At 29.9% G+C, this 126,803-nt stretch overlaps 1 protein-coding gene and 2 pseudogenes across 7 annotated transcripts; all 3 read right to left on the minus strand.

Annotated features, from left to right (window-relative positions):
• Nucleotides 1–4,797: 4,797 nt before the first annotated feature.
• Nucleotides 4,798–75,252, minus strand: LOC142328095 (sodium leak channel NALCN-like). Of its 7 annotated transcripts, XM_075371591.1 has the most exons (8): nt 74,740–75,251; nt 64,104–64,286; nt 58,996–59,052; nt 53,150–53,391; nt 48,263–48,471; nt 26,640–26,776; nt 20,455–20,591; nt 4,798–5,373 (listed from the first exon to the last, which is right to left on the minus strand). In XM_075371591.1, exons 4-6 carry the CDS (start codon nt 53,189–53,191, stop codon nt 26,740–26,742), a joined length of 288 nt encoding a protein of 95 aa, XP_075227706.1. In that variant the 5' UTR covers nt 53,192–53,391; nt 58,996–59,052; nt 64,104–64,286; nt 74,740–75,251; the 3' UTR covers nt 4,798–5,373; nt 20,455–20,591; nt 26,640–26,739. The 7 variants fall into 7 exon arrangements, with proteins under 7 accessions (XP_075227706.1, XP_075227707.1, XP_075227708.1 ...); XM_075371592.1 differs by lacking the exon at nt 26,640–26,776 and having other exon boundaries at nt 4,801–5,373; nt 74,740–75,249; XM_075371590.1 differs by lacking the exons at nt 4,798–5,373; nt 20,455–20,591; nt 26,640–26,776; nt 64,104–64,286 and adding an exon at nt 30,475–30,592 and having other exon boundaries at nt 53,150–53,264; nt 74,740–75,252.
• Nucleotides 66,595–67,422, minus strand: LOC142327707 (cytochrome c oxidase subunit 2-like; annotated as a pseudogene).
• Nucleotides 68,013–69,030, minus strand: LOC142327882 (cytochrome c oxidase subunit 1-like; annotated as a pseudogene).
• Nucleotides 75,253–126,803: the final 51,551 nt, after the last annotated feature.

The following is a 126,803-nucleotide window of genomic DNA, read 5'->3' on the forward strand; positions in this document are numbered from 1 at the left end:
CTGGGTGCTTATTTCGCCAAGATAGGTGTTTTGGCATCGAATCCCGGTCGGCTGAGATATTCGCTGTTAGGAGGAGAACTCTCTAATAGAGCAGTAGTGTGGGAGATGTAGGCATTGACTTCGATTCCGAAAGAGGAATAAAGCAGAGAGAAATAGGGTATATTTTTTAGAGATAGATTAAATAAGATTTCTTGTTTTTTAAGTAAATCAAGAGCACTTGAGTAAATTGAATTGTAGGACAAAATTGTCGTTGTAATCAATACTTACTTTTCTTGGTATGAGGATAGTATTATTGGTCTTTAAAAGACTAAAGTACAGTCGCTGCAAGCTTGGAGTGGTGACGTAAAAACATGCTCCTCGCTATTAGTAATTCCCCTTAACAAATAATCGATCTATTTTTTTTTAACAAATGGTTTTATTTCATGTAAATTGGTGTATACCAATTTACATGAAATAAAACAGTCTGCTAATTCTGTACTGTACATTGTAGAGTGCATCAATGGATAATGAAATACTATCTATTACTACTTACACGGTAAATATTGCCATAGATGGTTATTACTGTAACTTTAATTACGGGATTCCTCATACTTACTTCCGTTTAATTCCTCAACTAGAACACTTTCCTCGCTCTTATCACTATCTTCAGTGTAATTGTCACTATTATCACTGTCCTATGTAAAGAGACAATGGAAGATTTTCAACAATGAGTTTCTGCTGCAGCAAATAACCTAATAGGGCTTCTTACCAAAGTTATCACCAAAATCTTCTAATGCCTAGATGTCTACAAAGAAACCAAAATAAAAATCTATAAAGAAAAAAATAAAGTGCGATAAAATGTACTGCTCGTTAAAACTATGAAATTATTATAGCAATGAAAATACCATAATAATTGAATCGTAAAAAAATAATCAGTTATCTCTTACTCAAATTTAATTACGTGTTATCTACAATCTGCAAAAGACAGTGTAACTTATTCAAAAGTACATTAAAATGATGCCATAAAATTAAACGTGTAAATACAATAACTCAATTATAATAATGATAATACAGTATAAAAATTAAATTTACAACAAATTTAACCTTAAAATCACTTAAGCGTAATGAGTAAGTTTTGATTTTTTAAAAATAATGTTAAAAGTTTATAGTCAACTGAATTGTTTGAAGCAATAAACACGATTAAAGAAGAACTTTTGTGGTAGTTTACTTCGTTTTTAACGCATCTTTATTCTCTGTCTAGGATAAGCAATATCCTTATAAAATTGATGCCATTAGGTGGAAATTACTTCCTTAACAGATATCTGGCAGATCATATTTCGCTGAATCGGTGCACCATTCTGAGTAATCTTTCTAGAGGTTCTGAAAATCAAAGTCGTCTATACTTTTTCCCAATCATATTTTCTGAACGTCATATCCTGAAATATTTATTTCTGGGTCAACATAGTCATACTTAAAGAAAACATTAATGAAATTTTTTTTTTTGGTGAATCGGAATTAGTTATACCTTTTTCCGCGACTCTATGTCCGCTGTCGCTGGAAAACATCACTGGAGATACCTGTTAGTATTGTCAACTCTATAAAGTTATCGTGAATAAAATTTTGTAATTTTTAGATCTTTGAAACTTTTCTTGCCACTGACGAATGAGGATCCATTCTTTGTACATTTACTTGTATGTTTATCGATGCCCTTTTAAAAGCATCTGTTCTTTATCTAAACGAGACATTTGTCTACATTACATAGACATAACAAAAAAAATACATAAAAAACATTTACCACGTAATCCCTCTATTGTTCAGGTGCATACATATGAGGGCGGTTCAGAATGTTTGCGACCTAGGAAAAAAACAAAATTTCTTACCAAATTTTTTTTATTTTTCAACATAGTCACCTTTTAAAGTAATAAACTTAGTCCATCGTTTTTCCAGCTTATTTATTCCTTCATTAAAATACAATTTCTCAAGCTCTGCAAACTAGGCATTTGTCTCGGCTATGACTGTAATTTGAGGCAAATCTTCGCCCGCCAAGCCATTTCTTCAGATTCAGGAACGGGGAAATAATCACTCTGAGCTAAATGCGGTGCATGTGGAAGCAATTTAAAGCCCAGTTTGTGAATTTTAGCAGCAACAACAGAAGATGTGTGCGCAGGTTCATTGTCAAGTTAAAAAAGCACTTTTTTCTCGCCTAAATGTGAACGTTTGGTCTTTTAATGGCCTCCTTCAATCCCTTCAACAATGATGCATAATATTCTCCGATTTTTTTTTTTTCCAAGTAGTCAATGACATTACACCATGAACATCCCAAAAAAACAGTGGCCACGACTTTCCCGCAGGTCCAATACTTTTTGCCTTCTTTGGAGCCTTCCATCGGTTTCGACCCGCTGTTTAGACTGTTGCTTTGTCTCAAGGCAGTAATAATGAATCCGCTTTTCATCAGCAGTAATGAAACATTGCAAAAATTCAGTCGAGTTACGGTTGAACATGTCCAAACACTGCTGAGAAATGTTCATTTGTCTGCGTTTCTGATCAACCGTTAAAAAACGCGGCACCCATTGTGCCGATAGCTATCTATATCCAAATGCTCGTGTAAGATGCGAGTACGGTCAAACTCTTGTATCTTCAACCGTCAATCTTTTAAATCGCATTGTGGATTTTTGCAGTGCTTTCATCGGTCATGGTGGTTGCAAGGCAACCTACAACAGAGTATAAGAAGCTTTTAAGTATAGCCTACAAACATTCTAAGTACAAGGTAAGTTCTTACCTGAGATACATGCATTTTATACAGAATGTATAATTAATATGTAATGCATGACATAAAAACTACACTTACTTTTTTTTTTCTACAGCGCTATTAAGAAAAATAACTGTATTCAATTTTAATTCATTATAAAACGGGATAAAACATTCATAAAAAAAATTTGATGGAATTCTTATTACCTCTAATGAAAACCTCTATTTAACAAATTTTTCTTGGGATTCTCGATTTCATTATATAAAGATTTGACCATATATGACAGCCTAGCACAGTTATATGACAGCGTGGCACTCTTTGGGTAAAAAGAAAATAGAAAATTATGGTTATGATGAGAATGCTCAGTTTCCTGTAATTGTTTTATAAAAACAGAAACCAATCATAAAAACTGTAAAAACTTTTTGTTATACGCAAAAGTAAACAAAAGAAAAAAAAATCAAAAAATTGACTGATACAGTTCCAAACATTTTTTAAATGTTGAAATATAATATACACAAATTTTAAAAGAGAATTAGCAGTGAAAAAAGTAATTTTATTGCTCCCTATGATTATACACGTGTTTAAATTATGCGGTTGTAATATGTGGTATTTAATAAATTCTATAATTCAAGCTTTGAGCCCTGTACTCTACCTTATCCTCCCAAACAGTATTTGAATGCGGGAGGTAATAGAGAGAGAGAACTAGTACAAACATTTCTGCGAGACCTACCTTAAAACTCTCAAAATTGTTGGCCAGATCAGTTGTAATCTAGATAGTTTGCAGCCACCCAACTGTTTGCACAAATGGAGAACCGACTGGAAAAATTATACAGCGAGTTAAACTTTAGCAGAAACATTGCAGAATTTAATAGATTCAAGAGATTGATGCTGGGACTTCTGAATGTTGTGTTGCTACCATTGGTTTGCAATGTAGGTGTTCAAATCGGGTTTTGAAAGGTAATATTGATTTACAACAAGTAAGAACAGCATGCGTGATTTTAATTGTTTGTGTTCATTTAATTAAGCAAAGATCTTTTAAAACCTAATTCGAACACTAGTGCCTTGTCTAGAAGCAGAGCTGGAACAATTTTTCCTGTACAAAAAGCGTGCAGTTCTAAAATCGTTTTCAATTCTTAAATTCAAAGATTTTCTTATAATACCCAAAAGCCATAAAACAATTCCAAATATATATAGGCAATAACCCGTGATGGTGGGGCAAAAACTTTTAATATTTCGAATTTGCAAAAGCTCTTAGCACGAAAGTCATAGAAATTCTTTTGGACCCTAAAATTTTTAGTAAATCTGATAAAATTTTATCGGACTTTATCAGAGTGCTTAGTAGACTCCAAAATATCATATTTCTGCAAGAGTGATCTTAGAGAAAAAATTGCGTTGCACCGTTGTATTTCACTCCAACGTTAAATATATATATTTCTAGCCAAATCTCCTTCCTTTGGAGAATATAAGCCTGAAGTATCTGAAGTTTTATGCAAAAGTGGATTGCCAACAAAAAATTAAATAAATAATTTTTTTTGTTGTTCATCTCCTTCTACTGCTGCAGGTGTCCAGGACATCCTTGTCCACATAGAGGTATTAAACAAAAGGTGCAGTAGGAATGGTTTTTTTTCTCGTCTATAAAGATTCAGTAATGCAGAATCACATCTAAGTCAAAAGAGAACAAAGCCACTGACTGGTAAATAACTCTAAAAAACTTTCACAATTTGGTAGGAAATCTGATGAGAAAATAATAATACCTGATAATGACGCTTTCCAGATGAATCGCACAAGTGAAATTAATGCGCATCAGTTTTTAAGCCCTGAAATCAGGACAGCTAAAAAATCTATTCTTTGTATCTATCGGTACACAAAGGTATTGGTATATAGTCCCGCCTTAATTTTCTGTTGTAACACAATATATTTAATTGAGAAATATCTTGAAAATTTTTGTACAGCTTTCTAAGTAAAGAAAAAGTACAGGCGATGGTCCTAGTTCTTGCATCGAACAGATGTAACTTTAAAAATATTTTTATTAGGTTAGTTTCAATAATTATAGTAAAGATTAAGCGAGCATAATTTACTATACAACATAAATGCAATATACATTACAAGCATTATGTAAATTTCCATAGAAGAAAATAAATCATACATAGATAATATTCACCGCTTAATAACTTTATCATTATCATAACCTCTACAATATGTCACTGAAATAGTTTAAAATAAATATTTATTATTAACACAAGTCTGTCAATCTTGATATGAAAAATAAATTTTAACTTAAGATCGTATACATATTCTTTTCTGACAGAATCACTTCTACTTAAAAATATTAAATGTTTAAAATAGACAAGAAAAGTAAATGTGTGTGTTATATATATATATACAAACACAGGCAAAATCATTTAAAAAATTATATAATTATACTCAGACACCATCATGTAAAATTACATTCAAAATTGTTTTACACTTTCTGTCACTAAATGCATTATTCAAATTTACAATAAAAAACTTTGAACAAGAAAGTTTCATTTTCATTAAAAATATCTATAATTATTGACTGCTTGGTGGTGCTAATACAGGTACTGTAGGTAAAGTTGAATTCTCCAGCAGATTAGCGGTTAACAATAATGGCATGCTTGATATTCCTGTAAATAAAACCGTTAAGTTAAAACTAATTCATGAACACAACATAAGTTATAATAAAAGTAGATACAGAACAATAGATGTATAAGTAAATAAAATAAATAATTATAGTGAATCGTACTAAATACTAAATTATACTACAAAATAAATAATTGTGTAAGAAACAACACACACACACACACACACATGCATATAATATTTATAACAAACAAATTATGTTTATCAAACTGATATTTGAATAACGGTACTTCTAGAACATTTGAATAACGGTACTTCTAGAACTAAAGTAAATAACTGTTTTCCAGTAAGTTTCCTTCAAATTTCTTGAAAAGTTATATTAAAATTTGTTAAGATATTTTAACAGCAACATATTTTTTTCCGTCAATATATTTCAGAAAAGTTTTAACGACTGAAGATTTAAGTTCTCCATTTATTTATTTATTTACAGCAGCCGCCTAAAATTAAGAATAGTTTACGACGGTCAACTTAGGTTAAGAGATGGCTCTAAGAAGAAACATGCGTGTATATAGAGCTATTTTTTCTGTTTTATGTTGGATATTATGAAAAATGCAGGAGATACAGTTCTGCGATCAGTTTTATTTGATTTTTGAGGTTAAAAGTCATACAAAACCATCCGGTTTAACACCAGAAAGTTTCAGTATGAACTCGTTTCACCAGGAAAACAGAAATACAGGAAAATCTTTCACTAGCTGTAACTCGATAACAAAATGTTTTTTAGATATATGTTTGTATCAATGTCTCAAGTAGAGCTTATTTCAAACTACAGTATATATATTTTTTTGAAAGAAAGAAGATGACATGACATATTCCAAATATAAACTACACCTTCTTAAAGGTGACTGTCGGAACCGATGACTTTCACAACAATATACTAGCAGCTTTAAAATGACAGTTTACTGATGGCAATTGTCAATTGCTAATTCAGGCAAGCTATCTTCACCTGTTTTTTCATACAGCATATAAAATTATGTTATATATAGCGTAATTTCATGATCCATTATAGTTAAGTGAAAGCAAACTTCTTAAGCGGTGCATCAGCTATTTCATCGGCTAAGATTCCTACATAACTAGGCACCAAGAAACCGAGATATGGAACATGGTTACTGAAAACAGGGACATGTACATGAATGTCTCCAATTATTGCATGCTTGCACCGGTAAGACAAATACATAAAATCTGTATCTGAGAAAATATGCCATAAGGGAACATCTAAATGTAACTGCTGGTTAAATCCATCAATGTAAATCGCTTCACCTTATAAAGAAGTATCTTTATTGCAGAAATTCTGTAATAATATTACACGCTTATTGTCTGTTTTTCTTATAACTAATCACCTAAGTAAATATACTAATGAACAGTAAATGTAGCATGTAGTTTAATACTAAGGAAAGATAAAACAAACATTCCCCGAGCTTGAATAATCATAAAACTAAATTAAATGGGAATCTGTAGATTAAGACTGAAAATAAAAACAAAATCACACAGAAGATGCTAAGATTGTCCCTTTATGACGCGTGTAAATCATTATTGGTCAGACTCGACCAGAGAGGGAAAGGCTCACCATTCTTCATTAAAGTGCTTACTATTTGACTAGACAGGAATGATCTGGTAGCAAATCAAATAAAATTTTATGAATGGAGATCCAACATCCCAAGAATTGTACAGAGTAAACTACTAATCGAATTTAGACATTACAAAGATTCAGTAAAATTTAAGTACACATATTTCATCTGCACCCCAAAAGATGTTACAATAAATATTATGCTGTTACTTGTTAACCTATCAAAATGTTTTAAACACTGAATATTGAGTTCTCTTCCACGTTTAATTCAGGCCGTGCATTCATAAAGCAGGTCTAAATTTATATGGAGCGATACTGAGATTTTTTTGTTGATTTAGATTCTAAACAAAAAGACTTACACTCACTAATGTAATGTGTAATTGTAAGATATTAAATTTGTTGTGGTAGGCAGAGCTGGCAATTTATGCCAGTAGTGGAATGAGTCGGTCATATTAGCTAGTGCAGCAGAAGACAGTCGAGTAGTAACAATGGCTGAGGTTCGCTTATCGTTTGTTGAATGCAAGGCTGTACTGAAGTGGTACTAGAAGTACAAGAACGTTCATGAGGTACAATGCCAGTGGCAGATAGAGTTTGGAACAAGGAATGCTACATGTGATGAATGATGACGACCCAGATCGAAGGATGGAGTACTGTGAATGGTTTCTGCTCATGGTTGGTGAGGATGAGGAATTTGCAGGGAAGTTTGTGTGGACTGATGAGGCGCAATTCAAAATTAACGGTACTGTGAACCATGTGGGCTCCTGAAAATCAGGAGCCCATATGGTTCAGGAGCGTCAGGATTAAGGAAAGGAACTCTTAGAAAAGGAAACTTTTCTAAGAGTGATGGCTGATTGGAGTTCCATTTTCTCAACTCAAAGCCACCAAGTGATAATAATTTTACCAGTTCGTCTATGAGTTGTTTTGCAGTGTCAATATCAGCAGAGCCAGTAACTATCAACATAGGTATGATTCGATAAAGCATGAGCAGCGAGAGGAAATTTGGATCCCTCATCAGTAACAAGTTGTTGAAGTACACGTTGGGCAAGATACGCTGAAGGTTTCAAACCGTAGGTTATGGTGTTTAATTAGAATTCTTTGACACGAGAAATAGAATCAGGACGCCAAAAAATATGTTGGAGCTTTCTGTCCTGAGGTAGGAGACGCCCTACATGGAAGACATTCGTTGCAAATTGCATCAGTGAAGTGGAAGATTTAACAAAGGAATGCACCTGGCATCAAGTTTCATCAGCATCCAATCCTTCAGATATGGTGTCATGCGGAGTCACTCCTCAAGGTCTCATAAATAACGAGTTATGGTGGCACGGTCCGTCTTGGTTGATAGAAACCCCATCACAATGGCCGTCACTTACATTTGTGGCAACCTTAATTAGTGATATTCCTGAAATGCATCATACTGTAAGTTTTGTCGCATTCACCTCCTCAGATGACATTTTGAAGGAATCATCTTCTCTTCCACAAGTCCAGCGAAAAATTGCATATTGTCTTTGTTTTATAAAAAATTGTAAAGGTTCAAAGAATTCACAAAATTTTGGGCCACTCACTACTAAGGAATTAAAAACATCCTTAAACACTTGCATAAAATTAGCACAATGCGTCCGTCTGTTATTCCCAAGAACTCACGAATTTGGAAAGTGGGTGGGAATTAGCTACTAAATCAACTATACGTGACTTGCACTCATTGATAATGCTGGTCTTCTTAGAGTTGGAGGAAGGCTACAAAATTCCGAGCTTCCATTTCACAAATACATCAAATCATCTTACCACCGCGTCATCATCTTACGCGACTACTAATTGAGCAAGAGCATAAACGACTCTTGCATGCTGGTTCACAGTTATTGATCAGCTCACTTCGATCCAACTATTGGATACCTTCGGCGAGAAGGATTATACATTCTAGATAAATGTACACGTTGTTTTTGGTTATCAGCAAAACCACATAACCAGCTCATGGGAAGTCTACCTAGCAAGCGAGTTGTTCCTGCACGGCCCTTCCTTAACACGGGTGTGGACTTTGCTGGCCCATTCTTCATAAAATCTGGCACATGTCGCAGCGAAGGTCGCATTAAATGTTACGTTTCAGTATTTGTTTGCCTTATTACGCATGCCGTTCACTTAGAACTCGTAAGTAACTTAACTTCTGATGCTTTCCTAGCAGTTCTTCGTCGATTCATGCCACGCCAAGGAATCTGTGCAAATATCTATAGTGACAACAGCTCAAATTTCATCGGTGCCTGTTAACAAGCTTTGTGAAAATTATACCATGCTGAAAAATAATAATACAGCCATTTTGGAGAATCTGTCAGTGGATTGTTGTCAATGGCATTTTAACCCTCCTAGCGCACACCATTTTGGCGGCATGTGCGAAAGTGCAGTCAAGGCAATGAAATACCATCTCCATCGCATTGCTGGTAATAATTGTCTAACTTTTGAAGAAATTATGACACTATATTGAGGATATGGAACAAAACAAATCAAATGTAATGATGGATTTGTATGTAATAAAAAGTAACCAAATTCAGGATGTTTTCCATTAGATATATTTTGAAATCTACAGAGGGGTCCAAAACTATGTCCTCACTGTTTGCTAGTCCGTATCTAATGACAAATCTGACAAAGTGACAATTTTTGGTACTAAGAGAGGCTTATGGTGTGTGTTAGAAATGACCACCAGCAGCTTCTATACAACGCCCACGGTGCCAAACTGCACACCAAACTACAGCTGTTAGTATAATGGTATAATGGCAGCAAATGACTATGACTTTTTCACATAGGTCATTGATTGTTGCAGATTTTTGTCAATACATGTCATTTTTGACGGTCCCATGTCATTTTTGACGGTCCCATGTCATTTTTGACGGTCCCCCAGAGATAGAAATCCGGAAGTGAAAAATCAGGAGACCAAGGTGGGTATTCAACAGCATCTCAACCCATCCACCCACGTCCAGGTAGTTTTATTGAGGTACAACCTGACATCTTGATGGTAGTGAGGCGGGCCTCTGTCATGTTGTATGTAAAAAAGTTAATCACCATACAGATTTTGGATGGCAGGCAAAATCCTTGTCTGAAGCATATCAAGATACGCCCTACCAGTTACAGTACCCCAAACCATGCACTTAAAGACTACATTACATGTTGTGTATTTAATATTATGTTTTATATATTCAGATTTAGTTTTTAAATAATCTAAATCAGTTTCATTCAAAGCTTTGTCAATCTTGTCAGTTTTATAGATTTCATTAAGAACTGTATTAGCTTTGTTTTTTATATATCTTAATTGCGAAAAATGTAGTGATAAATTCAGTGTACTAATATTACGATCTCATGTTTTTAAAATCATTATAACATGATGAATTGCATTATGTTACAATATTAATTATATTATTGTATTATGTTATAACATTATGTTGCATAATATTGAATTTTCTTTAATCAATGTAAGATTACTAATCTTTAAGTTTTGCCAAAGTCCAATACTTTGGCAAACGAGCTATGTTTAATTTTTGTAATTTACCCAACATCAACCAATATACCCTTGTACATTAACATCTTAACATCTTGTACAAAATAAATAAGTTTGAAAATTACCTTTGAAAGTTTCAGAATGGAGTCCATTAAAATTTTTTAATCATTAATAGCTCCATAAATACTTTATACTTCCATGTACCAAGTACACCCAGGTTTGGAAAATTGGAAGTAGTAAAAAAAATTTGCTACTTTGCATTTTATTTACAAAATTAACATAGAAGATTGAATGTATAATAAGTAGTATTTGTTATTTCCTTTATGTTATTAAATCAGTCTATACTGGAAATATTTAATTAAAAACATAGAAATTATAATAGTTATTTACCTAATTCTGTAATCGGTGTTCTAGTTTCCATCATCCATAGAATTGCTATTATCTTCATAATCGGTGTTCAAAATATATCTCTTGAACAATTTTTTAATCAGCATACTTCTGACCAGGCCACAATAATCCACTCATAAATCTGTATTTAAGACGCTTTCTTAATTTTACCAAATGATGTCTCTTTTGTCATGTTGGACTTCCAGTGTGTGTATTGTTTAGGGAGATTTGTTTTTATAGTCTGTTTACATAGATATCTGGAGCTTGCAGATTAGATATTCCATCTGAAATATTAACCATATCACACTAGCAATCAGTCTTTGCTTTACATCAATGGTTGTATGACGCCTAAAACTGTCCATTACAAGGAAGATTTTCATAATAAAGCTTTGATCAACACTCCCAGATGCATTTAATTCAGTTCAGTACTAATTCATTATTCATCTGTCCCTTTTCTTGGGCTTATATGAAAATATCTGCTGAAAAGTTTTTACTTTTTGGTAGAGATTTTCTTTTAAAAATTGTATGTGTATTTTGTATGTCCAAAATTGCATACTGTATTTTCTTTCGTTCCAAAAGTATTCTTAACAGTTTTGTTTTTCGTAACCAACAGTTTATGTCTACACTGTTTGCATCTTCTACACTTTCAGTTATTGTTGTTGATGGTGTATTTCAAAAGTCACCGGTGTTGGATCACATTCTTAATTTGATTTAGGAAATAATTGTTCTTTTTGCATAAATTTATAATATATCTTTGAAATTCTGTCATTTGTTTTCACATGTTTCTGGTATCTGCTGTGCTATTATCATCCTTCTTCAAACAAAGAAACTGTGTCAGCAAAGAAATTGGTATACCCAGTTAAGACTCAAATCCATCCGTACTGATATTTATCCATCTGCGATTCCAGGGCTTTCATCCAACACATGTCTGTAGAAATCATGAATCTAAACTGTGGTACATACTTTATAATTGCAAATTTTTCTTCTATTTTTTTTATATTTCATTTTTTCCACCAAAATGATCTGTTATTTTTACTGGCTCTGAGACATTTATTTTCTTTCTTTCATCACTCACAAACTTAGCGCTTTACTGTATCAAATTTTCTGCCTGTTGTACAATTTCCATGCTCCTTTACGTAAATTTTCTGCAGCAGTGAATGAAAGCAGTCTCTTTTTCACTTATTCTATATTTTTGCTGTACGTGAAACTTTTATATACTGAGCATTATCACAGTGAAAACTAAACATAAAATGACTACAAAGTAATCGATAAAAATATACTTGGATGAAATAAAAATAGGCTGTGAGTGAGAAAAATACAAAGGACAGCTTCCAGTGATTTTGATGTTATGTTGTAGATATGTTATGTTGTCTTTTCTAATACTGATAATTACTCATAGCCAAGTTTTCTGTTTTATCTAAATGATTTTATTTCACTGGATGTAGGTTCATAGACAAAATGAAACAGTTTGTATTACATATCTGTAGGGATTGATTAACATACATATATAATCTGTGACATGTCACCTACCGTCCTTTAGGACCTGAGGCATTATGAGACAACAGAAATCAAATAAATAAGTTTATCAATATTCAAGCATATTAGACATGTCGTTCAAATTTGGCATATCAAGTGATAAGGATTTATTTTATTAAGAATGCTAATTTATTTTGTTTGAAAATGACAGAACAAAGGATTTGCATTAAATTTTATGATAAAAATGGAATAAAGTGCAATCGAGTAGTGAAAGTTTTAAAGAAGGCTTTTGGTGAGGATGATACTAAGTATTTATGATGTTGACACTAAGGATTTATGAGTAATACAATCAATTTTCAAGAAAGCCGTGTCTCAAGGCCTTAGGTTGAAAACAACAGAAAAGTTAGACATTCTAACACGTCTATAACCTATTTTACCAAGATAAATACATTCTGATCAATAATCACTATTAGAGAAGTTGCTGAAGTGGTGGGATTCTCTTATGGTTCATATGAAACCGTTTTGACTGACATTTTGGATATGAAATTAGTAGTAGCATAATTTGTTTCAAAACTGTTAAATTTTCAAAAAAAACCATCACAGAACAATTTTTAGCTGAAGATTCAGAATTCAAACATGTCATTACAGCTGATAGAATGTGGGTCATCTGTTATGACACTGAAATAAAGGTCTAATCATCCCGATAGAAATTTTCTTAAGAACTGTGGCCGAAAAAAAGCTTGCCAAAGTTTGATAAAATGTTAAGGTTCTCCGTACTTTTTTTTTCTATTACAGTGGCGTCATCCATTATGAATTCTTACCATAAGGTTATGCAGTGAATAAATATCATTACTTAGCAGTTTTACACCATTTACTATATAAATGGTGATCTGAAGAAAACACCACTAATGTGAGCAAACAATATTTGGATTTTGCGCCACAATAGCATTTCGGCTCACACTTGATTAATAATTCATCATGATTATTTAGTCAAAAACAACATCCTAATGATACCGCAGGCTTCATATTTTCCAGACATGACATCCTGTAACTTGTTCATGTTTCCACTGATGTGAGAACATTGAAGGAACAACAATTTAGATGATATATGAAATAAAGAAAAATTTGCTAAAAAAAGTGAACTTATGCTACACCTGAGAATTCACTTTCTAATAATTTTTTGAGGGAGGAATGGAAGAAACGCTAGCATATGTGTTCACATCTGTAGATACATTTGTTGATAAAAATGTTATTAATTTTGTGTTTAATATATGTGCAGATGTTTTGTGTCATTTTAATTTACAGGCTGAGATTTGTAGGTGCAAAATTTCTAATGTGTGAAAGGTGTAAGTAATTGTACCTTATGCTGACATGTTACCTAGCATTTTGATGTGCCCATTGTTTACTGTTATGTTATAAAATAAATAATCTCTAATGCGGTTGTAAAGTTGTATTATGGTGATAGATTTAAATATACATATAAACTGATCTGGTGGGTAAATTTATGTTTAATTTCTAAATTGTATATGAGATTATTATTGTACAATTTTTTTATTTCTTCTCTATTTTTAGAAACAACAGAACAGTCTGATACCAGGTTTAAGGGCAACAAATGAAATGTTAACATTACAAGATCATACAGAAGAAAAAGCTAAAGAGACAACTGTTGATCGTGAAAGTGAAGTAGATAATAAGGTAAGTTAATTGCTCATTAATTTCTGACTTACTATTTATAGATACTGCTCCAAAACTTCTTATTCCAAAATGTAAATTATTTAGCGTTTTTTTTTTCTTATTTGAACTTTTGGTTCTTATGAACTGTCATGCTATGAACTTATCTGATATGCTACATTTTAGCATCTCCAACATTCATTGACACTGATTTTTTATGATTTCACTTTATGTAAGAAAGTGATAAAAATAAAATGATGTAGTTTAATATATTTTATGAAGCAGTTACTGTAATACCAGTAAAATGATAATCGATCTTTCATATATTTGGCAACCAAGTATTCTAAAACCCTGAAAGGTGACGAACCTCCATAGATTTTTTTGAAATTGTTAACCAATACAGCTAAAATATGATTATGCCGAAAATGTGATGAGGAAACCTGGGAATTTCATCTACAAACAACAAAGATATTTAGCCAAATGTCTTCATATTAAAATCATGAGATATATTAATTCAGTCAATATCCAACATTCCTTAAAATTTAGAAGTTTTCCTAAACTTTTATTAGCTACAAATTATCTATGAACATTATAAATAAAAAATATTAGCAAAAAAATATGATTATGGTTTTCGGCGGAAAATACCCTGTAATATCGAAAATAGAATTTGATATTAAATTTGGTAAGAACGATATTTTAAATGTTCAAGGAAAAGTATATTTAAAATCTTAACAAAGATGTGCCGGTTTTTTTAAATCGGTTTTGATATATTTGTTGAATAATTCAACAAGGAAAAGAATAAGTCCTAAAGAAAAGATCCTGTAACTTGTATATAACTTCAGAGTGAGGTGTGGATGCCTTTTTAGAGAGAATAGAACAGAATTAAAATGTCAGAATGAGATTGCTACAAACTGTGAAAAAATTGTCCATTTCCAAGTAAAGGTAAACATTTGTTTTCAAGTGTAGATAATATTCATAAAGGATTGAATTTATGTTCATCTTAGAAATACAAGGATTTTTATTGTTAGTTTAGTATGAGGTCTAAATAAAGTAGCACCATCCCACATAATCTGTTAGCATTCTGCCTAATTTATTTTAAATAGTAAATTAATATTTTAATCTACATAAAAATTATATATAATTATTGTAGATTGCATACTTAAGTAGCACTGAACTCTTATTATATGAATAAAAACTACTATTTATTATTATTTTGGTTATTGATGATTTCAGGACAGGTCTGATTTAAAAGGTTTGACTCCCCCGACGGAGAGTCTTAGTCGTTAAGACTTTGGGGATTGGCGTCCCCACAGCCCTAGCCTCTGCAGCTTTTCTGCCCATTATTGAACACTATAATGAGCTGCAGAACACTTAACATTGTGCACATTTACTACACCAAGAACACCACACAAATTACAACATATACCCTTACACAACTCCACAACATCGTACACTGTTTTTTCTTACATTTACATTTGGTGGTGTTGTGACATCTTATGAAACACAACCATAACCCAAGGTGGAAACTATCGTGCCAATGGGTGGATGGCTGTGTGTAGTGAGTCTCGAACGATGCCCTCTGACCACCAGGGTGAACCCAGTTGTATTTAGCTCTAGCTCCAGTACACGTGCATTCTGCTGGAATGGTCCATTATATCACCGGTACTCATAGGGCCAAAATTTCAAGCCTTCAAGCAAACTCCATGATGGTTGGTGGCCAGTCTGAAAAAAACCACCTCAAATAGTCTAGTGAAAAGATCTTGCTCAACATTGTCTGACAAGGATAACAGTTCAGACCATAACATTAATCTAAATGATGAGAAATCAAATCTGCAATACAAGAACATCAGATTTGTAGTTCTTTGAAATAATCAGGAAGGTGGCTTCCTTCATAAGGTCTCGCGTTTCCTAATAAACAAAGTTGTAATGGGTTCAAGTGGTTCCCCAAAGAAGTTAAGAAGTTACTAGACGGATGATCGAAAATTTTAATAATGAGCAGAGTTGATGTATCTTATGTCTTCATAGTATGGGTAATATAAACATAAGTGCAGAATCCCACAAAACCCTAAATATGAGTCAGGGAGTAATTTTTTGCAGAGACTAAAACAGCTTATGAGCTTCGTCCCCAATATGTAGAAGTAAAGCATATAATAAAAAGGCACAACGGAATGGAAGAACCAACACCATCTCTTAAACTGACTTAACCTTCCAGTCCCACTGGAAAAAATAAAAATTTGTTATCTTTCAGTTCGAGTACAACTTTTCATTCCTAACCCTCAATGATGTTTTAAATGCCAAGGGTGTGGTCACACTACATCATTTTGCTCGAAAACAGAGATCTGTGCTTGATGTGCAAAGGAAGGCCACAATGATACTAACTGCCACGAAGATGAAGAAAAATGTGCAAGTTGCAGTGGTTTTTATCTTTTTCAGTGGCACACAGAATATAAAAAGACAATTAACTCAAGGAGCCTGGTTAAACCAGATGTATCTTTTGCCACCGCTACATCAAAATAAGCTCCTACAAATTAGATAATCAGCTGTGCGGATCCTGCAATGTGAATGAAACATGCAAATCATCGAGACTCCCACGTGGAATATTTCCAAAGCATCCTGTATGGGAAAAGTATTACAAAAATGTAAACTCATTGTTTGGGATGAATGCACGATGGCACATAAAAAATCGCTTAAAGCTCTTGATCGATCGTTACGAGATTTGCGTGGAAACGTTCAACCGTTCGGGAATGCTTTGATTTTGCTCGCAGGAGATTTTAGGCAAACATTGCCTGTAATTTCTCGATCGACACCAGCAGACGAAATAAATGCTTGTCTGAAATATTCAACACTGTGGCGACATGTATGTACATTGCAGACGACTACGAATATGCGTGTCCAGTTGCAGAATGATCCATCAGCTGAGGTATTCTCATGACAGTTACTGGATATTGGAAACGGACAGCTGCCAGTCGATGAGACGTCCAGACGAATATCATTTCCTGATAATTTTTTGTAATTTAGTAACTTCGAAAGAAGAACTGATCGAGAAAGTATTTCCTGATATTCAAATTAATCATAGAAATCACGATCGGATCAGTGAACGAGCTATCCTTGACGCAAAGAATAAAGATGTCTATCAACTTGTTATTCAATCCAGCATTCAAAGAGAGGAAATTACATATAAGTCGATAGACACCGTTGTGGAAGCAGATGAAGTAGTTAATTATCCAACGGAATTTTTAAACTCACTTGTTCTGCCAGGGATGCCACCACACATATTAAAATTGAAAATAGGTGTGCCAATTATCCTGTTGCGGAATATTAATCGGCCAAAACTCTGCAACGGCACGCTACTTGCAGTTAAAAAATTGATGAATAATGTAGTGGAAGCAATGATTTTAATGGGGCCTTTCAAAGGTGAAGATGTTCTCATTCCTCGAATACCCATGATCCCGACCGATACACCATTTACAGCTAATATATATATATATATATATATATAGATAGATATCAAAACGTTTAATACAATTATAATTAAATGTAGCTGATCTGGTGGCATAAATTTTATCTCTTAATATTATAGGAAAATGAAATTAGGATACATTTAAATTTTTGTTGAGTAGTCTAGTATAAATTTTGCACCTTATCTTATGAAACATTAAAATACATTTTAATATTAAAAAAATATTATATGATAACCTGAACATGAGAAAAGTAGTATAAACAGTATCAAATAATAATGAAAAGTAATGAAACTATACAAATAATAAAATAAGCAATCTTCTACTAACTTAAAAGGAAAAGTTGAATACATCATTACCAGATTTTTACAAAAGACACATTTTTACAAAACCTTTGAGTTCCTTAGAAATTAATGAGATAATCTGAAAAATGATAAGGCTGGTGGAGTTGATATAAATATAAACATCTTCAAAAGAAAGTTACTTAATAACTGTACCACTTGAACATATTTTCAATCTATACACAGAAAAATCTATTTGGTCTTCTGCTTCAAAAGTAGCAGAAGTTAAACCGGTATTCAAATCTGGAGAAACATTTTTAACCACAAACTAACTATAGACTGATATCTTTAATATCTAATATATAAAAAATATTAGATAAATTATTCATAAAAGAATTTTCAATTTTATTGATGAATACAGTATTATTTTGACAAGATAATAAGGCTTTGTTGAAAACAAGGGCACATGGGATGCTCTAGGTTATATTACACATTTTATTTATGAAAAATTGAACTTAGGAGCTCTATTAATTGCTAATTTTTTAGACTTGTCTAACTAAAGTCTTTGATACTGTAAATCATAAAATTTTGTTCTAAAAATTGCACAGATATGACATTCAGGGTATGGTATTAGATCAAATTTTTCAGAACAACACATTGCCAGGTGTTTCATCTTTCCATTTTTTTTTATAAAACAATGATATAATGATATTTTAATTATTGCACCAATTTTTAAATCTGTACTATTAATATAATCCAAATGAGGATCATATTCAAAAGCAGTTCCAATCTTAAAAGTGGCTTTCCTGTTGTATACCATCGTAAAACAGAGCCTCACGCTCTTTCATAGTCTCATATAAATGTGATATTGACATTTGCCTTGCATCTGTATATTTTTTACCAATATTACATTTTTTTCTGTTTTAGAAAAAGAACTCAACAAATACCACCAAAATAGATACACAAATAAATAAATAAACTTGAATAATCAAATTTTTATTGCTAATCAAATACTGCCAAAATCATTCTCTATAAAAATGATGGTGCATGGATTTGTTTTTCATATGTGCTCACATTTTTATTTTAGCTGCTATTGGTGCAGAGCAGACCAATGGTGGTGCACTGGGTGGCTGCACACAGCACCCTCCACATTAAAAGCAAAGCTTTACTTTGTACTTTCTCCCACTAGAAGCAGTCTATTGTTAATTAATTTAAGATTGTTTATAAATTTCTAAGTGTAGATTATTTTTATTTATATTTTATATATGTATCCTTATTTACTTATTATTATTTATTAATTTTATTTTTTAAATTTTTTTAATAAAAGAAAGGGATTATTAATTAATATTTAGCAGTAAAAAAAGGATTCTATATTTAGTGTGAGAGAGCCATTGCGCATAGCTCCATCCAAGCAGTTCGTTGTCAATTAATTGACAGATTATGTTTAATTTCTAACTGTACATTATTTTTATTTATATTTTATATTTGTATATTTTTTTACTTATTATTTATTTAATTTTATAAATTTTAATAATCAAATATTTTTCACCTACCACAGAACCAATATATCATATTACCTGAGAAATCGAATACTACAACTATATGTATATGTATAGTTAGGTATATATGCTATATATGTACCTGACTACTGTACATATATCAAAGTAACAAATTAAAATTGTATTCAATAATTACCAATTATCAGCAGCTTACGCTCTTGTGATTATGTAGACTGAATTTAGTGCAACTGACCACTACCTAGCAGACAGCCAATATACTACGTAAAAATTTATTGCCAGAGTACAAAATATCCGTCACTAAGTGGAGAGTCAACATACTATGTATGGAGGCAATGAAGCATTATCTTTTTAACTTGTTTTTCTTTTATTGTTGTTTTTAATATTTTTTCAAGATGAAATGTATCTAAACCTTCTCAGTTATGCCAAGAAACATAGGTAAAAATTTGATTGCGATTGATCAGATAGTTTTTTTTTTTATCGGAAACAAAAAAAAAACCCTTCCTTTTCATATAATAATATAATTAAACATTTTTTTCCAGTTTAGCTGAATTCTAGATAAATTAATACAAAAAAAAAAAAATTAATACTTTCTTTGGCACTAAAAGTAAATCTGTAGATAAAGGATTAATTTGGAATTTATTGCCAATGAAATGTTGTGAATAATAAATTATTTATTTTTAATTTGGTTATCTTAATTTTCTTATTATTACTGACACTTGTTGTATCAAGTTTTTGCTAATGCCCAAGCTTGTGCTGGAACGATTTGTTTAGATCGGTTCTGCAGATAATGAAATAGGATTTATTAAAAATATAAAATCTTAACCCCAAATCTTTTATTTAAAGATTAATTTTGTTACCAATTTAATGAATGTATCCAAGAAAGTGTACATTTAAAAACCATTTTTGGATGCTTTTCACGATTATTATTGTTATACAACCCAATATTCACTTAGTTTTTAAATCTACTTTACTGACACATTAACTGGTACTTGAAGAAAATAGTATCTTAACCATTTCCTATTTAAAAGTCTTATATACTTTGTATCGCTAGTGTAATTCAGAAAAATTGTTTAAAAAATATTTCATGAAATTTGATACAATTGACCTGGAATTACACAGGCACAAACAAACATATATATCACTAAAATATGGAAACTTTCTCCTTATTTACATCACAAAAAGGAGTATTTCTCCTCCTGCTACAGCAATATAAAAATATGAACTTACTTTAAAACATCATGGAAAGTTACATCTTCTCCATTATGTAAACGCTCTAATTCATAACACATGTGCTTGAACAAAAGACGATCTTTCTGTGGATCCACTTCTAATCTCCCTCGTAAAAGTCTTAAAATGAACCTTACCTAAAAAAATACCCACAAGAAATTAGCATAAAATTATCTTATATTTCATTAGTTTAAATGTTATCTGTTTAGAAAATAAAAAGTAAGTTTATTCATTCATTGAACACAATAAATGCCTAAGTAAAACTCAGTAATTGTGTTAATAGATAATTTTCAAAAAAAAAAACAGTGATGTATTACTACAAAATTATCATAATTATTCTAAAATCTGATATTTAATTATTCAGTAATTCAACGATTAAAACTAGCACTTCAATGATTAAAAAGACAGTGAGTGATAAACAGATCTTAAATTCAGTGTCCAGGCCTATTTCAAAGCTGAATTCATACTGACAAAAAAAAATGTTTTAGAGAAAAGGATTTTATTGTATAATAAATTACCCAAATATCTACTTTACTTCTTCACATAGTCACACATATGAAGGTGGTGTCATGATACTTATCAATCATGATAATGGCTTTAGCAAACTCTGATTGAAGAACTCCATGGAACAGGATATCCACTCAGTCAATGACACCAACCATGAGCTCTTCTTTGGTTTCAAGGCATCACAGTTTCCAACTTAGAAAATTTTGATTTTCCAACTCAGAGTTGGAAACTCTTCACTAAGTTTCCAACTTAAAAAAGAAATGGTAGTTAAAGTATATTGATTTCAGGTTATACATAATGATAAAAAAAAATCATTAACGGCTTAAGTAAAGCCTTAGTGTAAACTGGGAATTGAGACCACACACTATCATATGAAGGACAGAAACAACATTTTTTGAGCATCCCACTCTGTTTTCTGAACTCAACTCCAAAGCTTCTTTAGAATTCGATAATGAACTTCTAACATAATTGTGGTTACAAGTTTCATGAATTCTGCCAGAAAAAGTACCCTTGCTGTCCTAAAACACTGGACTCACCTTTTTTTGATTTGAAAGTGTATTTAGGATTTTTTCCATTCATTAGGTAAATGAATAAACCGAGCAAACTTTTGGTTCACAATGCTCCAACTTATAACATCAATACTATAAGCACAATAAAACTCTGTCTATGGAACTTGGCAATACTGTCTCCTTCTGCTTTCAAGAAAACAAATTAAAATAAACATCTCACAGAGATAACTTTCATTTACTGGTTTACTACAGCTTAACAGAATGGATAGTAGATGGGCACATACAAAGCTGGCAGGTACTGTTTTGTGCATCATGTTACAGTATAGCAACTCCTTCGTTTACAAAAACCAATTAAAATAAATTTTCAAACAGTTAAGTCACACTTAAGCCATAAAAAAACCATAAAAGACATATTTGGCAACTACAATATGTGTTCTTTAAGCTGTGAACTTTAATATAGTCATTTTATGCTCATGAAATATAAAATTGCATCTGATAGCAACATTATTATTGTACATCACCTCAGGGAATTCTAATGATTAAGATGAAATGAATGTTTGTAACAACTGATGTAACTGATAGTAACAATAATATTGATGGTAATTATTAACAGCAAAGATAATTGCTTAATAGGTTTCAGCTGAGCAGAGTGCATAACTTTATGAAAAATAAATGCCACTAACTTCTACAGAACCAATAGATAAATTGATAAACATTAATAATGTTCTATGAATTCTTAAAATTCTAAAGTATCATGTAATGTAGTCAACTGAATTAAATTTAAGGAGTAAACTAATAATTTCATTTTATATTCTGTTTTGGTCATTATATTAGAAACTTTTGTTTATTCAAACATACTGACAACAAGACTACTGCATGATTATAGCTATTCCATCTTTTAAAATTTTATTCTATAAATGAATTTTATAACATACGCAAAACGCCAATCCTGAACAGAATTCAAACCATAATCTTCCTTTTAGAATGCATATGGTGTAAAAAACTAAACATTTGTCAATTTGTCAACCAGTGATATAGCATATTTTTAATCTTAGATTTTTCTCATTTCTATCTTAATTTAAACTAAGACCTAAGTTTAAACAATTTCACTGTATGATAAGTATTTTGTTAAGTATATAACTAAGGTACAATTCTCAATGAATTTTTTTGAAGGATCTCCTTATGTATTTTTTATTAAAAAATACTTCCTATTTTTCTGAAATAATCTTTTAGATTTGTTTTTACTGTATAATTATATATATATATTTTTTTTGCTTACATCTTTTTTTCTAATGCAAAAATAAATGGCCACTATAATTTTTATGACATATTAGCTACTAATGTTAATTAGTTAATTAGCTTTGCTTTGATTAGCTGCTATTTATACAATTATTAATAATAAATTTTCATCAAACAGGACACTACTACTACTTTCTTATTTCACAAAGTTTAGTTCAATTTTTATTTTGTATACCACTATTTTATAAATAAGTAATTCATAAAATTTAGTAATTTCTTACTTGATTCAATTTAATTCAATAATATACAAAAGTTGCATGGAAAGTAGTTCCCATTTTCGCATCAATATTGTACAGGTCAATTATCCTGTCCAATTCAAATTCCCCAATCACAATTTTTTGTCTAACTCCAGGAAAATTTATTTGTTTTAAGAAGATTTTTGTGTAGTTTCTGAGACTTTTTAAATGAAGAATAAAACTGATAATCTCATGGTGGGTTGAATGAGAGCATTTAATGATTAAAAAGACCAACTACTGTAGAAAATTATTATTTATTCAATGACATTGAAACTAACAATACTTTTCAGCATAATCTCTGGCTATATTTAGGCACTTGTCACATCTTTTTGCAAGTTGTTTTATTCTAGTAGTATAGAATTGTTGAGAACTACTTACATAGTGAACTAAATTAAATAAATCTACAGATTTAAAGACAAACGAATTTACTCACATCAGCCCCCTACATAGAACCATTCTCTAGTTGTACACTCGTTTCAGCACTGGTACAGCCTGTCAAATACTCTGGAAAAATCACTTAGTGGGACTGCCTTCAATAGCTCTGTGCAAGCCCTTTGGATGGATGGAATGTCGTTAAAAAAGCAGCCTTTCATCTTCAACTTGAGTTTTGGAAACATAAAATAGTCTGCTGGAGCCAAATCAGGTGAATATGGCAGACAGGATAAGACAGTGATTTGATTTGTAGCACGATAACGTGTTAGAACTATTGCCATGTGTTCTGAGGCATTGTTGTACAAAAGACTCCAATTATCCGGATCTTGGTACTTAGGCCGGATTCGATGAATGTGATGCATCAGGCGTTTCATTACTTCCAAATAGAATTTAGAATTCTTGGTTTGACCGGTTGGAACAAATTCATGATGAATCTGACCCTTTGAGTCAAAGAATGCAATCAACATCGTTTTCGCTCTTGATTTTTGCTGCCTGACTAAAGGCAGCAAAAATCAAAGAGTCTTTGTGCTCTAGGACTCAACCGAGGAGCAGATTGATGCTTCATTTGCAGATCATACATGAAGCACCTGCTTTTATCCCCGGTTACAATTGTACACCTTTTGGCAGTTTTTTTTTTTTTGTTAAAACTGTACGTACTGCATCTTTACTAATGTTTAGCTCTTCTACTATGGCCCAAAGGGTAAGATGAGGTTGTTTGAGCAGGAGTGTGCACATTTTCATTGTGAACAGCTGTTGACGGCCACCAACTTCATTTGCTGTCATTCAATGACTCTCTACCATCGTTAAATCGCTTTCACCATGTGAGACGCAGCTTCATCACTGAATGCTTGCTGTATCATCATAGATTAAGTTTCAACAAAAGATTTCTGAAGTCGAACATAAAATTTTATCGCGCTTCTCTGTTCCATGTTGCGAGCTCACAAGTCATATGAACACAATGTTAGTTCGGGAACTTTTTAGACCTACTGTATATTGTTGCTGAAATCGGTGTCATGTAAAAACTCTTTGAGGGCAAAATAAAAAAAAGTTAACGATATTGAGATTATAAAGTAGATTTGTTACAATAATACTCATTATATGTAGTTGATTATATGTAGTTCTTCCAAATAATCACAATAGATTGCGCCTTTACAGTCCCAAAACACTGTTAACATCACTTTACTGGCTGATGAGTATGTTTAGAATTTTTTCCTGGTGGGCAATCTCAGAAGTTTGATTCAGTTTCAAAATAATGAATCCAAGTTTCATCATGAGTTATTATATGATCTTAAAAAAGCATTAACTTCTGCTAAAAACTGTTATTTAAGTGCTGTAAAAATGCAAATTTGAGTGTCTGTGAATTTAAATCAACTGTCTTCGAACTACCTTGAACACATTTTTCCATAATTCAGCTTATTATGAATAAAGAATGGGCAGTGGCCAAACTCATACTACAAATTTCAGCAATTTTCCTTTTATGCATCTGTCTTTGAGATAAGATCATTAGAGTGATTTTGGAAACAACAGTTGAAACTTTCATTGTGAAGAAAATTAGTGATACCTGTTTTGCTTGATAACTGTTCATCAACTTACAGAAATTTATATGGTTAATATACTTTTTACCATACTGTTTTAATATACGCTAGTGAATTTGACCAGTTTTACACTTTCTAAAAATAACATTCTTACCACAGCATTCTGTTCTTTCATTGTCACACATTTCAAGTGGAGTCAATATTTTAAAATAAATAAGAGGTTTTATTAATGGAATTTTTTTTAATTGCTGATATTTTTAATGTCAAAGGCGCCAACTTGAACATCATGACAGTTTCAATTTATTGTATTAAATAATTAATTATTAAGCGACTCTTGAAAAATCTCTTTTTCTTAACAAAAATCATGAATGTCTGAAACTGGTCGACAGATTAGTAAGTTTACAGTATATTATGGAAAAATCAATTGCAAAACAATAGTGTTGAATATAATGCAATGAGAAAGAATATCAGTAGTGAAGAACAGTAAGAGTGTTTGTTATTATAGATGATTTGCTATAATGTTCATGAATTCATCAGGTCAGATTTGTATCGCACACTTAATTGACACCAATGAAAGATTTTCATACATTTCTTATAAATACAACCACATCACGGTGTGGTTGTATGTATAAGGAAACATAGCTTTCTGCTATGGCCCCAGTCCATCTCATCACTGTTCATCTCAGGTATGTAAAATTTTTTTCAAGATTCGATTCCAAACAAGATTACCAATCAACACAAAGCAAAGCTGAAACACTCATTCCCTAAACATTTCAAATGGTAAGTTTTGAGATTCACTTCTTTGTTAAGAAAATTTTCTTGATGGTAACTTTCTAATGTAAAATAAGTACTACTAAGCTATAATCAAATGATTAGTATACTTTATTACATGTAATAGTTTAAATATTAGTTAATGCTGCCAAATCTTTTAATTTAAATACCAAAATCAATCTAATATGAGCCAAAAATGACAATAATAAAAAATCATTTTCGAATGATTGTAAAATCATCCATGTTTCTCTTTCCATTTTTATTTATAATTACTTGCACTATGTAAAAATAAGACAGTAAATTCAAAAAAATTTCTTTCAATTTTATCAAACTATTGATGAAAAGAAAGAATGCGTGATTTGTTGTTTTCGGGATGTAATAAATATTAGTAATGGAGTCATTATAATTTTGATTAATGGTTTGTCTTTTTTTATAACTAAAATTCAGTAATAAGGATATACAACCACAGCAGGTAAAAATGGTATATAGGGAAATCTATTTAATTTCCCATTTATCCATTAGATATCTCTTTTTTAAAGATGTATAAATTTTTCTTGCTATATATAAATTTTCCTCTGTAATCTTGTTTTGTCAACACTTCAATATACCATACACAATATCTTGAAAGACATTTTCTTCTCTATATTCCATTGTCAGTATGTGAATTTAATATTAAGTCATTCTGAATTAAATATGTTATCTAAATTTTTGTATGTAGTGCAGTACCTCAAAATATAATCTGTTTTTAGGATAATGTTAAAAATCAATAATAACCATGTTTTCAGTTCATTACAAGACATCCCAAATTTTTAATAGCATGTGGAAAGTTTTACACCAAATATATGTAATTTGTACGTAAACAATAGTAATTTAAGCCATAAACAAATAGCACATACCCTTCTTACAGGAATAACACCTCGTTGATGTATATCAACAACATTCCAAGTGTTTTGAAAGTTTCTTGTATCAGCATATGACAGTAAAGCATCCTCTTCATTAGAATAAAATAGTCAAACATTTTCCATAATGATAGCTGAAAATCAATTAAAATTTACGACAGAATAAACCATGAAGTAAGTTTCAAATAACGTATTTCATAATGATGAAGGGTGAAAAGTTTCAGGCCTCACATAGAGATGACATTAGTAACTTTTCGATGGCATCACATGATTCCATTCTTCATCAGGTTACTAGAAGAGCTTGACATGCACTGGGATATACTTTTCCTCAAATACAACTGTTAAATGCTGGGTTGCAGAGTTTAAAGTGGGTCGAAAACACACTAGCAGTGAACTGTGCAGTGAATGCCCTTCTGAAGTGACTGTGCCAGAAATGAAAAAAAAAGTGCATAACTTCGTTTTGGCAGATTGTCACTGACGAGTGACAGTTAGCAGAATCTGCAGGCATGTCAACAGAACATATGTGCAATATTTTGCATGAATACTTGGACATGAACAAGCTGTGTGCTAGAAAGGTGCTGCGCTTGCTCATGCTCGACCAAAAAGTGCTGAAAAACATTTCAAGTGATTGTCTCGAGCTGTTTCGACACAATCCAGAGGAATTTTTATGTCGATTTGTGACAATTGATAAGACTTGGATTACTGGAACTGTTCTCCCTGCTCTAGTTTATTACTTTTACATAAATATCATTGACATGTTTTTAAAACGTTTTCATACAAGTGACATAATGTTACAATTTTTCTATATGTAGTAACATACTATTACAATATATTTATATATATTGTAAAAGACAATATATATAAATATATATATATTGTCTTTTAACTTGTCTGACTTTTAACTGACTAATTATTTTTCTACAACACAAATGCATTTTTTTTTAAGTGTGTAATGATAACTAAATAAATATTTTTTTTAGGAGATACATAACAAATATTAATTTATTTTTATTACAAAAATATTGGCAGTTAAATTTTTGTCACACTTATAAGTTTTATGACTTTTTATGATAGAAAGAATGAAGAATTACTTTAGCTATCATAAAAATTATTTTATACTTTGGAAAAAAAGAATAAAATATTGATCCCAATAGAACTTTTCATGCTGAATTCATGATACATTTTCTAAATTTTTAAATATTCTCAACTAGTCACCATTTTATTTATGATACATAAGTAAACTTTAAAAGAATATAAAAATTTCCATGCATGCAGAGCACTATTCAACTTAATTAAAATGTGGTAGTTGTTTTGCTTTTGTGTTGGTATTTGGAACATCCCATCCCTCTTTAGCATCCAACAATAATCTGCAAGCATTGTTGCACTTTACTGTCACTGTATATGTTTTCCAAAACAGATTTCCTGATGGAAGTGTTACCAGTGCTGTCACTGATTGTACCGAGATTATCCAGACAGAGATGTGAGTGTGAATCCAAGAAATGAATTTTTAGGTACATATTACAACACCCTGCATGTTTCTATGACTAATAATTCACTATTCTATTGGATTTTCATAAACTTTACTTTTGCACAATGCTTTTAAATGATTTCATGCTGATTTTTGACTTAGCTTAACAGTTCTTCGAACTACTGATCTCTGATAAAAGTCCTTATTGGGAACCCATATAAATTCCTTCCTTGATTTTAGCATAACTAACACAAGGAAATTTTTCTTTCAAATAATGCAATCCAGTAGCATTTTTATTCATTGACTTAACAAAATTTTTGAAAAGCCCTTATTTGGTATGTGGTGGAGACAGAAGAATCATTTAACAGTTAACTGGTGGGGGATGTACAACATTTTTCTGTCCAGACTCAAGTTCTTCATATTTTGGCCATTTCTTCTTGATATGATTTGTCTTGACCTTGCTGTCTCATTCAGACAAAACGCAACAAAATTTAGTGTAACCAAGTTGCAAATCCATTAATAATGCAATAACTTTTAAATGACACCACATAGTGCAACATTACTTGTACTGAATTTTCATATTGACATAAATTTCTTTTATCTTAGTTGCATAAGCTATGGTACAAAAGGGGATTTGTTGCCACTGTACAAAAGGACAGACTTTAAAGTAATTTTTGATGAATCAATGAACAATTTCCATTCTGTAGCATTATGTTCATGATCCATGATAGCACAAATAATTGTTACAGTATTAAAATATTTTCTTCAGAATATTAATCTTAAAATTCTTCTTGATCATTATGAAAGAAACATACTTTAGTCTCAGCCTGGAGAAAATTCCAGCTTTTCAGCCTAGATCCCAAAAGCTTGGCTAGTTTCTTTGAAAAGTCAAATCCTGAACAAGATTGTTTAATTCATCTGATTTTCAGATGAGGTTCATGGGAAGAGAATTTTGCGTAAAAAAATATCATCTAGCTCCACATGTTGAATACAATGGCTACCTCATTTTCTGACTCATCTTCATAAGTTAGATGTGTTGGAGGATTCAGTGCAAGTAAGTCGTTAAAATGAGGTGCTTACCATATAACAAACAATAATTCAGATTCTATATGGTATGATTGAATTTACTACTTATTCATTTTATTTTCAACAAAGAAATAATTTAAATAGTAGTCTTGCAATTCATGCCATAATATGACAAAACTTACATGCCAATTACCCCCTAGCCCAATCTTTCAAACATTTCACAGAGGTCAAACATGTAATATGAGGACCCAGTTCTTATCTTGATCCCCAACTCTACAGCCATAATACAGTTCATAACATTTTTAAATGGTAAAATCAAACTTTGTTGTTATTCTTTAACACAAGTAAGAGAAGATATCAAGATCACTTACAAACTTCCTTGTCATATTTAATCACTAATACGACAGACTTGAGACAGTAACTATAAATCACAAAAGAGAATGAAACCACAGTACGTATATACACAACAACTGTTTAAACAATACTAGTGTGATAATTGTATGATTCAAAAGACTACACTGTGCTAATAAGTCAGAATCTATAGTAAATGAATCATGATGCATATACAGCTATTGCCTTCACAATGCTATGTTTATACCTCATCCTCTGTTAGAAATCATTTAAAATATTTTTTTCTGTATGTAAGTTATCCCTAAAAAAATATGTAACATTCAGCAAAAGCAATATTTCAACACATTTATCTAAAAAAAAAAAAAAAAAACTGGGTGATGGAAATTCTGATAGCATTTTTGTATTAACCATAAAAATTAAATAATGCACAATAAAATTTTCATGTACCAAAAACTGTGTGCATTAGTGTAATTATACTTGAATTAAAAGTTTGTTCAGTGGTATATGGAGATATTCAACTTTGTCTTTTGCGATTATAAAATTACTTACTCAGTTTTTTTTAATAAAAATTATAAATATTTGTAAAATGTTTTATTTATTTATGTAATACCAAATTACAGAGTAACAGCACAGTGACATATGTCAATAGTCCTCTGCACAGATGCCAAGGAATGTATTTGCAGTACGGCACATAAGTGTAAAGGTACCAGTAAATATGTAGTCTTGAAAAAGACTCAGGCTGACCATCCCTATGTGAGGTTAATTGAAACCCAACCAACAAAGAACAGTGGTATCCACAATCTAGCACTCAAATCCATATAAAAGCAACTGCCTTTACAAGGACTTAAACCTTAGAAATAAAAGTAAACTCATACTACATACCTAACATGACAGCCAAAAAAAAAAAAATGAATTTTAGTTTTTAGCTGAAAAGGTAGAGTAATATCTTCAGTAATACCTCTACCATTTCCACAGTCTTTGCTACTCAGCACTCTGGCTACCTGACTATAACCCAGTAAGGTAATAATTTCAACAATGACCTTATTAAAATCAGTAAAACCAGCTGGTCTTGCTCACCTCCATTTTGGATATATATTGCATGTACCTGTTAAAAATTGAAAGCGATTTAATCTACTTTTTTTGTTATGGGGTAATGGAAAGAATATTTTCAAATATTCATAAAACAATAAATAAAAATTATAATCTTTTTTCTTACATCACTTTCAAAAAAAAAAAATATTTTCCTCCAATAAAATCTTATAAAAAATATCACTCAATTGGAGTTTAATTTTAGCAGTTATGAGCATGAATGTATGTATCTTATATAAAGGTAAAAAAAAAAAAACAGTTTAATATTGAAGATAGTTCGTACAACAGTTAATACATATTTAACTTTCAGCAAACAAATCAACCATAAATTTTATTTTCCTTCACAAGTATTTTTAAAAAAATCTGATAATGTAGTCGCAAAAATTTTCAAGCCGTATTAAATAACTCTATTATTATTATACAGCCCTATATTAGATAACCTTGTTTTTAAGAGGAGAATGTTTTAAGAGGAGAATTTTCAATACAGTTATGTTTAATAGTAAATAATATGATTATGTAATAAAAGGAAAAGACATGTCTTATATTTTGGTAGAAATCAAAAAATACTGACCTGTTGTGTACAAATTCCCTTCTGCAAGACCCAAGAGAGATCCATTTTTTCTGACCACCAGTTCACTCTTATTTATATTTCAACTAACCTAACTTACAGCACTAATTTCCCCATGAAGAAGGTTGATGTTGATATTTTGGTTGAGCCCACTACAATTTTAAGGCTAATATGTTTAAACAACCTAATTTTTAAAGCTCTTCAATCTGTTCTTGGCTACTATTCAGTTGTAAAATTCTATTAAACAATACATCCTGCCCCGACAATTATCTCTTTGTCTTATCCTTGATTTTTATTTCTTTTGATGCTACTCTTGCTATAAGCAATATTTTTAATCAGAAAAACAATGGAGATTTTAAATGATCGGATGATTGTCCAATGTAGTGATTCAGTTCTAAGGTTAAACTAAATACTTTTCTATTTAATTGTGATTTTTATAAATAGATAGTGTCGGGGTGGAGTAGACAATCAATCTTCCTATAAGGGAATGGCTGAATCAGTTATTCATTACCAATAGCTCATAATTATTTCTATCCTCATTTAGGTCTGATGATTCATGGATATACTAACAAACAACAGACACTCCCGTAATTCAAACAAGTCCACAACTGCCTACAAGTCTTGACTAAAAGGTACTACATAAACGGAAACTTCTAGGTCTAATGTGAATCAATCCAATATAACATGTCAAAAAAATAAAAAACCTTTAAGATTTTAAGGAAGCTTTTCTATTTTGGAGATGTAGGATACAGTAAGTCTTTTCAAACGCTTCTTATAATACAATAATTAAAAATAATAAGCTTTAAATACTTTAAAAAAATAATAAGGTGAAGTTTCGATCAAAGTGGACCTGGGTTGAGGTAATAATCACTCAATACCAAGACAGCCAAAACACTTACTACTTTTCACAAAAATTATTAAATACTCCTGAAAAAAAATTAAACATTTTTTTTTAAATTAGCCTCTCTACTGGATCCAAAGAAGGGGTGTGTCCCTGCAGCTCCTACACCATTCTACATGTATTCTGGTTAGAATAGAAAAAATTTAATTTAATTTAAATTATAATTTAATTATATTTAATTTAATCATAATTTCACAATCATGAAATGAAGTCTCCTAAACTTAACTCCTGACATCTATTTATGTATAATTTTCAATAAATATTTAAAAAATGAAGCTCTAATTCAAGGAAAATTAACCTGTCCTAATATAGGAATTCCCCATTCTTCTTTATTTTTTCAACTTCTTTTTAAATTTTTAATACATCTGAGATTGATTTTTAGAATATTAGACACAATTAGATTACCAAATATTTATTGGGATTATGACCTTCTCAACAAAATACTAACCAAGTTTATTTTGATATTACATGGAACAATAATATTTAACTAATTTTCATCGCCAAATTAGATACACTGCTGAATTTTTCAAAAGTAGTCAGGTTTAACATACAATTCAGTAATACATTAATAATTACTTACTATTCATTTTATATGTTTAACATGTAAAATTTGATATAAAATGTAATCTTATTATTGAACTTTTCTTTTTTACTTTCATAGTTTACATCATTATATACTATTATTACATTTTACTTTAACAGAAGTTGATACCACAAAAATAAATACACAGCTAATACACAGTTTTCATTCAGACAATAATATTAAAAATAAGCTATGCATTGTTGAATAGATGAGACACATTATTAGAAAATAAATAGAATGACAAATAATTTTTAATAATTATTTACAAGAAGAATTAAATAGAATAAATAAGCAGTTTGTACTTACAAAAAAAATTCCACATCATTGAAAAATTTGACATAATCAATTTTGAAGGCTGGCTTTAAAGTCGAGCTGTTTTTCACTCTATGACAATATGTATTTAAGATGTCTTTTTAGTGATAATTGAAAATAATATTATGATCAAACAATTTGTTAATAGAAATTTGAAATGTTATATAACATGACAAAAATAGAACTGACCTAATTTATCTAACAAAGAACATTACATTTTTTATGACGGCACATACCTTCTATCTGCATAATTAAAATTGCATACATATACAGTGAAACTCCCCTGGGAAGGTCACTTCCCAGTAGTAGACTTATCTAATACCAGACACTTTTAGAGTCCCCGGTAGTTTTTTAGTGAAGTTAATTGATAAAATAATTCTTAATAATGAACACAGACAAGGAATTTACCTACAAAAAATATTCTATCAATTATGAAAAATGGATAGCGGGAATAAAAAAATTGCAATTTTCACAGTTTTATTTCATACTCAAGTGTGACTAATTTATTTATCTGTTGTGTATTGCATCACTTCGTGCCTAGATGCTGATGTTATGATTTCAATCATTTCATGTATTCATCATCATCAGTTGATGTGCGTGTGTATACTAGTCATTGTTACGGTATAGAACTGTATTATTTTTTGTAGCTCTTATTATTAGCTCTATTTTCTACACATACTTTACTATATGTTCAATTTTGTATATTTTATCAAAATCGTTACAACCATTGATACCACAACTTAAAATATCTCAAAATTGTAAATGCTTGACATTAAAAAAAAAGTAGCAGTTATAAATGTCTACAAAAAGAAAATTAAGAAAAGAAAAGGAAATTGCAGAAAACTCTGTTATGGTGAGTTTAAAGCATCAGGGGGTTAGTTAGATAAACTCTGAATTCGATATAATGCTTCATATAAAACCGTTTACGGTGAAACTGTAGATCAGAATTTGGTGTGTGAGTGTAAGAAAAAGTTAAATGAAATATGCAAGAGTTATAATGAAAGAAACATTTTTAATTGTGATGAGACTGGTATTTATTTCCAGGCTTTGCCCATTGAAATATGTTTGAAAGAGGAATAATGCACAGAGGGAAAGATATCAAAAGACTGACTGCTTTGTTGGCTGAGAATATGTCAGGTGAATTTGAAAAACCACTAATAATTGGTTACTGAAGGTGACCTTGGTCTACAGCCCTCACCCCCTTGACCTTTTATATTGAAAATTTAATGACATTAATGTCCCTTATACAGAAGTAATCTGACGAAGTTTGGTCAAAACCGGTCCAGCAGGTCTGGAGACCTTAACTATGCTAAATCTCGTGATACTGAGGGTGACCTTGCACTACAGACTCATTCTCTTGATCTTTTAAGCTGAAGATTTAATAACATCAATTTTTACTTTCCAGACTGGAAAGTAAAAATAGTACTAGACTGGAAAGTAAAAATTCATGCGGATAAATGCCTTACTTTGATTCATTTTCTCTTTGTCCTCCAATAAAATCTAATAAAATCTGGTTTACATGCACCGTACAATATCTTCAACAAAATAAATAAGTTTGAACATTTTACCTTTGAAAAAGCAAAATGGCGGCCATTTAAATTTTTTAATCATTAATATCTTTGTAAATATTAATTTTATCAAATTATATTTATTAGATAAAATATAAGGCCTCTAATTGTGAACACCTCATTTGTTTAAATTAGTTAATGAATAGCTGAAATTGTTAGAGGATCATACAAATTATGCAGACTCACAATTTTATGTCTGTTTTCACTTATTAGTATTAATAATTAATTTTAATTTAATGAACTTATTTCATTTATTTTGATGTTCTGAGTTCCACAAGTCTGGGCAACATCTTCTGGGATATTTTGTAAGTGTAGCTTTAAAAAAAGGAAGAAAAAATCTTTGTTGGTTTTTTAATATAATATTTTTGAATAATGCAATTTTTTTTTTTTTTTACTTTTAAGAACATAATGGATCACTTTAGTTCTTTTTTTTGGCAAGTTCTTTCTTTTCTTGCTGATTTGTTGTTTTTCAGCTTTTCTTTTTTGCCAGTAATTTCTAAGGGTTCAGATCTTCTTGCCCTTTCTTGCTCAGAGTACACCCGGCTTATTGTTTTGTTGGGTTTTGATAGGAATCTTGTTTCTTTATTTTTTAATTTCTCATAGTTTCCGGTTTTCATTTTTAGGTTTTCACGGGTTATGTCTAATTCCTCCATGTCTTTCTGTACTTCGTATAACCAGTTCGGTCTGCTTTTCTTGTTCCAGAAAAGTTCGATTGTCCGTCTGATAAGTCCGGTCTCTTCCATTCTGAAAATATGCCCTAGAAAGGAAATTCTCTTCTTTCTAAATTTATTAGTTATCGGGATAATCGTTTTGTAAATAGATTCGTCTGGAATAATTCTCCAAATCCCGTCTTTTTTAATGTTTTTCCCGATGCATTGTTGTAGAATCTGTCTTTCAATCTTTTCCTGTTTGTTGGTAAACCTTGTCTGGTACGGTCCAAATATGGTTTCGCATCCGTAAAGTATTTCTGGTTGGATAACTGAGTTATAATGTCTTATTTTTGTGTTTATGGACATGCATTTTTTGTTACAGATGTTTTGTGTTTTTATTGTGGCTTTGATGAGTTTATTTATTCTTTCATTCCAGTTTGGATTTTCTTGGAGGTTGTGTGTGATGTTTTCCCCCAAATATTTAAAGTTTTCTAGTAGATGAACTTCCAATAGAATTCTTTAAAAGGTTGGAACCAAAAAATGTGAAGAACATACAACTATCAGCTTAATATCACATGCTACAAAAATAAGCTTAGCATTATTAAAAGAAGGTTGATTACAAAAATGGAGGAGAATGCTGGAAAGAACAGTTTGGATTTAGAAAAGTAGAGGAACAAGAAAGACTGTAGGGCTGATCAGAATGATAGAAGAAAGATGTTTTGAAAGAAGAAGAGGATTGAGTTTGTGTTTTATAGATATGTCTAACATAATGCAGTGGGAAAAGTTATTTGAGATTCTGAACGAAAAGAAAGTTGATTGGAACGGTAGGAAATTGATCAGAGAATTGCATATGAAGCAAAAAGCAGTTGTGAAAATAAATGAGAATCTCACAAATCGGTTAGAATTAGGCGGAGGAAAGGCTGCTGTTTATCACCAACACTGTTCACTCTTTATGTTAAGGAAATATTGAAAGAAATAGTGGAAGGCTAAAAAGAAGTAAGCATAGATGGAAGGAATAAAAATTGTGTCAGATATGCTGATGATCTGTTGATTGTAGCTAAAGACACTCAGACATTACAAGGAATGATAAAAGCATTGGAAGTACGGATGAACGAATATGGGATGAAAATAATTGTGAGGAAAGGCGAGGGAAGGCGAGTGAGAGGAAAGATAAGGATCTTGTTACAGAAGGAAAAATTGAACAAGTAGAAAGATACAGATATCTAGGCACAATACTAACTGAAGACTGGAAAAGTAAAGAAGAGATTAAGATTAGAACTGTAATTGCAGATGAAGTCTTTTTTTAGAAAGAAAAACCTACTCTGCAGCAACATGGATCTCAACCTGAAGACGAGATTGGTAAAATGCTATGTTTTGAGAATATTTTTTACGTTAGTCAAACATGGACACTGGGGAAAAATGAAAAAGATAAGATCAAGGCTTCTGAGATGTGGGTCTAGAGGAGGTTGAGAAGATAATATGATTGAACAGAGTAAGCAATAAAAAAGTATTATGAAGAATAAATGAGAAGTAAAGATGAGATGAAAAGAAAAGCATGGGACAGAAACAGATGAAGGTAACAATGGTGCTAGGGACCTGCCACCAGGCAGAATATCCCATGCAAGTATAGCTAAATCACATGACAAATCCATTTATTAATTAGATGTGGGTATCAGTGGCTAATGACCATAGTATTCAGTACCATAAAAAAGGAAGATACAAGAGAATACTTTATGTAAGAAATAAAAGTTTGTACTTTTCTTATCAATTATTTCTGAACAAATAGTTATAATTGAAGATTTTAATTTGATTTTATCTTTTTTAAGACAGTTTCATAACAATATCATACAAATGAATAACACAAATAAGCCTAATAACAGAGCGCAGCTGCCAGATGCACACATGCATCTACAGAATAAAGGAAAGACAGCAATTAAGAAAAGTTTTATTAAATTAAAAATGTTTAAAGAATCAACAGTAAAAATATTTGAGATACTTTTTTGTGATCATTAATTCCATGATCCTTGAGAAAATGTTGATAAAATGATACCGGAGTTCTCATTGGACTCATAAATAATATATTTTTAATTTGGAATTAGATTTCCAATACTGTTTTTCATGCACATTAACATGAATTTATTCATATATAACAGTGCATACCTGCACAACAGAATTCTTTTTAGATGTATTTAGAATTTAAAAAATTAAGATGTAATGTTAATGCATTGATTACGAGTCACAATCAGATTTTTTAATATAATCTGAATAACAGGGTCATAATATCATAACCTAAATTTATTACATTAGAACCCTTTACAGTAAGTAAAAAAATAAAAATAAAATAAAAGCTGTCAATCCCTTAACTAAATAAAAAATAACAATTTTTAAATATCCATTGATAGAGCATATATTTTTTCTTTATATCAACAAGATGAAACTACAAAACCATTTCAACAACAAATAAATAAACATCAACTGGAATAACTAAGCATGCACACAACATTTATATCGCAAGCTTATTCATTTTTATTTTTATCAGGTTAATAAAAAAAAGAAGATATATTCAGTCAATATAAGAAGAAATTTGAATCTGTAACAAACCCTGTTAACGCATGTTTCTTCTCTTCATGTTAAGTGTTCTGGCTAAAATTTACATCAGCATCATTGTAAATAAAAATTCTAATTCTACACAAAAAGGATTATTACACGTGTTAGTGAATTAGAATGATTGCAGTATATTGAAATATAAAGAAAACCCAGTAAAATTGACTTATTAATTTTGATAATTGAGAAAAATCAATTCACTATATAGAAGGAATATAAAAATTCTTATCACTGATACGTGTTTAAATCTATGAAAAATTTATGATACATGTCATACAACTTTAACAATAATTCTATTTTTAACATATAAAAGAAAATTTAAATATTGACCGACATTATATGCTACAGAGAATTGTAAAAAAGAGTTCTTAAAAGATTACGTTAACATATTAAATCATAATTTACAGTAAATTGCAGCAAATTAAACAAAATATTAAATGGTTAAATAATTTATTTAAATTTCATATTATACTGTTAATAACAGAATGTAAAGCCTAATTAAAGCTCAATTTTTTTTGTCTTCAGTCATTTGACTGGTTTGATGCAGCTCTCCAAGATTCCCTATCTAAAGCTCAATAGTGGACTTATTGAGATCCAGACTGACCACTGATTCTTTCCAAATCAGCTGATTTGGAAGTCTAGAGTTCCACCGTTCGTCCTAGTAAAGCCAGTTATTTTTACACGGATTTGAATACTAGATCGCGGATACCGGTGTTCTTTGGTGGTTGGGTTTCAATTAACCACACATCTCAGGAATGGTCGAACTGAGAATGTACAAGACTACAGTTCATTTACACTCGCACATAATTATCATCCTCATTCATCCTCTGAAGTATTATCTGAACGGTAATTACCGGAGGCTAAACAGGAAAAAGAAAGTAAAGACTGACCACTGATGAACTTGTCATTGCAAATCAGCTGATTTTGAAGTTGAGAGTTCTAAGGTTCATATCCTGGTAAATGCAGTTACTTTTATATGGACTTGAATACTAGAGTGTGGTTACTGGTGTTCTTAGGTGGTTGGGTTTTAATTAACCACACATCTCAGGAATGGCCGACCTGAAACTGTACAAGACTACACTTCATTTACATTCACACATATTATCTTCATTCCTCCTCTGAACTAATACTTTACGGTGGTTCTGGAGGCTAAACAGAAAAAGAAAGACGTTCACTCTACAAGCAGACTACTAAATTAATTGAAACCCTACACCCTAACAGGTTAGTAAAGTGGTCATAACCTAACTTTAAATCTTAGCAATTATAGGTGAATAAAACACCTTGACTTGCAGGTATAAGTACCCAAGTCCAATTTTAATGATAACAGAGGTATTTTACCCAAATGAAGTTAATGACAACTCCTTTTTGAAGATTACATTACCTAAGTCCAACAATACACTTTTTATGAGCAATGGTTTATTTTCAAAATACCTAAATGAACACTGACACTTGGCTGTAGAGGTAAAAATTAATTAAATTTATTTGGGTAGTTTTACCTCATGAAAATAAATGAATTAAAACTATCTAAATGCATTTGGGTAGTTTTATCTCTCTGAGTAAGGTGCACTGGCAGTGATCAGTTGTTCTGTCAGTAACATATGACAATCGGGTAGTTTTACCACTGTACGTTTTTATGAAGTTGTTTTATTTATGAGTTCAGTGCCAGTTTCTATTTAGTTTTAGCTGTGGTTTTATACGTTAAAAATGAATTGAAATGAATTAATGATGACTTTAGCTGAAAGAAGTGTGTTTAGAAAAACATTAGAAGTTAATCAAGGTAATTTATTTGATGTCAATAATATAGTAATCAGAGATGTGGTCATTTGGCAACTTCTATTATGTTTTAAATGTTGAAATAAATAATGAAAACTCCCCTGGAACAGTAATTTGGACTGATTTTACTGATCAGTAATAATTTTACTGGGGAAAATTTTTAAGCAATTGTTAATGCAGATGAAGAAATAGAGGATAATAGAATGAGGATATGTCAGCTGTAAGTTAGAGAATTGTTACAAGTCAGTCTATCATAAGTTTTTAATCACAATGAAAGACATTCAGGAAATTCAGAAAGTTTTCCACTATCATGTCTGGGTTCCTAAATAATTTCATAAGATACTGAACAAAAAATAAACATTTCAAAGTCAGGGTGTAAATTTGCTAACAGGGTTTTCCATTTTAATTCAACAAATCTTCAAAAATTTTATTGCATTACTATTTTTTCCTCCTCTATGAATCATGAGACCTTGCCGTTGGTGAGGGGGCTTGAGTGCTCAAGGATACAGAGTAGCTGGACCGAAGGTGCAACCATATCGGAGAGGTATCTGTTGAGAGCCAGACTAAGGAATGATTCCTGAAAGAGGGCAGCAGCTCTTTCAGTAGTTGTTAGGGGCGTGAGTCACAATGACTTAAACGGCCATATTAACATCACTCAGTCCTCTGAGTACTGCACAGCTGAAAGCAATGGAAAACTGCAACTGTTTTTTTTTTCCAAGAAAATGTGGCTCTGCATTTTCAAAAGCAATAATGGAGGCGCCTTCCTTGGTAAAATATTCCGGAGGTAAAATAGTCCCCTGTTCGGAGCGTGGTGGGAAGAGGAAGGCGACTTTTGGTCGGGTGACTTTAGAGTAATTAACTCAGCGTCAAATAATGGGCAGGCAGGAGTAGGTTTCGTGATGAACAAGAAGATAGTGAGGAGAGTGGAGTATTTCAAGACGCATAGCGATAGAGTCATTGTAATAAGGATAAAATCAAAACCTAAACCGACAACGATTGTTAACGTCTATATGCCTACAAGCGCCCATGATGATGATGAGGTAGAATGTGTATACGAAGAGATTGATGAAGCAATTAAACACGTAAAAGGAGATGAAAATTCAATAATAGTTGGAGATTGGAAAAGGCAAGGAAGGAAATATAGTGGGTGAATACGGGCTGGGCAAAAGGAATGTAGGGGGGGACTGACTTATAGAGTTTTGCTCTACTGTATAATTTAGTAACAGCCAACACCCAATTTAAAAATCATAATAGAAGAATATACACTTGGAAAAAGCCAGGCGATACTGCAAGGTATCAGATAGATTATATCATGGTTAAGCAAAGATTTAGAAATCAACTCGTTGACTGCAAAACTTACCCTGGAGCAGACATTGATAGCGACCATAATTTGGTGATAATGAAATGTAGATTGGGGTTTAAAAACCTGAAGAAAAGTTGTCAGATGAATCGGTGGAATTTAGAGAAGCTTGAGGAAGAGGAGGTAAAGAAGATTTTTGAGGAGGACATCGCAAGAGGTCTGAGTAAAAAAGATAAGGTAGAAAAGGTAAAAGAAGAATGGGAGAATGTTAAAAAGGAAATTCTTAAATCAGCAGAAGCAAACTTAGGCAGAATAAAGAGAACTGGTAGAAAACCTTGGGTTTCAGACGATATATTGTAGCTGATGGATGAACGTAGAAAATATAAGAATGCTAGTGATGAAGAAAGTAAAAGGAACTATCGGCAATTAAGAAATGCTATAAACAGGAACTGCAAACTGGCCAAAGAAGAGTGGATTAAAGAAAAGTGTTCAGAAGTGGAAAGAGAAATGAACATTGGTAAAATAGACGGAGCATACAGGAAAGTTAAGGAAAATTTTGGGGTACATAAATTAAAATCTAATAATGTGTTAAACAAACATGATACACCAATATATAATACGAAAGGTAAAGTCGATAGATGGGTGGAATATATTGAAGAGTTATACGGAGGAAATGAATTAGAAAATGGTGTTATAGAGGAAGAAGAGGAAGTTGAGGAGGATGAAATGGGAGAAACAATACTGAGATCTGAATTTAAGAGAGCATTAAAAGATTTAAATGGCAGAAAGGCTCCTGGAATAGACGGAATACCTGTAGAATTACTGCGCAGTGCAGGTGAGGAAGCGATTGATAGATTATACAAACTGGTGTGTAATATTTATGAAAATGGGGAATTTCCATCAGACTTCAAAAAAAGTGTTATAGTTATGATACCAAAGAAAGCAGGGGCAGATAAATGTGAAGAATACAGAACAATTAGTTTAACTAGTCATGCATCAAAAATCTTAACTAGAATTTTATACAGAAGAATTGAGAGGAGAGTGGAAGAAGTGTTAGGAGAAGACCAATTTGGTTTCAGGAAAAATATAGGGACAAGGGAAGCAATTTTAGGCCTCAGATTAATAGTAGAAGGAAGATTAAAGAAAAATAAACCAACATACTTGGCGTTTATAGACCTAGAAAAGGCTTTCGATAACGTAGACTGGAATAAAATGTTCAGCATTTTAAAAAAATTAGGGTTCAAATACAGAGATAGAAGAACAATTGCTAACATGTACAGGAACCAAACAGCAACAATAACAATTGAAGAACATAAGAAAGAAGCCCTAATAAGAAAGGGAGTCTGACAAGGATGTTCCCTATCTCCGTTACTTTTTAATCTTTACATGGAACTAGCAGTTAATGATGTTAAAGGACAATTTAGATTCGGAGTAACAGTACAAGGTGAAAAGATAAAGATGCTACGATTTGCTGATGATATAGTAATTCTAGCCGAGAGTAAAAAGGATTTAGAAGAAACAATGAACGGCATAGATGAAGTCCTACGCAAGAACTACCGCATGAAAATAAACAAGAACAAAACAAAAGTAATGAAATGTAGTAGAAATAACAAAGATGGACCGCTGAATGTGAAAATAGGAGGAGAAAAGATTACGGAGGTAGAAGAATTTTGTTATTTGGGAAGTAAAATTACTAAAGATAGACGAAGCAGGAGCGATATAAAATGCCGAATAGCACAAGCTAAACGAGCCTCGGAGTATATGAGAAGAAAAGATTAGAAGCTTTTGAAATGGGGTGCTATAGGAGAATGTTAAAAATCAGATGGGTGGATAAAGTGACAAATGAAGAGGTATTGCGGCAAATAGATGAAGAAAGAAGCATTTGGAAAAATATAGTTAAAAGAAGAGACAGACTTATAGGCCACATACTAAGGCATCCTGGAATAGTCGCTTTAATATTGGTGGGACAGGTAGAAGGAAAAAAATTGTAGGATGTAGGGGGTATACCGAAATGAAACGAATCTTGGAGAGCTGCATCAAACCAGTCAAATGCTGAAGACAAAAAAAATACCAGTATGATTCATATTTACTAAAACCAAAACTATTTTTTTTTCTTTTTTTGTAGTATAAGAATATATTGAGTTTTACGTGATTTTCACAGTCAGCTCAATAACGTCAGATAACCTAGAAAAACTGTGCACAGCCCATCAACTTTAAATATGAGCTACCAAAAAGATTTAGGCCTCAACAGATGAAACTAACTTAATTTATTTTCATCTGTTAATAAATTTATATGCTTAAGACCAAGCAGATATACAATATAGACAAAGTAGATGACCAATACAGTTGGATCATGTACAATAACAAGTAATTTTTATTCTTTTTCTAGGGAAATATTTTATCACCACATACAGGTATAGTAATATCACACTGGCTTTTTCTGGGATTAGTATACATAATATTCCTTTTGCTGACATTACAAAAATATTGATTTAATTTTTTTAATTTATAAATTAATTATAGATATTTAAGTAATTGTTCAAAATAATTTTAAATATTTTTTGTAAAATTCACATACATATATTTTTAAAATGATGCTAATAAAAACATTAAGAAGTATACACACATTCTACATTCAAATAATAAAAATAGATTCATTGCAATAAAAGAAATGTGTAGTATATGTAAAATGTGTGTAACAAATGTGTCGTTGAACTACAGCATTCTTGAAAATTATTAATATGAGAGATGGTTAATGTGTCTAAAACAATATGCAATAATTGAATTATTAAGAGCGGAAAAAGTGAATGTTAGTGACTTTCATTGTTGTCTAAAAGCAGTTTATGATGATGAAACTATTCTATATAGGTTCTATAGAGGTTCTATTGAAGAGGTGTGTAATAAAGTTTTGTGCATCAGACGCTGGTAAAGAAAATATTGAGGATAAGTTGCAGTGGTCGATGGTGGATCAATTTCTATGACTGATGAAAAGCACCAAAAGAAGGTGGATGAATGAATTTCAAAATGACCATCGCCATCCAAATAAGCATATCCAAAGAAAGAAAACACATTATTCCACAACTGGGCTGTGTAAAATCCTTTCGTGGTGAGTGACATGCAGTCACAGAAAGGAACAAACTACAATGAAGGAATATTGTGATGATGAAAAGTTCCCTTCGTCATCCTTTTTAATATTGCGACAGGACACAAAACTGAATGATCATTACAACCCAGAAAAAACTGCACAACACTGAACACAAGCAATACGGTTCTTTGTAACAAAAACAATTCAAAATACAACCCTCTGTAAAAAAATTCTTTTGATAGTATTCTGGGATTCCAACCAAATGTATGCGACTGACACCTTGAAGCTGGGTTGACTAAATTGTGTACGATATATACAAATGTTAAAACATCTTAGGAGATGAGTATGTCTTGTTTGACAATCTAGAGCCAAGAACTCTGCAGCACAATAATACTTGAACATACATATTGCAGCAAATGCCAAGGCTTTTGAAAAATTGAAATCGGAACCATTTCCACACCCTTTATACTAGCCAGACTTGGTGCCCGGCAATTTTCAATTTTTCTACAATTAAAAGGGATATTAAGGATATTTTACCATGTTTGATGTACTGAATGACACAGTGAGGTTGTGGATCAAGAAAAGACTGCCAGTATTCATCACTGATGGAATGAGAAAACTGTTTCGCTATTGGAAGAAATGTATAGGCTGTAAATGGTACTATTTGGAATGTTAAGTTTTTGTAGCAAATAAAATATACTTTTATGCCATATTTTTTCAGATGACTATCTCTTTTTGTTCATGAGTTATGAATGACTATTCATTAAATATCAGCCTTCCTGGTATGCTGTGTAATAATATAATGCAGTTATCGACTATAATGCAACATTCTGTAAAATTGTGAAACCCTTTACCAAAAATGCTGATGTTTTGTGATCTTTACTTTGAAGAATTTACTGTTCATTACAACTGTCCTGTTCTGTCAAAATCTTGAAATCTACTGGCTATATAAAAGAAATGTGGTGTTGTAAAACTGGTTTGTATAGTCGAAAATTTAATTTGAGTGACAGGACACATGGTACTCTGTACATCATGCTTGTTACTTGAGCTGTTTGAATCAGTGATCAGGAGATTTTATGTAAAGATCTACACTTCCACATCAATAAAGTTTGCATTAGTCACTACTAGACAAGACTATGATAACAAAGTTAATTTTTGTTAGACATTTTGTTGTTAATTAATTAAAATCAAAACTAGGTAAATAATTTATTAAAGAGTGATGGAACTAATTTTCATTTGCAATGTTTATTAATAAACAAATTTTCTGATAATGATTTCCCTCAGCAAAGACAATATTCTATAAATGAATTCTTCCATTTCAAAGAAACTAAGTGGTTACAATCTGTGGTAGCAATTATTGAACTTAATATTTTTGAAGATTATGAAGAAAAGTGCTGTGACTGGTATTAGAGTGCTTTATGTTCATATGTTACAATATCTTTTTAATTCTTAATTTATTCAGCAACAAGTAGAAAAAAGATTTTTTTCAGTAAGATGGTGCTATGAGCCACACTGTATGAGTTTCCAAGGCAACTCGGCAGAATCTTTTCCTAGCAGAATTATCTCTTAGTAAAGGAATACAATGTACCTAGCCATGTCTCTTGACCTTTTACAATGTGCATTCTTGGGGGAATGGGGGACCCTTTAAACAGGTCGGGTAACAACATTTCTAGCATATTTTGCCAAATAAGCCAAAATATCCTTTTGATAAGGAATGTCAGAGCATTCATTATCAATAAGCAGATCAAGAACCCATGAATTGTTGACAACCATTTCTAACTGCTCCCTTTTCTCCTAAAATTCTGTATTACAGTTAAATTAAATTCTTATTTATTTGTAAATATTATAAAATAAACTACTGATAAACATAAAAGAAATGTAAAAGCAATTGATGTGGCCTTGGTGGTGGAGTGGCTACTGTGCTATTTTCAGTTGAATGCTGTTTTTCCCTGGCTGATTCCCAATGATTGTGCTTTGGTTTCATTGTCATTTATGGAATGTAAAAAAAATTTTCTGTCATTATTTCACAGATTCAAAAGTTTCCAATGAGCAAAAATGTCCTTTTGCTTTTTAACAGCTGAAACAAAATTTGTCATAATGTGATATAATTTAGTTTAAGTTTAAAAAATTTGCGCTTCTTTAGACATTTCATGGAGAGCTAGATATTTTAGGAACAATCGTCACCAACAGCTTTCCCTGATAGTATGACCTAATTCTTTGATTGGGATATTATTGGTAGTTGACATTGTTTCTGCTTAGCTTGAGGGAACTAATTCACTGAGTATGATTCACATTTCTCCCTGAATGTAAATAGAAATTTTTATAAATAAAAGTATACACATATTAAAAATGAGATCGATAAAATAATTAAAATGTTTACATTCTCTGGATGTTAAAATAAAAAGTTTGTTGATTTTTATTAGAAAGGTCAAAGCTGTAAGCAAACTTAAATCACATTTTATAGCTAAGTGAAAAAAATAAATTTATTTTCATATGGGAGACTTTTTTAACATCTTTTCAGAAAATTTTTTAACCTATTTTTTGATTTTGTCTTAAAGCCAATTTCATTTCTATGATTTTAAGTAATAATTTATCATTTTCTGCTCCATCACTTACATAAATGATGCTAGATTTTTATACATTTTCTAGGTATGTAACAATTATTTTACATGGAAGTGGTTGATTTTTATAATCCAGTTTGATGTTTCTGAGATAAAAAACCTTTTTGCTTTTATAAATATAAAGAGTAATGAAAAACGTTTAAATCTATTGCTGATTTAACAATAAGTCAGAAAGAAACCGATGAATTTTTGTCAATCTATGCACATATTAAGTATAATTTAGTGATAATGACTGAGGATGATATTATGAAAAATATATTGTCACAGTTTGATTTTTATAACCATTTAGTTATACATTAATTGAGAGAAATTAAAATAGGGGAGGTATAATTATTTTTATTGATGAAAAAAGTTTTAATTTTTATAATCATTTTATTTATCTTGAGGATATATTGGGAATGTTACTGATACAGCTATTATTTTTAATATAGATATATTATTAATAGAGTGGCTGCTAATAGTGAAAATGCATGCTTTTCACTCTACTTGATAACAAATCCTTCTGACTTTATTTCTGAAATTAAATTATTTTTTAAAAAATTATGGACAGTTTTGAAAATCAGAAGTAATTTGGTGACATGAGTAATGATTTAAATAAAGAGATTTATTATAAGTTTAAAAAAGAGATTTTGTATTTTTCAAATTAGAGCAATGTATTAGTGTGTTTACAAAGAAACAGTTTCTTGGAGGTAATTTAGTACCATTTTAATCATATACTTATTATATCAATTATATTTTACTCAAAGCAATTCATTTTACAGTGAATATCTGATCATTATCTAGTCAGCCCAGTTTACAATCGGCAAACTGTAATTTGTACAGACTAGTTTATTACATGATTAATAAAGAATATTGTTATTGTTTATTGACATTTGCCTTTTTAATTATTTTAAAATTCAGGAATTATAATTTAACAACTAAAAGATTAACTTAAACAAATTTTAATAGGATTTTTTTTTAAACAAAATAATAAATATAAGAAGGGATTAATGATTTCAGACATCATGGTGATGATTAAAGAATGGGATTTGTTATTTTAATAATGTAAACTGTCACCAAGGTATAAAATAAATCAGTTACGAGGTTGATTTCTCTAAGATAATTGATGTTCATTACATATCCAATTTCTGTTGTGAACAGAATGAATGTGTCACTTGCAGGACTGAATATCACATGCACTTCAATGGGCTTGGCAATATCGATATGCAACCACATACTTCTTAATGAAGAAAATTAAAAAAAAACAACTCTACTTCACACTTTTCCTGCGCGACAAGGAGTGGTTATATAATTCTTGAAAATAACTCAGCGACTCATGTTAAGTTGTGTACAATCATTACAGTTACAGCACTTCACATACATACACACAAAAATTCTGTAGTTATTTATCTCAGCAGAAAAACAACAAAATGCACTTCAAACTAAAATTAAATAAAACTGTTCTAAGGGGAATACTTACACAAAATATTGCAAAAATTTAAAATATAATTGAAACTTGTGAATACAAGATTTAAAATTACAACATGCTATATCTTTGCAATACTATTTATTTACTTTGTATTATTACAGTACATCCATTCACTTATCATATAATTACTTAACGGTGTTTTGTACATTAAAACTTTCACTAAAAACTTTAGTTGGTAAAATTAAATAAAATTATAAAATAATTTTAAAATATGTAAAATAACAATAAGAAAAATTTAATTAATCAAACTAACCAGATACGAGGAACAAGCATAGAAGGATAAGTTTCATTAGCACCTGGTTGCAACTTCATCTTAGTAACAAATACTCTACAGACAAAAACTCCAACACAATCTTCACGGCGGGTTATTGTAGGATCATTACATCGAGCAAGTCTGCCACCAAATAGTTGTACTCCATAGCTTGCAAATACAAACATTAAGACAATCAGAAGAATCGATACCTGTAAACAACAAATTCATAAATCCTGATTAATTAGGAATAGTAAAAGTTCTTTAGTGGCTTTAGTAATTCATACCGGCAAATGTAATACAGCAAAAAAGGAAAATTATAAACCGCATAGAGATTTGTAACAGAATCTTGTAAAGACAAACTATAATCTAATTTTAGTTTTCTAATCTCACGATTCAAAAACTTCAGTTATTGAAGTTATAATTACAGTTTCTGATCTCATGATGACATGAATTCAAAATCATTTAAAACTTGATTTGATAAAACACTAAAATATCTTGTAAGGTGCTGTGATCATTCTGGAAATGTTTGCCATCATTTCTGCAGAATTGAAATAACTCCTTTTACTAATCAACCAAAAAATAAAAGACTGGATAAGTTATAAAATGCAGATCAAAATTTAACACATACATTTGAGCTATGGACATTGTCATATCATTGTGCACTTAATGCTTTAGAAATGGTTGGAACAAAAATAAAAATTTTATCAGAAAAAATATTTAAACCTTTAAAATTTATGAGCAAGTTATAATTTATATTATGATTAAGATAGGGAAAAAGATATGCAGGAATTAGGTATTGTATTGAAATGATGACGGTATGGCACAGTGAAATGCAAGCAGTACTTTAGGTGTTTCTTCTGGATAATAATAATGCCCTGCACAAAATCCAAACCCATGTCTGTGCAGTTACACCTATGCACACGTCTGTGGTGGGCAATAACATGGTACTTTGCTATTTTCACTTATGTCGGTCAACAGGCCAATGGTATTGCTCAGGAGCTTCCTGTGGAGAATGGGACCGGTAGTCCTGAACAGTTTGAGCCGATTGCAGTTGTGCTTCTGTTTCACTGCCTGCAGTGGGGAGCAGGAAGAATGACAATGATCTTCTGTTTTGCTAATGTCGAGGAGAGTGTGGATGGCGAAAGCTTATCCCCCTTCCTGATGGTGGAAACCGGGTTGGGGGTGAGTTAATGTGAACTTGTTCTGCTGAAGTCTTTTGCTGCTCAACCTGAGTCAGACACTTCGGCTCTTTATCTGCAAAGAGCCAGGGATTGTCCCACGGGTAAGAGTATTGGAGTCCTATGTCCAAGCCCTGGGATACCGGTATACCGGGTCAGGCAGTACAAGGAAGATCAGTGATTCGGGGCATGCTAAACCACCTCTCCACCCACATTTTGTGACATCTTAACTGGCAAATCTTCATGTATGAAAATTTCTATTTCTACACATTTTGTGGCAGAGGGTCCACATAAAAACCTTTGTTCAGGAGGGCCTTTGTCTTCACAAGTGAAGCAAAGAGAAAGTGTTGAATTCAGTGGTATCGAAAAGACAGACTGAACTAAGTTTCAACCGAAGAGCTGTGGATGAATTCCAAATATTTTGTGATGGAAAGGAAAGAAGGGATTTTTCTAGAATCAGTCCTTCTGTAATTACTCAAGGGATCATATGGAAGCAGCCAGAGGTAAAGGAGAAAAGAAAGACTGTTGCAGGACTATTTGTTGAAACTGTCAATGACAAAAAATCATCACAGCTACTCAAAACCAAGAAGATTGGAATCATCAACATTGAGGTTGTACTGTACGGTATGCTAATTACCTCAAAGAATGTGTGCAGGGACTTACTAAACTACTGAACAGAAAATTATGTTCAAACAATAGTATATTTTATATGTTAAGGTTTATTTACTTTTGTACTTTTTAGTGTTGTAAATTTAAAAAAAAGAAATGAACCGCTATTTGACAATTTAACTTATTTAATGAACATAGTTTATGTAAAAGATATTTACTTCCAATTCCTAATACAGAATGAGTAATTTTTACAATAATTATATATTTTCAGAATATAGATATTTAATTCCATTTATAACTCACTGTCTTTATAATTATGACAAAATAATAATGTAAAATGCTTCCTAAAAAACATAACAAACCTCACTCCAAGCAGCGGTTCCTTAGTTAAACTACCTATCTTAGTTAAACTAATTATCTAATAAGAATTAAATGTCATTACAAGAAAATAAGAGTACAAGACGTGTTATACATTATTTAGCCAAAAATATTAAATCAGTTTTTTTGTATTAAAGTGATGTTAAATATTACAGCTCTCAAAAAGATATAAGTGACGATGCTGATTCAGATAAAGTGAGATTATAATAATTTAAGAATGTCCAGTTCTACCACCAAGATCATTTTTACTATCAGTTGTTTATTCTAGTATATCTTCTAAGAAACACTATAAAAAAACTACAAAATATGCGCATTTTTAAAAATAAAATTCTCCACAAATTCTCTTATTTCTTAAAGGAATGAATTATAATAATTAAATTACCTCTATTGAGTAGTAGCATCTCTGCCTTTCATTTTAAAAGTTTTGTTCACTCATATGTTTTGTTTTTTTTTTTTACAAATATTTATTCATATTTCAATAAATATTTACATTTACCTTTCAATAAAGTTATCTTTAGTTTGAAATTACAATTTTTATTATGAGAAATATATTTAGTTTTTTTTTCAGTGATTTTTATACACAATTACATTACCACCTAATACATGCAAGGTGTATCACAAAGATCTCCTGGGACTTTCACACCTGTTCTACTTGCAAAAATAATGAAAAAAGTACACAAATATATGTGTTAAAATGTTTTGTTCGTGAGTTAGGGTTAGTCAAAGATTTTGCTCGGATTTCAGCTATCCCGGTGAAATGAGTTTGAGTGAATTTGTTGAGGAATTAACTGTCGCATTATGGATGCAGCTGAGCAACTAAAGGACAACCCTGAAAAACTAAAAAGAGCAACAAAAGCAAGAAATGTGTTGAAAATGACAGGGTAATTTTTGAATATTTTTTATAAACTTGTGTATACATAATTCACTTTTCTTTGTTTATTCAACTTATCTTACAACATTTTTATTCAGAATTAAATTTTCTACAGGTTTTGTTTAAAAGTTTTATGTGTTTATTACCCATTTAAAACGGTTACTGTCAAATATAAAAAAACAGGATTTTTTATTCTAATTAATGGTTTTCACCCCATATTTCTCAAAAACTACTGCAGGTATGGTTCTGGGGCATATTTTATTTTATTTTTTGGGTCAAAAAACATAAGAAATCACTATTTCTGTCCCTTAATTAACATCCCAAAAATTTCAGTATGACCTCATTTACCAGGGTAGCTGAATTCTGAGTATCTTTCATTAACCATAACTCGCAAACAAAGTATTTTAGAACTTATGTTTACATGAACTTTTTTCATTATTTTCACAAGTAGAATAGGTTATCATAGTCCAGGGAGAACTTAGTCATAGATCCTGTATACGTTACTCTGGTTAATCTAGTTCTGATCAATTTGATTATTTATATATATATATATATATATAGAGAGAGAGAGAGAGAGTGCATGTTATTATCATTTAACAAAAAATACAATAAATTAAATTCAACAATGTAAATGTGAACTAAAAAATATTTTTTAACACTTTTTAATAAATTACAATGAGCACTAGGGGTTAAGGAATAATTAACAAAGTAAACACAATATTTTTCTGACTTTTAAGGTACAACTGTGTGTCAAATGTACCTCAAATACCAGGTAAACAGTACTTAATTGTATAATTATTTATAAGTGACTTTTTTCTAAAGGAACAAGAAATATACAAAATAACAAAAAAATAAAACAACTTCCAAAAAATACTTGTAAAATTTAATAACACTTCAATTTTGACTTTTTAAAATCAGCAACAAATTAAAAATAAATTATCTATAAATGACAAAAAATTAATTTAGTCATAAATTTAGAGTGTAAAAAATTGAAGAAGAAATGAAAAAGTATTATTTTTATGTAGCATATATTATTTTTCATTAAGTATTATACTATTTTAAAACAGTTTTACGGATTAGATTTATTATTTCTAAAATGTTTAGTCTACATCTCCTAATTTCATTATTATTTAAACTGTGAAAGGTCTACAAAAAGAATGCATGCTTTTTGTAGGCTCACCTCAAAAGACATACATGTAGAAGCCAAAAAACTTGAATACGGATAAAACTAGAAAAAGAAATGTAGAGAAAAACAGCATTAAGTAATTACTAATGAGAGTAAGGTAAAGTTGTATGTACGTATTATTTTTTTACCTCAATCTTGTCAAATAATTTTCTTGACATTCTGTATAAAAATACTATGAATATCAGGATGACTTCAACTTACATATTATCAAGTTTTAACAATCCAATACTAAAAGCGATGACAACAAATAAAGAGTAATTTAAAGGTGTTTATGAAAGTAATATAATTTCTTATTTTAAAACAAATCATTTAGAAAATCTTCAATGGGATACTTACAGAGAAATTTCTAGAAAAAAAAATCATTACAAGCAATCCATTATATGAAGATCAAGGCTTGTATGCAGAGAAAATAAAGTTACATAGAAATAGAGTTGAAAAATTCCTATTTTTTCAAAAGTTGGTTAAATAATAGTTATAATCCTGAAAATGTTTTAACTTCTATAGCATTAACCATACAGCAAAAATGAAAATAAAATGCATACAATATCACTACTTCTATAAGAATCCTGGCAATCTATACGGGCATTTCATTTTATACATTGTCAAGCAAGTGGTACAGACAACCTGAAAATCAAGAAGATTTTAATAAAGAAGAATTTACTTACAACATAAATAAATACATCCAATATAGATGCAACATCATTCATATAAGCTTTTGGTGTAAATCAGCTAATATTTTTAAGGCAAGTTCCAAACTCATAAAAATGACGAACCCATATTCTGCAATTTGTAAAACAGGAGTTGACATCACTCTATAATCAGATGTCTCAAACATCATTTAAATACATGAAAGAGTGGTTACACATATCATAACCCGGTCCAGATATGTGACTAAACTGAGAAAATGCTGTAAAAAAGAAGAAATTATCAAAATGATAAAAATAAGAAGCAAAAAGATATCTATCGCTCTTTCTATTAAAAAAAATCAAACTATTTTGCAACTTATTTCTAGCAGCAAGCTAAAATCTTAATGTTCACTGGTTTGGCCTTATGTACAAAATTTTCCTACAAGGTATAACAAAGCTGTAATAGCAAGGCACTTTCCCCTCTACTTAGAGTAATAGCCAAAGCCATTTATCGTAGTGTAGGGCACGATTGCTTAATTTTCAGTTTGACATTGACGAGTTCAATTCAAAGTACAAATGAAAGTTAAAAACATAAGCTGCAGTACAATGATTGTACATGCGTAATGTGCAATGCCACATTAAAAATTTTTTTTGTGTAATTTTTTATACTGTACCGTAAAATTTTTAAATAAATTCATTCATCGGTTATTTATCGAAAATGTACAAATTGTTTGTACATTGTTTTTTTGTTGCTTGTATAAATTTTTTTTATAAGCATCAATTTGCATTCATTAATGTTTCTGTAAACAAATTCATGGCTGTCTCACTGCTAGCTACAAACATTTGAAATAGTCTAAACATATTAATCATCGAGCTTGGTCTTACTTCCTTCCAATTAATTGTTGGTTTCTTAAAATTGAATTATGTATGAGTCATTTGTTTAGCGGTAATCACCTTTACCAACAAAAGCAAACATTTTAATCCACCAATAAAAGCAAAGAAACATATTCTGTATAGTATAGAAAACACTAAGCACAGTCATTACTTTAAATCATGTGAATTTAAGTAAAAATTATTATGAGAATAAGTTTTTACACATTCATTTTTATTTTATTATTTTTGGTTTTATTTATTTGATTTACATTATGCATATTTGTATAATACCGGATATATTTCAGTGTTTTTTATCATTAGCAGTTTTACATTTGTAGTTATGGAAATTCCAAAACAGGTAGTCATAAAGTTTAACTTAGCCAGATTTGTGATGTCATTTTCATTGTTCATTCTTTTATGAAAAAAGAAGGTTCATGGTAACTAACAAAAGTTCAGGAAACAACAGGAGTTTCTCGCTGTAGTGTTCTGCGAATAATTGAGGAAATACCTCAATTATTCGCAGAAAAAAAAGGCAGCATCCGCTAGTGGATTTTCTATTCCAAACAAAAAACATTTACAAAATAAACTAAAAACAGAAATTGATAACTTTGACAAGTGTGTTATTAGATGAACTATAAATGAATTTAATGTTTCACAAAGTACACAATCTATTATAAAAAGTTTATTAACAGTGGTAAAGAACAAAATACACTTCAAGGGTGGAAAATTGGCTTTGCGGGAAGTTAATAAGACAATTAAGATTTAGATGGAAAAAGATGTGTAATAATAGAAGATTTTTAATAAGAAAAAAAAAAAGATGTTTAGGAGAAACAAATATTATACCTACGAACATTAGAAAAACACAGAGCTGAAGTATGGCCAGTCATTTTTACGGATGAAACGTATGTGCATTCAACACACACAAGGCCATATTGTAGGACGAATGATTCTGATGAAGCATCTGGCTTACTTGTTCTGATTTCAAAGGTCAAAGAGTAATTATCATTCATGCTGGGGGGGGAAATGCTTTTGTAAAAGATGAGTTATTGATTTTCAAATCTGAACAAACGTGTGGCGATTACCATGATAGTAAGAATTATAGAAATTATAAAAAATGGGTTACAAATCAACTCATAAAAAATTTATAAACTTAAACAACATTTAGTGTTAAGTCATTGATTATGCACCATATCACAATCTGGAGTTGAATGGTGCACCGAAATCAACCTCTGAGAAATGACTGAATGGTTACTGAAAAGAACTATTGTTCGATGAAAACCTGTTAAAACCCAAGCTATATAAATTAATTTCAGCCGCTAAATCATGATTTAAAATGTATAAAATAGATGCTTTATTTGCTGAAAAGGGTCACAGTGTATTACGGCTTCCACCGTATCATCTGCATCTCAATCTGACTGTGATGAAATGGGCTGATATAAAAAATTATGTTGTTGATAAAAATGTGACTTTCAAATTGGATGATTATATAGAATTAGTACAAGGTAAAATAGGTGTAATTAATAAAGATGACTGGATGCAAAAATGTCAGCTTGTGCAACAATTAGAAAAAAATTATTAGACTGATCATGTGATTGACCAGGTATCGGAAATTATACTGAACACAGCAAACAATTGTGAAAACCATACAGATAGTAATAGTGAAAGTGAATTCAGTGACAATGATGTTACAGTAATTATGGTAAGTAAATAATGTTACGTTTAATGTTTTTTGCATAGGTTAGTACACTGATTCCTGCCATGAATAAGTTCTTCCACGCATTTGTTGTGTACCTCCCAGAGCTGTACATCTACTTCCCCCTGCAAGCACCTTGCTACAACTGTTCAGCTATAGATTTAAAAATGAAGTACATATTTTAAAAAAAATTATTTTCCTCAAAGAATCTGACAGAAAATTAAATTATTTATATGAAATATGTTAAATCATTCATTTATTTTACTATTAAAGGTTTTGTTTTGTTCTTTTTCAGTTAAAATTATAAAACTAGAAAGATTTAAAACTGAGAATTCACTGCTCTGTCTTCTTTTTATAACTGCATTTGTCAAAATTTTCTGAAAATAGATTCGGTCATCATTACGGTATTAAAAGTTTTTTTTGAAAAAATAAAATTTTTATGACTTTTAGCATTTTATATATTTTAATATTTTACAGGTTGTATCATAAAGTTCTTCCAGGACTTTCATAACCTTTTCTACTCATGAAAGTATTGGAAAAAGTTCATATAAACATGTCCTAAAATACTTTGTTAGTGAGTTATGGCTAGTGAAAGATTTTGCTCGGATTTCAGCTACCCTGGTGAGATGGGGTCCTACTGGAATTTTTAGGGCATTAATTAAGGGTCAGAGTTAATGAATTCTTATGCTTTTTGATCTGAAAAATCAAATAAAATAGGTCCCAGAACCATACCTGCAATACATTTTGAGAAATCTGGGGTGAAAACCAATAAACAGGGGTGAAAAACCCTGCTCTTTATGTTTTGATGTATGATAACTTTGTTAAATGGGTAATAAAGACATAAAACTTTTAAACAAATGTTTCAGACAATTTAATTCTGAACAAAATGGTGTAAGATAGGTTGAATAAAAAAGAAGAAAGTTAGAAAAATTACAGTACTAGAGTACTGTATAATTTTTGTGAAGAAGACCGCATCACACATTGATATTAAATCAGTGTTGAAAATTGCCTCCATCATTTCATGAGTATTTATGATATGTATGAGTGTAAATAAAGTGTAGTCTTGTACATTCTCAGTTCGACTATTCCTGAGATGTGTGGTTAATTGAAACCCATCCACCAAAGAACAGCGGTATCCACGATCTAGTATTCAAATCCATGTAAAAATAACTGACTTTACTAGGACATGAACGCTGGAACCCTCGACTTCCAAATCAGCTGATTTGGGAAGATGCGTTCACAACTAGACCAACCTGGTGGGTTATTTCATATTCTACTACAGCATTATCATTACACACACCCAAAATGAATACTATATCAGCATATTCTTCTGTTGTAAATAAACATGACATTACTTCAATGGCAGAGATCATATTTAAACTAACACTCACAGAAACCCTTCTCTAACAACAGCACAGTTCACAGTACCTGGTAATATTTAATGTACCTAACAGAATGATTTAAACACTAATACAGTATTGCGCATTGTTGATCAGCTGCTGTTACTGACAAGTTTGAAATAATTTTTCATTTATTTTATTTCTGTCATTAATAAAAAAATTATTATATAAGGAATTTTTATTTTACAACTGTTGTGTAATTTCCAGTTTTTTAAATATTTTAACAGTAAGTTTTGTTTTTACAAAACCTTTTTTTCAGATCTCCAAAAAAGATTTGGTTTTTTTTCATTAAATAAGTACATTCTAATAAATGTAGTAACATACTGTTTCTAAATAAAATTCAAATTTTTATAACTTTTCATTGTTTTATTCAACTTATCTTAGACAATTTTCTTCAGAATTAAATTTTCTACAAGTTTTGTTTGTTTATTGCCAATTTAACAAAGTTATTATACATCAAACATAAAAAACAGGGTTTTTTATCCTAATTTATTGTGTTCCCCCAGATTTCTCAAAATCTACTCCAGATAATTTTGGGAATATTTTATTTAATCTTCAGGTCAAAAACCATACAAAACCCCTAATTTTGTCCTTTCATTAACATCCTAAATGTTTCATTACGATCTCATTTCACTGGGATAGCTGAAATCAGAATGGAATCTTTCACTAGTCATAACTCGCAAACTAAGCATTTTAGCACATATGTACTTTTTCCATTATTTTAACATGTACATATATTATGAAAGTCCTGAAGGAATTTGTGATACACTTGTATTCACAAATATTTTGAGAATATACAAATTTTCAGTACATCAAAACATATTTCATTTATATTTCCTCAATAAATGGCAATTTAAAAAAAAATCAGCCAGAAAATTCTTGTTAAGGAGAAACTGGTTTAACCAGGTAATGTCATTATTTATTTCACAAAAATTAATTAAGCAACAAAAAAGAAAAGTACCTTCATAAAAGTGAAGTTTTTTTTCATTAAATAATAATGAAAACTGTTCACTTATTTATTTGTAAAAGCACATACAATATCACCAAAAGACCTTCCTTTACAAATTAAAAAACCATTAATATTCATCTAATTAGTGAAAATAAGTTGAGAAGAAATTAAAAGGCATTACCCATTTATGTACAGTTGGCTATTATATTCTTTAGCTAACACATACAGGTGAATTTTAAAAGTCGGTTTCATTTATTATATTGTAGAATTGTACATTATCACAGTTAATAAAAAATAAAAATGAAAAAAAAAATCAGAACAAAAATTTTGGTTAAATTTTTGTTGAACAAAATGTTAATAAAATTGAACATGTAACATAAAAGCTGACCGTTTTGATCTGCGGAACACATCAAGGCAAGTTTCAAAAAAGTGAGAAAATATTTCTAAAGTATTTCATACTTAACAATAAAGGCAATTTACCTTTCTAAAATAGATAGCTAATTTATTAATTACCAAATGCAGACACAAGCAGATTTTGTTATTAACAGAAACCTAAATTTTTTAAAACAAAAACTGAACTTCAATAAAATATTGATACCCAAAATAATAAGTAGCAATTATTAGAGCACATTTAAAAGAAATAGTAATGCATAAATAAAACATTTGGTCTACATGCAAACCATCTTCTAGTGTATAGGTACTTCTTGAAAGCAAATTATTTTTATCATGTATGTTTAAAAAGTAATCTGAATAAATTTTATTTAATTTAAATTAAAATAACAAGAATTATAATATGTATGTAAGCTAAAAATAATTTTTTAAAGCCTTACAAAGTGTGCGAACATTTACCTCGTTAAATTCCCATAATTCCTGCTAAGTTAACCTTACAATTAATATTAACATGCATGCAAATCACATTATTTAATTGTGTACTATTTTTCTTAATGTAAAAATTACTGAAAGAACTTACCTAGTTTACATGTAGAATTCTTTTCTAGACGGTTGTTTAAATTCGTATAAAATACTCCTAACAGACAGAATAGGTTAAACACAAATAATCAAGTAAACAAAATTTGATGCGGTTTTAAAAACGCCACAAGAGATCATAGACAAATAAATACTATTTACCCTACATGACAACGATATTCAATAATAACACTAATATTAGTTATCAGAAAGAAAATACAGAATTAGATAATATACTATGTAAGTTTTGTTTATTTTCACAAGATCACTTTATATAATGAAAGCAACTAATATTATTATAAACAAATGTAATTTTTCATCAACGTAACACATTTTGATACATCAGTTGTTTTGACGAATTCGCGGCGCGAACCAAGTGGAGGACGAGATAGATGTACTCACAGCAATTACGCTTTTTCCATTCTCTGAACGCATTTAAAAATGAATTTTTTAATTTTAATTAATTGAAATTAAATGAATTTTTTACTAATTACAATCTACCATTGCTTACAATTGGTGTATGTATAGTTATATATCATAAACATACATAATTTCAAAGCGTTATTTATGATGAAGTAACACTTGGACAAGCGATGGTTCATTCCAAAATTGCTACACCTATTTTGAAGGAAATATCTGAAAGTTACTTTACACAAATCTTAAACTTTTTTAAAGAAAAATGTTTATAAATCATACTGTGTGTATGCGTGCGCGAGTAGATAGAAAGCTTAAAATTGCTATAGAGGAATATGGTATAATATAGTAAGTACCACGATACTCCGGTTTTTCCGGATAATCGACCCTTCTGCAAATATTATTTTCAAATTAGACGGTACTTATTTTAATGGAAATACTTAATCATTATTTTAGTTAAAATACGAATAAATTAAACAATTTGTGTTTAAAAAAACCGTTTGAAAATAAAAGTATGTTGCAAAAGGGTTCTGGCTTCGAATTCCAGTCAAGCTCAATATTTTTACACCCTAAAAATTCATTTCATAATTAAAGAGAAAAAAATAACTGGATATGTTATTATAATATGGATATGTTATAATATGTTGTCAATTCAATTTAATATATTATTTAAGATAGATTATGAATATTTGTTTTAGTAGTGCATGATGACGATAAAAGTTCCTTGCGTGCTGTCTGGCCAGCATCTGGTTGCTAGACACGGTTGTTATGTAACCCTTCCTCAGTCCAACCATCTCTCGTTTTACTGTTTAGCTTCTGGAACCACCGTAAGATATTACTTCAGAGGATGATAGCCTGCCTGCATGCGTGCGAGTGTGTATGCATATATATATAAAATAATATATATATTATGTTATTGAAATTAATATTTTTTAAGATTCATATTAGTCCTTTGTAAGTTAAATTATATTTAAATTCTATTAAAGTACAGAATATTAAGATAAGACATAGCTTACTTTAATTTTTCCATGAAAGTACTTTCAAGGATCCCGCATCCTCAGTCATGATTGAAATAATTCTGTTATTGCATATTTAACTGTAAAAATACTAAAATAATGAAAATTGCATATTAATTTATATGAGTACTGCAATATTTTACTTATTAAATTTATAACTTATTATTAAATTTTTGTTAGGTTCTTGTGTAAGACGATCAGTAATAACGTCAATTTGGAATTAAAACTTTTGTAATGATATACTGAACCATCAAAACATTTTCAGTAGTCTTTGTAACTACCAGGTGGTGCTGTTTTTCCTCTTCCATCAACTGATGTTACTGCTGGCAGTTTTCTTTTAATTAGATAAGATTGATGCATATTACAAATGTTGCCCAAAAAATCTTCATAATGTAAACTATTAGTATATTATTGATGTCACAAATCTGTTAACATTGATAACAACCTTGATATTTTAGATGTATACAAAAAACACATCTTAACACTCTTGAAAATTATGGAACATAAATATAAAATGATGTAATAAATGAAAAGACAACTCAAATCACACACACTTAACAACAGTACACCAGTCACTGAAGATAATTGATAACTGTTTAAAATAATTATATTTTTTATATGTTTTATTATATAATACACAGAAAGTTTGAAGTATTCAAATCGTACAAGGCGATAGGTTTGAAAGCTAACAAGAAATTATTGAACCCTGCAATTTCAACTGCATGGGAAGATTTTAATAAAAAAGTAACGCCAATTTTAACTAATTCAAAACCAACTACTGTTGTAAGAATTTTAGAGCTTGGTAAATATATAAATGAACTGCTCATTTCAAGAACACAAAATCCTTAGATTTTAAAAAACAAAATGTTTGTGTTTGTCTGCGTTAGTAACTTTGCGCGTATTAGTAAAAATTTGATCAGTCACTGAAGATAATTGATAACTGTTTAAAATATTTTTTTTTGTTTTATTATACAATTCACAGAAAGTTCGAAGCATTCAGATCAAACAAGGCGATAGATTTGAAAGCTAACAAGAAATTATTGAACCTTGAGTTTCAACTGCATGGAAGATTTTGATAAAAAAGTAACGCCAATTTTAACTAATTCAAAACTAACAGTAGTAGGAATTTTAGAGCTAGGTAAATATATAAATAGACTGCTCAACTCAAGAACACAAAATCCTTTCAGTTGGTGAAAAGAAAAAAGTTAATTTATCCAAGATTATTCAAAATTATACAAGACTTTGCATTCCTGCAACCTCTGTTCCCTGTGAAGGATTTTTTTCAAATGTGAGACAGTTAATAACTAAAAGGCGAAGTAGTCTTACTTCAAAGAATTTCAAAAAATTATATTTCTACATGAAAAAAATGTAAAATACTGTAAAGTTTATTTGAAAAGTATTAATTGATTATTTTAATTTTTACTATTAGTTTTCATTATTTTTTTTTTATAATAGAACCAAAGATTTTTAAAAACAAAATGTTTGTGTGTGTGTTGTGTAGTAATAGTAACTTTGCGTGCATTAGTAAAATCTAGTGGAAACCACAAGACTGTATGCCTGACCTTGTACCCCACTAAATTACATATACATATTTTTTTTAATGAAAAGTACACTAAATTTTATTTCATTAATAACTTCTTATATTTTTTCTTATTTTTTTTTATTGTTATTGAATTGTTATTTATTGTAATTTTTTTTTACAAACAGAGGTTTATAATTAATTATTAATAAATCAATATAGTTAAATTAAAAAAAAAAAGGAGATGTAGTCTGATTTGAACCGATGTGCCTTCCCCTTGATTCAAATATTTCATTAATTGAAATTTTGTTTGGCTCTAAGTCTGGAACCAATGAAAATAAATACCACTTATGATATATCGTTGAAAAGCTCTAAATGAGCTCTTATTAATGCAGAAAAAGTCCAAAATCCAATTTTTTTTCAGATTTTGCACTCTTTTTGGACACTTGGTTCAGTCAATTGCAATCAAAAAGGGACTTGCACAACTAGATGTTTCTAAATCCAAATGTTGTAAGTCGTAAATCCAAAATTTCTAATCATTTTTGAGTTAAGCGAGATACATACGTACGTACGTACAGACGTCATGCCGAAATTAGTAAAAATGGATTCAGAGATGGACAAAATGGATATTTCCGTTGAAATCTGAAAACCGAAATTTTTCGCTATCACAAAACTTTCTTTACTTCGTACAAGAAAGAAAAAAATAGACGGAATGAATGGCTCGCTCAAAAATAAGGTATGGTACAAACTATATTATTTTAAATTATTGATTTTGTCATATATAATTTGATATTGATGTCAGTTCAATAATTTATGTCATGTATACATATAGTGAAATTAGATTAAGATAAATTTTCTAGATATAAAATACTTTTCACGAGTTGAAATTATCTATATATATATATAATAATAATAATAATAATAATAATGATATATAAATTAATTGGCTGTCGTTTCGTTTGTAGTTAGTGATTAAACATATAAAATGTGTTTTGGGGCTTACAGATATAATTTAATTTTTTTAAGATTAATTCAGTTAAATAGCACAATTAATGAAAATATCTTATCAAGCAGTGATAAATTTGCCGAATGTTTAATAAACATTAGTAGTGGTGATGCAATAAGTTATAAGTCATGTGAAAGGATATAAAGTAAACAAAGCGAGCTAGAATTTGGTATGGTAAGAGGATCCTCACCTCAAAATAAGCATAAGAAAGGTTGCTATGAATCGAATCGAAACTGAGAAGGATTTGGTTTCCCATCGTCTATTCAGTTGATTGTTGAGAATCGTATCTCGATTATTTCGTTCAGAATAGAGAATCTAATCGAAGGAACGACTCGTTCACGAATTTCCCATAATTAGTTAACAGATACTGTATTTGTAAGATTGTGAATTTCATGGAAAAATGTTGTCTTTAGGTAGCCGTCTTGTAAATGTATTTAAGCAATCTGCAAAGAGAGTTTTAGGTAATGAAGAAGTAAGTGTCATATACTGTAGTTCCGTTAAGGCACGTTTAATGTAAACTGGACTTTATTTCATAAAATAGTTAATTTTATCTTTTCAAGACCGATTGTTTTCTCCGTAGAAATTTTAGAAGGAAAATAAATATATATATGGCAATATTGATTATTAATTAGGTTATTCTGTATTAGATTTTTGATTTCTGCAATTTCCTACTTCTCACTTTAAGGTTAAGAGGTTATACAGCATCGGGGTTATGTTACAGGATGAGTTTTACTTGACAGCTCGGCAACTTAAATAAACAATAAGTTCCTGGGATAAAAATTTTTTAGATTTATGTTATTACCGTAACCCTTTCTTTATTTAAATTTTAAGATAAATTACTTTATAAAAGAGGACGCTTTTCCTCATTTTAACTTTGAGGCAGCCATCAAAATGTTATCATTCTTAAATCTAATTTTGCCTAACAGTTTCCGATTTTCCAAAATAGATTGATCCCAGAAGAGCGAGAAACCACAGTGTTCAAGTTTTTTAATTAATAAAATTGTATGCTCTACCAAATTGAAAGCTTTGCTCAGGCAGTAAAAACAAATTCCCAGGGTTAAATCAATATTGTAAATACCACTTAATATCAGAAAATGCTAACTAAAAATCTTGCTTTGTAAGAAAAATATAGATTTCAGAAAATAAAGCAATCTTACCTAACCAATTGCGATTAATTTGTTCTTCAAAAAATCGTACTACTTTGTGATATCAAAGCACCCTGCCTGTGGATTTCATAAATTTTGAAATTTTACATCACAACAATAAATCATCTAATTCATTTTCAACCAATTGGAAATCCCATTGATGGTCTTACTGGATCTATTCATGTTCTTCCTAACCTATGAAAATGAAATTATGGTGTATATCTGGCAAGCCAAACAGTATCTGTAACCAACCTGCATAGTGTAACATGGCAAGTACAAGGTGATTACTGTTTTGTATATAATCTTAAGACTAGATATAGTAAGTGTTTGAGGTATGGTTGGAGCTGTTCTCTAGGTCACCATCTCCCTTTATTCTTCTAATGAGTTATAGATTGATGCAAAGATAATGGATAAAATGTAAATTGTCTGAAAAATAATTAAAACGATTGTGTATTATACTATTTAAAATTTAAATATTAAAAATGCATTTCATGTAATGTCTCACATTTAGTATTATAAATCACCATTAATATACTTCATTAACTATTAATTTATCGCTTTTAAAATGACAAAACTGAACAATTTGCTTAGAAACACAAAAATTTCTTCAAGTAAAAAAATGCTGCACAGTTAAAAATTTACTCAAAAACATTTTATTAAAAATGAATATTTTTCTTTGTATATTTTTTGTTAATTAATTTGTCTTCTGAATTTGTATATGGGAATGTTGACTGTACATTTTTGTAATTCATTTCTCTATTTCAATCTATTATTTTTGGGTTGCCTATTCAAAACATTTGGTATCAAAGTTTTTTTTTATGATATGCTGCTAAATTTAACCTTATTATTTGTTACTGTTCCTAGAATATTCTGAACAGTGGGATACAACTATTTTACATAAGTTTTGGGGTTTTTTATTTTATATTCATTTTTAATTCTGTAGTGTAAATAACATAAATATAAAAAACTATCTGCAGTAAAATATCAATGCAGAATCAAGAAAAAATCCATTACCCAATACAAAGTAAATATTAAATTAAATTTGTATGTAGCAAAATAGAATTTTATATATATTTATATATATACCGACAATTTCCTACAGATGGAGAGGTCAACAAGGGTCACTTGTCAGTCACAAAGATCTCCTACCTTAATGATGGATTTCTTTTTTTGGGAGGGTTATTAAAGATAAAGTATTTTCAAGAAAACAATGAACTGCTGACGATATGATTCAGTTATTAAAGAAGCACACCAAGAAATGAATGAAAACAAAGTATGCTCAATGTAAAATCTTGACTACAGTAGTATGTGAATGCAAAAAGCAATCAACTTGAATACTAAAGATATTGTTTTTAATTGCATGTTTTATGCGATCCTTATTATTACTTAATAAAATAGAATTTTCTTTTTTTATATATATAGCAAAATAGAATTTTATATATATATGTAAAATATACATATACATACTGGTGGGGGAAGAGGCAAAAGTAAATGTGTGTGAAAGGTGTAAATAAAAAATATAAGTTTTATTAAGTAAAAGAAGAAGAAAATTCTATTTTTTCAAATGGTTTGGCAATTTATTAAAAATGGGTATGGTAGCATAATAAAGCCCTGTCTTACAAGCCAAAGTATTGTGTTGATTTTACAAAAACTGTTCCATTGTCATTGTTTAAAAGACAATGGAACTGTGGATAGTGTAATTTTTTAAGAAGAAGCAACTATTCTGTTTTGCAAAGATTGCACATTCATAAATATAAACACAAGGGTATGTTGTTAATACGTTTAATTTTGTAAATATAGGTTAACATGATTATGTAGGCGTAATAAATAATGATGACAAGCTTAGCATTTTATTATGGTGCTTCAGAGCAAAACAGTACAGCTTGATTTTGTTACAATGAAATCATATTGATCATCTCATGAGAACTTGTTATATAATAAAACACCCAGAAATTTTGGTTTGTGGGCAACAGAAATACTGTTGTTTTCATTAATGGAATTCTATCCACATGATGAATGGTGTTACATCTGCCTGGGAATTAGGTTTCCTAATTCCCAGGAATATATATTGTTCTTATAAAATATATTTTTTAGACTCTGTTATAGAGTTCAATTTTAATACTACAGTTTCTTAATAATAATAATAAGTGTTAGTTATATTAACCAAATATAAAGATTGATATTACTATGATTAAAATTTCTTTTTGGTGAGTTATTAATTTAAATTCATTTATTAGTTTTTTTTCTATTATTTTTATTATTATATTTATTCGAGATTTTTTGGTTCAGTATCATTTTGGTAGAATTATTGTTGTTATTATTATAATTATTCAATTTCTTTGTAACAGTTTAGTTATTGGATCAAATGTTGAGAATAGTCTAGTTATCATTTTCAGTTAATATTAAATTTTATTTTTATTTTTTTTATTTGTATTTAGGTTAGTTATAAAGAATAATTTTGTTATGTTTATTATGATTGTGGCTGTTGTTATTATTAATATGATGTTTCATATAATAGGAGATATTTGTAGAATCAAGATGCACATAAAATGTATTTTTTATTTGACAGTTAAATGTTTTTTTTAAACTAGCTTCTTTCATTAAGAGTATTCGATGTTTACTATATTTTGGTTTAAGAGACCATTACTTTCTTTCAGTAACTTAATGTTTATTAATTTTATGTTTTTATTCATTTAATGAATGATTTTATATTAATTCTTTCTATAGTGATTGGTATAAATCTGTGATTTATTCCACAGATTTCTGAGCATTGTCCAAAAAATACTCCTGGGTTTTTAGTTATTAGGCTGATTTGGTTAAGTCGTCCTGGGATTGCGTCTATTTTTACTCATATTGATGGAATTGTTCAAGAGTGGATTACGTCAGATGATGATACAATTATTCGAATTTGTGTTGAGAATGGGATAATTATTCGGTTATCTACTTCAATTAGTCGAAATGATGATAAGTCATTTTGTGGTTTTATATATGATTCAAATTCTATTTTTTTAGAGTCTGAATATTCATAAGATCAGTATCATTGATGTCCAATTGTTTTAATAGTAATTGATGGTTTAATTACTTCTTCTATTAGGTATAAGGTTTTAATTGATGGAATAGCAATAAAAATTAAAATAATTGCTGGTATTGTTGTTCAGATTGTTTCTATTATTTGATTTTCTGTTAATATATTATTTGATAATTTATTTTTTGTTATTGTTGCTATTATAATTGTTACTGTTACTGTAATAGATAATAGAATTATTATAGTGTGATCATGGAAATTTAATAGTTGTTCTATAATTGGTCTGGCTCTATTTATTATGTTAAATTTTATTCATGATGATATTTCTAAGGAAATTTTTTTAATTTATTAATGAATTTTAAGTTCATGGCAATTTTCTGCCACTCTTAGAATGGCTTAGATACTAGTGGTAGTTCATTAAAAGAGTGTTCAGGGGGTGGTGTAATTGAAAATCATTCAATTGAGGATGATTTATTGTTTTTAAAGATTGTAATTCGTTTAAATGCTATGGCTTCTCATATGATGAATATGAATATTATAATTCTGATTATTGAAATTAATGATCCCATTGATGAAATTGTGTTTCATGTCATGTAATTGTCTGGGTAATCTGAATATCGTCGTGGTATTCCCGCTAGGTCTAAAAAGTGTTGTGGGAAGAATGTTAGGTTTACTCCTAAAAATATGGTTGAAAATTGAATTTTTAATCATTTTTTATTTATTCTTATACCTGTTATTAGTGGAAATCAGTGAATGATTCTTGCTATAATGGCGAATACTGCTCCTATTGATAATACGTAATGAAAATAGGCTACAACATAGTATGTATCGTGTAAAATTACATCAATTGAAGAGTTGGCTAGAATTACTCCTGTTAATCCTCCAATAGTGAATAGGAATACGAATCCTATAGATCAAATTATTTGGGGTGATTTTTTTTTTTGTTATTCCTTGTTTAGTGGCCATTCATCTAAAGATTTTAATTCCTGTTGGTACTGCAATAATTATAGTTGCAGAGGTAAAGTATGCTCGTGTGTCAATATCTATACCTACAGTAAATATGTGGTGTGCTCATACAATAAATCCTAAAATACCAATTGCTAATATTGCATAAATTATTCCTAGATGACCAAATGTTATTATTTTTCCTCTTTCGTTTGTAATAATATGTGAGATTAATCTGAATCCTGGTAAAATTAAAATATATACTTCTGGATGTCCAAAGAATCAGAATAAGTGTTGATACAAAATTGGGTCTCCCCCTCCTGTGGGGTCAAAAAATGAAGTATTAAAGTTTCGATCTGTTAATAGTATTGTGATTGCTCCAGCTAATACTGGTAATGATACTAGTAGTAAAACTGCTGTAATTAGGACTGATCAACAGAAAAGGGGTATTTTTTCTATAGTTATTCCTTTTGGTCGTATATTTATTGTTGTTGAAATAAAATTAATTGCTCCTATGATTGATCTTAATCCTACAATGTGAAGAGAAAAAATAGTTAGGTCTACTGAAGGTCCTGAATGTGCAATTTGGGCTGAGAGAGGGGGGTAAACAGTTCATCCTGTTCCTGATCCTGACCCTACGATTGATCTTGCAATTAAAAGTGAGATTGATGGTGGTAGTAATCAAAATCTTATGTTATTTATTCGTGGGAATGCCATGTCTGGTGCAACAATTATTATAGGAACTAGTCAGTTTCCAAATCCTCCAATTATAATTGGTATAACCATAAAGAAAATAATAATGAATGCATGTGATGTTACGATGGTATTATAGATTTGGTCATTTTTAATTATTGATGCTGGTTGTATTAGTTCTAATCGGATAATTATTCTTCTTATTGTTCCAAGTAGTCTAGCTCAGAGCCCAAAAATAAAATAAAGAGTTCCGATATCTTTATGATTTGTTGAAAATATTCATTTATTCATGAAGAATGGGATGGCTGATTTAGGTGATAGATTGTAAATTTATTTAAGGTTTTAAACCTCTCATTATTTGTCTTGTATTCAATTATGATTCTATATTGCAAATATAGAGGTGCATTACTTGCTAAGGCTTATTTATAATAATAATTTTAACTTTGAAGGTTAATAGTTTTTTTAACTTAAATCCTTCTTTTAGTTTAATTTAAAAATTATTATTATTGAAATTCCTATTAAATTTAAGATAATCGGGATAATTGATTCTTTTTTTTTTATTTTTTATTTATTTGATTTGGTTATTGTAGGGATTATTATGTTTAAGTATATGAATGTTGATATAATTGATGAAATTAGTATAATTAATGGAATTGTTGGTGCTATACAAATTGTTGATTTTATAATTATTCATTTTATTAAAAATCCTGTAGTTGGAGGTATACCTCTTATTGATAATGATGAAATTATTAGGGATGTTTTTGTTAAATTTGTTTGAGTATTGATTTGGTTTAAAAAATTGATATTATTTTTTTGAACGTGTTTATTATAGTTAAGTTGATTATGGTGTATATAATTAATAGAAGAATAAATTGTTGTTTTGAAATTATTAATGAAAAGATTATTACTGGTGAATTTGAGATTGATGAGTATGCTATTAATTTTTTTAGTGATGTTTGTTTTATTCCTGAGATTGGTGCCATAATTATTGATATTATTATTAGTTTAATTCTGGTTATTTGGGTTGCAATAATTGTGGGAATGATTTTTTGTATAGTTATCATTATTATACATATTTCTCATCTTATTATTTGTATAATTCTTGGTACTCATAGGTGAAATGGGATTATACCTATTTTTATTAAAATTCTCATTATTATTAAAATTCTTTCATTAATGGGGCAGTTAATGATAGCATTAGTAATTATTGAGGTTATTATAATTGATGAGGATATTCTTTGAATAATTAAATATTTTATAGATTGTTCATTTATTTTATTTCTTTTTTTTAAAAGGGGTAGAAAAGAAATTAAATTAATTTCTATAGATATTCATGAGAATATTATTCTGTTGGAGGATATTGTTATGATAATTCTTATGGTTATTGTTGTGATAAATATTGTTTTTGATAAATTTATTTTAATTAAAAAGAGAATTTATTCATCGATGGGGTATGAACCCATAAGCTTAATTTAGCTTATCTTTTTGTAAAAGGATGTGTGATGCATTAAGAATTTTGATTTCTTCAGTTTCAGTTTAATTCTGGATTTTACAATTTAGCATGAGTGAGGTTTCACTTAATTTACTTCATCAAAGTAATCCTTTAATCAGGCATCTTGCTTGAGTATAAAAATCCATTGTTTTTTTCCTTTTTCTTTTTTAATATCATTTTTTTTTATACGGTACATTATTTGCTTATTTGGTTTTTTTGCAATTTTTGATTTTTGAGTTTAATTTTTCAACAAAAATTACCCTTAAATCATTCTTTTGAAAATTTTTAAATTTATCATTAAAATACTTCTCCTTCGCTTTTCGTATTTCAATATTAATTTTATTTCTATATAATATGTAATCTTTTCGAATTTCCAGGTTAGCTGGTGCTTTTTTCCATTTTTTGAACAGTTTGTCTCTATACTTTATTTTATTTAGAATGTCATCCGTCATCCATAGTTTTTTTCTACTTTGAATTTTAATCCTATCAGTATTTCTGCGAACTAAAGAACTGTTATACACAGAATTAATTATATCAACGAATTTCTCATATGCAGATGGATTATTATCCATCTTATTACCTAAGGTGTCATAATTTATGCTATCTAACTTATATCTAATTAAGGCATTATCTAAGTAAAATGAACCAAGACTGTCATCCATCGATCGTCGGGATGAATTCTTGTACAACAGATCTGCTATTGTCACATAGCGATCAGAAATTTTAGTTTCAATTACTCCAGAAAAAACGTATCAGGAAAGCCTCTAATAAAAATGTGATCTATACAAGATCTAACAATTACCCCATCTCTTATTTCCTCCCTCGTTATATCAGATATGCAACACATGAATCCCGTTGTATGTAATAAGGTTTGATAGTAACTAACTACAGTATTTTTCTTAGTAAGATCAATGTTCATATCTCCGATTAAGACCGCATTATTATTATTACAATTATGAAGAATATTTTCAAGATCATGTAAAAATTCATGAACATTTAAATCTGGCGGTCTGTAAAAGCATATTATCGTAAAATCATCGGTCTTAACGCCCAATTTCACTGAAACCTGAATGCATAATAGTTCACAACTTGAGACAGTCAAATGCAACATTATTCTTTCAGCACTGAGTGTGCTACGACAAATAATTAAAATACCACCACCAGACCTAATATTCCGGACACAGTGATAGGAGTCATAGCCATTAATCTGATAAAAATTAATTAAACTTATTTCATTATCCGTAATGTTTATTTCCGTGAGAACTATCAAATCTACGTTACTATTACCTAGGTGAATCAAGAATTCATCCCGATGACCGCGAATAGTCCTAATATTTAAATGAAGTATACTCAGTTTCGATAAACAAGAGTAATCTTGCGAAAATTCGTCTAGGTTCGAGTAGTAATTATCAATAGCCAAAAACCGGCCATTAAAAATATTATTTTCATTAATGCTTTCCATTTCAATAGGGATTCGAAAATATGTCTAAAACGCACAGATTACATAAGCTATACAGATTATAAGATTATACAATTTGTAAACATAATAAAAACATTTTATTTAGAAACATATAAATTTTATTTGTAAAGACTAATTTAATACTAATCGTTGTTATGACTAATGTCTTATCTACGCAAAAACACAGCATAACCGTTTTTGTTAAAGGGGTTAAAGGTTAATCGGGCAATAAATAATTAACTAGGAAGTCAAATTTATTCCACACTCTAAAAGTACTATATACGGAGGTAAGGAAAGTACGGTTAATATGTTAATATTAATTTTAGTATAAAATTAATATTTTAGATAATTTAAAAATCTTTGGTCTTAAGTCGTCAGTCGGACACCAATCCGTTACACACTTTCCGGTACCCAAGCCGAGAATCGACCCTCGGATCTTCGATTTTATATCGACAAGTACGCCTTTGCCATCGATGAGATGATAAATTAAATTCATTTTTAGTTTTACTGATTTCAATTTCCAAGCAATATTTTTAGTTTATAAAATAATATTGAGTTTCTAACCTAGAAAAATAATTTATTAAAAAATGTCACATTCATGCCTCTACATTTTTATAATTTAATTGTACGATTGACTACAAAAATTATTTTTTTTAGATATTTTAATTTATTTTCACTTTTTATTTAAAAAGGTACTACTAAAAAAAATAACAAATCTACCTTAATGAAACTAGACTATTTTCATGTAACCCAATACAATACTTAAAACGTAGAGAAGCAGCGGTACATTTTTATTCGTCTGTTACTACTGGAGCAAATGTCAAACCTCTTTTGCACATTTCCTTGATTTTTTCTTTCATTCATAAAATAATTTATGAGTAAAAAATGTAAAGAAAAGTCTATGCTGGAATTGCTCATAAAAATAACATGCATTTTACAAGTAATTCATTGTAATTTTACATACTTAAAATGTATAATCTTTAATCGAACTCTCTAGTTCGATTTTTTCTACAAAATTGTTGTTCATTTTATGAAAAAAAAAAGATTAAAATATATCATTTGTTATTAATTTTGTAAAAGTGCTGTTTAAGAAAGAAATAATCTTTTGGTAGAATAACTCAACAGGCCTAATTACTATACATTCGACACAGACTGGAGACTGTATATAACACATCGTTTCCTGAAGAAAGAGGACATTAATTAGTTGCATTTTTTCTTATGATTGTGATAAATTTTAACCGTCTGTGGCATAGATGGCACTAATAAGAACTTCTGTCTCTCTCTGATAGTAATGGTGCATATATAACCTTACCTGTTGTGAAAGAAATGAAAATATCATTTGTACTACTGAACACCATTTCCATTTCAGTAAGTTAGTACATTGTTAGGCAAAAACGTGTACTATTTAGCTAAATGAAGTGTGTAACGGAAAACGGCTTCATTCCTCACTCGTTAGCAATTAGGTAGACGTAAATTAATAACAAAGCCTTTTCGGACATGAGTTTGTATTAACTTTTTTCCCTATCTTAAGCTCTAGAATCAGTTTCCAAATTATGTACTTTTCCTCCTGAATCATTCTGTATACAGAATGATTTTATATATATATACATAGAGAGAAAGATTACATTTTATAAAATTATTATTTTTTTAATATTTTCCATAATTTATTATAAGATATTTTCTCAATTAAAAGTTGTAATAACATTAACATTACAAATTCGATGCGGTGATGAACGTTTAAAAAAATGTAGATGGGATTACTCTCCCTTCAAAGTGAGAAATAATTTTTGTTACTTTATGAAATAATTTTATTTCATAGAATCAGTGGATAGTACATAAAAAATATAATAAAAATTAGAATTAAGTTTGATTTGGTATATTTATTTCTTTAATTGTTTTCTTATAATATTTAAGAGAATTATAAGGAATAAATATGCCGGAGGTTGGACATTTTTCAGTCTTCTTGAGAAGTTAGGTCTTATAAATAAATTATTTCTACAATACCTCTTCTTCGGTAAGAAATTAATGATTTCTCTTTTCTATCAACACCAACACACACACACCCGCGCGCGCAACACTCCCCCTCACACGATTTCTCTCACTCATTCACTCCCCCTCACTCACTCACACGCGCGCGCGCGGTTAGAAAATTCTCGCGCCCTCTGAGGAACTTCTTCGCTACTAACTCGTGCCTTTCACGCTGCAATGTAAATCATATTTTAATAACTAATTACACGAGTCTATTATAATATAATTTATATTAAATTATAAATGCCGATCGTATGTGAGATTCAAACTCGGGAACTTTCGGACGAAATGCAGTTATTCGACGTCGACAAACGGTTTACTTGATGCGTGTTCATCAAGTATAACGTTATATATTTTGTTCTTATAAATATAAAAGAATTATACAAATGTGGGTTGTTTATTACATTTAAGGCAACATTATTTCATTTATCTGGCCGTTTGTTATTTTTATTATTATAAACTTAAATATAATCCGAGTTAATTAAACGTTTTGAGTAACTGTTTTATTCTTAAACGCAATTTTATTTTATAAATAAGTTTATAACATTCTATCATATTAAAAACTAAGACTGTTGTGAGACTAGTAAGTGCGTAATAATCTGTATAAATAGGCACATTGACAAGATGTCTACATCTTGTTAATTTTTTCTTTAAACCATAAGACTTCGCAACTGTTAATATACGTTTGGATTTATACTTTTTATGACTAACTGTTATTTATAAAGTAACATCGATCAGTCATATAGTTGTTAGTACGTCGGCTTCTAAATCTGCCGGTCTCGGGTTTGATTCTGGGTAATAATTTTGCTTTTTTAAATATCTCATATTTAATTTAAATTAAAATAACAAGAATAAAAATATATTTCGCTAAGCTAAAAATAATCATTTTTGCCAAACAATTCATTAAATTCCCATAATTCCTGCTAATGAGTTAACCTTTTGTAATTAATCACATTATTTGTGTACTATTTTGCTTATTACAAAATATTTTATTGAAAGAACTTACCTAATTTACATGTAGAATTCTTCTCTAAATGGTCGTTTATATTCGTGTAAAACACTACTATATATACTGAAAACAAATAACGTATAAGTAAACAAAATTTGATACGGTTTTAAAAACACCATTAGATCGGAAAGAAATAAATATCATTTATTGTACATGACAACGTTAATCGTTCGTTAATACTACTTATATTAGATTAATAAGTTATCAGAAAGAAAATATTAGATAATATTACAATCTAAGTTTTCTTTATTTTTACTACATCGCTGTATATTATGGAAGCAGCTAATAAATAATATAAACAAATATAATTTTTCATGAACGTAATAAATATTTTGACACACGCAGTTGTTTTGACTAATTGTAGCCGAACCAAGTTGAAGGACGAAATAGTCGGATACAGTCACAGCAATTACGCTTCCTGATCAATTCTATCTGTACACTCCCTTTTACATACACCAACACGTACAAGTTACCGCAGTTAGTAAATTTTTTTCTCCGCTCTATCCGTAGTTCAGACCCATCTTTTTATTTTATTCTGTTAGGTTTTTTTTACTATTATTTTCTTATTAATCTGCATAATTAATTTTAATTTTCTAATTAATGTTTTTATATTAAAATATTTTTAAACTTTTTTTAATATAATATATTTAAAAATGTATTTTTTAAATGTAATTAATAATTTTTTCACAAAAAAAAAACAAACGGATTGATTTCTTACAGACATTCGATTTGGTTTGCTTTAATTCTTATTTTCAATTAGAATCGCATTATCTTAGGTGAATTTCAATGGTTTTCTGAGAAAAAGAAATTTTGACTATAAAAAAGTAATCGGGTTTATTTAACTATGTTACTTTCCAACCTGTTAACTGCCATCTGTGATCGGAATTAAGTAACGTTTAATGATTTTACAGTCTAGGAACTCTTTATAACCGTATTTAAAAATATATAAAGTTTCATATCATTAGTAAATATCCTCGATGAATCGGGAGCTAAATTAGACGGTTCTGAAACCTCTTCAAGGTTTGTTATTTCAAAAACAAAACGTTAAATTTTTCAACGAATAAAACCTATCTATATTTAATTTATTCTGTAGTAAAAAGATTACGTACATATGACAATCTGCCATCGTTTAAAACACACACATACACACACACACACACACACACACACACACACATACACACACACACACACACACACACACACACACACACACACACACACACACATACACACACACACACACACACACACACACAAGATTTTATTAACCTCCCTTTAGAGACTATTGAGTGCGATATTAAACTCGAAAATCGTCTTTTTCCTTTCCTTATTTATACAAAATAAACAAACTACGTATCATATAAAATAGATTATGAATATTTGTTTTAATAATGCGTATTAAGATCACAAGTTCCTTCCCGCGCTGTCTGGCCAGCGCCCGTTGTTGAACACAGTTATGTAATATTACTCACTCCAGCCGACTACAAAGGTTCAAGGTTAACAGTCTGACGCGCTTTAATAAATAAATCCCTTACGCGATAGAGAATTGAGTTATCTTATAAAACAATTAAATTAAATGAAGTCAAAAATATAAAATAAGACACGCAACTTTTCGCTTTACGTTTGCTGGTTTTTATTTAAACCGTTTGATGGTTTTTATTTATTTATTGATTTTTGAATTTGTTGTCGCCTTAAGAATTATTTTTATGTGCAGATTAAGAATAAAATATAAAAAACCGCTAATTGAAAGAGCGGAACCCAGTATCTTCAGTTTTTTTTTAATCTGGTTAGCATGTAGATTTGTAAGTTACGTCTAAATTGAGACCTCTCCAGCGTATCCAATCGGTTCCTTATTAACATTTTTATTATGAACTTATTTACAGATGATTTACGTCAGTAAATCTGAACTGTAGGAAGAATAAATCGATTCCGTATCTAATATTTATATGAATATAAGCGATCTGAGACAGAAGCATTACGCAAGTAATTCTGTGCGGCAACTAACAATCAACTACAGTGTCTTAACGTTATGAATAAATTTTTTTTTTTTTTTTTTTAATTATAAGCATATTACGCTGCTGCAAACCCTCTCCAAGCTGAGAAAAAACCTTAGATCTTCAGACTACGAGTAGTGTTCTTTTAACTGGCAATACCCAGATAGGCATTAAACATGTGAGCTTAAGTCCAAGCCAAGAATCGAACCCAAAACCCTCAGTATATCATTCGGTTGTTCTATTACGGAGGTGACAAAATAGATTACAAAAATCCGACATCCGACAAAATTTAATTCCATGTCACTCAAAGAACTTTCAATATAATTTTTGGATTAAACTGTTTCGTTCATTGAGAGCCAGGTATTAGTTAAAAACGACGAAATATATTTTAAAAGATCTAAATAAAATAAAATTAGGCTTTATACGTATAATAAAGTGAACTAATAAATAGATCTACGGGTGTGTGTACGCTCTTACACACCCATTCGATTTGGATATTGTAGACGGGCCGAACCGTGAAATTTAGAGATAATACTAATCATTCATTACCTCCTTGCGTACTGTTCGTGGTTTCTATAATTTACATCGTAAAAGATGCGGTTCTGTTATTTTTCTTTTTGAGAAGATGACTGTTCGTCTTCTCAAAAAGAAGCAAATCTTTTGTTCATCTTCTCAAAAAAAAACTGCAGTTCCAGATATCGATCGAATCTGGAACTTTTAGTCTAGCAGGTAAGGTAGCCAGCGCTACCTCTTCTCTAATAGCATGTAGGTCGTGTTACATCTAAAAAAGAAAAGATTAATAATACAATTTTTTTTTTAATTCCTGAATGATATTTAAAAAATATAGTAACATTTAATAACAAAATTGTACGTGCGCGCGCGTGGGGGTCCGTATTTACATGTAGTATATATATATATATATTTTTTTTTTTTGAGGGCGAAAAACGGTTGAACGTTATCATCGCCCGGATGTACTATATATTGAGCTTGATTACATATATACGTATATTTTACGATTATACGATAGACATATATACGATTAGATTACGTATATAAACTGATTATACGTATTTAAATAATAAGTAAAAATCTCGTTATAACCCCTTTGTGTACGGTTGGCTGTTGTTGTAATATGTCCATTTATAGTTTTAAGCGAAAATTTATTCTCTTTAATATTTTATCTAATTATAAGTTGGGCAAGACCGATAGTCAATTTTAAAAACAATTTAATATTAGACGACATGTAATGGATGGTGAATGACAGTTTGCGAACCAAATTTTAGATATAATATTTTTTTCATTATAATTTTTTGTTAAACTAGCGGATGTCTTTCGATGACGTCGATTCCGTAGTGGGGGGAAGATGAGTCTAACTAAAGAAATTCACCGAGTTGCTTTGTTTTGTGGTTAGTTATTGGCGGGAATTATCGGTAGATAGCCGACTGAATACGTAATGCTTCCAGTTAATATTGACGTCATCCAATTTACATCTTTTTACTGAGATATTTCTTATTACTGATTAAGGTGAGTTGTATTTATTTTTTTAATATTATTGGCAGTTTTATTCTGTGTATGTGTTATTCAAATTATTTATTAGATTAAAAATGTTAGAACCCAATTTACTCTCGTCTAATTTTACAAAATAAATTTAATAATAATACATTTGTTTATTTATCTCTTAATAGCGGCTAAACAGTATCGAAAAAATAAACAAGTTATATGTTTGTAAGAGTATTTCGTGAGTGATATATTAGATGTATTTCGTGTTAAATATATTATGTTTTAAGTCGGGTAACGAGAATGAAGCTAAGAAAATAATTCGCATCTGTATCGTTATAAAGAATATACCGGAGAATATATTTAAGAATAATATATAATAAATATAAATAAATATATAATAAATAATATATAAGAATAATATATAATAATATATTTAAGAATATATTTACTGGAGTCCTGGGTTCGACACCTAAATAGCTTACCGTTTATTCACCGATCTCAATTAATGTCGTTAAATATTCATAAATGAATGTCTCGGGAGTAACACAAAAATTTGAAAAAAAATATTTTTTGATAGGAAAGAAAGTAACAAATAATCGTTTTAATAAATTTGTAAAAATATTTTTAGAAATTTATCGGCGTAGTTTTTATTTAACATATATATATATTTAATAATATAAGTAAGAAAGGAAAAAAAAAATAGGTAGTGAGTTTGTAGAAGGCAACCAATATTTTATAATATGAGTTCGACTCCCGGTATAATCGTGTATCATCTTAATAATTATGCGTACATAATATTTAAAGCAGAAATTATTCGTAAACAGTACAACGAGATATATACAACAAATAGTTCATTACAGATTTTTATATTTAACATTTCCCGTGTTTAATTTATATTTTTTAAGCTAAATTAAAAAAAAAAATCACAAAATAGTCGATCATTCTTTTAGAGGAAAACTATTTTTAAGAAAGTTTTAATGACCCTCAGATCGATCGGTTGGTAAATTAACCGACTGATATACCGAAAATCCTGGTTTCGAATTTCGGCATTCCTTATAGGTTACAGTTCATTTAATTCATTACGTACAATAATAAACGACGCGAAATAAATAAATTACAAAAAAAACTATGTTTGTTTAGCTGATCAAAGGAGCGATGAAATTTAAAAACAATTGAAGTAACATAATTTAACGGTGTACTCGTATTTTCGAAATAAAATTCTATACGCGTAATTTTTTATTACTACAAACGACGTTGTAACTTTTCTTCTCGTCGGCAAAAACCTTAACGGTCAATTTTTTTTATTACAAAGTTTTTGTAAAAATGCACTTTGAGTGAGAAAATTGAAAAAATACAAACATGTTTAAGTAGCCCACCGCATACAGCGAGAGAGATTGACGGAGGGGGAGAGTGAGAGAGTGACTGGGAGAGAGAGTGGTCGAGTGAGAGACAGAGCGGGTAGTGTGAGAGAGATTTGGTGGGAGAGGGTGCGAGGGCGATGGAGAGAAATTGAGAGAGGGGTTGGTAGGGGGATCAGTGATGGAGAGGAAGCGAGACAGAGGGTCTCTCTCTCACTCTCTCTTACTTCTCTTCTCTTCTAATACTATTCTTAATACGGAGTGGTATTATATTAACACAGCTCTAACATTGTGACTACAACAGGTGCTGCTATGTTGCCAATTTACCTGTCTTTTCCTTCCCCCCTGGCCCTTTGGCCGCCAAGATCGGCATCAGGTAAATCACTGCGTTTGAGTTATTCAACACTTTTACATAGAATATCTTCCAAGCTAACCAGTAAGGAAGATGAATGAAAAAAATAATTTTTAATATTTTTCGTAAAATTTTTATTATTTATTTTTTTTAAAATTTAATAATAAATCATATTATTATTTTACTATTATTTATATTTATATATTAAAAAAAAAAAAAAATAAAAAAAAATAAATCGTGTTAAATTCTTTGTTTGACAACAAGGTCAATGAACTTTGATATTTATCGTTTATGTATTAGTGTTAAAAACTTAAAAATCATACTTGATAACTTTTTTGTTTATTTTAATTTTTTTTATGTTGTTATAATACAATTAGTAAAATAATCACTGATTTTATACATCCGACTCTTGGTTAACCGGACTTACATATTTTATTTATCCGTAAAATTTACATAAACTATTGCTTGTTTAAGTACTCGAATTATCAGAGATTTTCTTGTTACAAAATTGTGATTCAAATTAAATATAATCTGAGATTAATGTTTGTTAAAACGTCGATTATTCGGACATCCATATCTCAAACATTTTTCGACTAATTGCGGGGCCTTTTATCCGGAGGTCCCGGGTTCGAATAAAAGGAAATAACTGAAAACCTTAACATTACAGTTTAACGTTGGTTACGTTCCTTTGTTAACTTTGTATACATAGGTTTAAGCGAAAATTTGGTTATTATTTTAGTATTATTATTATTACAGTTATTTATTACAGTTATTATTTTGTAAAATTAAAAGTTTTCAAATCTGTAAAACATTAATGCTATACTGTCGGTTGTTATTATGAGAGGAGAAACAGTACAGTGTAGGTAATACATTTTAGTTGGGGCGCCAATTTTCATAATTTATTTTGCAGATTTGTTCGGACGTTGTTTGAAGCGACAGAGAAATAACGTGCGTGGCAGAGAACGAAAGCTTATGGAATCTAGCGACATTACAGATGGCCTGTGATATGCAGTTCAATTTGGATCCTCGTGTCTGCGGTCATTCTTGTTTAACTATTTCTTATACGTTGTTTATTTTGTTTTGGTGTTTAATGACCTTCATTATTAATCGAGGTAAGTTTCTTTATATTAATATTATTTTAATATAGCTTAAAATAAGTGTTATTATTTTTGTTTTCTTATCACGTACTGCATTTTCTATTTAACACCGGCTACATAGTATCCCCCAAAAATAAACAAAAGTTACACGCTTGTTTATAAATTTTAGGTTAATCGGCCGATAAATAATTAACCAAATAAAATAGAAAAAAGAATTTTTGCACAATCTAAACGTACCGTACTCGTGGGTTAAGCAAAGTACGGTTAATGTGTAAAAACGCGCTCACATGCACCCACAGAGAGAATGTTAGAGAATTTTCGCGCTGTCTGGGACGGAGTGAGGTTTAAGAGACGGGGTGATGATAGTGATTGTGATGTTTTATTACTTTCCAAGAGCGACTCTTATTTTGATAATCGTATTCTCTAAATAAGTATATAATTTCGTACCAAATTCTTACGGTATTTTGTATTTCACTTTTATTCGTTTCTGGAATATTAAATTTCGTATTTTAAAATGCTTGAAATTTATCGGTGATAAATTATAATTTTAAACTTCTATTTACGAGAATAAAAAGTAAAAACAAAAATAATAGTAATGTAAAACATTGGCAAAAGACACCAGAATTGTAGGTAGTACAGGTAGACAGAAAGTTCTATGTTCAAATTTCGGTCAGAATTGGCTTTTTTATACGCTTTATTAAAATTTGAAATAAAAGTAAGTGACGAACTGAATGTGGGTCTATTGCCCATACAAATAAATAAATATAAAAATGTATTAGGTATTAATATGTGTTAGGAATAGCATTAATAAAGATTACGAGGTCGAATTGTAAATAAAACTGGAAAATTTTTATCTGTTATTATGTAATATTAGAATCTTTTTTTTTGTAAATTACTTTACAAAACTGATAAATTTAATCGTAATATTTTTAAAAAAATTATTAAAATTAAGGGAGATTAATTATTATTTTAAATAAAATGTAATAATAGAGATATAAACTGATCGACAAATCTTGATTTAATTTAATTATATCGAACGTCTATATAAGAAATATATTAGGGATATTAACTTTGTTATTCGACCGCAATACACACACACGTACGCACATTTACGGTTGTATTTGAATTGTTGTACCATCGCGTGACCAGTACTGTCCGAGGGTAGCCAATCAGAGTGAAGTTAGCCACCTGCTGCATTTGTTTCATCTCCCCCCTCTCCCCGCACCGTCTTCGCAGTCGTCAGAGTGACAAGTTGTTTTTACTTATGCGTTATCCCAATAAAATTAAACAAAAAAATAATTACCTCTGACAGCGTATGAACGATACAATTTTATAAATTATTGTTTTATTTTTTATCATTGACAATCGAAGTATTGTTTTTCTATTAAAGCATTTATTATTATAAAAAATTTAATTATTACATTTATTTTATTTATATTTAATTTTTTTTTTAAACACTTCGCTTTTATTATAATCTGAATTTTTTAAAATCTAGCACAAATTATGTATTACAGTAAATAAATTTGTACCTTCAAAACTAGATTGTATGTTAGTTCAATCTAGTTTTGAAGGTACAAATTTATTTACAAGGGGTTGTTGATGAAGCTTTCTATTATTTAATAAAATCTAATGTTACAGCTGGATAAAACTATATGTGTATATGTCTTTATCAGTAATGCAAGAGTTCGCACGCACGCATATCCCCGCGCGCAAATGAAGAAATTCTTTACTACATAATTAAATTTTTTTTAAAAATATTTGTTTTTCTTTCTTTTCTTACAAGCTTTTTTTCATGATATAGTAAGTTAGCGATGTGAAATTTAATATTATTTCTATATTTGATGTAGTCCGGTGCCTGTGTAGGCTGTATGAGGTGGTAACTCCCGAGTACAAGATAACGCATAAAAGTAATATTAAATTTCATATCGCTGACTATACTAATGTATCTGAAAAAAATGCCGATAAAATAAACAAAAACTCGCTCGACTATTTTTTGTTGTTTATTCTAGGTAGATGTGTACAATCAGGAGTAGTCTGGTTTTTTTAATAATTTTTATCTTGCAGTTAAAAACCAATTACATATTTTAGGGTAATATTGTTTTAGGAATAACTATGTACGGATTATGATTTTAAATACTCATCAAGAAAGCACCGATAAAACTATAGTAAAAGTAACGGAGAAAGTGATTATGATGGATAATGGAAAATGCTATTAAAAAGATATTTGCACAAACTTAAACTTTATAACTAACAAACTGTTAAAATACATCATCAAATAAAAATATCAATATCAATATTATGTCGAATATTTTTCAGGTTTAACTGTACATCTAATTATCATGTAACACACCCGCGCGCGCAGTGAGATAGAGACACACGCACACACACACACACAGTTATTTCTTAAGGATAAATATTCTTTTAAAAAACAAACATTTTATTATATGTATAAAATAATTATTTCAATATAAATATTCTTCCAGAATTATATTATATTAGCCAATGTTAAGTGTAAATGCTAACAGTGATTTTTTAATTAAAACTGAATAAAATAACACGTAACAAAGACTTCAACCAGGAATACATACCAGCCCACCGGGTTGGTCTAGTGGTGAACGCGTCTTCCCAAATAAGCTGATTTGGAAGTCGAGAGTTCCAGCGTTCAAGTCCTTGTAAAGCCAGTTATTTTTACACGAATTTGAATACTAGATCGTGGATACCGGTGTTCTTTGGGGGTCGGGTTTCAATTAACCGCACATCTCAGGAGTGGTTGAACTGAGACTGTACAAGACTACACTTCATTTACACTCATACATATCATCCTCATTCATCCTCTGAACAATTATCTAAACGGTAGTTACCGGAGGCTAAACAGAAAAAAAAAGGAATATATACCACTAATAATGCTTACATATGCTACATCCTGAATCCTAACATGTGTGTGTGTGTGTGTGTGTGTGTGTGTGTGCGCGCGCGCGCGCATGTATGTAAAATTTGTCATAAAAAGATATTAATAACATTTTAAAAATTACTTCTGCAGGAATATAGATAGTTATGCCCCAAAAGGGTTTATATCTTATTTTTTATATATTTACGTAAAAAAAAATGTTTTAATTGTAAAATGGGTTTCTTTTAAAACGTAATTGCTCCAAAAACTAGAAAATATTTGTACATTTGTAAAAATTTGCGCTCATAAAATATTACTTAGTTTTATAATTTTAATTTACGTTCGTTCGCATTTTTTACCTTTATTAATCCTCGCAGAACACCTATTCCAATTCTTCAGTAAAATTTTATGAGCCGCAATGGATTTCTTTTTACAAATATTGAAAATTACTTTGATTATATTACAGTTACTGAAAAATTATTTCCTACTATTTAGAGAAATTTCTTTAAAAGAATACCATTTTTTTATTTATTTATTTTTACTTTTTGGTCTCCCGCCTTCGCTTGTTCGTTCAAATGCTATCGATTCATTCACATCGGTTTATCATTTTTTCTCATTCTTTCTTACTCTAGTAGCGGGCGCGTAAAAAAATAAAATAAAAACTCAACTTTCGCCCGCTAAAAATCAACTCGTCAAATCTCGCCCGTTTTACCTTTTCGCTTTCATTCGCTCGCTTTTCATGCTATTTCTCCAACCGTATTTTACGGTGTGTTGCAGTTTTTTTTTTGTTTTGTACTCTAGTTTCATCTTTTTGTTCCCATGAGAATCTACACTACACGAAGAAAAATGATTTTGTTATAGTAACAGAATTCATTTACTTACAACAAATCGGTTTGTCGTCGTAACAAAATCAGATAACTTACAGTAAAAAATCAGTAACGACAGTTGGTAGTAACAAATCCATTTTGTAATCGTAACAAAATCGTTTCGCTGCCACAACACACCCTTAGTTACCGAAACATATGATTTGTTACCCGTAAGTAAACAAATAAATATGTTTTTACAAACGTCCGACATGTTTGTTTTAGAACGATATTAAATATGGTATATTATATTATCATTCATGCCAAACGTGTGTGCAAAATTTCATCTTGATTGGATAACGGGAAGTTTGTCAGATTTCAGTTACTAAATGTCATCTAAATAGGATTTCGAACATAAGAAAGCTATTAAAAAAAATAACTGTAATTGAGCGTTATTTTTAGCTCTTTCGTACGGGTTAAAATGTACTCTGCACGATTCATAGCGTTATCCGACAAACACCACAAGAAAATGACCAATTTTCTTTCTTTTTCTTTGCGAAAAAGTTTTCGATACATTATGTTGAAACATCATAATCTAAACGCTGAAATTGCATACAGAATTACAGCTCTTCTCTCTGGAATATGCATATATACGTTGTTTCTACATGAGCATAAAGCAACCGACTTTATTTGAAAACTGAAGGTGTTTGAATGTAAAGACCTCCGGATCCACCGTTAGGCATTCTTCAGAGGATGAGATGAATGATTTGTAGCGTGTGTGAAAATGCCATGCCTGACCGGGATTCGAAAGGGCAAGTCTAAAGGAATGTACATCGAACACGAACACCATCGCTCCTTTAAGGTATATTTACCGATAATCCAAATAGTATCGCAAAAGATAGAGAGAGACCTTTTTTGTAAAAAATTTAATTTCAAAAACTGTAAATGCTGTCAGAATTCGATCGATCAACGGTTTGGCCGTGGTAAATTTAAATATAGGAAAGGAACATAATCCGGTGGTTACCGCAAGCAATTTAAACGACTACCGTCATGAAACAGTGGAATATTTCGTTACGGTAATAGTCGTAAATTCTTTTCGGTTATAAAACGTATTTTAGTACAAAATATCACCTCGATCGGACGAGTAGATTTTGCGTGAAAGAATAACAGCCTCATAAAAATTACTATATATTTACACAGATTGTATCACAAAGTTCTCCCGGGCCCTTTCATAACCTTTTCTACTCGTGAAAATAATCTACTCGTTTAAATTTCATTTAAACATTCGTCCTAAAATACTTCGTTTGGGATTTACGGCTAATGAAAGAGACGTGAAAAAGTTTTCTTTGTTTGATTCAACTTGCTCTTCTATTTTGTTTAGAATTAAATCCTCTACAAGTTTTGTTTAAAAGTTATTTAACAAAGTTATTGTACATCTAACATTAAAAACAGGGGTTTTACCCCGATTTATTGAATTTCACACTAGATTTCTACTACTACTGCAGATACGGTTCTGGGATATATTTTATTCGATTTTTCCGGTCAAAAACAAAACGATTCACTAATTTTGTCCCTTAATTAACGTTTTAAAAATTTCAGTGACATTATTTCACCGGGATAGCTGAAATCCGACGTAACTCGCAAACGAAGCATTTTAGGACAAATTTTTATTATGAATTTTTTCCATTATCTTCGCGAGTAGAATAGGTTGTGAAAGTCCCGGAAAAAATTCGTGATACACTCTGTATATATAATAAATAATTGTATATGTAATAGATAATACATTACCGGGAAGATAAAATTTTAATTGAAATTCAATGAGATTCGATTGAATCAGTTCTTTTTTCTACAACTGATGAATGATTCACCGTACAAGTTTACAAAGGAATGTAAAAATGGAAATTTTTAGCATAAGCAAAATGTTACACCTCACCGGTATTCGAATCCGGGACCTCCAGATGAAACGCCGAGACGCTACCACACTGCCACGGTAATCGGAAGAGTGGTATGCTTAATATAATTTATTAAATCAGTATATTTTTTTAAAACTGTGTGTGTGTGTGTGTGTGTGTGTGTGTGTCCTAATCCTTTATTGCTTTTATATTAATTCTTCATAATCATCAAATTATTATTGATTTTTGTTTGATTGTTTGCATTTTTGTGCGAGTTTGCGTGCGCACATCTATGTATGTGTATGTATTTCATTTATTCTTCTAACTGATTGTTAAAAGAATGGATTTTGACTTTTTTTGTCATAAATCAAGCCTATCTTAACACACTAGTTATGATATATTTTTCAGTCTACCGGATGTGAATTATAAAACATAAAAATGATTTTTTTCTTATCTCACTTTGGAGGTTCTGAACCGACTTAAAAAAAACTTCATTGTTTAAAATTTCGGTTTTTGTATATAATGTAGACGTACGTAAATAAATGATTTACCATAATTAAATAATAAAATAAAAATGAAAAAGTTTTCCTGAACATTACCAATATAACTATGAATATAATTTAACCAAACTTAACCTACGCTCGCTCCGCTCGCTAACTTTGACTAGCGAGCGAAGGTTAAGTTTGGTTATACTTTTAAATTTATTTATTATATATATATATATATTTGTTTATCTCATAACCGAACACGAATATTGCCCTTTTTGTTATCTTCAACTGCTCATTCACGTTATCTACGAACTTTCGGGCAAATCATGTCTCTTCTTTCGTCTTCGTGTTGACCTCCAATATAACGTATTGCAATCTGGGAAAAATTGAGGTTGGGGGAATAATTGCTCAGAATTACCAAATGATATATAATATAACTAATGTAATTTCACAACTTACATAGAAAAAATTTCCCCGTTAGACCGAGTTACTTTTTACACTTTAAATATTATTCATTTATTTAATTCTACCGCCCACCTGTGACGTCACAACATAGCAGTAAATTAGAGCAATTTTTGTGGTGGGCATGCGATTTTAAAAAAGTTTTTTTGCAAATATTATTATTTTTTAATCGTTAACAAATGCGCCTAAGTAAAATATGTCCTTAATTAGGCGAAATCTCGAGACTGAGGTTGACCTTGCTTCACAGCCTCATCCCTTTGAACATTTAAGTTGAAAATTTAATGGCATGTGCCTCATAAGAAGTAATCAGACCAAGTTTGGTCTAAATCGGTCCAGTAGTTCTGGAGATATAAGGTGATTTATATGCCAACACCGAACACATGTTTATACGAACATTAACAACAGGACAATTTCCATTCGGTTTTTTGGGTTCCTTAGGCGTCAAAACGTCAAGATCCGGTGAAAACCGCATATGCCGAAATCGGACCGATTTCAATACTTTCTAGAGCTGTAGCGCTATCTAGACGGGAAAGTTAAAGGTAATTTAGTAACTCTTCTTTGCGTTTGTACTGTTAGACATTGTGTGACGTATAATAAATCAACTATTCTAATTAAAAAGGTGCGCTTATAAAATTATTTATAGGAAAATTGCTCTATTTATGAAAAAGATGCAAAATTTAAATTTAACTGTCTCTGGTTCCTGTATATTTTATGTCCACATTTAATAATAAATTTGGCAATTATATAAGTTACGGTCTCGCCTCTGATTTTGATGAAATTTGAAATATAACTTATGTAAAAGAAAGTTATTCGTTACTATTAAAATTATTCGTGGGAAACGCCTTCCTTCCATCGAGTTACGTTACGTCCCTTGCAAGTTACGCAGCATCCTTACCGAAATTTCGAAATATTACAAGCGTAAATAAACTTTATTTTGGGACTGAATAAATTGGTTTCAATGAAATTAAATTCACTTAAGGTTAAATTAATTTAGGTTTAGTTTACGATGTGGGTTTTGGTAAATGTACAATATACATTATTTGCGGAGTAAAACGCTTGGTTTAAATGAAATTTAATCGAGAATAGTTAGGTTTAGAACAAGGTTAATGTTAGGTTTAGAACAAGGTTAATGTTAGGTTTACGAGTAAGTCGATTGAAATTTTCCGTAATTTATTTGATTAATTCACACTTCAAGATTTCTGTTCGACTCAACTTTAAGCAAATCTAACCTTATTCTTAACTAAATTTATATGAAACAAAATTTTAGTTTACAATTAATTTATGTTACCGTGAAAGCTCGATATCTGACAAATATGGATTTTCTCCGGTATATATCGGCACACACCAAATACATCGGTGAAATATCAAAATATTTACTTATTCAGACCTTCCCCAGAATATGTGACAACACAGATAAGTTCTGGGGTAGAGGGTCAAAACGATAACTAAAAATTAAAAAAAAAATCACTCAATACCAATGTTTACGGTAAATAGATTACAAGAAATGGTCGTAAAAAAGGAAGTTACATTTTCGACATATGTAACCTACTATGCTACTATACTCTGTTCGCTAATCTCGTCTAATTAACATTAAATTTACAAATTAAATATGTTATTCTCCCACACTGGAAGCTATTAATCAAATTCACCGCATTTATAAACAATCTAATCAAATTTTCAGAATTTTATAAATTCAAAGGTCCAGTTGAAAGGAATTTGACTCACCGCCTTCAGTGTGACTCACCCTGAAGGCGGTGAGTCAAATTCCTCCAGTGTTGGAAAATAACATGTATAATTTGTATATTCAATTTCAAATTCAAATTTATTCCAAAAATACTTTTACAAATATATACACGAAGTTCCATTCTCTGGAATACCTAAAGCGATAAAAAAGCTACATTTTTTTTTTATTCTCCGGGACCACCTTTAGGTATTGCTTCAGAGAATGAGATGAATGACAATTTATGTATAGCGTGTGGAAAATACCATGTCTGACCGGGATTCGGACCCGGGTCCTCCAGATGAAAGGTCGAGACGCTACCACTCGCGCCACAGAGAACCGCTTAAAAGCTCCATTGCCGCAGGTAATTCTATCCTACTAAACGGCATTTGTATGTGTGATGTGTGTATGTTTGTATCCTCTTAGCTTAGCACGGGAATGTACTGTTCACTAGCTGAAACTCCTGATTCGTTAGTACATGGCTAGTGGTGATTAGATGTTTTTTTTTTGTCTTCAGTCATTTGACTGGTTTGATGCAGCTCTCCAAGAGTCCCTATCCAGTGCTAGTCGTTTCATTTCAGTATACCCTCTACATCCTACATCCCTAACAACTTGTTTTACATATTCCAAACGTGGCCTGCCTACACAATTTTTCCCTTCTACCTGTCCTTCCAATATTAAAGCGACTATTCCAGGATGCCTTAGTATGTGGCCTATAAGTCTGTCTCTTCTTTTAACTATATTTTTCCAAATGCTTCTTTCTTCATCTATTTGCCGCAATACCTCTTCATTTGTCACTTTATCCACCCGTCTGATTTTTAACATTCTCCTATAGCACAACATTTCAAAAGCTTCTAATCTTTTCTTCTGAGATACTCCGATCGTCCAAGTTTCACTTCCATATAAAGCGACACTCCAAACATACACTTTCAAAAATCTTTTCCTGACATTTAAATTAATTTTTGATGTAAACAAATTATATTTCTTACTGAAGGCTCGTTTAGCTTGTGCTATTCGGCATTTTATATCGCTCCTGCTCGTCTATCTTTAGTAATTCTACTTCCCAAATAACAAAATTCTTCTACCTCCATAATATTTTTTCCTCCTATTTTCACATTCAGTGGTCCATCTTTGTTATTTCTAATACATTTCATTACTTTTGTTTTGTTCTTGTTTATTTTCACGCGAAGGAGGCAAATAGATGAAGAAAGAAGCATTTGGAAAAATATAGTTAAAAGAAGAGACAGACTTATAGGCCACATACTAAGGCATCCTGGAATAGTCGCTTTAATATTGGAAGGACAGGTAGAAGGGAAAAATTGTGTAGGCAGGCCACGTTTGGAGTATGTAAAACAAATTGTTGGGGATGTAGGATGTAGAGAGTATACTGAAATGAAACGACTAGCACTAGATAGGGAATCTTGGAGAGCTGCATCAAACCAGTCAAATGACTGAAGACAAAAAAAAAACGTATACACGCTACAATTTGTTTCCAGGCGAACAGTTTTTTTATAAAAATACGGTAGCATTCTCTCTCTCTCTCTCTCTCTCTCTCTCTCTCTCTGTCTCTCTCTCTCTCTCTCTCTCTCTCTGTGTGTGTGTGTTTGTGTGTATATTGTATCTGAGAGGGATAAAAACAAAAAAAGAAAGGCAGCTGAAGTATAGTTGTTAATTTTACTTTTATAAGTACAGAAAAAAACGTCTTATCCTATTGTCAAGAGTATAGAATAAAATCTGTGTTGTTTTGATGGTAATATTTAAAACAAAAAATGCCGTTTAGTTAATGTTCAAGGACAAAAATGAGTACGTGCTATAACAAATAAAATACATACCACTATAGCTTACAATAAAAAACATATAGAAAGAGTGGAGAGGGTAAAATGAGAAACGAATAAGTGGGAGATAGACAGACGTGACTCAATAGACAGACACGCGTTTTATCTTTTTAACTGTTTTACAGTAGCAAATGTTCAGCTTTGTAAGGAAGAAATAAATCAATCTCGTTTTATATTATTTTAAAAGTTATAGTACACGAGTACATGTATTATTAAATAAATTAAAAACTACCATTACAATAAAAAAAAGGTTATCAGTAAATCAAATAAATATTTACGCACGGATTTAACTTATCTTTCAACAACCGACTGCTAAAACCATACTAAGCGAATTTGAAATTTTCGAATTTCTTCAACACAAATGTTTTAATAAAATGTATTTTATGAATAATATATTCTCAGGTATTCAATTAAAATTAAAAAAAAATATATATGTCTAGAAAATAATTTATAACCAAATACATTTTATATTTACCAATTTTAATTGATCAAATAATACCGTTTTCAGTCTTAGAGAACATAAAATATTCTCTTTATTAAATTTTCTTTCTTACTTTTCCTAATTGAAAATATAATTATCGGTGTATAAAACGAAAGTTCAGTTCTGTAAATTACTATTCAAAAAACAAATTTGTTAATTTTCAACTAGATTAGCAATTCTGATAACGAATGTTTTTATTAAATAATATTTTAATGCAGGTAAAAAATAAATAAAATCATATTGAAATTAGATTCTAATTTTTATTTTAAAGTATATATTTAAAATTCAAATTTATATTTTAAACAGCTTGAGTCACGAGGGGGTTGTTAGTGCGAGTAAACAATTGTAACACTCATTCAGAAACACCGAAAAGTAATTAAGTTCTTTTTGAATTCTTTTAAACTCGTACCAAATCCCTCAAACGAGTCGCTCGAGTCTGAGCGAGTAAACTCCTCTAATATCACCGACCGATCAGAAACACAGAAAAGTAAGAAAGTTGTTTGTAAATCTTATAACGTCGTGCCGATTAAGAGACATCTCAAAGTCTCGTCAAATCGCTTACCTTTATGCGTGTCGTTTGTATAACTGAAGAATTTTCTAGAAAGGAAAAACCACACAGTCTAGGACATTATTTTAAAGTGAGGAACATTTGATTTATTTTATTGTATACAAAATAGTTTTTTTTTAATATATCGGGTTAAAGTTAAATATTTATTTTTTCATTTATTGCTTGATGAAAACTAAATTAAAATTTCAACATGGTTTTTAATAGCTCATTGCTAGAATTTATACGATCCACTTTTTTAAATGAAATCTCGTTTTTAAATTTAAAATCTATTCTATTTAAATAATAAACTTCCAATTTACAAAATTTGTTCTATTCAAAAAAAAAAGGGTGATTTGATTTTTTTTTTAATGTGATACATCAATATGGAGAAATTTTTGTATAAAAATAATTGATCAATTTTATGTATGAACTAAAATGAATTTTATAAAGGAAAGGAATATAAAATGTCTTTCATGTTTTCTATAATTTTATAGAAATTGCCTAATTTTTATATTATATCTACAGTTACACATTACCTTGTGGATCGAGCATTAATAAAAATAAACTTTTTATATAACAATATTTACAACTAGTTAAACATATTTTCAGTAAATGTTCAGTTCGATTTCATTCTTATGTTTTGATTTTGTTAGAATTTTAATTCAAGGTTATGATCGAATCTTGTAGTTATTACAGGCTATAGTAAATTTATTTTGCACTATCGTAGAGCTTATCATATGTGTATTTTTAAAATAGGTTGTTTGGGTTTGTTTTCGATATAATTTTCTCTCGGCGCCAGCTTGACTGACTGTTGCGTCATTTTTAATAGTGTCAGCGTATTTCTATCGCGCATTAATTATTGTTGTTTAATCTATGAAATTTGAGTTCTTGTATTTTTTTCTTTATAATGATAACGAATATTATTTATTATTTTATATTCCACTATTTAAAGTTAATTTGCTTATTTGTCTGAACTTTAAACTAGGACGATCTGCACGGACGCTGAATACGAAATTGAAGAAAACGATTTGGCATCTTTCGAAGATAATTACTATGAAATCGAATCTAAAATTAACAACATCCTTGCAAATCAATCCTCACCCTCTCTTCTCCAACCATCTCCTTCTACTACTGAACAATCCAACATGGCTAACATTAAATTCCCTGAAATTTCCTTGCCTTCATTTTCTGGAAAATATGAAGACTGGATTGACTTTCACGACGTTTTCGAGTCTATGATTCATAATTCCTCCAATTTAACAGATATTCAAAAATTTTATTATCTACGCTCTTGCTTAAAAGCCGAAGCTTTAAACACTATTAAGGAAATAAAGGTTTCTGCCAGTAATTATGAATCACCGTGGACACTTCTTAAGCAGCGATTTAAAAATACTAGATTAATAATAAAAGCTCATATACAAGGGATATTAACTTTCAAACGACTTGACAAACCTCAGTCTACCGTGCTAAAAAACTTATGCAATACTAATAACCATTTGACTGCCTTAAAAAACTTAGTTGAACCAACCGATCAATGGAGTACGCTTTTAGTATTTTTAATTACAAATAAATTAGACCCCGAAACTAGAGATCGCTGGGAAGCGTATCACGCTAAGAATATACTAAGCTATAATGATGACGAAGATAAGTCTTCTGACTGCGAATCCAAACCGTATTCTTTTGAAAATTTAATGCGATTCTTATACAAACAATCAATGATCCAAGAAGTCCGGGAAGAAAATCGAACGATAAACACCAAGGGCCCGTCCTATAAAAATTTCCAGTCTAAACCGCATATTAATCGAAATATAAATAATATTTCATGTCATGTTAGCAATATCAAAATTTCCAAATCTAAATGTGCAATCTGTAATGACAGTCATACATTTTTTACCTGTAAACAGCTCACTAATCTTAACTCGTCTCAAAGATACTTAAAGGTTCGCGAACTCAAGCTACGTATAAATTGTCTAAGGTCAGGACGCAAGACTCTGCGATGTAAGAGTCCCCATTGTTGCAAACTTTGCGATAAGCGTCATCACAGTATTCTTCACGTTGAAAACACTTCTCAAGCTTCAACAAATGAGTTACCTAAGACTGATGTTAAAGAGTCTTCCACTCCGCAACAGTCTGTATCCGCCTTTTCCAATAGTGGTGATGAAGTTATTTTAGCTACCGCCATTATCCTTATTAAGGATATTACCCTTGTCGCGCACTTTTAGACAGCGGTAGTCAATCAAATTTTATTAGTCGATCATTAGTTTCAGCTTTAGGTCTCAAACAATGTAAAACCCTGGCATCAGTCGCCGGAATCGGAAATACGGGAATGTCAACAAATGCCTTTGTAAACGCTACAATTAAATCAAGATTAAACGATTACGAGGAAGATATATCTCTGTTGGTTTTAAGGAAAATTGTTAACGATTTGCCGACTTCCTCCTTCAACTTAAACTTAAACATAACTAATGACATTCAGTTAGCCGATGACGGGTTCTTTCAATCTAAACGAATCGACGTACTTCTCGGTGCAAGCATGTTTTTTGATATTCTGAGAGACGGCCGATTTAAACTAGGAAAGGATTTACCTACATTACAAAATTCAGTTTTTGGCTTGATCGCGTGTGGCAAGATCGCGTCCAACCACGCATTACAGAAAACGCCTCTGGCTCTTACCACGACTTGTAATACTTCAGATGATAATTTGCACGATCTTCTTTCTTCATTCTGGAAAACCGAAGAGATTTCAAATAACGATGACAAATCCCTTGCCGAACAAGCATGCGAGCAACACCATATATCAAACGTAAAACGCCAGTCAGACGGCAAATTCGTTGTAAAATTACCTTTTTCGGATGATCCCACGAAATCATTAGGAAGGTCCAAGGAATATGCCGTTAAACGTTTTTACTCTCTGAAGCGCAAGCTTAACCGAGATAACGATATGAAAATGAGTTATGATGAATTTTTAAACGAATATCTCGAAAATGATGAGATGGAACCTGTTACAGAAGACAGGAAACCAGACACTTATTACTTGCCTCATCATCCGATCATCAAGGAATCCAGCTCCACGACCAGATTACGCGTTGTTTTTGACGCATCAGCTAAGACCTCTAACAATAATTCTTTAAACGATGTCTTAACGACAGGTCCAACTATACAGCGGGACTTACAAGCTATACTGTTATCTTTTCGTACTCACTCCTATGTATTTACTGCAGATATTAAACAAATGTACCGTAAAATATTAATTGATGGGAGTCAACGGGATTTTCAACGAATTGTGTGGCGTAATGATGTAACTGACAAGATTGACACTTACAGATACCTATGGCACTATGGTTATACCTATACCTATGGAACAGTTACCTATGGCACTGCTTCTGCTCTATTTTTAGCGATTTGTTGATTGTTTCAGTTAGCAGAAGAAGGAAAGAACTGGTATCTCAAAGCATCTAAATCTATAAGACGAGACTTTTATGTCGATGATGTCTTAACTGGAGGAGATTCTGTTGACGAATTAATTGAAATACAATCTGAATTAATCGATCTGCTAAACAGTGGAGGTTTTCAACTTCACAAACGGTGTTCAAATCACCCATATATTTTGAAAAATGTCCCAAAAGAACATCTGGAATCAGGATTCGTCATAGAAGACTCAGAAAGCAAAGCGATTAAGATAATCAAACAAAAGGAAAAGAGAGAAAAAGAAAAACGGTCTGATAATATGATTTTTCTACGGAAATCATATAACCGTCGCATCAAACGGTAAGTATTTTATTCAAGTTTTTAGGAACAGTTTTGTTATAGGAGAAGTCATTTTCTATTTATGCAACAGCAGATTCTGCTTTCACGATTAGAGCGGGAATGTTATCCACTCAACTTTATTACTTTTCAATCCGTAATTATTTTAATTACGCGGTTGATAATGCAAATGAAGATCGGGTAAATGCTACTGTAATGTTACTATTTTGATGCATCTGGTGTGCATTTTATTAGTTAAAAAAAAAAAATATATATACATATATAAGCTACATTGCTGAGAATAGCCTGAGAGTAGATGATGACATTCCATAAGCCACGTGCGTAGCCTACCCCTAGTTCCAGGAAAAGCTACCGCGAGAAAGAATATAATGCAGCTACAACCTTTGTCTTCTTTATTTTAATTGTAAGAATAAAAATTTAGTATTTGTCCTGAACCCGTTCGATTCACATCGTCCTATCGAAGTCTTAAGTCTGGATCTGTACAACGCACATCGTTCTATTAAAGTCGTAAACTCGTTCGATATTATATCGTACTATTTTATAACGCGTTACCATGTACCCATAATGAAGTTAACAGTTAATTATTTACGATCACATGTATACTAATTGTAATAAATAAAGTTCGTTTATTAAAAACGTAACTCGTCGAGTTTCAAACTTAACTTACATATAATAATTCTAAAAAATATGTAGATAACTGAAGTATTAATCTACTCGTATGAAAAAAAAGAATTTTTTTATTTTTGGTAAATAATTTTACTAGCTAATCTTTTTAACCGCTCGTGTTATATTTTAATAAATGTAATTTTCTTTAGTAAATGACGTTTTCCTTTCATATGCGATCTTACATCATAAGTGGAAACTAGTATACATAACCGGCATACATTTGGTCGATGTTGATTAAACCGAAAATCTTTTCAAATATTTGAAAACGGTAAAAACACTGTTTAAATTTATCATCTTCTATTCTTTATTTTTCAAAGAAACCTTAGCATATAACCTTTTCGATACATCGAATACATCGATACGTGGTTTTATTAAATTCCGAGTGCGGTTGTAGAAGTAAATTTATCCAGATAACTTCATTGCTGCTTGAACAGTAAGGAATAAGCCGATAGTATGTTACGATTATACATACTTATCCTTTTGAGTCGCTAATTACATTACGTGTAAAATCACAAAGGTTAGCTCCCGTAAATGAAATTTAAAAAAAATGAATTTTATTTTGGTATTTAATTTATAACGATCTTAGATTAAAGTAAGGAAATTAATGAGGAATACAATATTAAACAGCGGAACATACTATTACGAAAGAGGAAGCCGATTTCGTGGTAAAATTAAAAAGGATTTGCGATATAAAAGAAGAAAATTCTCGAAATTATTTACGTAGACTATAATATTTACGGTAGTGAAACAGGCACAACAGGATAAAGAGTAAGGAGTAAATGAGACGTTTGTTAAACGATTGTTGTTCAAGAAGGATATAGAAAATAATCAAATGACGCCTTCATCCGCAAATTCACTCGACATAATCTAAACCAGAGGTTCCCAAACTTATTTTTCTCATAGACCGCTTTCAAGATTTTGCTGGTTCCGGTGGACCCCCTGCAGTTACATTTCTACCGTATTTCCAGTCGACGGAAAATGTGAAGATTAGATCTAACTATGAAAATTTGCGTTACGGCTGAGTTCCACGAACTAACAGCTTCCGAAAAAAAAGTGAGAATCGATCGGTTAATTTTTGATCGACTGTGCTGTGAGTGGATGTCAAAAAAGTAAAGTTGGCCGATCAAAAAAAATGCTTCCATCCGACTTTACATTTTTGATATCTACTCACAGCACAAGAAAGCAATAAATTCTCACTTATTTTATTTAGAAAACTTCCCGTTCAGAGTGGTAAAAAGCAAAAGAAAAATAGTATATTTTTTTGTGTCGCATTTATTCAAATATGTAATCATTACGCTATTAATTATTATTGTTATCGTATTGCAATGTAATATAATATAATTGTCGTAATATAATTAAAATGAAACGTTAATAACGTAATGTAACTTCTACAATGACGATCACAAAATATTTACAATTTTAATGGGAGGGATGTACTTGATGGATTGACAGCAAATTATCAATATTTGGCTTCAGTTTTGTTAGGAATAAGCGCAAATCTCCCCGTTCAGTGATATTGAATCTGCTCCTTTTTGTCGATAAAAGGTTTGTAACGACACTAAAACTTTTTTCGACAAGATATGACGAGGAAAACTCTATCAAAAGCTTTCTCGCAATTCTCCACAGTCCAGGATATTTTTCTGGTATTTCTGCCTGCAGCCGAAATGTTTGATACCCTCTTTTAAATTTCACCTTCAGCTACTCATTAGTGCTAAGCTGGAGTAGCTCCTCTTGTAATATCACATTCTCCACTTCCGTTTCATCAAATGGATTTATGATCCGTGGTGGTATTTCCATCTTCAAATCTGATTTTGAAGTCATACTGCAGGGCGATTAAATGTTGAACGTACGTCTGATAACCTCATCAAGGCATTCTACCTGTGATAAGTTTGAAAACTGGGAAAATACGCGCCGACTAATATTTTGCTTCATAAATTTCAATTTTCCAAGAAAAGCTGAAATTACACCCTTTGTTTTTATTAAATTGAGACCGTCCCCTTGTAATTGTAAGTTACAAAACATTATCTGCCTAGATCGATACGCAAAGTCAAGCCGACATTTTAGTTCTTCACTATCGAAACCAGATGAATTTTCGTGGACCCCCGCTTACGAATTGTGAACCCCCGTAGTTTTTGTCACGACAACGTAGACCCCCGTCGAGTCTCCCGTGGACCCCTGGGGGTCCACCTGGACCACTTTGGGAATCGATGATCTAAACGAAGAATCTTTGCCGATATCATATGAATTTTCCATCAATGTAACCGACAAATTCTATGAAAATGAATACGCCGTAAAGAGTAAATAACATCCCGACCGGGTTTACACGGGATAATAAAAATTGAAACCGTTTCCGGTCGGTTTTTGTTGAACGTAAATTACCGAGAATCATTAAAATATATTTTATATTCTTCTACTGTACAGATAAAACTTCACGCTGTTGATCGTAGAAACTTACAGTCAACCGATAGTATCGCAGGAAAAAACCTAAACGGGATTGTAAGTAGTTTATAAAAGACGATCTTTTAAAAATAACCTGTTTTACGAAATATTACTAAATACATATGTTTAAGTTTATTTTAAAGAAAGGATCGGTAACTAAGAAGGGCGAAAAACAGGATCTTTAAAAACTTTTAATAGCTTTATTTTTACACGCAGTCATCTTGCAATTCCGTTTCACAATTCTCATTTAGACCGACGACTTTTGATATTTTTTAATACCTTCGATATTAGCGTTATATTTTTCCAACTCTGGAGTAAAATAAATAAAAACGGGTGATTAGTTTCTGTGGACTTAATTCATACGTTTTACTCGGAATTAAATCTCTAAGTTTTGTTAAAAAAATTATTTGTTTATAACGCCCCCTTTAACAAAGTTATTTTACGCCGAGCGTAAAATAGTGTCTGTCGACACAACCTTTTAATTTTTACCATAGATTTCTTGAAAACTGTTAAAAATAAAATTCTGAAACCTATTTCGAGAAGGATCCGTTTACGAACGTCTGTTTATAGAAACTTTCTTCTTTATTTTCACCGGGTTTTTTAATATTGTTATTATAATAGCGCGTATATCCAATATATTTTAAGGCCTATCGAATTGCTTTCCTTCAGCAAGTATTGGTGATCTATTTTTCATACGGCACCGACTATAGTGAATAATATAATAGCTGATAATAGAGATATAATATAAACGTATATAATATAATTAGTTAATACACAATTTAATAGAATTAAGATAACGGCGTGTAATTAATTACACTACTGAATCTCAACAAATTTTGATAAAATGTTAGATTTTATGATCGAATTAAATTCAAAATCGCGTAGAAGTCGACGGTATTATTATATCTTTGGCGACTAGAAAATGTAACACCGATGATGACACGTTTATATTTCAGAAGTGTAACTTTTTTTTAGAAATTTGACGATGTATAATTTGTCCCTTTTGCAGCCTCCACCGACATTAGCATCGTCCAAAACTTACACAGTAATTTGTTTTTCGGCAGATCCCGCTTTATCGACTTTAGAAATTCAACGATCGTAGCAGATTAAACCGCGAATGCGGTAGAACTTAGTTCTTAATCGATGATGTCTCAACCGCAAAGCGCGTTCGAATAAGTTTTTATTTATAAAATAAGCCGATAAACACGTCTGTTGTTACCGGGTGTGCAAGTTTCGCTAACCTATTTTTTTACTCGGTTATTAAGTTTAACATCGAATAGATAGTAATTCTGCCGATTAAAAAATAAAATAATATAACAGAAAATTTACTTATTTTGATTTTAACGGCGAATAATATGGAGCGTATTAAAAAGAGTCATGCGATTTCAAAAGGTATTAACTTCGCAACGATTTCACTTGATTTCAGTTTCGCTTAATTTCTGACAGGCGCTTCGCTTGTGACACGCTCCTTTCAACGCGCTTCAAGATGGCGAACCCGTAACTGAAAGCGTTCTGCGTACTTCGCATCGTTAACTGTGAGCCTGTGAAAATCGTGCTACTATTCGTAGTATATTTATACTTATAAATACAACAAATATTAAAACTACTTGACAAATTAACTTAATATTATTGCTAGATTAATTAATTAATTAATAACTATTCTTGACAGCTAAAGGAGGATTACCGAACATTTTTTTGAGCGGGTTTTTGGTTTTCAAATTTTTAACAATTTTTTCCCCTCTTTTTTATGAACGACTGAAATACGCTATAATTCTGCGCAATTATACTTAAATTTATCAATTTAATTTAAACGTTCCGATTTTTCCCCGACAGTAGAAATTCAATAAATTTATTTTTTGTCATTTTTTATGACGAATGATGTAGGCCGTAATTAAGTAAATCTTTTATTTTGATCGGTGTTAAATAACGCGTTATATCAGTGACGTCATTATAAAATGAAAATAGATACGATTAAAATCCATATTAATTATTTAAGTATATTAATACGTAATAATCCTAATATAAATATATTAAATAAAAAAGCCCTTTCTCGTACGGCGAGATATTGCGTTGAATTTCATTCCGTTGTATATTCTTATTTTTAATTCCTTCATTGTATAAAGTAAAGGAAGTATCGTGATCGCGAAACATTTCAAGATTTCAACGGAAATATCCATTTTACCATCCTTGAATCCATTTTGACTAGTTTCGCCGTGACGTCTGTACGTACGTACGTACGTATGTATGTATGCAAGTATGCAAGTATGCAAGTATGTATGTATTTACGTATCTCGCACAACTACTACAAAACGATTAGACGTAGTATGTTGAGATGTTGCATTTATTACTCCTGTAACTAGTTGTTTACCTTCCCTTTTGATTGCAATGAATGGTGTCCAAAATGACAATGAATGGTGATTGCACTGAATGAAAAGTGTCCAAAAAAAGCCCGAAATTCAAAACAAATTTCATTTTGGACTTTTTCTTAACTGCATTAATAGGTCTTCGTTGAGATCTTTTCACTGATATATCACAAGCGGTACTTTTTTCCATCGGTTCTAGCGTACCTAAAGGAAAATTTAATTTATGAAATATCTGGATCTATAAGGGAATGGCATATTAGGTTCGAATCAGACATCAACTACTTTTCCAATTTTTAACGTGTTTTTTTTTTTTTTAATTAAATGTATTAATTTATTAATAATTATTAACCCGTGATTGTAAAAAAAATTTACAATAAATAATTATTCAATAAAAAAAAATATTAAAAAAATTCAGAACAGGCATTATTACATATATGTATATGTAACAGAGATTACATTATAATTTAGAATCGTATTATTTTTGGAAAGAAAGGTTAACAATTGTAAATGAAAAAGAAACTAACACTAAACTGGTACAAGGGATATATTTAATAAATTTAAATATAGTATAAGGATATGATTAAAAGTTACGGTTATCCTAAATTTATTGATGTAAATTAATTGAGCGTGGAAGAAGTGCAACACTGAATTATCAATAAACCTTACGAAGTTAAAATTAAAAAAAAATAAACTTACACAATTTTTCGATTTTCAGGAAAAATAATACGGTCACAGGTGATATATCGATTTGGGCAATAATATAATATTATATATTAATTGTAATATTATGTTTTTGTATTTTGATATATTTATAGGAAAACACACCTGATTCTGATAATTTGTGATCTTTAATTTGATAATTAACCGTGAACAGTAAACTACGTTTATCCCTTAAAATGGTTGAAGACCACCAAGCTCGGAAGCTTTTTGAGCAATTCTTGTAAGGTTTTTAAAAAAATGTATAATAAATTTTACTATGTATAAAAAATTTATTGTCGATTTAATAAAAGCACAAGTATTGTTTTCAGCTTTTGAAATACTGTATTTCTCGGTCAAGCGACTTTTTTGGGACACTATATTTTCTTATTCAAGGTAAGAAACGGAAATACGTACAGTTAATCTGTTATTTTTAGAAATCATCTCCAGTTATTAGTTAAGAAATGGTTTGCAACCGAAAAAAAATATATTTTAAAGGAAAAAATACAGAATAGATTAAAGAAATAATAATATTGATTTTTTTAATAATTCAAATGGAAGTGAATATATCTTTAAAGAAATGTTATTCTATTTATTAGAAAGAATATAACTGATTTAAGTAAAAGAAACATTTGAACCAACTGCAGACAAACATTACCGTTAAAAACAAACTGACACGCCAAGAGAACTAAAGACATAAATAATCTCTTATATTCCAGTAAAAAAACAAGCCAAGGGTGATGTTATATCTCATGTACATATATATATATATATATATATATATATTTGTGTAGAGAGAGAAAGAGAGGGATAATAAGTGAGTAAACAAGCTCTGTTATAAATGATTTATTATAAATGACGAACAAATCTGTTCATCTTTTAACTCACTTTTGGTTTTGTGTATATGCGATCTAAGTGTACGTCAATTATGTTTCAATACACACACACACACACACACACACACGCACGCATATGCAAAGCAAATAATGCAGAGTTAAAGTAAAGAATTTACTCGAAATATATAAACATAAACGATTTTTAAAATCATTATATTCATTTTAACTGCTGTGAAATCCATTTGTGACCAAACACCAAACATTTAAAAAATGTTATTGTAATAAAAACTCAGTTGTCGTTTTCCTTTCCTGTTCATATAAATATTTATAAATAAAAAATATTCAAAGTCGATAAATTAAAAACTTTAGTTACACAAATTTAGCAACATAATTCAGATTCTTTTTACTTTATTTTAAATATATAAACTCTGATGTAAACGATTAAACGCTTTTTCAAACAAAAACAAAACTAATATTAATTTAAAATAAATGATTTATCGTTAACGATGCCCAGTTTTTTACATCCTCTCTCTTGCCGCCATGAACAGGGTCATGTACAAGCATTTCTGTTATATAGTTTTTTATATACTTGTCCTTGAATTGGTTACATACAATAGCGTTTGCGTCTTTGTTTTAACTACTGTCAATTTTAACTGAATTTTTTTTTAGCACAAGCGGCAGTGTAATTATAAAAAGAATTTCAGACTACATATATCTTACAGTTCTATACTTGTTCATCAATAATTTTATGTATATACAAAACTCTTGACCGAACAAATACAAAAAAAATTTCAATAAAAAATCCTTTTTTCACGCTTACTAGGGAATATAGAATGAGAAATTAAATAGTTTCCTGTCTTCACAAAAGACGAATATATATTTTAAATATCGATATACCGATTCAAAATGTTCATTATGATCGCCAAATGGTTGTCTAATTATTAAACATCATTACTTTCATAGAAACTATTACTCTTAATTAGTATTATTAGTGTAGTAGGATATTTTACTTACATCACAGTCTAAAACAATAAATTAATATACGAGTTTTGCGCAAAATCCAACTAAAAGAATGACATTAGAGTATGTCATTCTATCACGTAACGCTCAATGATGATCACAACAATCCAATGATGAGCCGATTACCTTACGTTCACATAAGTTATAAGAAAACTTTTCTCAGGATTACCAGAGGAATTTCCGCTACAAAATACATGAAATTATCATTATACTCATTCAATCTAATGAACAGTACGCCTTGAACATCTATCATTTTTATTTTTTTCCGGGAAACTGGTCAGATTTGACCTCCATGATCAAATTATGTTTTTAATTTAAAAATGATGCGGTATTAAAAGCATTAATATGAAAAAAAACTATTTGTAATAAAACATTTTGTTGTAGGACTTTCCCGTCACGCAGCCTTTTTCTGATGCACGGCTTACACACAGACACACGCGCGCGCGCTTACCGTATTTCATTTCATTATTAAATAATTCATTTCATAGATTCTTTAAATTTCGACCTCTTAAGTTCGGCTGATTCAGAAACTTTTTTAAATTGTTCATTTGGCGTAGATTTTTTTATAGTTTTTTAAGTGTTAATCAATTTTTTAAAAGCTTTATCATTTTTATGTGTAATATGAGCGGTACTTCACATAAAATTATCCGTACAGGCCATTCTCAAGCAATGTTAAAGTGAAGCGAGCGTTCCGTTTAAAATAAAAAGAATATTTCTAAACGTAGTCGATTAACTTCTAGTAAACTGTAAAAAAGATTGTCATAAAATGAGTAAATATTTACTATTACTTTCAAACAATTTTTCTTTTAAATTTCTCCAAAAAAATACTTCTACCAAGGAAAAGTCTAACTGAGAATCTATTATAGGACCACTGGACACATCTTCTCCTGCATCATTAACATATTTAAAGAAATCCTAGTCGCTATAGACTGTAGGTGTTCAGACTCAAACATTGATTCTTCTTCATTATGCTTATAATTAAAAGAATTGCCCTTCTTACTTGTTAAAGTATCAAGCTGTTTCTAATTCAGTCAACAGCTGACATTTTCTTAATATTTATTTTTGTAAATATGTAAACTGCCGTTCTTACTTTTTTGTAAAAGTAAATAAATTTGAATATTCAGCTAGCCTATTTTATCAGCTGATATTTTATTTTAGTAATTCATTATTAATGCACTATTTAGGCTAAATTTAGAGCTCTTACTGTTACTTACATACACACTAGTATGTTTTTCAACAATGTAATGTAAAATTAGTTAAATGATAACATTTTAATTTAACATGAAATTCAATATGGCAAAGAACAGTTAATAATGAAATAAGTTTATAAGGTCAACAATTAAGTATAATCCTAATCTAGTATTCATTTATACACCAATATGCCAAATAATTTATTAAAAGTTGAATTATTCATTTTATGGGTTACAGAGCAATGACCTAACAACGAATATTCTAATGTATATAAGACTTTGGTACTTACATATTAATGCCACTGCAGCTACAGCTGCTGTTTAGGTTATGTTCATGTACTGACAAATCGTACGTATATCAAAATAACCTAACTAAATATAACCAAATCGTATGTATATCACTATTTTATATATACTACCTTTGTATTTTATCCATTTTGTTGTCACTAAATATGCCAGAACTTGGCACCATAAATATCACCAGTAATAACATTTTTTAGAAAGTCAGGATCGATTTCAATTTGCCGTAGAAGATTGCAGCACACTTCTACCCTGTTGTTTTTCTGTTCAACAGTGAGGTTTTTTGGGGTCAATTTTGCACAAACTTTTTTCATGTTTGATTCGGTTGTCAAAATTTGATGGACTGTGTTACAGTTCAAATTTAATTGTTCTGCAATCATCTGACAGTTAATCACTGGTCGTACCTTATCAAGCTCAACATCGCTCTGAATCGCTCAGTATTGTCGTCACTTCTTGATAACAATCTTCCAGAGCATGGATTGTTCGCAACTGACTCCCGGCCATCTGAAAATGCTTTAAACTGCCTAAAAACGTAGGCTCGTGACAGAGCGTTTAACACAAAACTTGATTGAACAATGTTGCTTATAATTAGTATCACTCATTTTTGTAATGGACAACAAAATCATTTAACGAAAAGTTTGTTTGCATCTCACATGGTGACAATAGACTAAAAATATTAATACCTAATATAAATCAGCTATTCCTATAACCATATGTTTATTAGTAACTTTACAACTAGTCTCATTACTTTATTTACAGACCTCATGTATGGTGGTATTTTAGTTCGGTTGGTTTTTTCTAAAACATGTATGCGATAGTATACATATCAAGTTCTAGCCGATCGCATACTATAAGATAAGTAAATTTCTTTATTATAAAAAGGTTATTATGAATGTATGTATAAAATAGTCAGTTTTTTATACACATTTAGTGGCTTTTTACAAGATATAACAACTTATTGTAATTGAAATAATTTCACATTACCTTTTAATTATCGGTTATTTTTAATTCTGCAGGTTACTGTCAATAAAGGAAACATCGAGGGAAATACCATGAGTTGTATTACTTGTAAGAGATGCATGAATAATTCGGTAAACGATGGAATTATAAACAAAAAATCCAGTGAATGTAAGTGTGTATATGGCGATGTAACTATAAAAAATTTAGTCGACAATTGTAAGTCTTTTAATCAAAGTTCTGCTTTAAAATAACATTTAAATATTCACGCTAAATAGAAAAATTTTATTTGTAACTTTTTGTCAAAAGTTACTTGATTTCAGAAGCGATTTAAAAAAAACATGTTAATAATATTCATACAAAAGAGAAAAATTAATTTGTAACTTCTACTAAAAGGTTTTTAATTATCTTTCCGATTCAACATGTATATTTATTTACTTCCCAAAGGGAAAAATGATATACATAAATTTTGTCAAGTCTTTTTAAAATTGCAGTTGTGATTTAAAAAAAAAAAAAAAAAACCAATTAATTTCCATGCTAAAGAAAAGAATTAATGTTTGTAACTTTTTATCAAAAATCTTTTAATCGGTTAACGTTTTAAAAAGACATCATAATAATATCGTTATTAGAGAATCATTCTGACCTTTAAAAATCTTATATTAAGAAAATTGATTAAGGGAAAAATTCGATAGCATTCTTTCAAGTGTGCATAATCTAAAAAAAGTATAACAAAATTTATCTAAGGTTTATAATTTAACATTACATTTTTCTCATTTTTGTTTGTTATAACTTCAGGCAGGGAGGTTTCTACCTTGTAGACTAAACGAAATTAAAAAAATCACTTTTGGCTTCAAAGTAGTATTACGATTACTGTTAGGTATTGCATCAGAGAATGAGATAAAGTAACAATTTTGTAGCGCGTGAAAAATACCATGCCTGACCAGGATTTGAACGCAGGACGACCAGATGAAAGGCCGAGATACTATCACTCGCCACAGAGACCAGCAAGGCTACAAACTAATTAAAAAAAAATTAGATTTATATATTATTCTAGTTTATAATAAGCGGGTGACGTTTATGAACATTTCAGGCCCAGAACCGATGTCAGTTTGGATGATTTGGTTGGTTCTAAGGAATTCCATCGGTTCAGAAAAACCGGTGTAGAGAAACGCGTGTAAAGTTCACAAGCGAGACTTGTTATAAAAATCACATGTTACATGTGTTTTTCACAAATAACACCGGTCCTGAATGAATCCAAACAAGAAGTGTAATCTGATATCTGTGCCTGTGATCAATATCGACCTCAAAATCTTTATCGGTGCGATTTCTTTAAAAATGTTTTCTTTTATTGTTATTTCTGGTCGTGAATTATTTTCCTCTTTTTTTACATCGGCAAGCACGATTAAAAATGCTCCAACCCCTTGAAAATAAACAAAAACTAACATTTTTAAATATACGACAGATCATTGTAATAGTCCTATTAAATTGCCAAATATATTCTGTTCCCTATAGAAAAAGTTTTTGGAAGGATAGAAGTCAAAAGAGGACAAAAACTTTAGACTTTCACCGTGCTCTGAAATTCTCTCTGCATCTCTGTTAGTTTAAGTTATAACTTATCAAATATTATGAATTTATACGTGAATATTTATAGACATATTTTTGAAAGTATACGCTGTTAGAAAATATAAAAAATGTTTCTCGTTTACCTAACGATGTAAAAAACCCTTCCTAAAAAATTAAGAATCTGTTAAAAAAAAAAAAAATACTCTGTTGCCACCGGTTTGTTCAGTTAAAAAATGTTTATCGTTTATGTCCATTTCTACCGGCAAAATCGCATACCTTTTAAAATGTAATTACATAATTCTTCTATTTCACAATTATATCTCGGATTATTAATTTTACACAGACTACTTGTTCCACCCAAAATCTTCCCTTTCTAACCACCCTGATGTATTCTCCAAATATTTCATCGATGTGCCCTTGTATTCTCTATAACTTTTGCAAGATTTTATAGATTACTGAAAGAAGAGAAATTCCTCTGAAACTATTAACTTCCATTTTGTCTCCTCTTTTGTGTAGAGGTGAATTAAGGCAGACTGCCCGTTCTTGTGAGATTTTTTCTGTCCCAAATGTTTTCAGATGATTTCTGTAATAGATCATATATTAATTATGTAATCATCATAATTTAAAAAATCGCATTGTTATTCTCACCAAGTGCCGTATTAATTTTTTAGAAATACGATTATATATTCTTTATTTGGGGGATTTGAGTTTTTTAGTCGAGTTACTGGTTTCAAAAAGTTGAACTTTTCTTGGGGTTTTTCAATAGTTTTTCATAATAATTATATATTATATATTATATTATATTATATAATTATATATTATAATAATAACCCCTCAAAAAATGATTTTTTATTTACACCCATAAATATCATCCTCATTTATCTTCTGAAGTAATACCTTACGGCGGTTCCAGAGGCTAAACAGAAAAGAAGATAATAACCGTGAAGTAAAAGGTACATATATATATTTGAATTTTTTCTTGATTTTAATTAAGAAATATTTCTTATCTCTTCTTAGCACCGGTGAAATATACCTCCCCCTTCCGACTTGCTGAAAGGAATTTTTTTTATTTAACCCGATTCTGTTAATTTTGAAAAAAAACTGACGTTGGATTTGAAGATTTTATGCTTTTCGAAAATCGATAAAAGTTATAACGTATTATCTATTTTGCCATTTACCATTTTATAATATTCCATAACGTTTTTGAGATTAAAGATTCTTTGCGCAAGATCTGTTTTTCCTGAATTCACCCCGATATTCATCCGGTTGAGGTTCGAACCTCTAGTGAAAAAATTACTATCATCATACGTTATAAATTATTATTTTTATTATTACTTATTTTTTTAATTTTCCGGTAAATCTTTGCGTTAATATTCGAGTGATTTTTACGTTAAGTGTAAAGAACGGTTGTGTTTGTTTCTTTACAGCGTATTGATTTTTAATTATCAGTGCGAGTCAAAATGTACGGATAACTACAATTTTTTATTAATTATGTAATTCCATTTAACATTAAGTAAAATTCAGTTCTGTTATTTGGATTTTTTCTATTTGTTATTTTATTAAATCGGCTTAGGTTTCGATTCTGATATTAACGGGTCTTTATAATGCAAAATTAGTTTTACAATTATTCTAGAAATATTTAATGAAATCTTTGCGATAACATTTAAGAAGTCCGATGAAATAAATTTTTCTGTCTTCGTAATCTATTTAGAGTTCCTAAAGAATTTTAATTTAAAATATTATTGAAAATATTGAGAACTAAAAACCAATTTAGTCGTGTTTAGCTTTCTTCGACTAAAATACAGGAGGAATATAAGCCGTAACTAATTATGATTTGAATCAACCTACCGACTACGAACACCTTATTTCTGCTACTATTAAAAAAGAAACTCGAGTAGTTTTTTGTTTAAAATCACAGTTATTTTAAAATAAAACATACACAAAGCATTTTACACAACAGAACCCTAATAATAATAGTTTACTTAATTTACATTTTTATTAAAAACTTTAAGGGAAAAATTTGTTATAAGAGAAAAATATTATTGCAGTTTGTTAAGTTTAACTGTTCTTTGGACGACTTAATTTAGTTTAAAGTAATTTAGTATACGCGACACAACTTTAAAATCTTCTTTTTTTTAATCGTTGTTCTCCTGCTCCACTAGGCCGGCTCAACAGTCAAGTAGGGACGAGTTTATTTTTTTGATATCGTTCTTTAATATTTAATAGTTATACCGTAATTACGTATAACCTAATACTTGTCGTTTTATATTTAAGTAAAATTTAAAGAAAATTGTTCGGGTCGTTTGATGTTGAAAAATAAATAAATGTTAAATATAGCTTGACATTTTGAAAGAAACTTTCTGGACTAAATATTTATAAAAAAATTCCTTCGGTGAAATAACTATTCGAAACGGCGACGTTCAACGTTTTCAATGCGCGCTTCAATAAATTGCAGCGAAGAATTTTGTATCTATTCGAACAAATTCTCCAGTAGCTTAAATATTTTTTTAAAATTTCTATCGTATTCGACGTAACAGTTCGCTTACATCTATTACTTCTAACCGTAACACAGGTATGTAAAAAGTACGGTAAACTATTTTTCCGTTCACGGAAGAGCTTATTTTTTATGTATTTAAGCCTTCGATGAACAAATACTTTTTTTAAAAAAAGCAGTAAGTCTTTTTATCTTGTCTGAGATCAAAAAAAATTTCTATATTTCTTAATATATGAATCTATAACCGATTAAAAACGTAAAATATGTTTTTGCTTAATTTGAATCTTAAACGATTATTACTGTAATTAATTCTGCCGTATTTTAAATAAAATACGGCAGAATTTAAAATAAAATTTTATTTAAAATACGGCAGAATTTAAATAAAATACGGTTTCAAATAAATATTTGAAACCGTATTCAAATATTATACGTTTAATATTATGAAAAGAGACCGTTTCAGACGACTTCATAAAATATAATTTAAATGGATTATTACTTTCTAAAGTATTAGAGATTAAAGGAATATAACTTTTGCGAGTTTTATTTATTTTTCGTGGAAAAATGTCGGATTAAAGGTGTATAGAATATTACAGTCGGTTCTTGAGATAAGAACCTGCTGAAATTAACAAATGAATCTGTCTAATTTTAATACAAATTTCTCGGTCGTTTTAATGCTCGAAAGTATATATATTATATTATATTATAGGGCAGCTAAAATGTAATACGCCTGGAACGTAACGGGAAAAAAATCGGATGGGGCTGTGTCGGGGTTCACGGCCGTTGGTTTAACCTAAAACGTTACAGACTTTAGATGAAGTTCCTCCGATGGGAGAACCACCGTCGTATTTTTTTTTTTTGAACAAAACTGAATTCTCCGATGGAAAATTTTAGTTCCTTCGTTGGACCAACTCTACAGTAAACTGGTCGGTATGTATGTCAACGAGTCGCTTTTAGTGTTTAAGATTGAAATAAAAACGAGACGTTGACTGCCTACTAAATCTAATTTTAACTTAAAACAGACACTTAGTGGTACGTGATATTTATTTCGACTAACATTCGACGACAATTTTTTTGAACGTCGGCCTGTGATATGAGAAGTAACAGTGATAAGGCATAATAAGCAGCGGTAGAGGTGCCCGCGCCGTCGGCGTCGTTCTCTGAGTGCGCCGTACCGGCTTTGCGACAATCCCGAAAAAGTCTCGCTCGCTCGGAATCTGACATTGTGGTATCACAATCTGCGCGTATCCCATAACCTCCTCTTTCCAGCGACACGCATAATTTATATTTCCGGCTGGCTTTTGAGCGGACTGGGGCCGACCGATTGAATTTTTATACTTTTTTACACGTTTACTTTAATCTTTTACTCGCAGATATTCTCCAAAATACATTTATCATTACTTAAATCGATCTATGTTGACAAAATCTAAACGAAAACACACGAATCGCCGCGCTATCACGTCTAAGTCGTGCGCTATACCGAATGGAAATGAGCAAGAGGGTCAGTTTTGGCGTATCTGCGCTGTGTACTCTTCCCGCCCATCAGTTTCCAAGTGGCCGATAAAACTTTGAAGTTTTATCGGCCAGTTGACCGTGTAAGTTATAAAATTACAACACCCCGTTTACGTCTCTAAAACTAATAGTTAGGAAGTTATTAAGGGAGGACGATACAGACCTTTTCGTTACGCTACAAATTTCTGTTCTGGTACCCGTTTGTTTCGGGGTGATTTTAAAGACGTTTCCCGTCAAGAAATGTCGCACAAAGCGGCAAACCCTGCTATCTTTTAGCTTCATTTCAAAACTCGTTGAGGCACGCCATCTCGCCGACTGTCACTCGCCATTGTTACGGCATCGAGTACGCCTGCCGTCTAAAACAACGTGCAGTGATTCTTTAGTAACAGCAAAAATGGACGCTACTGAACGAAAAAGTCGATCAAAGTACTAAAGTAAACGGGCGATAAAATTTCGCGCATCAGAACCCGGATAAGCGAATGCTAAGGATGAACCTGCATCGTCGAACGATTTGTACGAGCGATAAGAAGCGCCAAAAGGATGCGTATGAATCGATTCGTCGAGTCGTTAAAAATACCTTTGACACCTACGTTACCGAGGTGTCAAAGTCGATTGTAAAAATGAAATGAGGCGCGAAAAATTATAATTATAAATTACTTTGTGACCTCTAAATTTAATTTTTGAATTAAATCCATACTAAATGTGTTTGCACGTTGGTGTTCGCGCGCGTATTTGTTTTATAGACGGGCCGGGCTGTACTGTGAAATACGGTATTCTGCTTTTTATTATCTATATTAAAACAAATGTTCCTGTTGTTTTTTTTCCGATGAGTTATTAAAGACGATATGGTCTAAGTTATTGTAAAATTGTGTTCAGATCCTGGTAGGGAGTCGAACCCGACACATTTGGTGTAGCAAGCAAGCACGCTACTTTCTATGAACAAACTGCTGACATAAGATTTTTGTTTTTAATTACACTATTACGTTTTTTAACTGCCGTTTTTATATTAAAAGAAATAATAGCAGTGTTTAGTAAAAAATGAAAAAAATATGTAAATGGACGCTCACTAGTGTTTTTTTTTTTGTCCAAGTGCAATTATAAAATGTGTAAGTGTAAATTATATCCATCCGTAGATTGAATATTAGGTAAAACGAAGTAGCTGAAAATTTTATCATTACCGTTTGGGTATCGTTGGTTACGTTCCTTTGTTAACGTGTACGTAAGTTGAAGCGAAAATTTGGTTTTAATTATTATTTTGTATAATTATAATTTTTCAAATCTGTAAAAAATTAATGTCATACTGTCGATTGTTGTTATGAGAGGAGAAACAGTGCAGTGTAGGCAATACATTTTAGAGGGCGCGTTTATTTTCATAATATTTATTATAAATTATATAAAAGACGACTAGCATTTATACTTTTATGCTGTTACCAAATAAGTTAATTTTTAATAATATAAATCTTATCAGTACTCTGGTAACCCCAAAATATGACAAAATAAAAAGCTGTTAAATGAAGCAGGAGTTGTATAGTTTCTGTTTAGTTGAAAGTAAATGATGGTATTTAACGTTTTCTCATATGACTTAAATAGATTAAACATGATCAAATACTTTTGTCATCCACACAAATCAGTAAAGAAATAACCGTAATCAGGTTTTAAATATTCTTTACCTACAAAACTGAACAATTTCTACTTTCTTACTCAAAAACTATTAATCAAAATACTACTTGTGAGCTAGCTACAAAATGGTACTATTTACAACAAGGATAAACCATAAATTCACCAGCATAGCTGAAGAAGCAACTGTTCTGTAGATAATATTAAAGATCACTGCATAAAAAATAATAGAAAATGAATTATTTAGATATTTAAAATTTACATTAAAATTTTTATCATCATTAAATGTATACATTTTAATTTTAATTTTTTTTTTTACTTTGTGTTGTCAAGGGTAAAATTTAATATCAAAATTAAAATTGTCTTTTAATGAACATTATGACAGATCACAAAGTGGTTTTGTGTGTATGTGTGTGAGTTGTTGCAATGAAGTTACTGAAAAAAATTTTTGTAGCAGAATTGGTGCTTTAAAGTACAGTTAAAATAAAATTAAGATGATTAGAAAAGTGAATGTTTTTATTTCTAATAGAGTTAATTTAGTACCAGACTAATCATATTTCTTAGTGACTTTTATTAATAATTAATGGACAAAGTGTGTTCAGTGAATGAAACTATACCTTTATATCTAGTGCCAAAGAAGTGTTTAATATCTGCATTAATATGAAAGTTGTTAACAAAATTACAGTTTTGCTAAAATAATAATTTTAATTATATAAAGGATGATAAAATCACAAATTTCAGTAGTTTTAAGTTTTGTTGTTGATTTGTATTATTCTGTAACTAATCTGTGAAGGGCATTTTTTCAGTTATAGTACATCTATTGTTTACTATCTTAAAACCCTCACATTATGTTGTATTATTGTTTGGAAATAAAGTGTATTGATTTTATTTTTATTTAAATATTTATACTTAATTGTACAACTTATTTTGATGTTTAGTTAACTACAGTTTTTTTTCTCTAAACAGACTAAAATTAATATTTCCTTCCAATTTTTAGTATAGAATCACAGTAATTTTTACCTGCAGTATATATCTTTTCAGAGTTATAAGTTGGATATTTGAAGTAAGTGAAGAAATTGTGTAATAGTATAAATGCGTACCTACATCACCAATGTAAGATAAGAGACAAACCAGAAGTTGTAGAATTAATTCAACTTTAATTAATAGAGTTGGTAATTAGAGTAGGTTTTCTTTGTTATTTTATGTTATATTTATTTTTTCTAATCCTGTATATTATATATGAATAAAGAGCTGAACTAAATGATATATGAAATAAATTTAAAAAACATAAAACGCAAAACCATTTGCAAAAAATGAATAATGTTTGTCAACTGAAATGCCCAACACATTTAACATTTAAGTGTTTTTTATAACAAAAGGAAGTTTGTCCCAGTTTTCAAATTAACTCAATACTGTATGACTAATAGTAAAATAAAGGAAAGTGTTGTAGAAAAAATCAACTAAACACATTTATTGATCTAGAAGTGGTTCATAACAACATTAAAAACACAAGACTGTTTTAATTAATTAAAATCACATTCTAATGAATGATCTAATGCAACATTAATGAATGATCATTAATGCAACATATGCTATATTAATGTCATGAAACACTGGTTACCTGAATTACTGAAACGCTGAATTATGAAACACTGGTTACCTTAATTCTTCCTGATTTATTACAGTCAGAAACTCTTAAGTTTCTGTTATCATTTATGACTACAGAGTCAGTAGAAAGAGTTTTACTGCTCTATGTCTACTACTATGTTTAAATAAATAAAAACTGTAGTAAACCAAACAGGTCCAGATTTGAGATTGTATCTTACATCAATTGAATCCGATTTCAAAAACTTAGTGTTTCATAATAGCCTTACAGCTTGTGCTGAATATGTGTAAATGTTATATAAAAAATTATTTTAAGATTAAAAGAAATGTCAAAATTAAACATTTCTATTAACAAAACTGAATTTGTTTCTTTTTTCTGCATATTTTTTCGTTTTTAATTTAAAAATATATGCACTGTGTTAATTTATTTATCAGTTTGTTTTTAATCACATTATTGTCTGTCTTCTACCAATACAAAGAATAAACCTGATAAATCAGTAATTACATTTATCAGACATTTTGTAAATATGAAGTGAACTGTAAATTTATGGAAATTTTTATTAAAATAATTTATAATAATTACATTAAAATTAATCCCTATTGTCACCCACCTTCTTCAGTGGAGATTCTGGTAACACTGTCCGATAAAATTAGTATGATTTGAATTACATCGATAAAAATGTTTGTCATTCCCAAGCTAAAGAGAAATATATAATGATTAACAACAAAACTGCAAAGAAACTGACTTCCAGCTTGGAAATTATATCCAATTAATAGAAGCATTTATGAATAAAGCAAAGACCTATTTAAGCACTTTGATCAGTCACCTGTTCTAGAAGAGTCATCCCAATTATTTAATAAAAAATAAACAAAAGACTGTTTAGTAAATTCAAAATCAATGACAAAAGGGCGGTCAATTCAGGTTGGGGAAGAAACTTTATACTCTTCACAACTTCTATGGATTACATCACTTTAATAATTTTAACAGTTGTAAAGGAAAAAATGTCTAGTAACACTGCTAGTAATCACTGGTTTTTGTAAAAGAGGAATGTAGTCAACTCTCACTTCACTGTGAAACAGTTTCACAGATAAATACAACACTGTCTGTACTTAATCCTAATAATCTTTTAAGGTTTTCATTGGTTTCAATTGATTTCCTTTTGCTTTCCTTCCTTTACAACCTTTTTTTCATTTCCATTGTTATTGAAATTATGTTTACAACATAATGGTGTAGTTAAAGCAACTGTTACGTATAAAAAAATTCTTACTTTCAAAGAAAGCTGAAAAAAGTTTATTTTACGATTGCCATATTAGAACTAACAATAAGAGAATGAAAAAAGGAACCTTAAATAACTGATAAGGTTCTGTTTTTAACCATAGTTTATATTAAATCTATTTACAAAATTATTGAAAATCGAAATTCAATGACAACAAATATGTACGTAATAATGTATGCCTAATTTTCTGTAATTCCTACAAATTTTTTTTAAATAAATTTAAACCCATGAATAACATAATAAAGACTACCAACTAACATAATAACTACTTAAGACTACCTTCTTAAAACATATTAAATGTAGGCTGTGTAAAAACTGAGTTTTTTATCATCTAGTGGTTCCAAGATATAACTCATAAAAGACAAGCTATCTTTTTATAACAACCACCATGATCGCCGGCTATAATATACTTCTGAATCATCTTAAATAGAGCTAAATGCTACAATTGAATTTAGGATGATATGTGCTTTATGTTTTTAATTTTTTTATTTTCTATTTGTGTTTTATTATTTATGTTTGTCATTTTACTTCTCTTTTATCTAATCAAATTGCAAATGATTGATAATTATAACTAATTATTAGTAATAGTGAATACCGTATGTGTTTCATTTAAGTAATTAGAATAGCTTGGTTAACTCTAACTCAAGTGTTATTGTTTTTTTATCTTTTATTAATACTTGATGGACCCAAGTATAAATATGACACTCTGTAGCATTGCTAATCTTAAAAATCTGGAAGTGGAATTTAACTGCACAGTTAGAGTATTTTGTATAATTAGTAATAAGGATCGTCATTGCAGTGGCACCAACCAGGGTGACTGTTGCCTCAGTACAATTGAATAAGTATAGGGACTGGGTTAGTAGATTTCTGAAGTGGTTATCTCTCAAGACTTAAGATGTAGCTTTGATCTGTAAACTGTGGGGGCACCTAGAGTAATATATGCAAGGATAGCATCACACTCCAAATCTTGAGTTAATTAACTAAATTTTTCAAAAATATATTGATTGTATGGACACAATTAGCCATTAAATTTTTATTCTTTATCTTTACCTAAGTTACATAATAAAAGGAATAAATTCTAGAATTAGGAATATCACCATACTGAAGAAAATTTTTTAGCTGATTAGAACAAAAATGAATATATTTATTGAAAACTTTGAGCCACTCTCAATTAATTCCTGTTTTTATCTATCATTTTTATTTGCAGGTTTGTACGTTCGTGATATTCATTTAATTAAACACAAAACAAATTATTTAGAATCAAGTAGTTTGTTCTGACTCCAATGCCAGTCAAGCATTGAATGTCTGTTTGGAAGTTGATAAAAAAAAATTATTCAGCTAGTAACAATATATTACATTACAGTTTAATAGTAAAATTTATTTTCTTTAGTTGTAGTACTTATTTCAATACAATCATTTATAAATGAAATTTTTTATAATTGTAGTAGTAATTAGCTCTTAACATTCTGTTTAATCCAGTTGTAGTAATAGTGTATGCTACTGATATGGTAAGAGGATTCAGATTTAAATCTGATTTTGTTTGAAAACATGTACATGCAAAATAATTCTTGATAGTCCTCCATTGCACACAAGTGGGCCACCAGAATCACCCTGTTATAAAAGAAGGCTGTATCAGTAATTGACAGTTATCCTTAAAATTATTTTTTTTCTATTTACCACCAGCAGGCGTAAATTAGTAGAGCATTTAACATCTATTGACACTAATCTGGGTCATAAAACTGATACTGATATATACGAATCATTAATAAAATTAAGTTTGCAAAAATGTTTATGGAAATAACATTAATTTCTGCCAAGACTAAAAAAAAAAATTGCTACTTGCATTTTTAAATTGACTGTTAGTGTCATTTAATTTCAATACCAGACGTACTCAAATTTTTTTTTCAATTTTTATATTTTACATTTGATGACAGACTTATATCATTTACATTACCTACCATCTTCATCGGTTCAAAACAAGAAAAACTACACATGAAAATATTGTTAAATTGTCAGTTAATTATAAAAGCAGATATATACATCAACTAGCGGTATGTGAACTTGACTAACGCTGCCCCTTGCCGGCTGCTTTTTCCAATCCTAATACACATTGAGGTTATTAGTGTTGTACTGTCTGCTGTGCATGTGATTTACTTTGTGTTGTATTATAATCAAACAGTAGTATTCAACTTCTTAACAAAAATGTTTAGAAGTTGTAATTTGGTATATTCAAAATGTTTAAAAGTTACAATTTGGTGTATTCAAAATGTTTAAAAGTTATAATTTGGTTTATCCAGTATCACCTTGCCCACAGATCAAGTTTATTATAAACGTTTTTAGTATTGAAAAGCAAATAAAAATTATGATATTATCATAGATCCCACAAAAATAACAATATTTTGAGTATGGAACTATGTAATTCTATTAATTAATTATATAATAATTTCCACTTACCAACTATTTTTATTTTTATGTCCAAACGCTTTTGGATATTAATCCATCAGCAGGAACATTTATGTGTTATGTAATATAATTTTTCCTTTAGAAATTAATATATTAAATGAAGTTTGAATTTTAAAACAAAAATTATAAATACAACAAATGATCGTCAAAAGATAGAAATAATGTTGACATTGTCTGTCATGTTAGTATGAAGTTCTCAATTGTTTTGTTGATGTATTAATATCCGAAAGCACTCGGACATAAAAATAAAAATAGTTAGCAAGTGGAAATTATTATATAATTAATTTATATCAATACCAATTCGCCATGATTAACAATAAAAGTTCTATTAGTAGAGAAATTTTTAAACTAGAAAAGTACACTTCGCAAAGTATATCATTCTTCCATTGAATGGCAATTTCAATTTAATCCAGCGAAGAATATTTAAAAAAAAAAACTGGACAGTAATGTTATAATACAAGGTGAAGTGCATCAACATTCTGAATTGGCGCAGTTTAAATTGTATGTAAAGAGGGAAAGATAATTGTAATTCTTACCCATTAAAGGGAAGATATTTGAGACAAAATGCTTATCAAACTATTTTTCATTTACCATATTTTACAAAAAAGAAAATAATGATTTTGTAAATAATAAAATGTTTATAACTTCTACATTTAACAGATTTTTTCTGGTATACTGGTACTTTTTCAGTAATAATTAAATTTATATTGAGTTACAAGTTCTTGACGTACATCAGTTTAGTAGTATTGACTAAAATTGTCATGTAATGAAATTAAGTAATTTTTAACAAATTTTCTTTAAAAGTTTCCATAACACTCATCTAGCTGAGGTTTGATAAAAAAAAAATATGTCATTTTCTTCACAATGAATTGCTTAAGTGAGCAAATAAACAATTTCTGCTTATCATTAACAGTTCTTATACTCTCATGAGATGAAAAATTAAGATGGCTACTGTTTTTAAATTTACAAACATAAAATTACAAATCTGTTTATTTTGTAGGGAATATGGTTTAAGATACATTACAAATTGCATTAAAATACCTCAATCCATCCTCAAGATATAAATTTCTATTTAAAAAACACAAATTTCTGGACAGAGGTAAAAAGAAGGTATTTCCATATGTATGTTTAAAGGACTTTTCTTCTTGCCCTGATGTTAGGAATTAACTACCAAAATATTTGTCAATTCTTTTTTTATAATTCTTGAATAATTCTGAATTATGGGACTAATTTTTGTAGAATTCTATGCTCAGTTAACAAATCGTGAAAAGGGGACGGCTTCTTCCAACAAGACGGAGAAACATGTGGCACATAAAAAAATTCACTCACTAGCACGCCTTCGTGCGTTTTCTTTTGTAGAAGAACAAACTGTCAGTCGAGGACGATGACTTCTGTGTTTCCCAGATTCTCTTCAGATTTTTGTTTGGGGTTATTTCGAGGAAAGAGTTTACGAATCAAATCCTCCACATTATCAATAAACTGAAGACGAATATTCAACAATGTTTTGTGTCAGGCGTCTCTCTCAATGTGCTCACTCAAACAAAAAAATGCATCCCTCCCTTGGGGAATGAAGTATTTCCCCGTTACCTTCTTCGCTGAACTGAATTTATTTTTACATATCAGCATGAAAACCCCGTTGAAAAGTAGATGATGTAATCAGCGCTACATGGGCTGGGTATGTAAGTGAACATTACTACTCTTAAAGAAAGCGATTCAAGTAGTAGCATTTGTACACCAGATGTTTTACATATGTCACAATCATAAGAAAGACTATGAAAGCAACACTAAATGGACACTTTTCAACGAGTTATGCAATGAATCTCTACTAAGTTGGGAAACAAAATTAATTAAATATAACAAACATATTAATTTAAGATAAATATATTAATAAAAAAAAAAGATTCTTTAGAAAATAATTTTTTCAGGAAAAAATTTTTTTAAATTTATTATTCTTTTTCTTACCATTTTTAAAGATACCCTAATTTACACAATAAAAACAAAATTTACGTTTTTTTTCTTTTGTTTTTTTAAATTATCTTCGTAGGTACAATTAATAACTAAGTTTTGTACTGATTAATCTTTAAAGAGTGTTTTCAATCCCAAAACCATCTACCAGAAAAGTACTATGAAACTTTTCCCAAATCCCAGTACATTTTTCAGATTGTCTATAGATCAGTTATGAATGCAATTTAAGATAAAAAAATGCAATTTTTTTTCAATAAAAATACATTTTTGAAATAACATTTTATTAGAACTTCTTGTGCAGTATCTTTTGTTTAAAATAAATTATACTAATAATGTTAACAAATTTTTAACAAAAGACTTTAATATTATTTAATTACTTTTTTAAATCTGTATCTTTTTCTTTTCAAATACATATGTCCTATATAAAATAAACATCTATATTGCATTTGTAACATTTTATATCGATGTGAATCTATTTGCAAGGATTGTAATATTTTTCTCTAAAAACATAAGTTGAACGTAAGCTATTTACTGCAAGTTAAGCGACAATAACCATGTGTGAAATTCTCTTTTCGTTTATTCATTTTGACATGATACCTAAAATTATTTGAAGTTGTTTCCACTAAATCTTTTCTTCTTTTGCACAAACATTGATGGTGGGGGGGAAGGTTATTTCCTACTCCCAATACTCAGGTAAATACGTTAATATTATTAAAATCAAATTTTGTGTTTCGGTTTCAATTCGTTATTTGATGAACAATCATTTTTATTTAGGCTTATAATATTATGAAAAAATGACTCGTCGGTAGCCATTTTATAGTTAAACTGAAATATTAATGCAAATATTAATTAATGCATTTTATCAGCTCTTTAAAAATAAAAATAAATTATTAAGATTTTTAAAAAATTACTATCTTAATTATTATTTGTACCTATCAGAATAATAGAGGTACAATTTTCTGAATCGTTAAGAATCTTTAATTTCTCTTTCTTTAAATTTTAGAAACTAGTTTTCTAAGATATTTAGTAGTAGTTAATTAAACTTAAATTTAAGTTTAATTAACTACAATCACAAGAATAAGGAATACTTAGTAAGGTCATGTATCTATAAAAAACAAAGTAGACTACAGAAGAAAATACAATAATGAGTTATAAAGAAAATACAATAACAAAGAAAAAAAAAAATCAGATGTTATCAAACAAAGAAGAATCACCTTCTCCAATCACGAACAAATAATAAATTCTAATGTGCTGTCAAATAGGCTATTGACAAATTTTAAAAATGTAAAAAAGCGACAACAGATAGTTAGAGAACCTGAAAGATACGTAGAATAATTGAAAATAACACAATAAAATACCAAAGAAAGTTCACTATCGAGAAAGAAATTGCCAAAACATCTCAGATTTCCAGAAAAAACAAAAAGACAGAAGAAAAATACCTGGACAGAAAAAAGAAAAATACTGGGAAATGATGAAAGAAATTACATATATATTTATATAACCAATGACACTCCCGGTAACATAAGGATTCCAACATGGGATCATACATATAAATCGGTTCAGCTGTTGAGCTGTTATGATGGTACAAACAAATAATGTACATATATTAAAAGCCTGATTTTATACCTGGTTTTAGTTTGTCGTTGCTAACGCTAAGCAGTATTTCCAGCTGCACCTTGATACAGCAACTTATTTGTATGCTGTGAAATAAGTATAAAAGTTTTGAACACTTACTTCTATGATCTTATGTACTTTACTTAGACTTAGAACTGTATAGAAACTACCCCACTTCGCTACCCAAGTAAATATTCTATTCAACTGATATAAAACATGTTTATAGTTTTATTTTTATTTTCATAAGGTTCTTTTTATTGAATTCTTCAGAAAAAAACTGGATAAATACTATGAAAAAGCAAGATTTCATAGATGAAGAATTCAGGGCTGCTAGTTTATATACATATATAAACTAAAAACTTGGCACAGTGGTCAGTATTTTGAATTTTGTGAAAATTTAAAAAATTATATTTATATATATAAAATATACAATATTTCAGAAGAAGGTAACACAATTGTAGATAAATTTAATTTTTTTTAGTCTAGGAGGAAGGAGTTGAGTATAATAAAGTGGGATAAATAAAATTGCTACAATGAATAATTTATAACAGTTTTATAACTAAGATTGCATTTTATATAACATTTTGATGAATAGATAGAATTACCTGAAAGCTCATTTTAATTTATAACTTTATAATAAAATGAAAGAAATGCATTAAACTTATAGTATACACAAAATAATATATTGGATAAAAGAATGGTTTTAATTAAGTTTCCCATTTCAGTGTCCCAGTCTGATAGCTAAAAAGTTACTTCACCTCACAATAAAATGTATGAAATATGAACTTGACCATTAATCTAATGAACCGTTAATCTAATTATAATGTTTTACATAGTAATTTGAAATTAAATAAAATATATTCGTTGATAAAGTAACTTTTAATGGTTTATTTATTTTTTTTTTTTTTTATAATTACAAATAAAATTTACAATATTATTCAAATTTCAAATATACATGTTGTTTATAAAATAACAGATTGTTATATAAAATTTTGTTGAAGCTTATGATTTCAAGTTTTGATTTTATTTAGTAACAATATGAAAATCTAAATAATCCAAAAAGATTCTCACTTTCTTGTATTTTAAAATTACAAATACAAAACCTGATTAAAATGTATTTCAAATCTATGATTAAATCAAAAGTTAGCAAATATTTTAATTAATTTTTTAACTTGATCATGTTCTTAACTCAACTTATATCATGTCCTAAAAGAAACTTTTTTTCAGCCCCTCAAAATGTTGCATATAATATGAATTATAGATCATTATTAATGTATAACTGTTTAAATTTTAATCTAAATTGTTACAACCATCTTCAAAGAAAACTAGTTAGTGGTCTAAAAATCCTACTGCTAATTGAACCAAAACATTTAGAGTCTAGGTTGATAATCAATACATTATGGAGAGACAATCACATAGTTAAAATTTAAACTACACGAATAGTTTATCATCCATACATGAGAGGAAACAAACAATAATGTAACGAGGTGCAAATAATTCTTATTCTATACATTACACTACATTTTAGAATGCAGAAGAAATTATGAATTAGTAAATTATAAAAAAATTTTAATTAAAAATTAAAAAATATTCTTTTGTATAGCCAAAATGATAAAAATTATCATTAAACTACAACTCTTGGCAATTCCCTACAGCTTTTAGAGGAGCTGTGCAATAGAGATGTAACCCGATTATATATCTTTACTTCTGTGATAATCTACAAAAGTCTTCAAGGATACCTATTTTGGTTATTAAAATACTCTTTGAATGTGTGAAAAACTGCACTTACTTCAGTAAATCATAGCACAAAATATTCAAATGTAATTCATTTAAAACTAGATAGGAAATAATCTCGATGAGAGAAACAACTAACCATTGAAGCACAGTATGACAAAATCAACTTTTTCATGTTAAAATTTCACGTCTATCATTTCCTACTAGAGATATTAGCAAAGGAGAGCATTGGTTACTTTTTAACCAGAGGTGGAGCAAAAAACTAACAAACAGTGTGTCTTAAGTTTTGTTAAATTCAATCAATGATCTTTTCTTATAAATAGATTTTTCATATATATTTACTTGTAATCGATGTTCAATATAGTCGTAGCAGTAAAACCTTTCATAAATAAAATTTAATTATTTTATTCTTTGTATCTTAAAGATGATTTACTGTGTTATGCATAATTCAATGTTTGTTGTTTAATTATAGTCATCAACTCGTATAATCAGAATGATTGGGCATAAAACTTATTAGATTTGTTTTGTAGGCACTAATTCATTGAATTTTTTATTTAATTCTTAATTTCAGTTTTTAGTGAGTTTTTATTTATTTGTTCTTTGCAAAAGTTTCACTTTTCTAAATGAAAGATAGATAAAGCATCTATACAAAAGTTTTCATGGAGAACTTCTTTTATTTTACACTAGCTAACCCGGCAATGCTTCCCTATTGCTAGATTTGAGTGTATATGATTAAATGAACACAATTGAAAATTTGATAAAACATTAAAAAACTGAACATTACGGAACTTCACAAAATTTAACTTTTCACTTTATAAAAGTCAGAATGTGAATAAATCCAATTGTCAAAACAACAGCGCTACCTATCGGATATAATTCAGTAGTTGGTTCAAAATACCCCTTACTTTCTTTCTAATGGTCAGATTGAGGATATCAATACCTTCTCTTGACAATATGGACCATTTTTCAAAAAACCGTGTGTAAATCAGTCCAGTAGTTTTCTAGTCTATAGCACACACACATATGAACACTACTTTATATATTCAGATTTGGCTTAACTTTTTTATTGAAATTTTTAAAGATTTTCTCATAACTAGCAAGAGTAGGTAGTCAGCTTACAACAGAGTTTACTGATGCCCTATTGCAGGACAAAAAGAGGCAGTTTCCCTTGTTTAAATTCAATTTGGCACTATTTTCAAGTTAACTCCATTTAAGCATATTTGATTGGTTCAACTAGCTTATTTGTATATCTACATTCAAAAGCAGCAGCAACAGCCAAATGGCAAGCATTAAATTTGTGTTGTTTCTCTTTTTATTTAATTTTTTTTACATACATGCTAATGCAGATAATTTTTTTATATAGTAATTGTAATAATAATATTTATAAGAATTTATAATATTTATAGAAAAAAATTGCATATCTGTTGATTGTTTTGAATATAACAAATACCAAATTAAAAATTTTTATGAACATGTTGGAATAGGATCACATGGGAAATGAGGGATTAAGAAATGGGAAACAAACAGATACTGTATTACAAAAGTTGTAAAAATGTAAATAAATAAATTTATTTTAGTTTTCAGTATGTCTGTTACATTCGGTAGATTAATTATTTTAAAAAATCCTACATAAAAGAAAACACTTACTAAATTTCTTAAATTTAAAATAATTTTTAAATGTGATGTGACACCACATGATTGTTAAATTACAATACACATTTTTTGCTGTACTTCATTTAAACTTACTTCATTTGAAAGTGAAATTCGATCCTCCAACTCTTTAATAAAGTGGACAATTACACAATTGTTAAAATATTAGTTATTAAGATCAAATATTTATACAATTATTAATTCAACCATCTTACATGAAATATTAGGATAAAGTAAAAGTCCCTTTATTGCTCTGTAAATAAATCTATGTCTTAAATATGTCTGTATATAAATATATGTCTTATATCTATATAACAGTATATTTTTTAAATTATTATGGTGTAACCATCAACAAAATGAAAACATAAACGAAAAATCAGCTGTTTCACCAAATCCGATGTGGACACCACATGACTTACTTGTACACCTATTAGATTGAATGCCAAACACACATTTAAAAAAAATTAAAAGTACATAAAATTTTATTTCATTAATAACTTCTGATTTTTTTTCATATTTTTTTTTTTTATTGTTATTATTGGATTATTATTTATTGTATTTTTTTTTTTTTACAATCAGAGATTAATAATTCATTATCAGAACAAAGTAGCGGGTGTAATTGCCGAAGCACCATGGTTCATGCGGAATGATGAGATTCACGATTATCTGGAGATCCCGTCGGTTCGTGAGATTGCACAATAGCACAGTGTGAAATACCTGCAGAGACTTTAGAATCATGTAAACCACTTTGCAATTAATCTACTCGAAAGCAGCAGGGACGTCCGGCGGTTGAGACGTGTCCATGTACTCGACTTGGGTCTGCGTAACAGATTGGAATCTAACACCGTCAAGTTTAATGGTGTCTTATCTAATTTCTTTGTTACTTCTCTTTCTTTCTGTTCTTTTTTTCTCTTTTATC

This window comes from Lycorma delicatula, chromosome 7 (genome assembly GCF_047948215.1).
Source record: "Lycorma delicatula isolate Av1 chromosome 7, ASM4794821v1, whole genome shotgun sequence".
NCBI classification, from domain to species: domain Eukaryota; kingdom Metazoa; phylum Arthropoda; class Insecta; order Hemiptera; family Fulgoridae; genus Lycorma; species Lycorma delicatula.

Coding starts and splice junctions, on each gene's coding strand:
- LOC142328095 (XM_075371590.1), bottom strand. CDS start 53,191: ATGAATGATGTTGCATCTATATTGGATGTATTTATTTATGTT. Junction 48,472..53,149: donor TGGATGTATTTATTTATGTT/GTAAGTAAATTC, acceptor TGTTGTTTACAG/GTATCGATTCTTCTGATTGT. Junction 30,593..48,262: donor ATGCTTGTTCCTCGTATCTG/GTTAGTTTGATT, acceptor AATTTTTAACAG/GTACATGCAATATATATCCA.